The 141323-nt window shown below is 47.7% G+C and overlaps 4 protein-coding genes, 1 non-coding gene and 1 pseudogene across 15 annotated transcripts; 4 read left to right on the top strand and 2 right to left on the bottom strand.

Annotated features, from left to right (window-relative positions):
• Positions 1 to 16446: 16446 nt before the first annotated feature.
• Positions 16447 to 16573, top strand: LOC118996057 (small nucleolar RNA SNORA27). Its single transcript, XR_005068416.1, has one exon. It is a non-coding gene; the product is annotated as a small nucleolar RNA SNORA27 (small nucleolar RNA).
• Positions 16574 to 29395: 12822 nt separating this feature from the next.
• ZNF185 (zinc finger protein 185 with LIM domain) lies at positions 29396 to 83152 on the top strand. Of its 11 annotated transcripts, XM_037059246.1 has the most exons (24): positions 29397 to 29551; positions 31331 to 31504; positions 44332 to 44410; positions 44605 to 44728; positions 45130 to 45195; positions 47604 to 47645; positions 47750 to 47827; positions 48475 to 48564; positions 49480 to 49566; positions 50555 to 50638; positions 50950 to 50991; positions 52485 to 52568; positions 52995 to 53084; positions 57992 to 58078; positions 61313 to 61417; positions 62364 to 62462; positions 64748 to 64843; positions 65717 to 65806; positions 70790 to 70987; positions 74593 to 74673; positions 77000 to 77071; positions 78181 to 78283; positions 79796 to 79894; positions 80896 to 83152. In XM_037059246.1, the coding sequence occupies exons 3-23, from the start codon at positions 44377 to 44379 to the stop codon at positions 79892 to 79894; spliced, it is 1851 nt and encodes a 616-aa protein (XP_036915141.1). In that variant the 5' UTR covers positions 29397 to 29551; positions 31331 to 31504; positions 44332 to 44376; the 3' UTR covers positions 80896 to 83152. The 11 variants fall into 11 exon arrangements, with proteins under 11 accessions (XP_036915144.1, XP_036915142.1, XP_036915143.1 ...); XM_037059249.1 differs by lacking the exon at positions 31331 to 31504 and having other exon boundaries at positions 29396 to 29551; positions 47607 to 47645; positions 50953 to 50991; XM_037059247.1 differs by lacking the exon at positions 31331 to 31504 and having other exon boundaries at positions 29396 to 29551; positions 47607 to 47645.
• Positions 83153 to 92842: 9690 nt separating this feature from the next.
• On the top strand, positions 92843 to 94177 carry LOC118996023 (paraneoplastic antigen-like protein 5). Its single transcript, XM_037059232.1, has one exon. It carries the CDS (start codon positions 92843 to 92845, stop codon positions 94175 to 94177), a length of 1335 nt encoding a protein of 444 aa, XP_036915127.1.
• An 8156-nt stretch (positions 94178 to 102333) lies between these two features.
• Positions 102334 to 105471, bottom strand: PNMA6E (PNMA family member 6E). The gene is made up of 3 exons (XM_037059273.1): positions 105335 to 105471; positions 103801 to 104344; positions 102334 to 102984 (listed from the first exon to the last, which is right to left on the bottom strand). The coding sequence occupies exons 1-3, from the start codon at positions 105463 to 105465 to the stop codon at positions 102334 to 102336; spliced, it is 1326 nt and encodes a 441-aa protein (XP_036915168.1). The 5' UTR covers positions 105466 to 105471.
• Positions 105472 to 111869: 6398 nt separating this feature from the next.
• Positions 111870 to 113433, bottom strand: LOC118996046 (zinc transporter ZIP9-like; annotated as a pseudogene).
• An 8037-nt stretch (positions 113434 to 121470) lies between these two features.
• On the top strand, positions 121471 to 134690 carry ZFP92 (ZFP92 zinc finger protein). Its single transcript, XM_037059243.1, has 5 exons — positions 121471 to 121841; positions 127217 to 127267; positions 127496 to 127622; positions 128671 to 128775; positions 129098 to 134690. Exons 2-5 carry the CDS (start codon positions 127235 to 127237, stop codon positions 130399 to 130401), a joined length of 1569 nt encoding a protein of 522 aa, XP_036915138.1. The 5' UTR covers positions 121471 to 121841; positions 127217 to 127234; the 3' UTR covers positions 130402 to 134690.
• Positions 134691 to 141323: the final 6633 nt, after the last annotated feature.

The following is a 141323-nucleotide window of genomic DNA, read 5'->3' as shown; positions in this document are numbered from 1 at the left end:
ACCAGCTGGGGGAGCCCCAGAGAGAAGAAGCCAAGGGTACTTAGGCAGTTAGCAGAGCCAGGGATAGGCCAAGGACTCCTGATCCCCTAGGCCAGTGCACCTCACGTTACCCATTTGATTCAGGCAGTTTAATGCAGCAAAGGTGCTCATGTGGCGAGGAAGGGACATGGGCTCTGATCTGAGGCTGTCCAACATGAAAGGCTTAAAGAGTATAAATAAATAGGAATGCAGAAAGGGAAAAGAGGCATGTTGGGAGTCACTACAACCTTCCCTTACAATCACTGCCTAGTTATTGATCATGGAAGACTCCAATTGATGGTGGGCACAAATTAGAGCCTTCCTTTTGTCAGATCTGCCTCTCACCCACTGAACCCCTTTTGCTCCTTTGGTCTAGAGAACTTTCTAGAGTGGCCTGAGTAGGGAATAAAGGAAGAGAAAACACAAGTGAAGGCCTATCAGCCTTTGTCCTGTACTGTATCCTGTCTCCAAGCAACTCTTGTAAGATGCCTTTTCTATCAAGTTCTGGGAGACACATACACCCCTGGCTTTGTTCCCCAATGGGTAAGGGGGTGGACAGAGACCATCAATTCAGGAAATGTTAACTGAACACATGCTGAGTTCAAAAAGATGCAGAAGTGACCAAGATAGAGCCCTTACCCTCAGGCTCCCACAGAGAAAGCAGTAACTCAAGTTCCCCTTGCCTTAAGAGCAATATCTACAAGCTGAACTCAGTGTCAAATACTACTCACCCTCTACTTCAGTCAACAAAGTTTTACTGGCACTCAGCCACATCCATTCGTTTGTGTATTGTCTATGGTTGTACTCATGCTACAATGGCAGAATTGGTCAGTTATTGTGTGACCCACAATGCCTAAAATACTATCTTCCTCTTTACAAAGAAAGTTTCCCAACCTCTGCTTAAGAGGTGACTGATAGGCCAACAGGCAAATAAACAGATGCTCAACATCACTAGTCATTAGAGAAATGCAAATCAAAACTTCAGTGAGATACCATATCACACCCATTAGGATGCCTACTGACAAAAAATGAAACAACCGAACTGAAAAATAAAACAGGATGAGACCAATTTGGCCAGCCTGAGAAGAGGAGGAATGGCATTCTAGGTTTCAGGCTGAGGGAACCACCATGAACTATCACTAGAAATGCTAAGAGATGAAGTTGCAAGAAAAGCTAGGGAGGAGAGCATGAAGAATCAAAAGAGTGGTCAGCAGGGTCAGCCAGTGCAGAAAAGTTGAAGGCCAAGAGTAGATGCCATGAATAGGGAAGTGTCCCTAAGGTCCAACAGTCACAAATATGTTTGAGCACCTTCTGTGTAACTGACCTTGTGCTAAGGGCAGGGGATCCACAGTGAACAGTCTAGACAAGAGCCCTTGTGGAGCTCATGGTCCAGCAAGGGAAGGGGAGGTAGCCATTAATGGAAGAATCAGTTCATTACAACTGGGCTATGTGGTTACAGGGAGGCTGCAGCATGAGACAGTGAGTGCCATCCCAGTTGGTGGTACACTTGTTTTCAAGGAAGGTTTCCAGTAATAAAACTTATATTCTTTCTTCATCTTCCCCTCCAAATTTTTCTTTGATGGTGGCCTTCTCAAGGGCATTTTCTTAGGCTTTGTGGACCTCTCCAGCTCCCACTCCAGATGATGCTAGTCACACTGTAGACACTCCAGTTTCGTAAAATGGTTTTGGTAGGAGGAGATTAGAGAAAAGACCAAAGATGAATGCTGAGTGAGATGACAGGAGCAGTGTTAAGGGTAGGCTGGCAGATGGCTGGCTTTTGTTCAGCACCTCCTCAGTCAGCACATTCCCAAATATACAGATGGAGAGACACATGGAACAGCATTCTCTCCTTTGATCCTCACAAGTTTGTTCATTATGATCTCCACTTTGTACAGGGAAGCCCAAAGTCTGTAGAGGTAGGGCTTTCTCATGACATACAGCTGGTTGGAGCAGAGCTGGACTTCAACCCCAGGCTGGCAGCCCTGTGGCACAACATTATTTTCCGCAGTAGTTCACTCTCCCAGGATAATCCTGAGTGGCCTAAGCCCCTTTTTAATGTCTGCACTTGGTAGAAACACTGGATGTATGAGTTTCCTGTGGTGACTATAAAAATTACTACAAATTTAGGAGCTTAAAACAATGAAAATTTATTCTCTTACAGTTCTGGGGGTCAGAAGTCCAAAATCGGTTTCACTGAGATAAAGTCAAACTGTTAACAGGGCTGGTCGCTTCTGGAAACTCTGATGGGAAAACCTATTTTCTTGCCTTTTTCAGCTTCAAGTAGCTGCCTATGAGCTGTGACTTGTGGCCCCTTCCTCCATTTTCACAGTGCATCAGTCCAATCTCTGCTTTCATTGTCACATCTCCTTTTACTCAAGATGTGGACATCTCTGGGGGTCACTATACAATTTACCACAATGGCTAATGAGGTGCATGATAATGGACCCCTCTGGGCCAGTATTCAGCAGGGTGGGAGTGTCCTGGCAAAACCGGTGAAGCACAAAGTTCTATCTGAAACTGAGTAGAAGGCACTGAGGCAACTAGCTTAGGAGGTGGCCAAGTGAAGTCACATCTGAACAGGCTGATGCACCATAAGAGGGTGCTGAGCAAGATGCTGAGGCATGGAAAGAAAGTACTGGGGTCCAGGTATGAGGCAGACCTCTAGCTGAAAGCAGGACCAAACACGAGGTAAGTCCTAACAGGCTCCACAGTCATAAATCCAGGGTGTGGTAGCCCCTGCTGAGCTGGGTGGGGGAGGCAAGCCCTTGGGCACAGTGGCAAAGGGCTGCCAACCCAGTGCTCCATCCCACCCCTGACAGGTCAAATGCTTTGAGCAAACTGCTGCATCTCTGCAGCTGTCTGCCAAATACTATTCTAATCATTCTCTGAGCTAGTTTTACACCAACTGATGATTGCAAAACTTGTACAGAGGTCACTAATAGAATGGTGCTGGCTTAGAAGATACTGAGAAATGTGGGTAGGTCTTCAGGGTGGGTTCAGAAAGGCCCAAAAAGCCTGTGGGCCAGGTAAGGCAGTGTCTATCCCAACATTGTCTACAGGCCCAAGACAGGGGCTTGTGATCCTGGAAACGGGCCTTGGGTCCTGGTAGAGGAGACACTGGTATTTGGACATGCCTTTTTGTGTCTTGTTTGGGGCTGGAATTAGCATTTGGAAGAGTGAAGCTCAGAAGTTAAGTGAAGGCTGCCTAGCTAAGTCCATCTATTCATAGCCAACCAAAGGAACTCCCAATATGGGCCTAGGTGGAACCAAGACCAAGTCTGAAGAGACTGGGCTCTGCAAGAAAGGCAGGGTCAAGACCCAAGGTTCCAAGTCACTGCTGGCAGTTCAGCAGAGGGCACGTCAGGCCACTGCAGAACTAAGGGCTTCAAGGGTTTCCAAAGCCATCTCTGGCTCAGACCTCTCTGGTTACTGAGATGCTGCTTTCAGTGTGGAGGAACCAAGATAACCTTTGACATCTGTAGCCTCTCTGGACTGGGGACTCCATGGGCAGTCTGCTCAGGACCTTTAGAGGGACAACTATTACACTGGGAAGCCCATTGTTAATGGCAGCATATTGGAGGCTCTCCCTGGAATGCCTCCTATCCTCTGCCTGGCTGAGTCCCACAAGTCTCTACTTGACTGGCATCCAGGCCAGGTGAAGCCCCCATTGTACCCTCCCCCAGGCTCTCACCACACCTGCTCAGGGATTCCTCCACTGCTGACACTCTCCCAAGATTCCTGGCTCTTGTATCTGTCTCCCTCCAGATGGAGGAGTCCTCCAAAGCAGGGCCTGCTCACAACCTCCCTGTGACCCCTGCAGTGCCAGAATAGGCACTGGCACCTTGGAACCTACCTCTCCCTATTCAGCATGAGTGCTTCACAGAGTCAAGCTGAAGGGTATTAAAGGGAAGACAGAAGCTGCCGTGGGAGTTAACCAGAGGAGTCCTACACTATGATAAGCCACTAGTATGAAAACCTAGCAATGAGAAAACTGTAATGACCCAGGGCTGAAGGAATCCTCCAGGACCCAAGTTCATGGTCTGGGGGATAGTCAGGCTCCACCTATCAGCCTTCTGGAGCCAAACTTTGGCACCCTCTCAGCCTAACCTTCCTCCTCCAGTATTTGAACTGAATGAGGGTACTTAGGCCAGCCCACTCATAGTTCAGATAAGAGGGTCAATACTCAGGGAGGGCTGAGATTCATTCAAGCACAAAAGCCCAGCTTTTAGCCAAGATGGAGTCATAGGTAGATACACTTTGCCTCCTCACACAACCAACAACAAATTTAAAAACAAAAAAATAACCAGAACTGCCAGAAAATAAAACTGTGGAAGTCCAATAACCAAGGAGTTAAAGAAGAAACATTTATTCAAACCGGTAGGAGGGACAGAGATGAGCAGCTGGTGCAGAGAGGACTTGAGGCAAGGTGGCAGCTGGGGGACTGGGTGGTCCCACATTTGCATGCAGATAAACCAGGAGGAACAACTGGGGAGTGAGACAGGCCACGCAACCCAGGGTTCCAGTGTGGGGAAATAAAGCCTTAAAACCTCTAGCTGTAAAAATCTGTGGGGGTTGTGGTGGTGGTGGGAGAAACTTCCAGCCTCATAGGAGAGCATGTTGGACAGACCCACAGCATCCTAGAATATTCACAAACCCACCCAACTAGGAATTAGCACCACAAGGCCCCAATTTGCTTGTGGGAAGCAGGGAAAGTGACTGAAAGCCGGCAGAGAGGCAAACAAGAGGCATTTTTCCCTCTCAGACCCCTCCCCCACATACAACACCACAATGCAGTGATGTGCATTGCTTCACCCTGGCAAATACCTAAGACTCCACCCCTCACAATATAACAGGCACACCAAAACAAAGAAATATGGCCCAAATAAAAGAACAGATCAAAACTCCAGAAAAGGAACTAAGAGATGAGGAGATAGATAACCTATCAGATTCAGAATTCAAATAACTGGTAATCAGGATGCTTACGGAAAATTTGAGTATGGTCACAAAATAGAGGAAGAAGTACAAGCTATGCAAAATGTAATAAAGCAAAATATACAGGAACCCAACAGTGAAGGGAGGGGAGCCAGGACCCAAATCAACGATTTGGAGCAGAAGGAAGAAAGAAACATTCAACCAGAACAGAATGAAGAAATAAGAATTCAAAAAAAATGAAAGGCTTAGGAACCACCAGGATAACTTTAAGTGCTCCAGCATCTGAATCATAGGGGTGCCAGAAGGAGAAAAGGAAGAGCAAGAAATGGAAAACTTATTTGAAAAAATAATGGAGAACTTCCCCAGTCAGGCAAAGGAAAGACTTCCAGGAAGTCCAGAAAGCTCAGAGAGTCCCAATAAAGTTGTGCCCAAGGAAGCACACACCAAGGCACATCATAATTACATTATCCAAGATTAAAGATAAGGAGAGAATCTTAAAAGTCATGAAAGGCAAGGACCTACATCCAAGAGGACTCTATCCAGCAAAGCTCTCATTTAGAATGGAAAGGCAGATAAAGTGCTTTCCAGATAAGGTAAACTTAAAGGAGTTCATCATCACCAAACCCTTAGTATATGAAATGTTCAAGGGACTTATCTAAGAAAAAGAAGATGATAAAAAATATGAACAGTAAAATGACAACAAACTCACAACTCAACAACAAAAAACAAAAACAAAACATACTAAGAAAACAACTAGAAGAGGAACAGAATCACAGAAATGGAGATCACATGGAGGATTATCAGTGCGGAGGGAGAGGGTGGAGAGTGGGGGAAAAGGTACAGGGAATAAGCATAAATGGTAGGTACAAAATAGACAGGGAGAGCTTAAGAATGATATGGGAGAAGCCAAAGAACTTATATGTATGACCCACAGACATGAACTAAGGGGGAGGAAATGCTGGTGGGGGCATGCAGGGTGGCAAGGAATTAAGGGGAGAAAAACAGGACAATTGTAATAGCATAATCAATAAAATATACTTTAAAAATAACAAAGGCCCATTCGTGAAACAAGAACTATTACAATGACAATCCCTTTCTGGACTTTTCTGTCCAGTTTCTTCCAGAAGACTTTGGCCCTCTCAGTCACTTCCAGGTTCCTGTGCTGAGGAAAGGAGTGAGGGAGGGACACTGACAGGAATGAATTACTTGGCCACTGGAGACAAGATATGTACTGTTATGGGTTGGGTTGCATTGTTTCCCCCCAAAAGATTATATTAATGTCCTAACCTGCAGTACCTGTGAATGTAAGCCAATTTGGAAACGGGGTCTTCATAGATGTAATCAAGTTAAGATTAGGTAATTTAGGTGGGTCCTAATGCAATATGATGGTGCTGTTGTGAGAAGAGAAAACAGAGACACGGACACATGAGATAGCCATGTGGACTTGGAGGCACAGATTGGAGTGATGTGACCATGAGCCAAGGAATGCCTGTAGCCACCAGAATCTGGACGAGGTGGGAAGGATTCTCCCTTAGAGGCTTCTGAAGGAATGGCCCTGCTGACACCTTGATTTCAGACTTCTGGCCTCCAGAACTGGGAAATGTCTGTTGTTTTAATTCCCTCAGTGTATGGTGCTTTTTTTGTGGCCTCCCCAGGACACTCTGAGACATTTTCATGAGCGTCTCCTAGAAGGCTCACAGCAAGTCAGAGGCAGAGGCCTGACCATCTTCCCATTCCAATGTCAGTGCCCCTGTGTTGCCATTCCTGACCTGCTGCTTCCACCCAGTCATGAATAAAAAGAACTCCTCAGCTTCAAAGCACTTTGGACATACTAATTAACTCTTGGTTAATTGGATGAAATAACACGAAACTCTAGTGACATCATCTCAATTCTATGCCCAGATCTAGCCACAAGCTAAGTCTGGTAACTGCTGGGCTATGAGCCTCATCTTGTGGTAACATGTTGTGCCTCTCACAACTGTTCCATGGAACACTGGCCAGGAAGGACCTCTACCCCTCTCAGCTCCACTGGCTTCAGAATAGCCAACTTTAGGGGACTCCTAGCCAATCAAGCACACATGACCCAAACGGTTTCTGTGATTAAGCATGTGTGTCAGTGTGTATGTGCCACATACCTCTGCACTGTCCCACATCGCTGAAATGGTCTTACAGGCAGCTCTAAACAACAGCCTACAAAAACTAAGTTGTGCCTTCAAATGTTCCACACAATGACCTTCTGGGGCTCTATGACCCTCAGGGCCTATGCACCCCCTGTTTTGTAGAACCCAGAAGAAGAATTCATCTCCCCTTCATGTTTAGGACCCCAGGAGGTGAGCAGGACATGAAGTGGAAAAGTAGCTGCTTACAAGCCTGGAGGTAGGCCAAATCAGAGTGAGGAGAGTTTCAGACCGAGGCTTGTAGGTCATGGCAGGGAGGGGCAGGGCTGGGGCTGTCTTTACTGCACTAGGGTCCCCAGTAGATAGACAGTGCACAGGCTGTGGTGCATGGAGTCAGAGGACCGGGATTGCATGCAGTCCTGCCTTTGACTCTGCCATGGGTGAACCTGGATGACAGCAACAGCCCGGTCCCAGATCTCCCTGACTCCACTGAGGCTTCCCTTCATCCTTTATCCAACAGCTGGGGGCTCTGACCACCAGCCAGGTCTGCTTTTGCCCTCACCTGTGTGTTCCAGCAGGTGGACTGGAACACCATCAGTGGTGCAAAGGCCATCATTGTTCGATAACAAAGAAAGGAAGGCCATCCCTGATCAATTCTCTTCTAATCTGTCAGCTCATGAAAAACAAAACTCTGAATTTGGTGCTCTTGTGTTTGTTTAACTTTGTATTGAAGCAAAATAGACACTAAAAAGAATGTCCACATCATATATAAGTATGCACCTTGATGACAGCTCACAAAGAGAACATATCTGTGTAAAAGCACCCCAGAAGCCTTCTGGCCAGGTCCCCTCCTGGTCACTACCTTCCCAAAAGTAACCACTATCCTGATAGCTAGCAGTGGAGGTTAGGTTTGCTCATCTTCACGTTTTACATAAATGGAATCACACAGTATGTACTCTTACACATCTGGCTTCTCTCCATCAACATTGGCATTGAGGCCTCATTCAAAGTCTTGTAGTTGTAGTTCATTCTCCCTGCTATGGAGAGATTACAGTACATGGAGACACCACAACTTACTTGTTCTTTCTATTCTAACAGGCATTTGGGGCTCCTTTAAGCTATTATAAATAGTGCTGCTATGGCTATTTCTGTGTATGCTTTTGTTTAACATATACACACAATTGTCTTGAGTGTATACCTGTATGAGTTTGCTGGGACTGCCATGACAAACTACCAGAGTTTGGGTGGCTTATACAACAAAAATGTAGCACCTCCTAGTTCTAGAGCCTGGAAGTCCAAGATCAAGGTATTGGAAGGTTCAGTTTCTTCTGAGGCCTCTCTGCTTGCATTGTTGATAGTCATTTCCTCCCTGTGTTCTCATATCATCTTCCCTCGTAGTGTCTGTGTCCTGATCTCCTTATAAAAAACTATATTGAATCAGGGCCCACTCCTGTGATTCATGTCACCTTAATTAGCTCTATAAAGACCCTACCTCCAAATACAGTTACTTTCTGAGGTACAGGATGGCTGAATACTTCATTACATGAATTTCATAGGGTACATAATGCAACTCATAATAAAACATGAAAATATATTGCTAGGTGGCAAAACATGTATATTCCATTTTAATAGAGAAGGTCCAACTGTTTTCCAAAGTAGTTTTACTCTCCTTCCAGCAATGTATGAAGGGTCTAGTCACCTCTACATCCTTGCCAACAGTTGGTATTGTCTTTTTAATTTTAGATCTTATGATTTTAATTTTCATTTTCCTGAGAACTAATGAGACTGAGCACCTTTTCACATGCTGAACCATTTGGTTATGCTCTCTGGTAAAGTACCTGTTCAGATCTTTTACCCACTTTCCTATTGGGTTGTCTAGTGTCCATCTTTCTTGTTGATCTATGCAAGCTGTTCATTTCTTTCTTTGTTTGTTTGCTATGTTCTAGATGAGTGTTTTGTTGGAATTCTGTATTGTGAAGATTTCCTCCCACATTTGGGGTGGCCTCTCATCTTCTTTGCACTGTGTTTCAATTAATGCAGCTCTTTATTTTCATATAGTTCAATTTATCAATTTTTTATTTTATACTTAACAGTTTTTATGTCATGTTTGAGAAATTTTTCACTACTCCAAGTTTCCAAAGATAGCCTCCTATGTTTTTCTTTTCTTTTTGTTTTAATGGCAATGGTGTGTAATGGGTGCCTTGAACACCTCAAACCAATGGTAAGAACATGGGCTGTGGTGCCCTAGGATGTTCCATTCACCCAGGCTGGGTTACAAGGTAGCTCTAGGGAAGATGAGTATTGAAGGGTTTGTACGAGTTGTCTGTAGCTGTGAAAGGACATTGGCGACTATAAAGCTGGTTTTAGCAGGTGGACCTTCCTGAACTGTGATGCCACCTCTCTATAGGATCCCCTCCCCAAATTTACTTCTAGTTTCTACAAGAGGGGTTCAGTGGGACCACACACTCAAAGTAGCATGTATACACAGTGGCATGTGCATGTGACACTACAGGCACACCTGCACCAATAACTCACTGCCAGGCATCTGCTGAGCCAGGCCTGGGCTTGGCCTTGGTCCTGGCTCAGGGATGCAATACAGAGTGAGAAACAAGCCCTATTCTCACCACTATCTGTGATACAGTCACTTTCTTACTGTCTGCCCTGAACTGTGTGAAGTGGAGACTACTGGCTGCCCCCAGCCTCTGGGGACAGCTGGCCAGGGTGAGTTGAGTAAGAAACTCTGGAAAAACTGAAAAATTCAAGTGGGGCAGACATATAACTTACAGGACTAGAGCAGGACATAGCCATGATGCACCTGAGCAAGTACAAGCAAAGGTAGGTATGTAAGGTGACATAAAGTAACAGGAAGACACCTGTGGAAGGTGGTGATCTTTGATCTGAGACAGGAACAGGATTTAGATAAAGGAAGGGGTTTCCATGCCTGGGGATCAGAGTGACTTGGCTGGATGTGGGAGTACAGTCCCTATAGGGTCAGATCCTAAAGGCTTTGAACATCATTTAAGGATTTGCTTCTAGGTATAGGTAGGAGACGAAGAAGGGAAGTTGTGGGAATTGTCTTAACGTGACTGGTTGCCTATCACACACCTTGCCTTTGAGAAGTCTGGCAAGTTAAATTCTTGTTCCAGAGTCTGCTGGAAGCCCCTCCACTAGCTGAATGACCTTGGCAAGGCACCCTAACCACAGTTTCCTCAATCGTAGAGTGGGAGAGCTCTACCTGGTCCACGGGGTGGCTGAGACAAGCTGAGGACACCAGTGCACGCTGCACTGGGCTGGTGAAGGGCATGCCTGGCCTGTGTGGGCTGCATGTGCACGAGGCTTGGTGCCTGCACGGGGACTCAGTTGCCTCCAGCCTGTTGAGGACAGCGGTGCCCCATAGTTAGTGGTTGGACCTCAGAGAGATTGCCAGCAGTTTGGGTCTGACCCGTCAACATGTGTGAGTCCTGGTGCTAGTAGGCAGAGGGAAACACACTTCAGATCTGCCCAAGACCCTGGTGGAGGGCTTCCATGGTGCAATGTTGGGCAGTCCTCCCACTTTCCTGTATGTTTTTCTTCAAAAATGTTTGTTGTTTTACCTTTTACATTTAAATCTGTCTCTCCAGTCTGTCTGGAACTATTTTTTAAATATGATGTGATATGTAGTAGGGATCCACATACATTATTTTTCATATAGGTACCCAACTACATGATGCATCCTTGTACAGGTGTCATCTAGGTTATATTAACTTTGATTGCCCTAACTGATAGCCAGTTTCTTCCCTGTATAGTTATATCTTCCTCCTTACACAATTAATAAACAATCTTCAGGAGATAATTCAAAACCATGCAAATAATTTGTATAAAACTTGCCCCTCCCCTAGATTTAGTATCCATTGATGATTTTTGCAATGATTTCAAATTGATAAGAAAAGTGTTTTTAATGTCATATAACAGATATTTACTGCCCTGCACTGTGGTGCTAGCATTTCATTAGATTCTCAAATACTTGCTTGTTAAACCTTCTATTATAACAGTAAGAGAGCAGGTCTGAGCCTTAAAGCATTAATCAGGCAACAATATTTTAAACTGTTTGCCATATTATTTCCTCTTTATAGTAATGTTTTTATGGCTACATTCTATCTATGACAAATGATACTAATTCTTCATTTATAATAGTAACATCAAGCTTACTTTTTATGTAAAAGTATGTGAATTTTAAAGAGTCAATTTAAGTAACACATTGTATATGTGGTGCTTGGACATGAGGAAGAAATGGGGTAAATAGCATGCCAGTGACTAAAGAGCAGGAAATACTGACCTCCAACAACATGGTCTAGCTCTTTAGAGAGACATGTAATATCCTCCCCAGTTCAGCTCTCACCCACCTTCCTAAGCTCACCTGTGGCAGGTGCCTCCTAAACATCATTCCTTATCAGACACATACTATAAAAGAGCTACATTTGCAGTGTTCAAGAAAATGAGCGAAAAATTCAAAAATATTGACAGAGAACAGGACTTAAATCATGCAGAGGTGTCCAACCTTTTGGTGTCTCTGGGCCACTCTGGAAGAAGAAGAGTTGTCTTGGGCCGCACATTAAACACATTGCAACACATAATCACAAAAAAGCCTCATAATGTTTTAAAGAAATTTACAATTTTGTGTTGGGCTGAATTCACAGCCATCCTGAGCTACATGCAGCCCACAGGCCACAGTTTGGACACCCCTGTTAGAGGATACCCTCTGACAACAATGAAATTAAGCTACAAATTGACAGCAACAAGATAGCTGGAGAATCTTGGCGTGTTTGGAAATTAAGCAACATGCTTCCAAATAACTCTATGTCAAAAATGGTAATGGAGAGTAAAAAATATTTTGAATATTTTAGCCCTGGCTGGTGTAGCTCAGTGGATTGATCATGGGCCTGTGAACTAGAGGATCATGGTTCGATTCCCAGTCAGGGCACATGCTTGGGTTGCAGGCCAGTTCCTGGCAGGAGGTGCACAAGAGGCAACCATACATAGATATTTCTCTCCCTCTCTCCTTCCCTTCCCCTCTAAAGAAAGAAATAAACTCTTAAAAATATTTTGAGTATTTTAATAAGGAAAATACTACATATCAAAACTTGTAAGATACAGTCAAGATCATGCTTAGAGGGAAATTTTAGCCATAAATATGTGTGGTTGAAAAGGAGAAAAGGCTAAAATTAATGAGCTAAGTATATCCCTCTCAAGAACTTAGAAAAAAGGAGCAATAAACCCAAAGAAAGAAGGAAGGAAGGAAGGACACAAATTAACATAAAAGAGAAAATACAATAAATTTGTTGTTTGACAAGAGCACTTTAAAATTTCCCTGGCTGGTGTGGCTCAGTGGATTGAGAGCCAGGCTGCGCACCAAAGGGTCACTAGTTTGATTCCCAGTCAGGGCACATGCCTGGGTTGTGGGCCAGGTCCCCAGTGGGGGGCACGTGAAAGGCAACCACATATTGATGTTTCTCTCCCTTTCTTTCTCCTTCCCTTCCCCTCTCTCTAAAAATAAATAAATATAATCTTAAAAAAATAAATTACTTTTTAAAAGTAGTAAATAAAAAGTAAAAATTCAATCAGCAATTTAAAGTCCTCCCTACCACCTCATGATGGTCAATTTTATATGCCAACTTCACTAGGCTACAGTTACTCCATGAAATGCTCTTCTACATGTGGCAGTGAAGGTATTTTATAGATGGGGTTAAAGCACATAATAATTTGACTTTAAGGGAAATTATCCTGGATAATCTAGCTGGGCCTGATTCAGTTCATTGAAAGGACTCAACAGCATAACTAAGGCTTTCTTTATGAAGAAATTCTTCCTGTGGATAGCAGCTTCAGCTCCTGCCAGAGGGTTCCAGTCTGCCCTTTCTCACAGCCAATGCTATATATTTTGGGTTTCTGAGCCAGCCCCCACCATCATGTAATCCAGCTCCTGGCAATAAATCTCTTTATATATCTCCTACTGATACTGTTTCTCTGGTTGAACTCTGACTGATACTCTTCACCCCAAATAAAACTTGCAGGCTCAGATGATTTCAGAAGTGAATTCCAGCAACATTCAAGGAAAAGAGTCCAATCTTACAAAAAGAATGCTCTGTAGAGACTAGGAAAGTAAGGAAGGCCCCCTAATAGGAACAGAATGCAAAAGGAAAATGACAGACTAATCCCACTGATAAGCATAAATGCAAGAAGAAGCAAAACAAAAAACTCAACAAAATATTAGCCAAGTGACCATAAGCAAAAGATCTTATATCAGGATCGAGGGTATTGGTGCAGGGGTGCAATGGCAAACCCAGTCTCACAAGGCCAATGGTATTAATGTAAATGGTGAAATTCAGTTTGATAACAGCAGCACACCGACAGTCAAACTTCTAATGAGATGCATTTTAAATCAATGTGCACATCCTTCAGTTACCTTCCTATCCTAGGTGTCTTTGACACTTTCATGATATGGGCCCCAAGGGCTGAGAATCTAAGCTGAGGAAGATTTTTGGCCTCACAACTGTTTCAACTCCACCCCTGCATTTGTCCCCTGAAAATCCCCACCTCACTCAAGAGTCACAGTCCTCAATCTGCAGCAAACCTTACTTTCTGGGGACATTTGTTAAAGATGTGAATCATTGGACCTCATTGCTAAGCTGAGAATTAGGAGTTCTGCAGGAGGAGCCTGAGCAAGTGTATGTTTCAAAGGTTATCCCAGACCCTCCTACCTTCTAGGGCTTTGAGAGCCAAGTAGCTGTGTCCCCCAGGCACAAGTAAGTTATTCCTAAAAGGCTCTGGCTGCCTTGGATGGCTGTCCCAGCTCAGTCATTCCTTGACTGCATTGCCTTGGGCAACTGACCTCATGGCTCTGAGATTCAGTGTCATCATCTTAATCACTGTAGAATTCTGGCCTGTAGAGGATGAAAGGGTCACAGCTTTTATGCCTTCCAGGTAGGGCCCCAAATGTGTTGACCTCTGGGAAACAAGGGTGGATTTATTTGGGCAGTCTGTGCTCCAGTGGACCAGCTGTGCCTTGATCATTCCCAGAAGATGCAACACTTCTGCCAACAGGGCTCAGCAGGGTCTAAGCCACAATCTCCCCCTGCCCCCTCAACGAAAACACACAGCCATGGGGCATTTCCTGGAGGGTCTGTTGAGCTGTAGAGTTCACTGTCTTTGTAAGCAGTCAGATATTCAAGGTCAGGCTGACCAAATGCAAGTTGTCCCCTGACTTATTTAGAAATATGCTGATAAAAGCCAATCACCTATTTCTTTTTCAAATGTGGCATCCCACACAGATGGTTAAACTCTGGCATAAATGGCAGGTTGTATCAGTGTCTCTTATATTTAAAGCCTCTAGGATTCCAATAATTTAATTTTGACCAAAAGAAGAAAGTCTCCTTACAATGTTACAGAACAAAAAGGGGGCCAAGCACCCAGAGGATTTTCCTAAGATATTCACTAACTGAGTCACTTGGTATTGTGCCTGGCACATAGTAACCTGTCAATAAATATTAGCCTTACTATTAGTATGACTAGCATTGCTTTCACACATGCCCCTTGGTTCCTGATTCTGCATGTAAATGGCTAGTTGAGCGTGCTGAACCCAGTGAGGTAATAGACGAAGAAGTCAGGAGTCCACGTTCTGGAATAAGACAGCCAGGGTCAAATGTATCACTTGCTGGCAGTGTTATTGTGGGCTTCAGTCTTCTTATCTGTAAAATGGGAATCATCATAATATTTACCTTATAAGGCTGCTTTGAAGTCTGAATTGCCACCTTCTTTCTATGGATGGGTGAAATATTTTAACTCCTTCAAACTGAGGGAGGAAAGGGCTGGTGGGGGCATCTCTTGTTGAAGTTGGGAACAGAGGCCAGGGAAAAGGGAGATGAAAGTATAGCCCAGCCTACATCAAAGTGGCCACAAGATGAGCTAATAGAAGACAGAAAAATGTGACTCCATGTTTACTTAGCTTGATGTGGAGTCTTGACTTCATACAGAGGGGCCCCACCCATGCCATTTTCCTGACCTCTTCTCCTCCTTCCCAAGCTCCTGGAGCAGAAGGCCCCCTCTTTTACAGTTGGCTTATGGCATTTGAGATTCTTATCTCTATTTTAAAGCACATGCTGACCCTCTCCCCACCACCCCTACCCTTTTCCCTGGGGAAATATAATACATAAATAAAGACATTTGCCCTGGCTGGTGTGGCTCAGTGGATTGAGTGCTGGCCTGCAAACCAAAGGGTCACCGGTTCAATTCCCAGTCAGGGCACATGCCTGGGTTGCAGGCCAGGTCCCCAGTAGGGGGCATGTGGGAGGCAACCACACATTGATGATTCTCTCCCTCTCTTTCTCCCTCCCTTCCCCTCTCTAAAAATAAATAAATACAATCTTTTAAAAAAAGAAATAAAGGCATTTGTCTTGGGTTAAAAACTGTGAGCTGAACTTTTACATGCAAGGATAAGCTACAAAAAGCATTTATCTGATGGTGGGTTTTTTTACAGATTTTATTTATTTATTTATCTTTAGAGAGGAAGGAGAGAGGGAGAGAAACATCAATGTATGGTTGCCTTTTGTGTGTCCCCTGCTGGGAGTCGGCCTGCAGGGAACTGGCCTGCAACCCAGGTGTGTGCCCTGACTGGGAATCGAACTGTGATCCTCTGGTTTGCAGGCCTGTGCTCAGTCCACTGAGCTACATGATGGTGGTTTTTCAATGACAACAGATTCCCTCCTTCCTTCCCTCTCTTCTTCTCTCCTTCCTTTTTGCAGTCATTGACAGAGCAGTTCGTGTCCCCTGGGGCCACAGCCAGGGGCCAAGATCTGTAACTCGAAAAAGTGTTCAGCCACCCCAGGAAAACATGATTTGCATTCCACTTTCACCCCCTCCTTCCTTTAGACCTGAAACTCAAGGAAGAATGGAAATCCCCTCTAAATGGTTTAGTCTCTGCCATATCCAGGCTCCCCTCCAGTTTATTCTTTGCAGACTATCTCTTTCAATCTCCTCCCAATTTCCCTCTACCCTATCCCCACTGGCTCCCACCCCATCTCAGTGGCTCCCCCTCCCTCTGACACTAGTTCTTCCCTCAGGACTCAGTGACTTGTTAGGTCTCTTGGGCATTTTTGTCTCCCCCACTTAGGACCTGAGCCTGGCACAAGACATGCACCTGGGGCATGCATGTGAGCTACCTGAAGCCTGCCTCCAAGTGTCATTTCTCTGTCCTATATCACAAGAAGAGGGACAAGGTCTGGGGTTCAGGGTATATCCTCTGGGTGACTTCATACAATTTTATACAATTTGGATATTGGGATAATTTTGACTTTTAAAATGTAAATTTTAAAAGCACAGTTTAACCTGTTTTTAAAAAACAGCACATTCCCCCCCTTTCACTTTGCCAGTTGGGCTTATGTTTTTACTGGTGATTCAAGTGGAACAAAGAAAATATCCTTTTAAAACTCAAGCAAACTGAGTGTTTGCCTTATATTCTTATATATTGCCTTATATTGTCTTCAGGGAAAACAAACTGAAAAAAAAAGAAAACTCTGTATTTACTGGGCTTCTACTTGTGAATAAATACTATTTTCACACAAATGTTGTGTGAAAATAGGGACCAAATGCAGTAATCACACAAGGATAGCTAATGGCTGGCTCCCCTGCTATCCACGGTGTGATTAGTTGTGTGTGGGTGGGGGAGGGGTTGTACTGTGAAGTCCCACCACCAGGTTTCAGATTTATGTTTTGTGTAGCTTTTTTATTAAAGAGGAAGTATATATTTAAGAGATTGTCACCTCCAAGTTTCTCTTTGGAGAGGGACCCACTTGTCCATGGATACTGTCTTGGACTAGAATCCAGCAAGCAGTGTGAGCCCTGTGTGCCATTTGCTTGATGGACATGCTGGGCCACTGCAGAGTGGACAGTGATGCCGGGGGACACCCATTTGTTGCCCTCCGCTTTGAGTTACGAAACCTCGGCATTTGCAAAATGTCATCTCTGTTTTCCGTCTATACTGGAGATCATCCCATCCCATTGCTTCAGCATTTACTGAGTGCTTAGTACATGCCAGGACCCATGCCTGTTACAAAGAGGCAGGGCAGGAATGGGAGCTGGTTTCTGCATTCTAGAGGTCACAAGTTGTGAAGCAGACAGAGGAATACCACATGATGACCACATGATGTGCTCTGTGAAGGGAGCACATACGTCAACGTGGCAGTCACCAATACCTCAGAGGGACTACAGCGAAGAGAAAGCTCACCTTCAAGGAAAATAGCCTTCAAGAAAAGTACAACTGTAGACAGTTCCATGTGCATCCAGTCCCTGCTGTGTAGTCTCTATTTTAGATCAAATTAATTCTTTCTCAATTTGAGGTGACCCCAGATTCTGCTATACAAGTATATTGTAGATGAGTTCACATTCACCTCTACATTTCATCTCTACATTTTGCAGACATTTCTTCTTAGATCTGACCTTTACAGACTTCAACTGCTTTGTTAGAAACACAGGTTTATTATTGGAGTTTGCTGCCTCTGATAGTCAGTCCGCTCCTTGCCAGTGTTAGTGACTTCTTTCTGGACCCCTTGGGGGGCTGACTTCTCCTTCCAGCACATAACTTAGGAGAGCCCACAGCTGCAGGCTCTGTGGGGGTGACACATTACCCTTGGGCTCAAGGCAGCACCCAGAAGCAGAAAGAGCTCCCTTCTGGGCAGCCCAACTATTGGCCCTGGCTCTGCAGCTCCAAAGCTCCAAAGCTCCTCAGCCAGAGGTGGTCTGGCATGACTTGAGTGGGCTGCTTGTGAAGTCAGCAGGGGCCTCAGCACAGCTTGGTGGGTCGGGCTGGGCCAGCAGTGGTAGGGGCTGGCAGGGGTTGACAGGGTTGGGCGTTAAGAATAGCTCTTTTTTCTGTTTTGTTGTGTGTGTGTGTGTGTTTTATTATGAAAGTAATACTGTCATAAAAATTCAAAGAGTACAGAATGGAATAAAGAGAAAACTCCAAGTGCCTTCCCACTCAGCCCACACAAACTGACTGCCTAGCCTCAGCTGCTCAAATCAGTATCGTATAAAACCCTTCAGATACTTCCTAGCATATACAAACACAAATATAAGAATGTATTTTTTTGGAAAATCACTTTTTCACAAAAAGAGATACATACATTTAAAATATGAAACATTATAGAAAATATTAAAAACAGAAAGTAAAGGTAACCCAAACCCCGTCTGCCTGCCTCCAAGTGTTTCCCCCTCTTGTTTAACAATATATTACAGGCATTTTTAATGTTCATAACTAGAGACCTATAATCATCATCTTGATCAGCTGCGTATTACCCTGTTCTAAATTTTGAACATACCAATTGATAAAAACATAGACTGTTACCTGTTTTAATATAGAGAAATCATTGTAATGAGCATACCACTACTTATGTTTCTCACCCACCTGATGCTGTTGCCACCTAAACATAAATTCTAATAATACAACTCAAAACTGCAATGAGCTAACACTTTGCATCCACTACATTGGCAAGAGTAGCATATCTGACAACATCAAGTGTTGACAAGGATAAAGAGCACTAGGCATTCTAACACATTGCTGAAAGAAAAGAAAATGAATGTTCTGTTATCAGGTTTGAACATGCACATATCCTATAAGCTCATTTTTCTGCTCCTGGGTATCATCCACCCCTAGACCTATGGATTCCAAGAGTTATTTCCCCATAAGTGGCATCAGCATCAGCTGGGATCTTGTTAGAAATGCAAATGATTCCTAAAAAATTCTGAGCTCTGTGAGTGAGGTCCAGCAGTATAACCAGCCCTCCAGAGGATTCTGATGCCCACCAAAGTTGGAGAACAATTTGTCTAGAGAATTATTTGCCCAAGTGGCCAGGAGATGTGTATAAGAATGTTCAGAGCAGTGTTGTTAACAACAAAACAACCACAAATTCACCAAATAGTGGAGCTAGGGAGAAATGGGGAGATTTTTCTGGATCTATTGGAATGGTGGGGCTAGGTTTCCTGACAGTAGGATGTGAGGGGTGATAAAAAGTAGAGTCAGGGATCACACCAAGGTTTTTGGCCCAAGCACTTAGAAGGATATGTAGCTATCAAATTTGGTGGGGACAGCTACAGGAGGAATGGGTTTAGAAGGGATGATAAGGACTTTGGTTTGGGACACCTAGTATAATGTCTAGTAGGTATGTAAATATAGATACTGAATAAGCCTTGGGATATAGGAATTTGGAATTCAGAGGAAAGGCCTGAGTTGGAGATGTAATTTTGGAGTCACCAACCTTCAGATGGTATTTAAAGACATGAGATGTCTAGAAATCACCACAGAAACAAGTATCATGGCAAAGAGTTCCAAAGACTGAGTCCCAGGTCCCAGGTCCTAAGAGGTTGTATGAGGTAGAGACAATGAGAAGGGGCCAAAGGAGACTTAAAAGAAGCCAGTGAGGTAGATGGGAAAGCAGAAGAGTGAGGTGTCCTGGAAGCCAAGGGGAAAGTGTTTCCAGAAGTGTTTCTTATGTGAAATGCTGCTGACATGTCCTGAAAACTGATCATTGGATTTAACAACATGCAGGGCACTGGTGGCATTCGCAAGAGCCATTTCTGTGGAGTGCTGGAAGAGATAGAAAGAAAGAAGAGAAATCAGAGACAAGGAGTGTAGATAATTTTTTTCAGGATTGTTACGGGAAAGGGTAGAAGAGAAATAAATGGAGAGTAGCTGGAAGAGAAGAGGGGATCAAGAAAAAGCCTTTTTATGGTGAGAAGAATTATAGAAGGATCCAGCCAAGAGGAAATCCTTGATGACTCAAGGGAAAGGAAGAAATGTTAGCCGGATGTCCCTGAGTAGATGGCAAGAAATAGGATCAAGGGCACAAGCAAAGAATTTGACCTTTCATTCCAAGTCAGTACAGCTCATCTGGAGAACCAGAACTGAGGATGGAAGGCACAGATTATGGTGCTGGCTGGTGGTGGGTAGATGTTTATGTGCATTACATATGACATACTATACACATGTATCATTTATATATCAGATAATAAAATAATTTTAAGTGCCAGTATTGCTGAATCGAAAGAAGTCCTCATTGTTCATTTTGTTACTTATCTCCCCATCCCAGAAAGGTCAGCTCGCACCTCTATGGCTCCTGGAGCATGGGAGTAACCATTTTCCCACACCCCAGGTAACCCAGGTTTTTTTGCAAATACATTTTAATTGTTGCCTATCTGATGGAAGGGGTGGGAATAATTGCATTTCCTTCATATGTTAATGGACTTCAGCAAGTCTTCCTTTGTGAATTGTCTGTTCCCTTCCTTGCCCCCATTTTCCTATTGCTTGCTTTGATAAGAGCCCTTTTTTATTTTAGGAAGATTAAGCCTTTGGCTGTCATATGTGGTAAAGATAACTCTTCATTTGTCATTTGCCTAATAACAGTTATGGTGAGTTTTGCCATACAGAAGTTTTTAATTTCTCTGTCTTTTATGGTTTCTGGTTTTCATGACATACTTAGAAAGGCTGTCCCCACCCCAAGATTCCTTCTAGTACTTTTATGGTTTTATTTTTTACATTAAATTTCTGAGCCATCTGCAGTTTATTTCTGTGTGGAGTATGAGGTAGGAAATCCAATTCTTCCCCACAAGGCCAATCATTCCAACATCATTTATGAAATGGCATACTTTTAATCAACTGATTTGAAATGTTACCTTGATCATAAACTGCATTTGAAATTAACTTTTATTTCTTCCTTTATTCATTTTGCAAATATTCCTTGTATGTCCACTCAGGCACATACCAGGTACTTGGGTGAGTGGGCAAGCATGAGATGTGTTTCCTATATACAGGAGGAAGAGAGGCCAAAGTCAGGAAACAGTGACTGTATAGGGTTATGAGTGCGGGGGCAGAAGTGCACCCCAGGAAGGGACACTTAACTGGGTCTTAGTGGTTAGGGATTACTTTCTGCTACATGCATGAGTACAGTAGGAGTTAACCAATGCAAGAGAACCTCAGTCAAAAGTAAGATTTGGAGACAAAAAAACAAGGCTCATGTGGGAATCAGCAGAAACTCCAATGTGGTTTCAGTGTGTTGGGAGTATGGAGCTTGAGAGTTTGTAGAAGAGATGAGAGCTACAGCAGGCACCAGACCTGGACAGGAAGAGGGAAAGGGGAGTCTCAGATGGCACCCCAGTTTCCAGCTTGGACAGCTGGGTGAATGCAGTCGCCTTATTGCTCAGACAGAGAACACAAGGTGGGGGGCTACTCCAGCTGATTTGTAGAGAGTAGATGCAGTGGGCAAGAGTGGAAGCTGGGTATGAGAGAGGAGGTCCAAGAGGATACTGGATGGACTAGGATGGTGGTGAGAGTGGAAATAGGCAGGGTGTATTTTGGAGATAGAGCTGCAATCAGGACTTGCTCATAACTGGATGTGAAAGATGAGGGAAGGGGAGAAAATCAAATGAACAACCTAAGCCTTTGACCTGCATACCTGGGAGGTGCTACTGATGGAGATAAGGAAGACTTAGAAGAGAGAGGTTTGGAGGGTGTAGGGTAGGGAACAAGAGCTTTGCTTGAACATGTTTAGTTTGAGTTGACCCTTAGACATTGCAGGGGAGGAAAAAAGTTTCCTTGACCCTCATAGAATCTCTGGCTGAGTCTGAAAATTAGACTGACAAAGACAAATTAACAGGAGAAATGTGTATGATATATGCTACTTCGTGCACATTTAATGTAAATTTTTCATGACATGGAAACTTTCATAAGAAAATAAAGGCCATCCCCCCAAAATGATTAAACATGAGTGTTTTTATACCAGGTTTGAAGAAGAGTGTAAATTTGTGGAAAAATATAATAGGATAAAGAGTTTGAGCTGAGTGCAGCAAGCTGGGGGAACTTGGCAAGGCCTGTTTGTTCAGATCCTTTTGGGTTTCTCCCATTGCCTCTTGGAAATAAGGATGTCCCTTTCCTCTGGGTATAGGGAGGACACTTCTCACATGAGGATCTATGAACTGTTGGAGAAAATAGTGGGGTTGGGGGAAGGTCACAGAGACCTTCCTGCTTCTGCTATTTTCTCAAACCCCTTCATCTTAAAAAATATTCAATATGCCAAGGTGCCACTTTGGGGGGTAGCATGTCCTGACCCCATAAACATCTATAGTGATTTCATTCAGAATCTCTTCATGTAATAAGCTCTATTCTAAGTACTTTCTGCATGTTATCTCATGTAACCTCATGAGATAACATAACCTCATGTAATGACACCCCAGGAGGTAGATGCTGCTAGTCTCATCTCTACTTTACAGGTGAGAAATGAGAACCCAGAGAAGGGGAGTAAATTTCCCAAGGTCACACAATTATTAATTGGCACAGCCAGGATTTGCACCCAGGTAGCTCAATTCCAGAGTCTAAGTTGCTAATGTTCAATGTCTGCATAAGTGGAGTGTCAGGGAAGCCAAGAGAAGCATGCTTTTCCAGAATGGAGAAGTGACTGACCAACTGTGGTTAAGAGGGCAGAGATGTGAGCATTGGGTTTGGAAGCGTGGAGATCATTGGTAACTTTAACAAGAACAATTTTAAGAGAGTGTTAGGGTTGAAAAAAGGGAATGGGTTTATGAGGATAGGAGTAGAAGCAGTGAACTTAGATGACTCTTTTATGGAGTTTTGCTCAGTAGAGAAACAGGGTAATGAAGCACCAACTGGAGGTGGGAGTTGGGTTAAGTGAGATTCTTTTTTTTAATGTTGAAAGGAATGCTTTTAATGAAATGGACATTCTTTTTTTAAAAGATTTTATTTATTTATTTATCTCCAGAGGGGAAGGGAAGGAGAGAAGGAGAGAAATATCAATGTATGGTTGCCTCTCATGAGTCCCCTCCTGGGAACTGGCCTGCAACCCAAGCCTGTGCCCTGACTGTGAATCGAACCACGACCGTATGGTTCACAGGCCTGTGCTCAATCCACTGAGCTACACCAGCCAGGGCTGAAATGGACATTCTTATGATGCAGAAGAGAAAAGGATCATTATAAAGAGGCAAGTCCTTGTGAAGGTGAGAAGGGGTGAAATCCAGGAATTTACACTGGAACCATCCTGCATGGTTGTGTAACCTTTGTTAGCACCATCACTGCCTTGGAGCAGGCATGAAGAAAGCAGATGTTTAGATTTGTCCAGATTTGATGCTGTGTCAGGTGCAAGTGACCAAGGGACAGTAGAAAAAGGAGATCAGGATGCAGACAAGAGAGCTGTTGAAGTGATGGTCAATTGACTCAAGCTAGATAGGGAGGGAAGTGAAGAAAAGAAAGGGCTAATGGATGGGTGGAAAAGTAGAGGAGAGAGAGGGTAGGAGGTCGCCATGAGCTTGAAAGAGAGTTGTCACTACCTTTCATTGGGAAGTAGTTGAACAAGCCCACCAGAAAAAAGAAGAGGTAGAGATCAGAAAGTAGAAGGCCTGCAATAGACATTCCAGAAGTGATAACAGGGTACAGGCTGTACCTGTGGGAAGAGGTGGCTGCAGGGGAGTTTACAAGGACTTCAGACATGTCAAGGTCAAAGAACTGTGAGGCCTGAGGATTGGGATCAATAGGTCACAGGTATGGATGCTGAAGTCACACACTCATCACTCCACTTCATTGCTATCCTGCTCCATTTCCCCTACCCAGTCACTTTCTCACATCCAGTGAGATATGGATGTAAAGGAAGAATGAGCCAGGTGCAAAGATTGGCCTGAATGCTGGATATGTTAGCCAATTAGCATGAGCCTCAAAGGAGAAGTTTTCATCCAAAGGCAGACTGGTCTATCTGGGGTGAGGCTGCAGGGGTGCCTTGCTTAGTGGAGGGAGCCCAGCTTCAGTTAAGGGAGAAGTGAAGAGTTTCCCTGTAAGGAGAAGTGGAACAGCTGGAGTGCCTCTGTCTGCCAGAACTTTCTGTGATGATGAAAATGTTCTCTATCTGTGGTTATTGTGACTGAGACACTGAATTTTCAATTTTATTTAGTTGTAATTCATTTAAATGTAAATAGTCACATGTGACCAGTGGTGCCTGGAATGGCCAGTAGAGCTCTAGAGATATGTGTTGGTTAGGAAGCCGAAGATCTCAAGGTCACAACAGGGCAGGTCAGGGAGGAAGGGGAGGAGAGTGGGGCACAATGGCAGTGAGCCTAGAGCTACTTGGTCGAGTTCATAGCTCCCAAATACAGGTTACTAGGGCCAAGAGAAATGGACAGGGGCCAGGTGATGAGAGCCAGCCCTTTCCTCTATATTGAGATTTGAATTTCCACCAAGGGGGACTTTGGCCAGCAGGCCCTTTGTCCTGCACATATGGACAAGGATGCAACCCCTTAACTGTTTTCCCTTCTGGTCTTGCAGTCTGCTGTCTTTGAGGAGATCAAGGCAGTTAAGCACCCAGGGAGGGAGATTTCTAGAAAAGACTAATAGAAAATCATACATGCTGCAAGAGGTGAATCACAGTAACTTGGCTCTCCTGTGTGAAGGAGTTTTAGCTATCCACTGCATTTCCCATTCCCAAGTGGGCATTTCCCAAGTGCAAGGGCAATGCTTAACCATAAGGAACAAATCAGCAACTCTTGGAGTTGGACAGACCCTCAGGTTGCTGTGCCTTCACCTTTCCCAGCCAGCAGTTTTGTCAGGCCAGGCTTAGCAGGGCCTCTGAGTGGAAGCTGCCTTCCTCTGCAGATAGATCCAACTGTTCAGAAGTCCATTTTCCCATGCAGCCTTCATCCCCCTGCCAGGTCTCCCAACCCAGGGCCCCAGTCAAGTCTGGGGGCTTCATGCAGACCCCAATACTGATTCTGGGTTCCCATTTTTTATCAGGTAGTGGCTTTCGTACCTTTCTTATTCTGGGGTGGGGCTCACAATGCCCAGTGGGCATCAGTCCTACCAGAGGGTCCCAGAGCCCAGCCTGCTTCTGAGACAGCAGCAGAGCCTCTGGGTCCAGGGCTTCATCCCAGCTAAGGGACATGGCTCCCAGGAGGGCCAGCCAGCCTTGGATTGCCCGGGCTGCTGATTTAGTACACCCTCAGTATGGCCCCTTAGCGGGATTGGCTGAGCTCCGGGGATGAGGGGGCGATGGGCAGGAAGCCCACTGTCTCCTCCTCATTACTTCCCTTCCTCCTCATCCCAGGAGCCTCCAGGCCGGCTGTACTAAAACTCCGGAAAACCATGGCGGGGAGGTTTTCCAATTAGAACATTCTTTTTCCGATCTGTGGATGATTCTTAAAGCAGCAAAAAGCCATTCTTCAGGGCATGTGGGGATTATCTGCCAGCGGGGCCTTGGCTCAGCTTGTGCACTTGTCCTGCGGAGGTTTGGCCTGGGGCTGCTTCACAGCCAAAAACAAAAGGCATTCTGCATTCTGGGGCATCGGGTCACCCAGGCCAAGACTGGTGGTGGAGTGTTTCCTCAGCTTATTCAAAGTAATGGATTCAAAAGGCAGCAGGGAGTTCAGGCTGCAGGGGTGGGAGCTGTCCCAGTGGTCAAGAAGGCCTGCCTACATGACCTTTCTGCTCCTGATGGAGCCAGTGTGCACAGAGTATGAATTCTTCCCCTTAGAACTGAACTGGTCTGCCTTCCCCACCAGACTGGGTACTGCTCCAAGCCAAGACTGGGGGTGGCAGTGTGATGAGAGGAGTCCCAAAGGGGGCATTTGGTGCTGACAGTATGCAAGTGTGTGGACGTGGGGGCCAGCCCCTTAGCCAGAAGTGCAGGCTGAGGGTGGGGCAAGGGGGGTGTCTCACTCCATGTTCAGGTTCAGGTCCTTGTACAAGCCGTTGTGTGTACAGTCACACGTGGGGACCCTTGCACTCCTTGGAGCCAATAGAGTCACCCAGCAAGTGGAAACCAGTTGAAAAGCTTAGAAGGATGAGACAGCAGGGCGGGCCCTGGAAGGGAGGGAAGGAGGGGATTAGGGTGCAAATAGGAGCCCAGCCCTCCCCACACATGAACCTAAGTGCCCAGGCTGGGTGAGGCCTCCATTCAGTACACTGAAACACAGTTTTAGTCTCAGCTGTGCCTCAGATTAAAGCTTGTGGCCCAAGCTTGATGCCATCCCTCTCTGGACCTGTTTCCTAATTTGTACAATGGCAGAATTCAAGTCAATTGATTGTCTCCAGTTCCTTCTGGTGTGGGGACATTCTGGTGTGGGGTTGGCTTTGGAGCCTGACAACTTTCAGAGCCCCAACCATCACCCCCCTCTATAGCCTGGGAATGCTTCAGCTAGACTGGCATGCAAGTTTTGTTCCCAGCCCCGGAGATCAGAGGAGTCTCCCTGGAGCTTGCAAGCCCTGCTGGCGAGTTCTTTCCAAACAGCCACCTATCCCTGTATATATCTGCTTGCTTCAACCTGGCCTCCCAAAGAATCTGTCTCCACTGTCTGCTCATGAGCTATGGCCCCACTTGGCATAGGGGACCTCTCCACTCCTGCCTCTGCCTTCCAGACCTCTTGCCTAACCAGGCCGCCCAGCCTGGCTTCACCCTCAAGCCCACCCTACTTAGAGGCAGAATCTGTACCCTAAAAGCAGAGCCTTGCTGATGACCTGCTTGTCTGGGGAAGCTGCCTAAGCTGTGGGCTTCAGGAGGACTCTACTAGAGCCTGGCCAGCCTTGGAGCTGGAGATAATGGCCAAGGCACAAGAAGAGCTGAGAGTAGAGAGGGATGGAACCAAGCTCAGGCTAGTCAAAGGTAGAGCCCAGGCTGGGGGCAGCTACCAAACACCAGGGTCCTGGCCCTCAAGATCTAGGATGAGAGGAAGTTTATGAAGGAGTCAGTGTTGCAGCTGAGAGTGGGTAGCAGGTCATCACCAAGTGAACATCTTGTGCATGGGCCTGGTGGTATGAGAGAGAGAGCAGTGGGGGTGTCTGAGTCCAGGTACCTGAAGGCAAGGAGTCAAAGAGGAGGCTGATAAAGTTGGGAGGGGCCCTGAAGCCTGGATGAGGTGGCTGGGGGTAGCTCTGACAAGGGTGGGGGCATTCTTCTGGAGCAGTGAACAGGTGGGCAAGGCAGGGAAAAATAGGGTGGGGCAGTTGCTGTTCGAGTCAAACCTGTTTGCAAGCAAGATCAGCGCAGGGCCTGGCAGCCTGGCAGAGAAGGAGGAGTTGAGGAAAGCCTGGTCCCTTTGGCTGGTGCTGTTGTGGCAGATCTGGCCTAGACAGGGCTGAATCACCTGGGATGTGGGAAGAGCTCAAGACCCTGGAACAGTCCAGCTGATGGGACCCCCTGCTCACTGGCTGTTGATGGCTTTGGACACCACTCTTGCTTGTGCTCTCTAGCTGGCCCACCTAGACTTAGGGCTCTGGAGTGAGATTACTCCTTCCCAGTGGTGGCCTTGGGAGGGAAGGGCCACCTTGTTCCTCACTCCTACATCAAATCCATCACTGGTCCTCTATATTCTTGAAGGAGAAGGGGGCCCAGAGAGGAGATGTGACACACCATAGGCCCTACAGTAAGTATGTTTAGGGCCTAGGATGCCAAGCCAAAAACATCCCAGCCACCAGCAGTCCAATGTCAGGGGAGGGGCAGGAAAGATTTTGATGTTGGCCACCAGACTGGAAGCAGAAAAATGCTTATTAGCAAGAGACAGAGATGAACTAAAATGACTTTATGGACAATCCCCCCAGCTTTACCCCACGTACATATTCACACAGACACAGGGTCACTTTCTCCCTACCTGATAAAGCCCAGGAAGTGAAGGATGAGGACAGCTTCCAGAATCCGAATCACCCCGCAATCTTCTTCTGTGTATCCCCTTGGATACCCTGTGCTGGTCTCCATGCCCTAATAATGACTCAGACAGGGCCCTCCCATCCCAGCGCTCACCACCTGGAACAAGAAAAGATTGTGGCCACTGCGCTAGATCAATGTAATCAGAGCGAACTAGGGGAACACACAGAAGGAAGTGATTGACATAACTGAGTGGTCTGTGCAGTCAGGAAAGGATTTAGAGGTCACTTGAGGTAAGTTTTGTAGAGTGACTAAGAGTTCATTAGTCAGACAACAGGACAAAGGACATTTTAGGGAGTGTCAGTGCCAGTAGCAAATGACCCGAGGAGACAGGACTTCTGATGCATTCCAAAGGAAGAAGGAGGCAAGTGTGGCCAGAGTGTAGTCAATCAAGAGGAGAGTGGCTGGACCTGCAGAGAGCTGGGTGAAGCAGAATCCTTGGGCCCCTTAAAGAGTTTGGTTTTTATCCTGAGAGCGATGGAAAGTCAACGAAGAGCTGCAAGCAGGGAACAATGCGTAATGATTAAAGAGACTTCTGTGTGAAGACTACATTGCAAGGCAGGTGACATAAGTGGCAGGGAGACCAGCAAGGGTGGTAGGAGTGGAGAGAAATGGATGGGTTGGAGGACCATTTGGGACATAGACTTGGCCGGGCTGCATGAAGGAGAACCTACTGGTCCATCCTTTTGATTCTGCCATTCTGATAGGGCAACGCTTGACCAGCTCTGCTGTCTCTTAGACTGGCTTAACTATCCCTTGCCTTGCCTGGGAGGCTTCCCAGACCCACCACCCTGGACACATGCACAGGTAGGATTAGGGGCTTCTTTCGATGTTCTATCCATCCTAGCACTGAGTAAACCTGACCGAATGACACACGTGCTCAAAAACACGAAGGATGACACCGATCAAACTGCACTAGACCTTGGTGTTTGAATGTGTCTCCCTGCTCAGCCCGTGAGGTGGCCCTGCTTGCTGACAGGGTGCTCGCTGCTGCTATGCCTTGGGAACCTCGAATCCACCCAGGATGGCCTGCTAGGATGAGAACTTCCCCACTGTGGCCTCACTTTCTTCTTCCCAGCCTCTGGGACTTCCTGCATGATCTCAGCCGCCTGCAACCCTCCTCTGCCCCACTCCCCGCCCCTGTCTGGGATCTCCATCTGTAAAATGGATCTAGGAACAGTAGTTCTCGGCAGAATTAACCCGCAGCATCTGTAGAAGTCATTGGCCTTCCAGATTGCATCGGGCTCGGGCAGGGGCGCAACTAGGCAGCCCGGGCACTTCACGTGGCGGAGGCCTCCCAGCATGGGGCCGCGAGCCTAGAGGAATTTGCCTGGAAGTTTTCCCACCGAAGCAGAGCCTTCTGGAGCTCACTCCCGACTTGGTGCGGAGAGCCCGGACTTGATTTCTCCAGCAGCCCTGTAGGGCGGGGCCGGGAAGGGGCGGGTGGGCCAGGACACTGGCGGGGGAATGTGCGGAATGTGCCAGGCCCATCTACCTACCCCAGGAGAGGGCAGAGGAAGGGGGCTGGCCTAGGGGAGGGGCGAGGGGCGAGGCTCCGGGCGCCGGAGAAAACCTGTTTGTTCTCCCGCGGGCGGAGCCCAGTCCTCGCCTCCTCGCTGCCCTGCAAGTTCCCCGCCGCGCCCAGCAAGCACTCAGCGCCCAGCGCCCAGCGCCCCGCGCCCCGTGCCTGCCGCCCGGCCCGGCCTGGCGGAGAGAGCCGGAGCCCCGCCTCCACCCGACCCTCCGCTCGAGCGAGCGGTGCACCTGTGCCAGGTAGGGCTGTCGAGTCGCCCTCGGTGCGGCTGGCAGAGAGGCGGCAGGGAGCACCGGGCTCCTTGCGGAGTCCAGCGACAGGAACAACTCCAGGCCTCAGTTTCCCCATCCATAATCTTCACCTGCCCCAAGCATACCTTCTGGGCCTTTGCTGGGGAGATAGTGCACCTGGTTTACCTGTTTTTCATAGTGAGCAAGGAGACTGACTGACAGAGGCAAAGAAGACTGGCCTGGTTCCTCTGCCCTCGCTTTTTCTGTGAGAGGGTTTGATTGCTAGGAAATGGCCTGGGTCCGGGGTGCGCTGAGGGATTATTGCAGGCCTAAGAATTAGGGAATCTCAGATCAGCTAGTTCATCCTGTGTCTATTTTATAGATGAGAAAACTGAGACCCAGAGTAGGGGGCTCACAGGCTACTTGTGATGAGTATGTGCTGGGCACCAGGCAATCTCCTGGAGGGCCACAGGGAAGGTAGCTGCTCAGACAGAAGGCGCCGAATCAAGTGTCACTGGGTGTTATCGATGGGATCTGCAGCCAGCGGACTCTGTGGCTGGATTGTTTTGATGGGGGCAGGGGGAGCCAAGAGTCTGTCCTCTTTGGAAAGACAGAGTGATACCTTGCTTCAAAAAGAGACTGAAAGCTCAGCTCCTCCCTCTATCCATCCTTCTTGCTTCTTCCAAGCTGAGGTCATTTGGACAGCTCTGTCAGTCCAAGGAGGTAACTTGCCAGGTCACCTGCCACTCAGGGCTGCTGGGGTCTCAGATAAGGTCAGAGGTGGGTGTGCCTGGGTTTTGCAACGCCCAAAGTTCGTTAGGAATTGTGTTCTCACTCAGTCATTTGCACTTAGCCTTGGCATCATGGAAGGCTGTGCAGCTGCATCTCAGGCAACAATCTGTGAACCCTGAGAAAGAGCCCCTCATACCCAGCAGTGGTTGAGGCCTCTGATAGCCAGACCCAGTCTTGCCTTGGTTTCATGGCCCTTCAGACTTCTGATTTTGGTACCTGACTGGGGACAAGACACAGAGTCCCATGAGCTGATAGGCCTGGACAGTGGGGAGGGTGTCTGGGTTCCCACTCCCTCCTCACCAGCTCACATAAAGGTGTGGAGGAAATCTGGGGGGAGGGTGTGGCCCTACTTTCCCAGGGCCTCCACTGCCTCATTTGAAAAATCAGGGACAGCTCAGAGGCCCTGCTTGCCACTTAGAAGCAAGTGGCCAAGACAAAGATGCACACAGACCAAGGGCCAGCTTGCCGGCTGGCCTTGGTGCTTATGCTGTTTGCCTCATCACCTCTGGACCACCCCAGGATGGGCAAGGTGTCACCTGCCCTACCTCCTCCTTCCATCAATTTCCAGCCCCAGCCCTTGTGCCTTGCTGGCTTGGCTTTTAGAAGCCTTGATCTGGCTGGTGGCTCCATACTCAGCTCTAGAGAGGTGGTGGAAGACACCCAGCACAAGACCAGACACACAGCAGATGCTCCAGATTTGTTCATTTTAACCTTCTGGCCAGTCGCAAGTCAGCAACAGAGGTGGCCAATGACCACATTGTTGGCTGCGGCTCTGAGTGACATAAGCACAAGGGGCTGTGGGTGCCTGGAGCAAGGGAGCAGCTCTGGCTGCAGGAATCAGGGAAGACTTCCTAGAGGAGGAGGGCTTGGAAGTAGGAGGAGGAGCTCAGCGGCTACCAAGTCAAGGTCCTCGTATCCTTTGGGATGACTTGAGCCTGACCTTGCACCCAAAAGACTAAAACCAGTTCTTTATAAGCTCCTATAAGTTCCACCCAGAGCTGAGCAGTGGGAACCTGAAAAGAAATCATATGCAGACCTGCCTGGGGTGTGACAGTCTGGTTGGGGAGACAGAGACACCACTCAGTAAGGAGTTATCACCTACATTGAAACTATGTACCTCAGTTTCTTCTCAACTTGAGTCCAGACTCCAGACAGAGCCTCCCACCTGAGGTCAGTGACTCCAGGGGCAGCCGTCGCTTCACCTTGGCCTCCTTTAGCCTTTCCTGTACTTCTTGTGTTTCCGCCTAGTGTCCCTGTGGCTTCCTGAGATCTGGCAGGGCAGAGTCTCTGCATCTTCAGCAGTGGGCTGAGGACTTGACTACCCTAAGCATTGTCACCTGGTCCCTCAGGTGACAACTTTCCTCAGTCACATGCCAAGAAAAGTCCACTGGCTCAATGTATTCAGTAAGATGGAAGCCATCCTTTCTTCCTCACTCAGTTTTCATGGGTAGCTTATCTCTTTGGTCTGAATCTTGCTTCAAGCCATAGCCTATTGGGTGCCAGCTTATGTGTAATACCAGTTTGCCTTTTGCTTAGTGCCCCCACTGTCAGGCCGTCATGGCATGGGACAAGACCATGGCCCAGGAAGAGGAGAGCTGCATGCAGCCCACACAGTGTGCCTGGCCTTTGGGTTTTTATAGTTGGGATACACCAAGGACCCTGCATTCATTTCCACTGTGCCCACAGAGAGCTGGCTGGCTAATGTCAAGACAAGCACAGCACAACCAGGGGACCCATGCACTTGAGAGTGATGCTCAAGAGACGTTGGCATCATTGCTCCCAAGGGTCAGAGAGCTGGCAGAGGACTCATGAAGTGCAGTGGGAAAGGGAATGGTGGGACAGGGAGGCACATTTATGACCTAGGGGTGAGTATGGCTGGGAAATCAAGCTGAGTTCAAACCCCAGCACATCCACCATTTAGTTTTGTAAATCTGAGCACACCACACAGCCTTTGGAGACCTGAGTTTTGTTACCTGTACAGAAGAGAGGCTGAGGCCAGGAGCATGTGCTACACAGCAGCAAGCCACTAGTACCTGACACAGAGGTGGTCCTCTGTCAAGGATGTCGGTTGAGCCAGGACAGCAGTGTCTACCTCCAGAGAGGCCGTGATGGCCAGGGATGAGGTTGGGGCCAGGTTGGGAGGAATGTAGGCTCCCCACTTCAAGAAAAACAGTTGTTTAAAAATCACTGCCAGTCTGCTGATGATGCATATGGTGTCAAACTCACACTTAAATGATTTGCCACAGAAAACTTAATTATTTTGGTCATTTCTGGATGCCTATTAAAATCTGATTTGCTTTCTTTTAAAATTTTTACTGTTTTAAATTTTTAAATTTTTATTTTAGATTAATTTGAAAGTCACAGAACAGTTGTAAGAATGGTATAAAGCACTCCCTTGATGTCTTATCTGGGTTCCCCACTGCTAATGTTTCTGGTGGTTTTCTTCAGGAAAGGTAAAGTTGACATGGAAACACTTGTATGATAGTAACCTTCTGCTAGGGTCAAGAGGTGGACAGGACTCGTGTCAGTTCATTTTCCCAAAGGGAAACTGAAGCACAAAGAGGAACTCAATCAACACTCATTTGAGGATTAAGAATGGAAACACGTTATCATATCTCTCAGATATACATGTATGTATTTGGAGAGTGTTTTCTGATCCCTTGCCAGTGCTGGGCACTGGGCTACAGGGAAGACTAAGAACTGAGAAGAGCAGGGATGGGGAAGTGGGAGGAGCAGGCCTGGGTGGAGAAGGAACTGGAAGATGAAAGGAAAAGAAGCCCTGTGGGTGTCATTCTCAAACTCTAATGTGGGGAGGCAGGAATCTCAAGCTGAAGCGCACGTCCCAGAAGGACCCAAGGACCACCTTCAGAAACACTGTCTGTGCTCTTCCCATGGAGAGCGTGCTCACTTCCTATTTCAAGAGGGAGTGGAGAACTGGAGCTGCTGGTGGTAGACACTGAGGTGACTATGGAACTCTGTGTCCACAACCTGGGTCAGAGAGGAGACCTGGCCTCTGGGGCCAGTGGTGGACAGTCCTCACACTGCTGCTGGTGGTCGAAGGTGGTCCCTGGCCTTGGCCCCATCCGTGGGCATACCTCAGGCACTCGTCTAACCCCCTTGGTCTGGTACCTGTGACTGTTGGCTCAGAATGCCACTTTCTGATGACTAGGTCAGCTATGGAAACAGGCTCAAGGATTCTTCTAATCACAAGAATGAGTAACCCTGGTGAAAATACTCATATCAAGCAGTACCTGGTTTAGACTGAAAAAAAAAAAGAACATCTGAAAACCAAAAACTAGGACTTGCCTCACCACTTCTGTTCAGTGAGCTCCTATTCACTCTTTCATCTTTCAGGAGCATCCAAGCTCAGGGCACCACCACCTTGGGAAATTCAGTACTCTGGCAGTACCCTTGAAAGGCTTCTCTAAGCTGTCTGTCTGTCTGTCTGTCTGAGCAGCAACCAGCCCAGCATCAACTTTCCATAAATGTTTGTTGAATAATGAAAATGTGGTCTTGGACAGATGCTTCTCTTCCCTGGGTCTTCATATTCTTATCCAAAAAATGGGAACAATGATGAGAGGTAAGAGTGGAGCTCAGGGGACTCTGGGCCTAGCATGGACAGGAAGGTGAGAAAGGAGGGGACTGGGAGGGAAGGGAGTGGGAGAAAGCTGCCAGGAGTAGAAGGAGGCCTGCCCAAAGCCAGCTGTGGTGGGAGATGTGGGTGGGGAGAGGAGGCTGGGCACTACTTTTCCTCTAGAGCCTCACTTGAAATCATCTGTAACTAGGACAAAAGGAATTAGCTTTGGCCAATGGTAGTCAGGAGCAAACGTGGGGGACTTTCCTGTCACCGGGCCTGCTCTGGCAGAGGCTGAATGGGTCATAGTAGTGAAGATACAGGGATATACCTGGAGGGGGTAAGTTGGTTGGGGTAAGGGTGGGCTCCGTGATCCTTGAGTCCCTTTCAACCCCCTTGGCTGTCTGTGTGCAGATGGGAATAACATCTGTGTCCCACTAGGATGGGCTTAAAACTGCCTTGGTTCCCAGAATACAGAGACAACTGGGGTGTTGGGGGTAGGGGAACAGAGCCAGTCCAGGTACCTCAGGGCCCCATCTACTGGTATAGCAGGGGAGGTGGAGGCCATGGGAAGAATGAGAATAGCTCATGTAGGTGGCTTTGGCAAGGGATTCGTTTTGGAATGAGGGCTCCTGGATCCTGCTGGATCCAGCAATGTTAGCCCTGCCCAGCCCTGGGCTTCCACAGACACATCTCAGAGGGCTATGCCCAGAAGCCCTCACTGGCCTTTGAGGCCCTACCACCTCTGAAATGGTCCAGTCACCCCAAGCAGTCACTTGTATTTTGCCTGCTGAGAGCTAGAAAATGGGCACAGGAGAGCCGGGAGGAATTCCAGCCCCTCAAGAGTGACAGTGGCCAGGTGGCCATGGCTCCCTTTGCCCCGTCAAGGCTCAAGCTCCCCGCTGCCTTGGTAGGAAGCTAATCCACCTCAGACATCTGCCTTCTAGGGCCCCTCCAGCGCTGACGCCAAGAAGTCTAGATTCTGAGGTATTGGGGGTGGGATGGGGGGAGGTAGAATTCCAGACTTTCATGCAGAAGTCATTTACCTGTAAAGCACATTTACAAATAATCCCCCTATGTGTTTTTTTCCGTATTATATTTTTCCCTCTGCAACCCAAGTCTCCTCCAACTCTTTTTTCCATGTGGTGCACCTCCTTCCTGCTGCCCTGTTGGTTGGCCTCCAGGCAGGACCCCTGGGACTGGAGCATCGGGGCAGGTCAAGGTTCTCTGCTCAGCTGCTCACCCCGGCCCCTGGGAGCTGTGTGCTGAGCAACAGATTGCTGGGTCTTGGAGACCCAGCTGCTCAGTCATCTCTCCAGCAGGCTTCTGAAGGGCCCCTTCCACCAGACTGCTGCTGAGACTCTCTGGGTCCCAGGAACCCCTGAAACAACATCTGCAGCGTGCACAACACCACTCTTGGAGGAGAGCAACCTGCTGCTTGCTGACTGTCCTCTTGCCAGCTGCTGAAAGCAGGAATTGGGATGCCCTCATTCACAAGACTTTCATAAAATGGGACATTCGATCATTCCAACCCTGTTGGCCCAGAGAATCAGGTCAGCTGCCTGAGTGCTGGCTTAGGTCTGCCTGAGTCTAAACTGAAACAGTTTGCCAAGTGTGTGCCTTGAGAAAGGGCTGGATGAGGGCACCCAAGTAAGGGGTGGAGGTCACATTCCTTGATTTGTAGTATCCCCAGTCCTCTCACACTCCACACCATGTCCTTCCTTAGGCCTCAGAACCTTTGATCTTTGGATTCAGGCCTTTCTCAGCCTGATCTGTGGTGTGCATACTAGCTTATCCTTGCAATCCCTGCTGCAGCCTTCTTGGGGACCCCTGCCCCGCAGCCTGGGCTCTCCCTGTGATGCTGATCCTTTGATTTCCAAGGGATGTTCCAAAGGGAAAACAGGACAGGGGTGGAAGCTCCGAAAACAGCACCACATGTCAGCATCAGCCCCCCTGGTGATGAGCAGAGGGGCCGCACTGAAGCCCTCATCTTTCCCCCATGACCAGGTACAGGGGTCAAGGAGAACTTTGAGAAAAGGGCTTCATCTTCAGCCAGACAGGGTAAATGACATTTCCAGTGACTTGTTCTGACGGTATCAAGACTTGGACCTCTTGTCTAGTGCTCTTTCCTTTGCACCTGAGTTGGAAGAGACAGCATGGCTGTGCAGCTCTGTGGCCTTACTAAGTCCTCCACATCTCTGTTGGCACCAGTGTGCCCTTTTTATGCAATGACAGTTGATGGGCCCAGCTGGCTTGTCTCTGAGGCTTTCCAAACAAGCAGTTCTCACTGCTTTCTCAGCTTCTGTTACTGCTGCCCCCTTCATGGTTGGGGGCTGCCTGGCTGGCTGCAGAAGGAGACTTCATTAAGGAAGGGATAGTCTGAGAGAACACACCTGCTACCCCTGGGATGGTGGGAGGGGCTCTCCAGCAGGTGGGCTCTGACTACCTCAGTATCACCTTCCCTTGGTAACACAGACTACCCCAATCCTGGGACAGCTCATTTACATGAAAGAACTTGAGATGGACCCCTTGTGGGCATTTACACACTTTGAAGATAAAGGCTTTTGCTTGAAACATACCCAAAGAGGGCTTAGGTGTCTATTCTGGAAGGTGGCTCTAAGGCACAAGGAGTTTCATTTTTAGTCTTTTTCCCAATGCTGAGGACAGTGGGGGCTCTTGGTCCAGAGGGAACATTTCCAGTGAAAATGGGTAGGAGCCTCCCCCATGCCCAGAATCCCCCATCACCAGGGTAGGTCCCAGCAAGTGAGGTTGTCACACAGGTGAGAAGGAACATGGCCTCAAAGAGTGGCTCTGGCAGCCTAGAGCTTCAGGGTTGTAGAGACCATCTCAGGCTCTCACGGGAGGACAAGAAGGGGTAGGTATGATAGCTGGAGTCCCCCTTGCAGGCTTTGTTTTTCCATAATTTAGTCTTTGACACCCTCATCTAATAGTGGAGAACCAAGGCCCCATGGGACAAAGGAGTGTCCTTCCACCAAGCCACCTGTCTACTGACAGTGACCAGCTGAAGGATCAGAACTAGCTGGTGCACTCATCTTAGGAACAAGTTGCTGGGAGACAAGGGATTTTTCATCACCTTACTTCTCCCATCATGATCCAGATGGGAGCGCTTAGGTTTCTGCTGAAGTGATGATGCAGGAGGCCATAGCCTGGGGTTCTGCCTCTATTAGAACTCCCTGTCCCAGAGCCCTTTGAAAGTGCTCAGAGACAGAGGCTCACTAAAATGTGACCTGAGGTTGGCCTAACAACCAGCCCTTGCACTGGATAGCCCAAGGCATTGATGGCTTCATGCAAATATCACTTGCCATATCCATATGTGGTCACTGAGCTTGGCTGCATGGATTGTGCTCTGAGCTGTATATTCTTACCCCATCCCACTGCTTCCTCATGCTGATTCCACCCATACCCAAGGGTTCCACCCAAAGCTGAGCAGTGGGCTCTGGTTCCAAGAGACAGAATTGTGTCAATTCCTGGATCCCTATCAGTCAGAAATGGGGACCCTCAGGTGGCCAGTACACATGCAAAAATGTAGTCAAGTTTCCTCTCAGCCCCCTGGGTGCAGAATGTCACAACTCACCTCTGGGGAAGCCCTGCCCCTTGCTCATCTATCTGCCCAGAGTATGTGCACTCATGCTCACTCATAGTGGCCGGCACCCAGCACACACACATTCAGGCAAGCCCCAACACCCGTGCCCTCTGGCTGTGGCTCCTTTGTGTGCAACAATGTTCCATGCTCCTAGGAAGCAAGGCTAAAGGAGTTTTTGTTCCCTCCCAGTAGAGCTAGGGGGTCCCTGCCTGGCATACAATACTGCCCTATTCCTCTGACACTCAGGATGAGAGAAGGGCAGTAGCTGGGCCTACTGTCTCCTTTCACACAAACTCTTGCTACAAAGATCTAAGGCTTCTGGCCTGGGATCTGGTATGGCCCAACCTGCCTGTACTGGCAGGCCCAGCTGCCTTGCCCCTTCCCTGGTGTACATCTAGTTGTCTGGAAGAAGCCAACCCTTCCCAGCTGTTCAGGGGAAGCAAATAAAACATTTCAATCCTGGTGTGGGCTGGCATGAGGGCCCCAGGATGGGGTGTCAGAGGTCAGAGAGAGCCACCAGGTCAGTGGCCCTCCATGCCCACACCTATGCCCACCACTGCTTACAGTCTCTGTCCAAGGTGGGCTCTGCACCTCTACACACCTCTCCTCTACAAGGAGATCCCTTGTCTCCTGTGGATCCTTTTTCCTTCCAGGTTAGTGGGAAATGCAGACATTTTTAGTGTAGTGTGGCCAAGAATAGGACTGGGCTGGGTCCCTGAGGCAGGGGGCTATGGGATTTGAAGGCTTCTCTGAGAAATGCCTTCTAGACTGAAGCTCATAATCATTTGGCAAGGGCAAAGACACAGAAGCCTGCTTGAAAAAGGAGGTGTGCACAACTTTGAGAGTCAAGCAGGGTGACTATTCTAGAAAACTTTCTCCAAGTTAGTCTTTCAGAGCACGTTCTTGTGGGCTGCGGGGCACCCCCTCCTGCTGCTGCTTCTCTCTCCATCTTTGTCTCCTCACTCATCAGCCAAGCATTTGCGTCACTGTCTGCAACTCTCCCTTCTCCTACCTCCCCTTCCCCCACCCTCCCGCTAATCTGCCAGCATCAGCTGCTGCATCAACTCCAACTCACTGACGACACCAGGTTTGCTATGGCTCCTCGCTCTCTCTCATTGGTTCCTTGGTTCTGTCTGTCCAATCAAGGCCAGAGGCCCCTTTTCTGGGAGGTTGTTGGGCATTCTTGAGAGGGGGGAAGGTGCACTGGGAGCGTGCCTATTGGCATTCTGAGGCCATCTGCATCAGCAAGGACCTGTCTCCATCTCCCCCCTGCCTGCCCCAAGAGACATCTGCAGGCTAATGAGGCCAATGAAAGAGGGATAAAGAATAGGGTGAAGGGCCAGGAAAGTGGGCTGGGGGTACCCACCTGATGTCTGAGGCGGTCTGGCCTGCCCTGGGACAGGCTGGTGTAGTCTCAGTGTAAGGTCTTGTTCAGAGTTGGCACAGAAAAGGGTACTGCCTAGTGGGACTATATCTAGTGAGATTCCAAAAGTGTGTCATGAGGGATAGCTGGGGTGGAAGGTGGCAGATAAGCCACCCATTCCTTTGGTAGCCCAGGCCAGGCCCCTAAGCAGGGCAATATGGCAATTTCTAAGGAACCAGAAGACTTCTCCCTATCAAGGCAGAAACAGGGTGCACAGAGTGGCTGTCCTGACCAGAAATGTGCTCCCACAGGCCATTTGGGAGATGAGGACAGCCACCAGCATGAAGACATCCAAATTCTAGGAAGTGACACATGCTATGCCTTGAGGGCACGTTGCCAGGAGGAGAACTAGACAGCAGGTCCACAAGCTAGGTGTTTGACACCACTTTACAGATGAGAAAACCGAGGCTTAGCGAGTGGGACAGCATCACACCATCTGAGGCCACTTAGAGACAAGGATCACAGATGTCTTTGCTCTAGGTCAGGTGGCCCTTATGCATGGCAGCATTCTTGGGGCTAAGAGAAGTGTAAGACTGGAAGTTCAAAGCAGGCATGAGGTCTCGTGCTCTACTTTCAAAGGCAGCTGGGGATGTAACAATCCAGAGATCCAGTGTCCATCTCATTTTGCTTTCTCCCTTCTCTGTGGGGTGGGTGAGGAGATGCAGGGGCTCCAGTTAGAGCAGCTTATCTCTTCTGTGTCTTCCTGAACATGGTCAACATTTTGCATCTCAGGTGCAGAGGGGAAGGAAAGCCCACATGGGATGTGGGCTGTCCTCCTTGGAGAGAATTCTAGAGTCTGGTTCATGGAGTCAGTAGTGGCTGGACCAGGCTGAGTGGCCAGACAGACATTGTGTATATGGCTGGCCTGAGTCCAGTGCCCCCTCCTTCTAGCCAGTGCAAGGCAGTTGCTGAGGCCAAGTGTCAACTTTGTAGGAAGTGTACAGGGCCAGTGGGGGTGTGCCTGGGCCACCTGCACCCCAGCACTTTGCTCCAAGGAGCACTCCAAGCCATGGAGCATAGGGTCAGCAAGGCTACTGCTGTGACTACTACTGCTGTGCAATCTGTGACTGTGGCTCAGATTCTGGCCTCATCCTCCACCCTCTAGTAGTGTTGGAAATGTGGCCTGGGGCCAGCTGCCCAACCTCTCTGGGCTCCTTTGCTTATGGTGAAGCAGGAATGACAGTACACTTACTACCTGCTAGTTGCTGACCTGCTGCTGGGCTTGCCCATCCTGGTCCCTGGACTGGGCACCTACCTTGTTAGCATGCTCAAGACCCACATCTTGGAGCCCCATGGAAAGGTAGGGCCGAGGCCCCCATCTGGTACTCAGGTCTTCTTACACCTTCACTGCCAATGTCCAGGCTCAGAGTACTCCCTTCCCCAGTCTCCTTCTCCCTGGGAACAGTGCTAGATAGCCTGGGTGTGGGGCAGGGAGGGAGGTGAGGTGAAGAGGTTGGGCAGGGGAGAGGCCTAAGGATGGGGAGTTGTCTTCAGCACCTGCAAAGTGCATTCCTTCTGTCCTACTGTGCCCCTTGCCTTTGTGAGGGAAGCTAGCCTCCTGCTCCCTGGGGTGTTTCTGCATTGTGCTGCTGGGGCAGTTGCTGCTGTGATCTCCTGACAGATCAGGATGAGGTCAGATCCTAAACATACCACCTGCTTTCCCCCAACTCTGAACTTCTAAGCAAAGAGGATAGAGTCACCAGAAGTATTCTCTGCATGTGTGCCCGAGGCAAGGGTTGGCAAGGCACAGCCAGCTCCCAGAGTCCCAGGTGTCATCCCCCTGAGCCCTAGGATGTCCACTGGAGGCAGAGAATTCCTGGGACTGCTGCATATGTACATTCTGCTCACATGCCATCCTTTTAGCAGCTTTTGACACCCAGCCTTAGCTATCCAACCAGCCTCAAGTCCCATTTCATTTGCTTAAACCACTGTTTCTTTAGTATTTACATGTTCATGATAGAAAAATTGGAAATACAGCGGAGCAAAATATTTTGGTATATATCCTTTCAGGTATCTTTTTTTTCATGTGCATTTTTATGTAAATATAATGGCACCATCCTATACATCTCATTTTAAAAGCTGCCTTTCCATACACATGAAGGCTTGTTAAATATCATATATATCAGTGTCATTTGTAATGGCTGCATAGGATGTGCTTGAATGATGGATAATTATATGTTTAAACATGGCTGTTGGGAATTTTTAGGTTATTATCGTATTTTCATCATCACACTCAACATAGGCATGGTGCTGCTCTTGTATAATTGGTTCACTTATGCAAATTGTTTCCTTAGGAGATATGGCTGTGAGGAAAACTACTAAATCAACAGATTTTCCCTTTCTAAGGCTTTCAAAACATATGGTGATCTGTGCTCCAGAGATACTTCTATTAACCTGCCCACCAACAGTGAATGAGAGCTGCCCAGGAAATGCCCTTCTGAGTGGTCAGCCCCACCCCACCCCCCCATTCTCCAAGATTGCTCCTGTCTACAGTGAGGATTTTCCTGGCTGCCATTTAATTGGATGGACACTCTGCCTTGCTCTCTGAGGAGGGAGGGGATGGTGAGTCTGAGCAGAGACCTAGGTCCAAGAAAGGGTAGTGAGAAGCGTGGTAAGTCAAAACCATGGCCTCTGCCAGCCTCCAGGTCAGCGGCAGGGGTTGTCAGTGCAGGATGTGTGTGAGAGTTGAAGGGTGCTGGACTCTGTCCTCATTAAGGCTGGTGGAGCGGATAGGTCTTACTTACCTGGGAGGACTTGGGCCCACAGTACCATGGCACTAGGATCAGGGGAAAGGAGAGGCCTCTAGGAAGAAGGGCAGGCAGGACAAGTGGGATCTGAAGGGCCACCATCTAGAGATGCTGAGTCACATGGTCTCTTTGGAACAGTATCAACATTGGGGTGCAGGGTGGAGAGGAAAATGGCTGGATCAGGACACTAGACTGGAAAGTTTGCCCCCAGCCATAGACAGAGGAAAGCCCACAGAAGTTGAGAGAGAAGCCAGGCCAACTGAGATTAGAGGCCAATGAGCACCACTGAAAGGAAGCACAGATAAAGCCACATAGACTAGGGAGGAGGTCAGAAGTGACTATGGCCTGAATGAGGGTTGGAGTGGGGTGGAGTATGGGGAACAGAGGGGCTAGTGAAATGAAGGGAGAAGCCAGTTTTCCAGCAGAAACCTAAATTCAAATTTTATGTGTCCATCTGGCCGGCACTCATCACTTTAAAAGCCCCTTGGCCAAAAAGCTGCCTTCCTCTTCAATCCCGTGGAAAGGCTCTACTTTCTGACTTTTTCAGAGAGATTGTGCCATCAAAAAATGACATTCGACTTCTGAGATGAATCATTGGTTCTAGTCTTTGCCCAAGTTTTCTGACTGGGGTCTTAGCTGTAAAGACAAGGCCTGAGCAGCGTGGGCACCATCCCAGCTGTGCCCTCCCTGACTGTGGGCTTTTGTGCATGTCTCTGCCCTTTGGCCTGGGAGTCTCCAGTGGCCCCTGTGCCTCTGTCATTCTGTATGTGTATGAGTCCCTCCTGATTTTGGCAGTGGTTTATTTGGTTCTGATTAAGCAGAAAACTTCTAGGCAACGTGGCCAACAGGTTTGTCAAGATGAGACTGATGAGTTCCTGAAAGAATCTAAACACTGAGTAATATGAATCCCCGAGCTAAAGCCCAGAGGAGATGAGGTACTTATCTAAGGTCTCACAGTCAGACAGCAGCACCAGGACACCAAAGGGCCAAAATCTCAGGAGGTAATTCCGTCTGTGTGCCCCACCCAGTAGGGCCAGTTCATGGGTTACTGGGATGGGACAGTTGGGCCTTTGAGAATCACCTGTGAAATGTGTTCTTTGCAGTAGAACTCTGACATGGCCTCCTTGGTTCAGGGCTGGGCATGCAGGGTGCCCATTCACAATGATGAGGTGCTATTCCTGGCACACAGTGTGCTCAGGCCTCCTGGGCTGCTCATTTGGTGCAGTTTATGGCAATGCCATCTCTTGCTGACATGGCAAATTTGGTTCACTATTGGCCCCCTGCCCTACCCAGCCTATTTCAGTGTGCCCCTGACCTCCACAGAAACATATGCAGGCCTTGCCAGATGGTGGCAGGGCCCGGCTGCTCAGTCCTGGCCCTGGAGGGTCCCAGAGGGTGGCAGATCCCTGAAAGCAAGGCTGCTCTGCCTCGGGATTGTGATGACAGAGCCGGGCCCCTGCATCTCATTGTGCCCACTTGCCTGAGCTTCCAACTCTTCTCTTGAGGCCCAAGAGACTGGCTGTGGCAGTTCAGGGTTGTGACTAGACACATGACGTGGGCTTTCCATGTCCCTGCAGCACCTGCCTGGTCCCATCCTGGAGATTGGCTTCATTACCCCAGGCCCTCCTGAGGCAAATAGGTTTCATGGTGCTGGTGCTGTGAAGGTCTCAGAGGCAACCACAGCCTACTTCCCACTGGCCACAGGAAGATAACATGTGGCTGAAGGGCAAAGTGAAGGCAAGGAGGGAGAGCAGGCCTAGAAGATAGAGATAGAGAGGAAGAGAAAGCAGAGCATAGGACATACCTGGCTCCCAGGCATAACAGCAAACCCTTACCAGATCACCATCCTTGACTGGTCCCTAAGGGTCACTAGGAGTTGGCAGTGGGACCCCAGGCTTTCCTCACTGGAGATGGAGCCAAATTCTGAACCACACAGGACTGCCTATCCCCAGGCCATTCCTGTACTGATTGAGGACTACCTACAGTCTCCTCTTCTAGAGAGAACAGGTTGAGAGTTACTGCTCCTATTCAACTGTCTTGCAATCTTTCCTGTGCCACGTGGTGCCAGGCATTTATGTCTGGCAAGACACCGATCCCCATTCTGTCCCCAGAGCAGTCATGAAGGGTAGACTTTTTAAATCCTCATTTTACAGAGAAGAACACTGAGGCAACCCTTCAAGGTTAGCTGACCAGCCAAGGTCTGTCAGGCAACTACTAAGTACTGAGAGATACAGTCCAACTTGAAAATGACTGTTGCCCCCAGCCCCAGCCCTTCCTTCTGTCCCTCCTTATGAGTGCACTAGTGCTGGGCCCCAGGGAGCTGCTGTCTGTGTGACACTGTGAAGGTTCCCTCTGTTCCACTCTCCTTGACGGGGTGTGGGTTCTGGCCATCAGAGCTCTCTAGGAGGGCTTGTGGTATTCCCTCATCAGCCATGTCTGAAAAAGAGCCTATGGCAACCTATGCCTTGTTTCCCAGGTAAGTGACCTTGAGCAGACATGCGGGTTTGCCACCTAGTGGTGACAGATCCAGTAAGTGCTCACTGTCTGGCCTCTATCTGCCACCCAGGACTTCACCAGCTCTTGCCTCCCAATGCCCAAAGGACATTATAAATGCATGAAGTGACAGCCATATGCTTGCCTTTGGCCCAGGAGCCCTGTTGAATCAACTGAGAAGTGATTTGCAGAGCAGGCACCATGAGCATCTCAGCTCTTGGAAGCAGCACCAAAGGTGAGGTCCAGGCTCCCTCTTGTCCCAGTCCCGGGCTCTGTATGTAGCTGCCTCTTTCCAGGCTGGCCCTGCCAGGACCCTGAGTGCTGCCTGGGCAGCAGAGTGAGAGAGGCATATTGGGAGGGCTGGAAAGGAAACCCAGGGTCCTGGGACTGGATTCCCCATCTGAAGCTGTGTGGCCTTGCCCCTGCCAGGGAAGCCTCTCACAGCAGGTGAAGAGGAGCGCAGTAATGTACTCAAGCAGATGAAGGTGCGAACCACTCTGAAGGGCGACAAGAGCTGGATCACCAAGCAGGATGAATCAGAGGGCCACACCCTGTAAGTCCAGGAGGCTGGGAGGGCCAGCAACAACAGGGTGGGGTGCGGTTGTGATCCATGAGTCTCATCCACACCTGGAGATGCTGAGGGGCTTCCACTATTCAGAGCTCAGCCAGGCAATGTGGCCACTGGCCAGCTGGGGAAGTTGGAGCAGGGAAAAGCAATCCAGCTGAAGGCTTAAGCAAAGTCACAGCGTAGGAAAGCCCTGGATACCATGGTGCACGTGGGGAAGTGCCTGTGGAATATGGAAACAATCATGGGAGAAGGTAAGATGGGAATGGTGGGCCAAGTTCCTGGGTGCATGTACTGCACCTTTCTCAGCTGCCTCTAGGATGGCGATCACAAGGGGGCTGATGGGAAGAGGCCTGGGGACCACTATTTTAGGACACCTCTTTCTCCAGAGAGCTGCCCTCTGGTCGGAATCGTGCCACATCCTTTTCATCAGCTGGAGAAGTGCCGAAGCCCAGGTAAGAGTTGGTACCCAGATGGCTGGTACCTTGGGGACAGGGATGGAGCCCAAGCTGAGAAGGGGCATCAGGGTCTGGAGCAAGTCATATCAAATCCACAAGACAGATAGGCTTTTCTGCTCTGCTCCCTCTTGGGAAAGGGAAAGCAGAAGTCACTAAGTTCATTTTCTTGGCTTTCTGTGTGGCCTTTGGGACAACTGCTTCCTCCCATCCTGGGCCTCTGTGGTTCCACCTGTCAACTGTGATCAAAATTATCATTAAGAATCCCCTTTGGGGAGTAAGACAATTTCTGTGAGGTGCTTTGAGAGTCACACATGACTCCCTCTATAGGTAGCCCTGATTACTGAGTATACCTGGTAATTTAATTGGCATTCCAGGGCAGACACATGTTTGCGACAACTATCTCCCAAATTTAGGGTGATCTATTTTGCCAGCTGGCCAAGGGAATAGTCCTCTCTCTGTTTCAAGGGCTTTTGCAAAGAGGTGTTCAGGGAAACTCTGAAGCATGGGAACATCCTCCAAGATCTACAGGAACTGCTCCTGAGACATAAGAGGATGGGGGGCTCAAAAATTCAGGCTTAACCCTTGTTCTACAAAGCTGGCATTTGGCAGAGTGACATTGCCACAGCCTTTCTCAGGTGGCAGTAGACAGTGCCAGTGGCTGGAAGGGAGTGGTCCAAATTCACTACAAGCCCTAGAAGCTGCCTTTGGTAACTGTGGCCTTGCCCACCATTCCTCAATGACTTAGTGCCTGCTACCTACCAGGTCCTGTATTGAGCACAGAGGAGACAGCCTGCTCCTCAGAGAACAGACATCCTAGCAGAAACCATGGGTACAACCTAAGTAGAGAGATGAATGTACAAAAGAGAATTGCAATTAGTAAGGTTGGCAAGGACCTGAGGACAGTTCAAAGATAGTTTACTCATAGGGTGGGTGAGCTTGTTTCCTTGGCGGTGCAGTTCTCACCCTGGGATTTGGTTTGTGGGTACATTTGGAAAGCACATCCTGTGACTCAGGGCCCAGAGTATGGTTACCCGAAAGTCTACATAAACTGCAGCTCTTATTCTTTCTCACAAGGGTCCAGGGCCAACCAGGGGCCATGGCCTAACCTCCCCAGCACACTGGTACTTCAGCCAGAAGTGCTCATTGTGCCATCCTGGCCACTGTGGCTCAGTTTTTTAGAGTGGCAACCAAAAGATTGCCAGTTCCATTTCTGGTCAGAGCATGTATCTAGATGGAGAATTTGGTTCCCAGTCAGGGTGCATAGGGGAGACTACCAATAGATGTTTCTCTCCCTTCCTTTCTCTCTAAAAGCAATGAAAAAATGTCCCCAGTAAGGATTTAAAGATGCCCATTGTGGCTACAAGGGGTGCAAGTGACCTTTCTTGATCCTACCCCAAGTGTTTCTGGAACTTGGTCACCTCCAGGAGGCTGTCCCCAGTTAAGTACAGTGTCTGTCAAGATGGAGGACACTGGGACTCTGTGTTGCCCTTCCTGCCTGCCTACATGAGGTCCCCTTAGACCCACCCTGGAGCTCCAGCCCCAGGCTTCTCTGTTCCTGGACAGAGTCCTTATCTGCTATAGCTTAACCCCGGCTGTTCACACTGTCAGCCCCTGGCTCCCACTTCCATCCCACCTCCAACTCCTTGCTTCCTTGGTTGCTCTCGAGCAGGAAGGGCCCAGCACATGGAGCCTAATGCTTTCCAGTCACTGACTAAGCCCTGGCCATGCTCTCAGATCCCAAAATTCCATAAAGACTTGTGGTGTGAGTGTCCCAGTGACTGGAGGAGGGGAAGCCTAAGAGGAGGCAGAGAGGAGGGTCAGCTGGCTTTGGCTGGCTCCTCCCTGGGCTCTGCTCCTTAGGCCTTCATGAACCTTCCTGGAAAATGCTGGGGGTGTGGATGGGGAATAGGTCAGGAGCAGTGGCTTCACCAGTTCCTCAGCCCCAGGTCTCTGACCATGGAGCCTGAGCTGGGTCAGCTTTGAAAGCAGAAGGTGGCTGAGCTGTCAAAATCCTAGAAGAGCTCTTGCTCAGGATAGAGCTGGCACCTAGCAAGCCAGGGAGAAGCCAGAATTTGGAGGGGATGCCTCTGTAGCACATGCCTAGCTAGAGACCATGCTTTCCTAGGCACCTGCTGTGAGTCAGGGCCATGCTGGGCTGGGCCCTGAACAATTGGCCACAGGCACTTTTTCTGGAGAATGTGAGAGGGACAGGAAGATCAGAGTAGAACCAGGCTAGGAGCACAGGTTGGTTGGCTATCGTGGGAAGCTCCCAGTCAGTCCTGCTCCTTTTGTTCTGACTGCACTGGGACACCCACCAGCCAAGCCACTTTGCTGTCATTGGGGACAGGAGAATGTCGGGCCCTCTAGCAAGGCTTCAACTCACTTCATGCCTTCTTCTTCCTCAGCAGGCCTACAAGCACAAGGGCTTCCACTGGCTATATCATCCGGTAGGTGATGGCAGGACCCTGCCTGCCTCCCAGCACCCGCCAGCACCTCTCCCTGGCTTCTCCCTAGAAGCTTAATGGGCTACTTCTTCTGGACTCTCTTTTAGGGGAGTGTTCACCAAGCCTGTAGACAGCTCGTCCCAGCCCCAGAAGCACTTTCCTAAGGCCAATGGAGCTCCAAAAAGGTGTGTCCACGGGGCTCTTGCCAGATAGCCAGCCAATGGGGAGTTGTGAAGGCCTGGGCCAGGATCATGGTAGAGAGTACTCTGCCTGTCACTGAGGGGGTGGTGGGTGGCAGCTTTGTTCTTCTTTAGGGTAGGAACCTGGAGAGCAACATGGGGGCAACCAGAGGAGATGGGTTGGGGCAGGAGGCAGCTGCACCACAGGTACTGGAAGCCCTCAGGTGGGTGCATGGCCCAATTTGGGCCCTATGGCCTCTTGGAGTGCCTGGGATACTACTGGTGACCTTGCCCTTGAGTCAGTCCTGACTTGTAGGAAACTTTGACTTGCTGATTGACTGAAATGTGTTGTGTGCTTTAAGCCACTCTCCTGGCAGGCTCAGGTGGGATATTGTCAAAGCACCTTGTTGTCAGGCTGAATTCAGACTCCATCAGAAAGGTAGTGTCAAGGGGGCTGGGTCTGCCCTTGGCAGGAGGGCCAGCCTGCTCAGGGTGCTGCAGATGTTCTGGGTATCTGGCAGGGCTGAGAGCAGAGAAGAAAGGCCACCAGCATTCTCTTATCTACCTACCATTTGCCTTCTGGGTTGTGTGAGCAAATCTGGAGGCAAAAGGGGGCCTGAGGGTAGACAAAGGAAAACTCCTTGCCTCTCTAGCACTGCCAGTGTGGTGAGAGCAGCTCCCGCTGGGCCTCTCCGCCCCTCCTCCTCTGGCTACAGGATGACCACTGAGGACTACAAGAAGCTGTGAGTATGCCATTGCAGACCCAGCTCAGTTCCTTATTGCAAGAGATGAACCCTAACACTGGCCCTCTGAGGGCAGCAGGCTGCTTGCCTCCAAGCACAGTTCAGGAGTGCTAGTCCTATTGGTCAGACATCCCTGCAAGTTCATGTGGTGACCTGGAACCCACCATAGGGTGACAAGCCCCAGAAAGTTGGAGGTCTGTGCACAATGCACTTCAGATCTAAAGCAAAGCAGGATCCATAGGAAGTTTGTAGAAGAGGCTGGTGGGTCTAGGGAAAGAGTCGTGGGTCTTGGCCCTGGAGCTTCTTCTGGCTGACTTTTTCCTGAACATGCCTCTGTACCCCTCTGGACTGGGCTTCAGCATGGGCTGGGCCAGGCCAGGCTAGTGCCTGATGATCCTAAGCATTCTGCTGGCCATGACAATCTACTAGTTATGGGCATTTTGTGCCCAAATCTGAGCTGCTTCTTGGATATAAATTTTTGAAGTTCCCTCTGGAGTTCACCTCATAGCCCATGTCAAAGGTTCCTTCCTATGTGCCAAGGGAGGAGAGCTTTGGACAGAGTTGTAGGTTGTTCCTAGGGGCCCCATGTCTTCATATTGTTTGTTCTTTGTCACTATCATCCAGTGACATGGAGTGGCCAGGGTGTCTTTCTGGAGAAGGAGTAAGGCTTGAACTGAGTATTAGAGGACAGTTAGGGTTGGACCAGGGGAGAGGAGAGGGCTGGCTCTCAAGGAGGAAGAAGTGGCATGAGCAAAAGCCCAGAGGCAGTGTCGTTAACATATGTTGGTATTGTTGGAAGTCAGGAAGCCAAGCTGCCTGGAATAGCAGCCTATGAGAGAGAGCAGGGGTAGAAGTTGGGGGAGGGGGAGCCATAATTGCCAACATCCTCAACCTCTCCCACTCTGCATCCCTCAGGGCACCTTACAACATAAGGCGCAGCTCAGCATCAGGGGCTGCTGAAGAGGAGGATGTGCCCTTCTCTTCTGATGAGCAGAAACGGAGGTAACAGTACCCACCAGGCATCCCATGGGCAGGGCTAGGGCCCAGGTCTGCACAGACTGGTAAAATAGGAATTGTGCCAGTTGGGGTGATGACGTACACAACATTTAGGATATCGTTGCTGACCCGTGGGCTAGAGGAATGGCTGCTAGCAACAAGTGTCATATCTTGACTCCCAAAACCACCCACATAGCTGGACCAGCTCAGGGGACGCTTTTATGAACATTCTACGAAGCAGAACCTATGTAACAAGGGTCAAAGGAAAGCCTCTGTGGACAGAGGGTGGGAAGGGTTGTCCTTTAGGACTTTATATCAGGTTGTTAAAAAGAGTCCTGAGCAAATTGGACCAAAATAGGTAGTACAGGGTCCCCTCACAAGAGCCCTCTGTGTGTGTGCTGTGTGTGCACAGTCAGGGGTGGGGCTGCATGTCTAGGAAACAGGGCCAGGTCCAGAGGTTTCAATGTCCCTCACCCCAAACTGAGGCTGGTTGCTTGGGAAGCAGCTAGAACCTAAGGAAATAGAGCTTCCCAGGCTCAGCCTGCCACCACCCCCAATCCCAATGTCTGCTGGCCCTTCTGTAGCTCAGGAAATAGAGCTAGGCCCCCCTGCTGAGGGCCTAGCAGCTGGGCAATCCTGAGGACAGAGTCCACAATGGCAGGGGTCCCCAAGCCTGGAAGGCCACTTGGCATTGACTGCCCACTCTGCCACCAGCTAAATGCCTGATATTGGGCAAGGCACTACAACTACCCATACTTCAGTTTTCTCATCTGTGGGTGACACTAGCACCTGCCTCCCTAGGGTATAAGGAATGAGCCAACATGAATTGGCAGTATACATTGCTCAGTAAACAAGGGCTGCCCTTCCCTTGGCCTCTACTTTCCTTTGAATGGTCCTCAGAGCAGAGGCAAAGCTAGCTTTGCCCCCTTGCATTGCTGTGGTGGCCCAAGGCATCCTGAGGACCTATCTATCAGATGTCCCCTTGCCACCACAGGTCAGAAGCTGCCAGCAGTGTGGTAAGGAAGACAGCTGCCCGAGAGCGCTCCTATGTCCTATCAGCGGCCAAGAAGAGCACCAGGTAAGTTGCACAGCAAGAGAAACAACTTAGCCACCAGCTGGCTCCTTACCTAGAACACTTCCTGTCCCTTCAGGGCTCCAGTATTCCTGTGCCTGGTGAAGGGGGTGGTGAGTGGGCCCTCTTAGCTGGACCTTCTATGATTCTCAGATGCACTTTCTGGAAAACTGAGGGGTCTGGTGGCTGCCATTAGGACAGGTAAGGTGCTAGGAATGGGAGAGAGACCCAGGACCCCCTGAGACAGAGTGGTCATGATGTCAACTGTCTACTGCATAGATTATACCCAACACATTGCCTTTCTACCTCCTTTCCAGTAGCCCTGCCCAGGAGATGCAGGCCCCATTTATTGCAAAGAGGTAAGTATCAGCAAGTGAAGCCTTAGAAGCCTGCTGCTGGCCATGGAGAAGGCTTCCTTTTGGCAATGGTGTAGTGTGGGCACTGAGGAGAGGGTCGTGGGATGGGGTGGGGCCACCATCCCTGGTCAGGGGTACTTGTAAGGGGCTGGTAGCTTCTGTCTGGAGGCTGGGTGAGCACCAAGGTGGCTATGGTGGTACATATGGCCCCAACTTCCAGTTCTATGTAGGCAGGAGCCTGGCTGAGAGAACACAGCTTGTGATTGGACACTTCCATTTGCCAGTAGCTAACAGGGCTGGGCCCCTGACCAAAGATAGAGCCATAGTATTTCCAAGGGCCTCTGGGGTTTTGAAATATAAGTAGTTATGGGGGTACATAGGAGTTGTTCCCTTGCCCTCCTTCCCATCCTTCCAAGAATAGGCTAAACAATGTCTTCACAGGAGCGATTACTTGGATGAGGTCCAGAGGTTTGTCATTGGGATCCACTGCCTGGTTGTACAGGCCTTTCAAAGTGACCATGACATTGGAGATGGGCCCTAAAGGGTGAAGAGGGTTCAACAGGGAGTCATCAGGACATCAGGACACTCCAGTTGCATGAGGGAGGGGTGTCACCACTAGGTGAAAAGAACTTCTTCTAAGAGAGGATATTTAGGGAAAACCAGTAGGAAACTTCTGGAAAGTTGAATTTTAGGGATATTCCATTGATTAAATAGGTAAGACCTTCATAATGAGCGGAGGACTAAAAAACAAGGAAAACCTAGTGTGCAAGTGTTCCAAGTGGAGAGTCCCACTGGTATAATGGCCCAGAGGTGCAAACAGCTTGCTATACTGGAATACCAGAAAGGCTGATTGGAATACACCCAGCAGAGGGTAGTGGCAACATGAAGGAAGTGACAGGAAGTGGTTTACTCTTGGTGACTGTATCAGGTTCCTAGGGCTGCTGTATCAAAGTACCACAAACTGTGTGGCATAAACACCAGAAATGTACTGTCTCCCAATTCTGGAGGCTGGAAGTTCAAGATCAAGGTGCTGGCAGGTTTGATTCCTTCTGGAGGCTCTGAGAGAGAGACTGTCCCATGCCTTTTTTCTACCTTCTTGTGGCCACAGGCAACACTTAGGTATCCTTTGCTTGTAGGTGCATCATTCCAGTCTCTGCCTGCATCTACACATGGCTTTTGTGTGTCTGTGTGCAAATGTCCCTCTTTAATAAGGACACAAGTCATTGAATGAGGGCCCACCTTAATCCATTATGGACTCATCTCAACCTGATTACATCTGAAAAAACCCTATTTCCAATAAGGTCACATTCACAGGTTACAAGCAGACATGCATTTTGGGGGGGCACTATTCAACACAGTATGCTGTCCTTATCCCAAAGGAGAGTTGCTGTGTCCCTAGCCTGGGCCACCTTGTGGCTATAGAGTCCACTGAAAGAATGCATGCCCTTCAAGGGAAGCTGAGAATGTGGCTCAACTGTTTCTCTTCTTGCCCAAAGGGTGGATGTAGTGGATGAGGATGGGCCTTCTGAGAAGAGTCAGGACACACCTGCTCTGGCAAGATCTCCTCCCGGCTCCAGCAGGTAATTAATCACTCATTTCTGTGTGGGGGTGGTGACTACCAGGCCAGCCTGCCACTTAGTCACTGTAGAATCTCTGCCAGGTTACCTCTTTGAAGAGCCTCAGAGTCAGTGTCCCTATGTGCCCAGTGACAGGATGAGGCACAAAAATCAATGAGGGCCTATCTGGCTGGATGTCCTAGGGCTGAAAGGAGCAAAACAGCATGGCCTCCAAGAAGAGAGCACTGAACTTTGGTTTGGTTAGTGGTTAACTGTGTCACAGGGTTGCAGCGGGTCCACTGCCAGGGCATCAGCCCTGCCATTCTCAGATTTGTTCATGGCTCTCCTAAAAGTTGGCTAAGTTCGATTTGCCAACCCTGTCTTCCCACAACTGCTGGGGAAGAGGGCTCCACAGTCCCCAGCACTGCTCACAGATGCCTTTTTTGTCAGTTCGGATGGAGGCCAAGGAAAAGTGTCTCATCCAATTTGGATTGAACGAATGCCGAGTCTGCCAAGCCCTGCTGGGAGCCTGGAGCCCAGGTGTGTGCTGTGAGCTGGTCAGATGGGAGGGTCTGGCAGTGGGGTGACAAGGCGTCAGTGATCTCCCTCCAGTCAGGGTCCTGATTTGCTCTGATTTATGAATTGGAGTGTCCAAGCAGATAATGGTGCTCTCTTGTCTGCAGATGAGGAGCAATCGATACCTCCTTGTATTTTGTGATGAATCCTGCTAAGTCCTGTTGAGAGCACTAGCACCCTGTTGTCACTGCTGTTTAAAGCACCTGCCTGAATTGGAAGCTTTGCCCAAATCCAGGTGTGCTAAAAGCTGTGCTTCCGTGGTACCTTTGGAATACCCTGAGGCCAGATAGGCAGAGCACCTGTCCTTACAGGTCACCTTTGGAGACTCCAGGAACTGTTCTAGCTCTCATAATGACACTCCAAGCCCACTCCCCTCCCCAGCTCAAGCCCTGCAACCATTTGTGTGCACCCACGGTCTTCAGGGTCACCTCCTCTGTGCCAGGAGAAAGGTGGACCACCTGCCACAGTACTAGTGGTGGAGAGCCAGGCTGCAGACCTCTGCCTAGAGGGAGCAGCAGGACTGCTGAGCTGGGGCTGGGAGGGGGCAATAGGGGTCCCTCTGCTGGAAAGCCCCTCCTCTTCACTCAGTCCCTCTTTTGACCCTCCATGTTTGTCTGAACTTTTGTTTGTAAAGATTTTGAACAAGTGGAACTATTTGAGAACTCTTCACAAAGTAGCACTGATGAGATTTGGTGATTGATAGCATATGGGGGCTGTCTTAGTTCGCTAGAGCTGCTGCATCAAAGGCCCACAGACTGGGTGAATCAAACAACTGAAATGTATTGTCTCCCATTTCTGGAGGCTGGATGTCTCAGATAAAACTTGCTTGTAAAGCACAAGAAACAGAACTAGACTCAGATTATGGAGCATTCCAGAAACCAGAGGTATCTCACAATGAGGGAACCTCCTTCCAGAAGGATGGCCGGTAAGGCAGGCGTGATACTTCTCAGACTGTTTCTTCTCTCAGATTTTGCAATCATGAAATGTCTAGAACTCACTGGATAGCTTCCAGGTGACCTGCTGGCTAGTCCTGAGCACTCACCCTCTCTGACTGAACCAGATCAGGCCTTGCACTGGGCCAGGCAGCCATCATCAGTCCTCCACGCTCAGCTCCTGTCTGGCTGGCTATCTGAGAATTCTAGGACTGGCTATGCCCTTAAAGAATCCCAGCCCCCCGGGGAGCAGTGACTCATCCAAACCCTGGGTCTCATAGCATCTCAGAAGAAGCTGCTTTATGACAGAGTGGAACAGAAGAATATCACAGCCTGGGCCTCTGGCATGGCCCTGCTGAGGCTGCCCCCAGCACAAGTGTGCCCCCTGCACCAGTCTGCCCATGTTCTGAGCCCCTTGGCTCAAGTCTGAAGGTCAGCTCCTCATCTTATGCAGCAGGACAACCAGGAGGAGTGCCCCTGTCTTAGGTGCCAAACCCTTTATGGACTTCATGGAGGGCTGAAAGTTTGGGATAGGAATTGTCACACAAGGACATGCGCAGGCTCTGTCCTCAGGGCGCTCTCCAGCTATCTCTTTCCTTCCACTGGAATTCCAGTTTCGCTCTAGATTGCAGACCTGCCTGGGCATCCCAAGGCCCCTCAACTCCAGTGTCCACATGCACTCTACTTGTGTCCACCATCACCCTCCACACACTGCTCACATGTTAGAAGGGGCCCTCCCTCCACAGGCCTGGTTTCTTGGGTTAATCTAGGTTTTCTTCTCTTGCTTTCAGATAACTCCTGCCCACCTTTTAAACTGAATTCATTAGGACACCCTCTCCCAGAGAGACACACCTCCATGAGGGCCCCCTGGTCTGGCTGCCGCCCAATCACAGCACTGATCCAGCTTCCTTGGCATTCTGCCTCACTGAACTAGGGCAGGGCTTGAAGTCTACGCCCCAGCATGCTGCTTGGTAGAATAGCTAGGAAGCAGTGAGTAAGTGCACAGATTCCAGCATTCCAGCAAAAGGCAAAATCCCGACATTGCTCCTTACTGATTGTGTGACCTCGAGAAAGTCCCTTTAAGGCTCTGTGCCTCAGTTTCTTTATGTGTAAAATAAGGAGCAGTGATAACTACTGTCTGAGGCTGTCCCAAATATTAGATAGGATAATGCCTATGAAGTCCTTTGTGTAGTGCCTGGGTGCTTGTATTGTCAAGTGGTCCCCACTAGAGGCTTGCTAATTTGCCGGGCTCTTCAAATGACGAAAGGTGCCAATATCGCCACCTGCTGGCCTCTGAGGAAAATACAGCTGTGGGCTCTGGAGAAGGAGGTACAGGCATCTCCCGCTTTTTGAAAGTTATCCATTTCCTCCGTCGCCTTTGAAAGGATCAGAGAGACCTACATTAGTACCTGTTTTCACTAACCAAAAGAAATCCGAAGAGGATTTTTGCTTTTATTTAAAAAGGCAAAAAGCAAAAATAGCGTTCACCTCATTGCTTCTTCCCTTTATGCCATTTCAGTTTATGAAAATTTTCATAGGAATGTTCTTCTCCCTGGTAGCTGACGAAACCTGTACTCCCTCCTCCCTCCCCTGCCTCTCTCCCTCTTTTAGCTGGATGAATTGCAAACTCTTTGGCACAGGCCACTGTCAGTCATGTTCCCATGGGCAGCTGGGGCTGCACTGGATGAGTGTTCCTGGTTTTTAGCAGCTTGTAGCCGAGCTGAGAACTTCAGATTGGACTAGAGCCATCTACATTTGAGGGTCTGGGAAGGGGGTGGGGCTTTTGGAGGGTTTCAGGAAGGAGAGGCTGAAAAGCTCTTGTATGAACTTACTGGGGCTGCCATGACAAGGTGTCAGACACTGAGTGGATTGAACAAGAGAGATTTATCTTCACAGTTCTGGAAGCCAGAAGTCCTAATTCAAGGTGTGGGCAGGCCTGTATGCTCTCTCTGAAGGTTCTGAGGGAGTGTTTTTCTAAAATTTTCTCTTGACTTCTGCTATTGTTGGCAATCCTTGGTACTTCCTAGCATGCAGATGCATCACTCCAGTCTCTGCCTCTGCCTTCATGTGGCTGTCTTTCCTCTGTGTTCTTGTATTTAAATGCCTCCTTTTTATGAGGACACCAGTTATATTGGGTTAGGGCCCACCATGCTCCAACATGACCTTTTCTTAACTAGTTACATCTGAAGTGACCCTATTTCTAAATTAGGTCACATTCACAGATACCAAGGGTTAGAACATCAGCATGTCTTTTGGGAGTGACACAATGCAACTCATAACAGTCCCTCTGGAAGAGCTCCTGTTTGTTCTGGGTCTTTTAGAAGCAATTGCTCAGGGGGGTGACGAAGGAGAAGGAAGGTGTTGAGGGAGAGAGGGCCAGCTTGGGCAGGCTGAGGCAACACTTTGTTGCTATTTCCTCTCTGACATAACAAGAAACATTAGTGAGAAAGTTTGTTTGTTTGTTTATTTGTTTTACTTGCCTATGACATCCCCAACTGGAGTGTGTTGCTGCTCTCTGGCACCACCTGCTTTAGATGGGGCAAAGTAGGGCCAGCAGCCAGGGGCTGTGTGCTATCATCATTGTCATGGGAAGAGATGGGTGGAAATCAGAGCTGCCTTTGTGGACTGGGCCCTCTCCTGGCTTTCACATGGGGAGAAGTCTTGTCCCTGGCAGCTCTGCTGTTTCATTCTGGTCATCCCTAATGTCCCCAGGAGGGACAGTAATTAGCAACCCACTGAACTGGCTCTCCATGGGCTCCCAGTCTAGGTTGGAGTCAAGCACTAGTGTCAACACCCAGGCTCACCCACCGCCTTGCCTTCACCTTGACTCCTCCGATGCCTCTTCCTCCTAGGAACCCTGGAATGGCCTTTCTAAAATGCCAGTCTGATCATATAAAGCCCCTCAGCCCCCAATTTAAGCTCATCCAGTGGCTTTCCTTTGCTACGCCATGTCTGGTTTTGGCATTAAGATACTTGCCAGCCTCCACCTCCTCCTTCCCCATCTCTCTCCAGCCGCATTCGGGGCTTCACCAAGGCAGGACTGAAGCTCACCTCATTTGTACCACAGTGCCCAGCCCAGTGCCCAGGGGCAACCAAAGGAAGGAGTGATTGGCAGTAATGTAACCTTGACTGGGTCTTAAAGCATGGCTTAGCCTTACTCTGTGGACCTGGAGAGGTGTGCTTTGGCATGAAGGGTACCCCCATCAAATCCAGGAAGCTCTAGGTTCTCTCCATCCATGGCCATCACCATGGCCCAAGTCTGCTGGGTGTCAGGCTCTACAGTGGGTCCAAAAACCTTATCAGACTTGAAGGGACGTGACCATCACCTGCCGACCAGACTCTGACCACCAGAACCCTCAAAAGGGCCCGCTGAGCACTGAGAATGTCTGATCTTCTGTGGGCTCACAGGGCCTGGTCACTTCTCTTCATCCATCAGTCTCTGCTACCCCTCTCTCTCTGACTCTCTCTTAAAATTTGGTTTGTAGGTTTCCTAGGCATCTTATTTATCATCAGCCTGCATTAGCCAATGAACTCAGAATTCCTACTGGCCTCACAAATAGCCACTTCGGACACTCCAGTAGGGCCATAAGCAGGGTTCATAGCAGCAGCTACAAACAGGATGTTGGGGCTGGGTGCTTTCATTTTCATCAAGAGGTCCCTTGTCTGTGCCTGAACAGGGTTGGGACTGAGGGTAGGAGACTGGTGAAAGGGTCCTTCACTCCCCTTCCTCTGGGGCCTGGAAGTCAGTGGTCCAAGCTCTGCTGCAGCACTGAGAAGGCTGGAGGTGAAAGAGGAGACAAGAGGGGAAAAAAGACAATGGGTCTGGGTGTACCACTGCACTAGCTAGGGGGTTCCTAAGTGAGTATGCCCTTCGATGCCCAGAACAGATGGGTGGACTATTCTTAGCAGCAACTCTCTGGCTCTTTCCTTTGGCTACAGTGCAAGAGGTGAGGAGATTGTCCACCTGCAGATCACGACACCTGGGGCAGGACTCCACCTGATGGCCCCAGACCTGGAAGGAATGAGGTACCAAGGCCCTGCTGCTGTCTGGGCTCCTTCCACACCATTCTAGAGATGGGATAAGCAGACAAATGATGCGGACTGGGGTCTGATTGGTGGGAAGCATGGTTAACCTAGGCTCTGTGCCCATATCTTGTTCTTTCACTCCACAAGTATTGCAGAGCAAGCACTTGTGGAAGGCCAGGATCTACTCTGGGGACCCAGCAGAGATCCGGTAGACCCCTTGGCCAGAGCTTCTGACTGTCTGCCTGGTGGGGGAGGCAGATGTAGACATGAACCAGCTGTGAGGATTCAACCCTGCTGAGCCCTGAGCACAGGACTAGCCAACTGTGCTGGGTGGGGTCACGGGGTCTATGAAGCCCCGTGACTTCACTGGAGCAGTTGCCTTGCCTGTGTGAGGAGAGCTACTGGGAATGGGATGGAGTCACTTGGTCACCCTTGAGAGCTCATGATGCCACCATGACCAGTGCTGGGGAGAGTGAGGGTTGGGGTGGGGTGTACAATCAGCAGGGAGCATGACAGGCCCAGCCCCTGTCCCAGGGGAGTATGCATATGGCTAGGTAACAGGCAGGCAGAATTCGGGGGATTAGGGGCTGAGCAAGAGGAGATCTGAGCAGGGAGAGGCCACTTCTCTCTGGAGGGGAAGGCCAAGGGAGGGATGCCTCCCTGCTTCTCTGTAGCACACTCTCTCCTGCCCATTTGGCTATTTACCCAAATAGCCTTTACTGAGCCCCTGCAGAACATCTGACCCTGAGACTAGGAGCTCGGAGGCAGCCAGACTGGGACTCTCTCTTATGAAGCCTAGGGTCTGTAGAGAAAAGCCAGAATGTATGCCCAAGATAATTTCGGGCATATGCCCGAGACACTGGGAGCTCAGAGCAGGGGCCTGTCACCAGCATGGGGATGAGGGTGGGTAGGGAAGGCTCCTGGGAGGAAGTGACATCCAAGATGAGTCCTCATGGATCTCTATGTCCCGTTACTCTCCTCCTTGGCTCCTCCCTCTCTACAGCCCTGCCCCAGTTAGGCACTGACTCGTCTCCATTCTATTTTAGAGATATTTCTGTCCCTACTGCCCTCTCTGGGTCCAGGCCTCAACAATTATTCACCCCAGTGTCTGTAATCATCTTTTAGGGCCTTATCTCCAGACTCTCCTCCACATCTTTACCTGAGTAACATTTCTAAAAGGCAGAAATAGTCATGCCAGCCCACTGAGGAAAAACCCTACAATGGAGCTCCCTGTTTAGGTTCTGTAGCCTGAATTTGATACCACACCTGGCCCTTCCCCTCACCCTATTCCCTGGCTCCCCTCATATACCCTCGCTCCCTGGGCCCTCCACTCCGCTCTTCCAGGCCTCCATGTGTCCCCCAGCACTATTCCTCTGTCCAGGCTGTAGGCTCTGTCTGGGATGCCTTTTCCTCTCTGCAATTTTAGGTCTCATCACAGATGTCTCCCTCCTGGGGCACCTCTCTCGCTACATTTCTTTCTAAGGTAGCACCTGTGAGGTGCTTCCCCCATTGAGCTCTCACAGTGCTGCGTTCATACCTCAACCAGAGAATCTTCTACTCAGTTGTCCTCCCATGGATCAGCTTCCTCCAATACTCATGAGTGCTTGGAGGACAGAGACTTCATTCCCTTTAGACCCTAGCACAGGGTGTGGCCCAGAACAGGAGTGCAGGAGTGTTTGCTACTGGAATGATTGAGAATCATCTAGTGTGACAATGTCTTTTTAATAAGGCAACATTGGAAGCTACGTCATTGGTTTTTCCAAGGTGATCAGTCTCTGAGAAATTGGCAAAGTGACCCCCATAAATGCAGGAGGAAGCCAGGCTGCCTCTGAAGAAGCCATAAGGCTCTGACACTTGGTCTGGGAGTGTCCAAGCTACAACAACCTATTGAGAGCTCCTGGAGCACCCTTCTCCCATTTTCCAGCAGGAGAATCAAGTTAGAAAGAAGGAAAGCTAGAACTCTCCACACCCTGTGCTGTCCCAAATAGGTGCAGTCACTGTGTCCATTTTATAGGTGAGGAAACAGACCCTGAAGAGACATTCTGCCAAGAGCAGGCATATCCAAGACTCCCACCCAGACTGCCTAGCTTCCACCTTGCACTTTTTGCTTCATAACTCATTACAGTAGTGGGAACCAAGGGAAGGAGTGATACAAATACTTAATATTGTTTGCATGAATATATGGTGAGACTATTTGTAGGCATCCAAATGCGTATTACTAGGAGGAATTTGAGGATTTGTGACTGAGGTGTGGGAGAGAGGTCAGGGCTCAGGATATTTCCATGTTACATACAGACAGATGAGAGCTGAAATAATGGGGCTTAATGTTGTTGTTTACATGGGGTATAATGTCGAGGTAATCAAGGAGATAGGGGCCACAGTATGGAGAAGGCAGCTGCCTGGTCATCCTCCCTGAGGGCAGCTGGGGGCAGTAGTCAGGTCTAGCCAGGTTTAGCATTAGCTGCCAAAACGTATATCTAGGAGACAGTGGGAGTATGGGTCAGGAACATGAGGAGAAGTGGGAACAAGAGAGGGGGCCTGTTGATGCCATGGGAACAGAGGAGGTGGCCAAGGTGACAAAGCATGCAGATGGAGATGAACACTAGGAACATCAAAGTTTAAGGGGCCGAAGAGAAAAAGGCAAAGGAAACTGGGAAGGTGTGGCAAAGAAGGCAGAGTGTGATCTCACAGAGCTATGATGGATGGGGTGGGGGAGAGAAGGTGGTAGTGTTCCATTGGGTCAGTAGTCCTGAATGGCAATAATAATAGAAGCCTCTCTGTTCTGTTTGACACCATGAAGCTCCCTGATAACCTAAGAATAGAAAGAGGTTGAATTAGGAGTTCAGGATCAGTCTTACACCACAGAAGATTATAGTTCAGAACTCTGAAGTCAGATTGCCTGAGTTCAATTCCTGGCTCTTCCCCTTTGTTATCTGTGGAATTTGGGATTAGTCGCTTGGACTCTCTATGCCTCATTTTGCTCATCTGGAAAGTAGACATGGATAATAACTGTGCCCCTGTCTTTGGGTTGATGTGAAGAGTTAATATATGCAGAGCCATGGTCTGGTCCTCAATCAACAGTAGTTATTAGTAATGAAATTTGAGAATTGGTCAATCCTGAAATATGAGATTTTAAGCTCCATGGAGACAGCTGACATTTGGGGATGAGGTAACTGCCTCCACCTGAGTGTGGGTGGCTGCTGGTTTGTTAACTTATGTTTCTTTCCTCTGTAGATCTCCCCCAGATTCCAAAGACAAGGAAACCCTCAGCCCCAGAGAGCCTAAGAGAGACTTGGCTGGTGAGGAGGCCTTTAAGGGCCCCAGTCCAGATTCTGAAAGGTAACTGGTGGGATCCAGTGGAGATACATAGAGCCCATGTGGCACCCAGTCCAAGGTCTATGGATGGAACTGGAATCAGGACTGTTCTACTCACTGTGTTTTCAGTGAATATCTGTTGGAAGAATGAATGAAGGAATACATGAGGTCTGGAGAGGAGGCAGTCTCCTGCCAAGGTCCCTCAGGGAACCAGTTGCAGAGGAAGATAAAACTCAGGGCCAGGGCAAGCAAAACTGCCAAGCTATCAGTATGGGAAAGTCTGTGACCAAAAGATGCATGGGCCCCAGCAGAGCATCTGTCTAATGGGGACTTCCAGGATGACCTGTGGACAAAGGGAGACATGGGGGGGGTATGGATGGGAGGTAGAGGCATGGTGAGAAATGATGAGTCCAGAGTGGGTAGTTGTGCCCAGCCATCCTACAACCACCCCACTGACCAGAGGAGCCTGAGTATGGTGATCAGTGGCTGGAAATTGGGCCAGTAGTGGCCCAACTTCCTCAGTTGGAAGCTGGTAGCCAGTAGTGGATAAGTGCCCACCATCTTCTAGTATGGATCCCCACACTCTAGCTAGGACACATCCATGGGAATGAGGGAAGGGGGACCCAGGATGGGTGGGGGAGACTTGTCTCTGCCCTAGGATCAATGGTTTAATTATTAGTGGCCCTAAATGTCTGTTCCATGTTGTGTTGGCCATTGCCCCAGCGTTGTGCTACCCTCCTCCTGGGTTGCCACCTTACTCTGTTTCTTGACTCCACTCCTGCTCCCAGCCCAAAAGGTTTGGAAGAAAATTAGAAATACTTGCTGATATTATCTCAGTTACAGTTGGAGCAGTGCAGGGTGACAACCCAGGGTCCAGGTTTCTGGTCCTTGAGACCCACTCTCAGGACATGTGAGTAGGACTAAATCAAAACTCAATCAGAATTGGCACATGCCTCTCTTTCCACAACAGGTCACATACACAATCAAGGGATGGCATTGTGGGATCCAGAGCCACGGGCTGCCTACCTGAAGGCCTGGCTGGAACAGACATCAGCTCTGGGAGAGGAGGGTGAGCTGCCCAGAGAAAGCCGGTGACCTCAAGTTGTTGATTCTCTCGTGTCTCTGGTGAAAGGCCAGGGTCAAGCAGTTCAAACTGCTTGGGCTGCTGGGGGCAAAGCACTGGCCATTTCCATACTCCATCTCCCATCTCCAGCTCTTCAACACCCACCACATCCTTTGTGCCTAGGATTACCACTTCTGGGAATTACCTATACTTGAATCTTACTCCTCCTCCTCCCCTCTGCCACTGGCTCTCAAGCTCCTTCAGAGTAGACAAAAGGGCCCACTTGCAGCTGGAAGGCCAGCCCCTGCCTGGGCAGGCACTTAGTAGATAGAATGAGTGAAGGGACAAACTAACAAATGAATGACCAAATGATGGATGAATTGGTGCCTTCTTGCTTCTTCGCTGAGCTCTGAGAACAAGCTAGAAGCTGCTTTCTCCCTTCCCTTCCAAAAGCCCCAAAGCCTTCTTTTCCCACCTCACCCTCCTCTCTGGCCAGCACTGCACTGAGCTTTCATGAGAGGAAAAGCAGTGGGCCCAGTAAGACAAGCTAGAAGACAAGCTGGGCTCTAAGTTCTTGAACCTGAGTGGAGGGGCCACTTTCTCGGTGATTTGGGAAGTAACAAGGTCCCATATGTCCCCAAGTGATTCCAAACCAAACGTGAGTCATCCTGGTGACAAAGGTTAGGTATGTAGATGTTGGCACAGATTGTTCAGCTTCGAGCTGTGCTAGAACACTTATGGTTCAGAACACATGGCCAGAGAAGAATGGCAAACCCAGTGCTTGCAGAGAGCCTGACTTCACACTGCCTACCAGCACCCCGTCCTAAGGCAGTCAGGCCATGGAGGGCATCCTGAGGAGGAGCCCCTGCCAACTGCTTTCCTCACCAGCCCTCCCAGCTGGTCCTGCTTCCCTGAGCCCACTGAGGCACCCTTGCCCTCACTAACTTGATTACTTTGCAACTGATGTTTGGACCCAGAATCCAGACTTCTAAATTCAGAAGCCCTAACCAACATGGGAAGGGGACAGCAGGCCCCAGCCTCTGACTACTGTGCCTCATCAGGAAGCAGGAAAGGTCACTGGACCAGGGCCTCAGTTCTTTGAGCTGTCACTTATGGAGAGGATTGTGTGAGAGCCAACACCTGCAGCCTGCATCACTGCGTGCTGGCCAGCAAGTTGTGCAGATTGACTCAATTGGCTGATGGCTGTCATGGAGGACCTCTGGTCCAATGTCATGGGGTCTGGTTCTTCACTGCTTCATTTTTTAATATTCATCCAGGTCATCCTTCCTGTTTACATACCCTCACAAAATGAAGCTTTTGCTTATTGCTTTCAGTTTCTTTAAAATGAAGCCAAACCTCAAATTAACTTGCAAAATAAGCTGAAGCATCTTCTAGATTTCTATTATTTTTTAACCCAATCTTTTATGTTTTCTTACCTACACTGATTTTAACAATGATTTTTAAGAAATTTGCCTTTACTGTCTTTCCAAAGAAAAGGTTGTTTCTCGTGGAAGAAACAACCACCATCTTTTCCATTAATTTTCATGAGTTTACTTAATAAATTTAATGATTATGGTTACAAGTACAATTGGCATGAATAGGTTTAGGAACAAACACCAGAAATTCTTAGTGAGTGTTCTATATAAATGAAGGGTGAAGGCTTGCGGCTTGCATTGCATAGGTGATAAGATCCTGTGAGCTGTGACTGCTTGGTGTTCTGTGAGGGTCAGTCTGACTGAGAGGTGGAGAATGTGGCCTGGCCCTGGGAAGGCCAGGTAACAGAGCACCTACCCAGTCTGTATCAACTTTATGGGCACAGATGGACTGTAAATGGTCACGGGCTCAATATTAATAACAGGAACCCTTAAGCACATGATAGGGCCCAGGCATTATTCTAAGTACTTGGCATCTATTAACTCATTAACTCTTCTCAGAACAATTATGAGGCAGACACAATGATCATCCCCATTTCACTGAATATAAAATTGAGGCCCAAAGAACTCAGGTGATGTGTTCAAGGTCACATGAGGTCACAAGGTCAGGTGATGTGAGGTAGCAAAGCTATGATTTGAATCCAGGCAATGTGCCTCCAGGGAAAATGGACTTTGCCAGTAGGCAACACTGCCCTGGTGTCAGGTGGCTGTGAATTATTAGTATTGTGCCCTGAAAATCCATTTGAGCAGCTCCTTAGTTCCCATTATCTATCAAGATCAGAAGCTACCCTCTCAGGAAGGAGCAGACATACAGACACAAAGTCCTGAACCCAGACTGAGCTTGGCCTCCTTCCACAGGGTGTGCTCAGCTGTTGGATTCACCCCTCTCCTGGATGATGAGGATGTGTTTGGTGCCAACTCTCATCCTCGTAAATCTGGATCAGCAGTCACCAGGTAAGGGTGGGGCAACTATCTGGTGATCATTCCCATTAACAGATACAGCCTTCAGGGTTCAGTCTCAGCTCCAGTGCCCCAGAATACACCTCACACTTCTCAGGTCCATGCCACCTTCCTATCAGGTGATCACACAGGAAAGAGAAGGTTGGGAGGGTCCCTGACCTGCAGCTCAACACATGCGAGGGGCAGTAGGGGAGGGAGAATAAATGATAAGTCAGGGAATCCAGACAGCCCAGCACCTACCCACAGGGACCCAAGTTGATGTGGCAGAAGGGGCACATCAGGAGGCAGAAGCTGAGAAGACACCCTGCTAGTAGGTCTCAGTCCTGTGGGGACTGCAACCTGGCCCAGCAAGCAGGAGCCAGGGAAAGGAATCCCAGGGAGCACATGGAAGCAGTTGGGGAAGGCACCTGGCTCCAGGGGCACAAAGGTATGATGGGAAGAAGTTGTGCATTCCCAGGCTGCAGGCTTCTGCTTTATTTCATCTATGAATCCACCAGTGAGAGTGGCCATTTTGCTGTGGGTGTGTAGAGCATTTAGTAAGGGATGATCTTTCTGGACTCCCAAAAGGTGTTGGTAAGACAAAGACACTGAAATCTAAAATCAGGAGACTTCTCTCCAGCACCCTCACGCTGGTCAAGTAATACTTTGTCTTGAACTCAGATGCTGAGACCACAGCCAGGGCTCACAAGATTTTATCACCCACAGTACCATCTGTGCCACACTAATGGCAAAGCTGAGAGGTCAGCATTTACTGAGAGAGATATAGGTGCCCCTTCATGTGAGAAGGCAGCTGGGAGGGGGAATGCCTGGGCCCCCCAGTCTTCTTTGATCTGAGGCCTCAGTGGTTATGTGTGCTTCCTCCCTCAGCTGTGTTGCCACTTTGGCCTCTGCCGTACCAGCTGACATGAAGAGCGACAGCCTAGCAGACCTGGAGAACATGGAAGCAAACTTGAAGGGGTAAGACATCAGCCAGCAGTACTGAGCTTCTGTGGTGGAGAGAGGTAGCTCAGGTTTACATTAGCCTTTGGCTGGAAAGGTGAGGCCAGCAAGGCCTATGAGCCAGCCCAAGGCACAAGGCAAGGACCAGAGCCCCAGTTGAAACCCTGTAGTGTCTGCCTCTGGGTCCTTGGAGCCTTCCAATACATTGTGTTGCCTTTAGCCAGGAAGTTCTCCACAGTCAGGAAGTCACCCAGTCTTTCAGTCAGCAACCACTCAGACAGCAACTGCTCTGTGCTGGAGGCTGAAGCACACAGACAAATCAGACATGGCTGATGGGAAGCAAAGCCTGGCCCAGAGAGGAACAACGTATTATGCTGGAGCATGGGAAGGGAGGCAGGCATAGTGGCTTCATGGAGAAGGATTTTGAAGTGAATCTTGAAAGGTGAATAGGAGAACTCTAAGCAAAGGGAACAGTATATACAAAGGACTCCAATAAACCTGGTGCTCTCTGGTCACTCTATGTAGCTGAGTGTGACTGGCACGAGGGTCCTTGTGGGGGAATGATGGAACAGGAAGTTTGTTAAAGATCACAACAGTTACTGAGTTTGGGGGTACATGCTCCGTGCACAGCCCCCTGTTCACAATGTCTCATACAGTCCTCCCCACAATCCTGCAAGATTTGCACCTAATTAGAATGAAGAACAAAGACTTGGAACTCAGATCTCCATGCTTCCTGGGAAGAACAGTGCTCTGAAGGAAATAGGCAGAGTGCTGAGAAAGAGCAATGGCAGTGAGGGGGCCTACTGCTTAGATGGGTAGAGATAGGGAGGTGGCTTGAACCTCCTCTGATGAGAAGGAACTAACTCTAGGAAGAGTAAGCAGAAAAGAGCTGCATACAAGGAACTGAAAACCTAAAATCCCTGCAATGGAAACCTGTTCAGCATGTTCTAAAGCACAGTGGATGGAGCCTTGCCAGTGAGGGGAACCATAAATGGAGCAAAGCCTTGGTAAGCCATGAAAGGGAGGTTAAATCTTATTTCACATTTAAGCCAAAGAGAAACATGGTGTAATTTAGATGTTTAAAAGGTGAGTGCATTTTTGCATTTTCACACCACATTGCAGTTACTTCTTTATATGTGACCAGGCTGGAAACTACATTTTCCTCTGATGGCTAAAACTTTGCAAAATCCATACAAACTTTGTTGAACAGTGTTTTACAACTCTAGCTGCACCTGGGAATCACTCAGGAAGTGTTTTTAAACATTTTTTTAAAAAGCTTCCGGAGCTCTATGCAGAGATTAGATTTAATTATTCTGGGGTGGGGCTCCACCACCAATGTCTTTATTTTTTCTTTTTAAAAAATATTTATTTATTTATTTTTCAGAGGGAGAAAGAGGGAGAGAAGCATGAATGGGTAGTTGCCTCTCATGTGCCCCCTACTGGGGACCTGGCCAACAACCCAGGCATGTGCCCAAACTGGAAATCAAACTACCCACCCTTTGGTTTGCAGGCAAGTGCTCAATCCACTGAGCACACCAGCCAGGGCCATCAATGTATTTTTACAAGCTCCCAGTTTATTCTCATGTCCAGTCTAGGTTAAGAACTATTGTTGTAGGGTAGTGGTTCTGAACCTCCCCACCCTCTAGGGGTCACTTAGCAATGTCTGGAGACATTACTGATTCTCACAGCTGGAAGGAAGGTGCTACTGAAAAATAGTAGGTGGAAACCTGGGGTGCTGCCCAAAGTCCTACAATGCACAGGGTAACCCCACCACAGAGTTATCCAGTACAAAATGTCAACACAAACGAAGTTGACAAACCCTGTTCTAGAGCTTTCACGATCTTAATGTAAAGCCAGGAGATTCTGGACTGGGAAGAAAAAAGGGTGAACACAAACACAAGCTGTGAATCTTCCCGGGGTTTGGGCAGCGAGAGAAGATGCGCGCACGCGCACATTTGCATCAGTGGGGACTAAGACCCCTTATGCGCTTGCGTGTGTGTGCCTTGCGCCCGGCCTGGGGGCCCGCGCCCAGCCTGCATGCGCGCGTCTGCGCACTAGCTTTGAAACCTTTCTGCGAGAGCCTGTGCGTGCGCGGTTTCAGCGCGTGCGTGCATGCGCCTGCGCACCAGCATGAAACCTTTCTGCGTGCGCCTGTGCGTGCGTGGCTTACGCTCAAGTGGGCGTGCGCCTCCGTACCAGCATGAAACGTTTTGCGTGCGCCTCTGCGTGGAGTGCGCACGCCTGCGCACAAGCATGAAACCGTTCTGCATGCGCTCGTGAGTGCATGCCTTGATCTTGCGCATGCGTGCGCCTGCGTCCGGAGAGTGGGCTTGCTCCCAGTGCGCGTGCGCCTACTCAAGCCACCATTTCCCTGCAGCCGCAAATTCTGGTCGCAGTGTCTGTTGGGAAATGTGACCATCCACAAAGTGAAATGGCTGCCCACCCACAAAACGGATTCCTCGCGCTTCTCTTGTGGCTGTGCCCGCGTTGGCCGACAGATGGAGCGCGAGGATCACAGATGGGTCGGGCCGCCTTAGACTCCAGCTGCCCTTCCCCCGTTGGCCTGGTGAACGTAGTGTTCCACTGTCCTTGGAGTTGAAGACCCTTCTACCACCGTAGTCCATGCGGAGGTGGGAGAGAAGAAGGGAGGTGAATACCTGCAAGCAGCCAAAAGGGGATCCTGTACCCCGATCCTGTTTGGCAGGGTGCCCTGGAGTCAGTCGTCCCTGGACCCTGGTCTTCAGAGCTGTCTGGGGGCAGGGGCTTACGTAGGGAGGGCAGCTGCAGGGCGGACCTACCTTCTCTGGGTGCTGGGACTCCGTGGGAAGGGGCTTAGTTTCCAAGAATTGGGTGAGGAAGGGTGATGGGGGTGGGCGGAGAGATCCTGTAGGATGGTGGAATTGTCTTAAATTTGAGAAATTCTACCCTTTCTAATTTGGTTTTGCTTCAGCACATTTACAGAAAGAGCTGACATGGTACAGTGATTAAGAGCCTGGACTCCAGTGCTTAATTTTAAATCTAAGCTCTGTGACTTGTCCTGTGGCCTTGGGTATCTTATTAACTCTGTGCTTCAATTTCCTCACCTTTAAAATAGACATAATAATAGTTCCTGTCAGACAGGGTTGCTGATAGAGTTAATGGATTTGTATGTGTAAAGCATTTCCTGGCACAAAGTTTGCAAAAACTTAGAGAATTTTAAGCAGCCCAAGAGGAATATCTCCTCCCAAAATAATTATTCAAGGACACTCGGAAAGCTGGCCTCTACTCCCCTTTACCAGCTTTATTGGCCTGATTTCACTTAATAAGATATGGAGTAGCTCATATTATTTCCACAAAACTTGTATTATTAGGCTTTACATCTAACACATAAGCTGTTTTCCTCTTTGTTTTTAAACTTGAAGCAAATTTATTCACTGTGGACAGCTACTGTCAACTAGTAGAGGAGTCTGTTGGAAGTGGTACAAGAGTGGAAGGTGATGTTCTTTTCCATGCAGTGACTGTGATTGTGTTGAGAATTGGTGGTAGCTGTATTGGGCTACTAGATAACTGATCTAGTTAAAGCTAGAAGTATTCCCTTGCCTAACTTCCAGATAATTTATTATGGGCCTGGAAGACCTCCAGGCTGTGGCATTGCTCAGCAAGACTTCCTGTGACATTTTAGTAAGATTTCCTTTTTATACATCAGGTGGATTACACCTCCTACAATTGTAGGTGGAGAGTGAAGGACCATTATTCATACTTATCCCTGTGTTGCAGCAGACCCCCCCAAATTGCTCTTTTGAAGACAATTTTGGCTTTATTCACAAATTTGATGAGGACAACCTCTGTTACCATAGTTCTATAGAGGACATGGGATACAACAGGACTCTTAAATCCATGGTAAAGCTACCTCAGGGTTCCCAGTCAGCAGACAAACTCTTTAGGCCTTCCAGCTTTGTCTTTGTATGTCATAGGCAGAGCTGAAGATGGTATGTCAGGGTATCCTGCTGCTAAAGGACTGGCATTATCTAAGGAGAGCATTTTTGGTGTCTGGCTGGGCTGCAGCAGACTGTCAGTAAAAGCAGCGCACCAAGGCACAGTACCCACTTGCCTGCAGGTCTGCCAGGTATATCTGGAAATGGTATTTGGCTTCTCCTTGCTGAGGTATTTTGATTCCCTCCACCTGAGACTGAAGAGTCACATTGCTTTCAAGGCATACTGTCCAAAAATGGGCAATATGATAATTGCTTTCCTCTTATTCCTGCTTGAAGGCAGGGAGTCTTCCTACTATGGAATTAACTTTCATAAATAGAGTCTCAGGGCTGGATGTAGATGGTGGTGCGGTCTTCTTGTCCCTGGGTAACCCCACCATCAATTGAAGGCAGGCTGTTGATTGTGGGAGGTTTGAGTTCAGGATGAGCCAGAGTCAAGGTGATGGTGAACTCGGTTTTTATTTTATGAAATGCTGGGCTTATGTTCTCAATAGCCTGACTTAGTCTTTGCCTGTGGCCTAGTGGGCATATGACATTTTTAGTGTCTGAAGTTACCAGGTAGCAGCACCATCACATAGGATAGAGGGTTTGGAGGAGGGACCAGCAGAGAGAGCAAAGCCCTTGGGAGCTACTTAGGAAGGGGATGGTGTTGGGAGGGGTGTATAGATGTTGATATGAAATGAGGCCAGGGGAGAGGGAAGACTTCCCAAAGACCTTGATGCCTGGGATAGTCAGGAAGCCACTCCCTCCCTGCTGAATTCATGGGGTGGCAAAGCCTAAAAGACTTTGGCTTCACCTACCTACCACATCTGGGGATGGTCTTTGTCGGTGGGAAGGGAGTAGTAATACTGGGATCCTCCTGAGGAAGAAATAGACTGCTTCCTGATATGGGGGACATTTTGCGTTCCTTTCTGCCCCACCATCCAGGAGAGGAGCTGCCATGCCCATGGGTGGTGCAATCAGCTTGCAGTGTGTGGGCAGGCACCGGTCCCACAATACTTGCTCCATAAGGATGCTCATTTTTCCTCAGCCCCTTGGCTGGTTTTGAAGAGAAGACTGTGGCCAGCAAGCTGGGAGAGAACTGGCAAGAGAAGGCTGGAGCCCTGCGAGATGGCCAGGAAGACCCAGCTGCATTTTCCCAGAAGTCTGAAGACCCCAGCACTGCAGAGGGGAAGGGCAGCCCCAGAAAACCCCAGCAGCTCATGGACGTGGAGAGCCAGACCAACAGGTAAGAGTTCTCTGTGCTACACTGTGCTGGGCTCCTGCTCCTACAGGCAGGGTTTTGTCATGGTTCGCAGCCCAGAACAAACCCTGACACACTGAGCATTCCATTTACCTTCTGCAGGTGTGAGTGGTTAGGAGCCAGTGGGAAGTTGACTAGCAATGAGCATCCGAGAGATAGGTATACATGGACTTCAGTTTTGAACCTCAGCATCAAATCTGTTAGACCAGGTCTGGCACAGAGAACCATGTTGTCTGGCAGCCATCTGGACCATGAATACCAGAGCCATCTGGCTCTGGAGAGGGATGTGGGGTGCCTTTGCCATTCATGGAGATGGGATATCTCTGAGAAATGTGTGCTCTGGTATATATGGGACTCCCTGCCAAAGATAAAGGAAGTTCAGTGAAGTCTTTTACTGCTCCCACCACCAGTTTGGCCTTGCATGGCAGCATTTAGGTGCTCCCGTTGCTGTCCAGAGATCCCTTCCCAATGTGGCCATGAATTTGGGAATAGCTTCATGTGAGCCAGTTGTAGGCAGTGGCCATAAACTTATTGAACAAGATGGCCAGGGCCCTGCCCACCTGCCCTCAAGGGGCACACAGCCTACCCATGAATAAATGTGATAACAAAAACACCATAGTGATACCTGTTAGCACTTACCAAGTGCTGAGAATGTGCAGGCATCATTCTCGTCCTTTATGCACACTCAGTTCTCATACCAGCCTTATGGGAAGGTACTGTTATCTGTTCTGCAGATCAGAAACTAAGGCAGAGGGAGGTTAAATTGCTTGCAAATATCCATCCAACCAGGCAGGAGCCTAACAGGGATTAGAACCCAGGCAGTCAGAGCCCAGAGCCTGTACTGCTAATCATTGTGCTATATCTGCTGCCTTTCTATTTGTGGTAAGCCCAGAAGAGAAAGAAACTAAGTGCTCTGATGGAGAGAGGCCAGGGTGTAGGGGCTGTTGTAGCTAGGATGGTCTGCAAAAACTTTATCTGCTGAAAAAAGGACAGTTCAGTTGAGACCTAAGCCACAAGGAAGAGCCAGCCTGGCAAAGAACCTGGGAAAACAAAACATGGGTAGAGGAAACAGCATGTACAGAGGTCATAATGAGAGAGGGAGCATATAACAAGGGACTAAAAAGAGGTCACTGTGGTTGGAGGTCAGGAAGTGAACTGAGGAAGGGATAGGAGATCAGGTGGGTGAGGCCAGGGCTGTACCTTGCAGGCTAGGGGGAGAAGAGGCTACAGGAGGGAGGTGGAGGTTTTCAGTCATTGGAGGTTTCCCATTGCTCGTATTGCAGTCCTGGAGGGATCCCCATGGTATTATGTTTTACCTCAGCTCTGCTATCTACCTGACTGTTGTACTGGGTGCGGATCAGAGGGTGCCAGACACTTTGATCCCCACTCTTAAACTAGTTGAGGTCTTGGGCACTGGATTCTCAGGCAAAGGAATGATACCCCAGAGCCTGCTCAAGGTGGAGGCAGACCACATCCAGAGCATGATCTGAGCAGTAGCATGTTGGAGAGAAACTAAAATCAGCCCAGGGAAGTGTGCACCTGGCTGATAAAGTTGGCCTGAGGCTCCTGGATAGTGGGCAGATATGACATGGATGGCAAAAATGAGACAGGGGTGACAGGAGTGGCAGTGGTGATACCAAGCAGGTTGCCCTGAATTGCAATGGGCAGCTGCAGCAGCTTTTGCATGGGACTGGTAACCTGGGAGCAGGCAAAGTGAAAGTAAGGGCCTGGCCAGAGAAAGACCTTGTGAGCTGGCTAGGTCAGATTCCAGGGCAAGGGCTATATACATTGTAGTCAAAGACGGAGATTCATAAAAGCATTATATCTGTCAGTTTTTTGCCTCTGCTCTTAGGTGATGCATTCCAGAATGAACTGCATCCAAGTCTCTTCCTTTGTGATGCTTAAATTCATTTGTCCCTCTCTCCCTCAGCCTTGTATTCTTCAAAGAGTTCACTAAAAGGTTGGAGGAGGGAAAGCTGATCCTAGGAAGGGGCTGTCCCATCCACTGAGGGTTTAAGCTGGGCTATGTCTGTCAAGTCCCTAGTAGCCCCATGGATGTGCTCTGAGCAAGTAAGTCACAGGCTGAGGTTCTTGGCTCCAATGGGAAGTTCTAGTCTTGGAAGATTGGGATCTTGCCAATGACCCACAGGGTGACCTGGCTCATGTAGCCTGGGTTTTCTCATCTGTAAAGTGGGTGGAACCACATATTCACCTCAGGAGTCTTGAACAGCAAAAGTTCAATGATATGCAAGGGCTATTTCAAAAACATTGGCATTTTTAGAAAAACTCTTTGAAGGGCAGTCTAAAGATTAGGATTCAAAAGCCCTGTTTGACCCTGTTTGGTGTCAGCTTTCTCTATGGGTACACTCACCCCTTCCTCTACTTCTTTCATGCTGAGAAACTCTTCAAGCTGTATGGTCACTGTTACAATCACTACTGCCACTGAGCAGTCTCACATTTACATCTCAGCCTCCCCAAGTGAATTGGATCCTAGCTCAACCAGGTAAGAAGGAACAACCTAGGACATGTTCTCTGGGCTGTTTCCTCCCTAGAGCTAAAAGGACTAGGCCTCTGTCCCATGTCACTTTCCTGACATTAACTTTAGTGCCTTCCTCAATTCCCAGCAGCCCATTGTTTAAGGGGCCATATAGCGCAGCCTGAGTTCCTATCCCAGTAAGCTGACGGGATACTTCCTAGGGCTCTGCCATTCATAGGATGTAGGTAATAACTCCTAGGGAACATTCTTGAAAAGGCCCAAAAAACCCCTCTGAGGCTCAGGCATATGTCTGTCTCCCTCTTGTTACCCACTGTAAGGAAAGTCACATATCCACTCCCTCACCTGCATTCCTGGCCTCACCTACTATTTTAGAGTGTAGGGAGAACCATTATGGGGAAGCTGAGTGAGATTTGTGTGGGGGGAGGATCAGAGGTGCCTTTGCTGACATCGGGTGCAGAAATGGGTAAATTTGGGAATGTGGACAGCTGAGCATGAGGCATTCCTTGGTTCCAATGTCGCCAGGGGCCTGGCCGGATGAGGTACCTTCTGAGCTTATGGACCTCCATGAATGACAAGGGAGAGGTTAGATTGCTGATGGAGATTGACACAGAATGGAGAGGACCAGCAGTGTAGATTGGAGAGCTGGAGGCTCTCCTGGTCCTGGAAGAAGAGGAACAAAATGCCAGTCAGAGAAGAGGGGTGGAAAGTCCACTGTACTGAAGTCGGTGGGCTGGAGCAGCCTCTGGTTGTGTTGATATCTGTGTAAAGGAGAACACATCACCACTTGCTACAGGGACCTTCTTTTAGGTAGGGCTCTCACCTCCACACACAGCAAGCTGAACCCATGGGCTCTGATTTCAGCTTGAATTCCCAGTGGGCTCAGCAGTCCAGCAGATTGCCTTTGCTGCTGTCCTTGCCTGGCAGCAGCTGGAGCACACCAGCACCTCTGCCCCCAGGCCTTCCCATTAGCTCCTTTGCTTCCATCAAACCAGCTAGGGGATCCTCCCAGTACTGAACCCCTCCTTTGGGACAGGCCCAGTCCCTTGGAATCTTTCAGTCTACTTCTTTCTGTTTTGCTGTGCTCAATCTACAGCAAAGGGATTCTCTTCATGAAGGAGTACATGAATGCCAGTGAGGTATCTTCCAGGAAGCTGGTGTCTTCACGCTACAGCAGGTAAGAGCAAGTCCCTGAATAGTTCATGTTGTGACCTTCTCCTGCAGGGCACTGTGTTGTCCTTACTGCTGTATCCCCAGTACCTCATCCAGGACTTGGCCTAGAGTAGTTTCTGTGTAATCATTTATTGAATGGATGAATAATGTAACTGCCTATAGACATGATTTATGCATTTCCAGCTGTTCTGCCTATCTCGGTGTGTTTGTGTTCCCCCTGTATCATTAAGTCATGCTACACCTGGCTGACAGTGCCATCCCTTTCTGCCTGCCTTTGTTTCTCGGTAGACTAGCTTTAAAAAAATACTGAGAGCACAACTACTTACAGAAGTGATGGGACCCTTAGAGACCATATAGTTAATTTAATCTTGTTCCAGAACATGAGACTCCTCTCTTCAGTTCCCATACCCTTTCTAGCATGTCAAGTTGCCTCATTTGAACACACATTTGACTTCAGATCCTGATATATGCATAGCTTTTCATTCATCATGTGCTCATTTGCTTGCTTCCTGAAGCCACATGGAAGGCCCCATCAATTAAAAACAATCCACACATCCCTGGCCAGTATGGGTCATTTGGTTGGAGTATCATTCCATAAACCAAAGACCCATGAATTACATTCCAGGTCAGGGCACATGTCTGGATTTCGGGTTCAGTCCCAGTAGAGCATGTGTGAGAGGCAACTGATCAATGTTTCTCTCCCCCCCTCTCCCTCCATCCTTTCCCCTACCTCTAAAATCAATAGGCATATCCTTGGTGATGATTAAAAAATGCCTACACTGAGACAGCATCCCCCTGGGAATGTTTTTTAGGAGACACCATCTTACTGCTAAGGTGAAGATTTTAGTAACAGAGAGAAGCATCTGGTCTTATTTCAGGATTGGTCCTCTGGGGATTCTGAACAAGTTTTCACTGTTGCTCTGAAATGATGATCATGAAGTTGGGGGTCATGTTCAAGCCCCACCTTGCCCCCATTGGCTGGATTATTTTGGACAAGATAATTAACTTTTCTGAGACTCAGTTTCTTCATCTGTAACTCCTTAGGATGGTTTTTCCTCACCAACTTTTTTTAGTTATACTTTGCATATCATAAAGTTCACTTTAAAAGGGTACAGTCCAGTAGTTTTTAGTACATTCACAATGTCGTGCCACCATTACCACTATCCACTTCCCCATAAACATTTTCATCACCACTTAGGAAACCCTGTATCCATTAGCAGCTCTCTACACCACCAGCCTCAGCCCCTGGTCTATTTTCTGTCACTATAGCTTTGTTCAGAGAGGTTCTGAGGTTATAAATAATGTATGAAAAATCTCCAGCACCCCAGGGGAGCTGCCCTAGCCATCTAGCATTTGCCTGTATGAGTGTCACTTGACTGAACTTTGTCCATCTTCCAGTTTTTCTTCTCCCAGTCTCACTACTGTTGAATTTATTTCTTATACTCTGACAAGTAAGTCTAGTTTAAAATTGAATTTAACGTTAATTGAAAATGTTACATCTTGTGCCAAACCAATATACTTTCTTTATTGGATAGTGAGAATTATGTAGTCCAGTGTGTTTTCCCCTTTTCCCTGAAGAGGCTCAGAGGTAAACTTAATGTTCAGAAGAAATCAGAGCCTGGGCTGAAACTCTAGCTCACACCTTCCTTTGGGTGTGACCACGGGCAGGTTGCTTAACCTCTCAGTCAGTTTTCCTGGCTACCTCAGGGGAGTCACCATATGTTTCCCATAAGAATGGCAGCTTCACTAAAGTATACCACAGGGGCTTGTACTTAATCGCCTTTCTCTGGCAATAGTTTAATTTTTTTAACCATTACTTTTTATTATAAAAAGTCATATTGTTGACAAATGATGAAAAAGAAAAACCTGTCACTCCTATTCCCACCCTGTAATGTAGGCACAGGTATTACGCTAGAATGTTTTCTTTCCACCATTTCTAGTATCTAATTTCTGCTGTGAATGGCTCCTGGTGATTGACACATTATAGTGCAGAAACATAAGTGGGGAGAAAAAGCCCCATTCTTTTATCACTGGGCAGTGAAATGGGGGGTCCTCATGGTATACACACCCTCAAAAATCTTAGCCATGGTTCACCATGGCAGATCCTCTTTGACCCCCACGCAAGGGCTCTTCTCCAAGAGAATTGTGTATCCTTGGCACCAAGTTTAAAACTTCTGCTACCACTTAGCATAACAGACAATGGCTGGCCATGCAGAGTCATGCCTCAGTTTGTGTCCACAGTGTTAATGAGAAAAGCATCCTCACTTGACTGTGGTAGTGACCTGGCTCTCATTTTCTGCCCTCCTCTTTCACCATCACACTCTCTGCAGCATCAGCAGCAGCGAGGACTCCTTCAACATGGAGAAGAAATCCCCATATGCTGGAACACCATACTATGAGAGGTAAGTCTTCTATCTTACCAGGGAGGTTGCAGGTCTACAGAGGAGAAACAGCTGAGGGAGATTGCCACGTTGTCCATTTGTTTTTGTCTACTGTTTTGCTGCTTCTGATCCAGTTTCAGATATGTCACACCACTGTGTGTCCCTTATAGGGATATTACACTTGTGTCAACTAAAGTCTTTGAACCTAGTTAAGAGCAGAGTGAACACAAAGGGCCACTGAGAAAGGGGATGGTGGTATCTGAAAGCCTAAGGGGCTCATATCAGCAGGAGAGGCCCTTGGGATTAGAACCTATTTGATCACTTTATAAACTTACAAATATGACTGGAAAAAATACTACACAAGAGAGTGGTGGGTGGGAAATGAAGAAAAGTGGGTTACCATCATGGAGAAGTTAGAAAAGAGCCAGAGGGAACTATTCATTTGCAATGAATGAAGGTGAGGAAAGTGCCTTACTCCACAGTTTCAAAATCTGTCACTACATGACATCAGTTCACAGGATAGTCTTAATGATAAAGAATTCCTGTTTTTCAATTCTTGGAATAAGGGAGCAAGGAATCTAAGACATGCAGTTCACTCAGGTTATAGTGAAGGAGACAGTTCTAGGAGAATAAATAATGTGTCTCAGGTGTCTGAGTTACACAGTGAATATCACAGGAGTCCAAAAGTGTGTGGGCCAAGAGGCAGGGCTCAGTGGCCCCAGGCATGAACAGAAGTGCCAGCAAGACAGGTGGCAAGGTAGGACATACAAGGACATGTCTCCTGTAGGGGAAGACATGGGTCTTCCTGTTCTAGAGGGGAGTAGATATGCTAGCCTGAGGGCAGAGACAGGCAAGCTACCTGGAATAAGAATCTCATCAGGGCATCTACACATATGATAGCGAGTAAGGTAAAGATACATGACCACTTTCGGGAAATAATGTGAGGGTCTACAGAGGCCCAATCTGGCCAAGGACAATGTGCCTAATTGCACACCACAGAAAAAGATGGCAGGCTAGGAATACTGGCAACAAACCTGGGCCTAGCTATGTGGAACTAGTGGGTCTGATTAGATAACATCAGTAGTCTGCATGCCAGCCTGACCACCAGGTTCTTGTTTTTCATCACACAGAACAACTGGAGGGATCTGTACTTACTGCAACAGAGAGATTCTAGACTGTCCGAAGATTACCCTCGAACATCTTGGCATCTGCTGCCATGACTATTGCTTTAAGGTAAGAAAGAAGGGCGGTGCTGTTGAGAGCATTGTTTAGAGTTAGGGAGTCCTGTGGGTTCAGAGACTGTGGAGAAGGCTTGAACTCAGTATGAATGAGCTCCATTTGACAGGCTTTGCAAAACTGGGAGTTGAATGAGCTTCCAAATCAAAGGAGGTGAATGAGTGGCAGGGACAGGAGCCTGATTAGAATGGACTAATAGGAGAACAGGATATATAGACGTGGAGAAAGTAAGTCTGAAAGACTGTCTTGTTTGGTTGGCTTTTTAGGGGAGCAGGGCAAGCAGACAGCAGAAGTAGCGCTGATGGAGGGCTTTGTGAGGGAGATGGGTCTGGAGTCTGACCTGAAGGGGCACACAGGTGTTTTCCAGGTGGCTGAACATGAACAAAGGCAGCTGCCTCCTCACCCGTGGCACAGAAGGAATAGGAGTAGGAAAGCAGGTCCACAGGTGGGGGACGAGATATAGAGGAGACATGGAGGGGCAGGGATCTTAAACTTGCCTGCTTGGAGCCCAGGAAATTGGAGTTGTGACAAAACAGTGAGGCCTGATATTCTTGTAAGATTCTTGGAAGGCAGGCTGGCTGCCTGAGAGCCGCCCTATAGACCATGAACACAGATGTAGAAAGTGAGTTGTTTTTCTAGGATTCCAGAGCTGCTTGGAACCAAGGGTTGCAATCCTGGTCCTGACATCAGAGCCAACACTCTGCTTCCTCCCGAGAAAGGTCACCCCACTGCTCAAGCTCATTTGGATAAATTAGTCTGACAATATCCATAATTGTAATTTTTTCTTAAAACTTTATTAGGTTGATATAACATTTTAAACATAACAGCTGGTGTTGTCAAATTATGAAAAAAGAGAGGACACCCATGGCCACAGCATCATAACAGCTCTTCAGGGCCCCTGTTCTCCACAGTGTGAAGCACATCGCAAGCCAAAAGTATTGATTTTTTTCTGTGTTCCTAGAAATACCACCTAAATGATCAGTGCCATCACTTGGCAAAATTGAGGTTCCAGTCCTGGCCCACAGTAGCTAAAATGACGGAAGCGTAATACAGTGAGTCCTCACTTAACGTCATTGATAGGTTCTGTGACTTTAAGCATACAACGTTTATGCTGAAACCAGTTTTAATGTGTAACAAAACCAATTGTACCACTGACTAATTGATATAAACAAGTTAAGTTTCTCTGGCATCTCATCAATGTTATAACAACGTGATTCAAGGAGCTGTTTAGTGGATTCAGGGCTCAAACCCAGGCCCAATTCTGCAACCTACACTTCTAACCACTGTGTGATCATCCTGCCTGCTAGTTTTTGTGGGGTCTGGTTTTGTTGTTTCATTTCCAGTTTGGGTTTTGTATCTGTTTTCTGCCATTTTTAAATTGTCTACTTCAAAGTCCAGGGTGTGCCTCCTGCTCAGTGTCTGCCTGCCTCAGTCAGGTGCTCCCTCCCTGTTGCACTTTTTTACTGTGCCTCACTTGTGTACTGACCTGTAACTTGTTTTCTATTACAGTGTGGGATTTGCAGTAAGCCAATGGGTGAGCTCCTGGATCAGATCTTCATTCACAGTGACACCATCCACTGTGGGAAATGCTATGAGAAGCTCTTCTAGGTGGGTGCTGTCACTCCAGAGGCCAAGCAGCCAAGATTATTAGAGGAAAGAAATGTGCCCTGGTCTCCCTCTGAGTCTCAACCTAGGACACTGATATCTCTCTTAGCTTTTATTATGTTCAGGGGCCCTGAGTCCTCTGTTCCTATGTCCTATGATACTTTGAAGTCTTAGGTGGAAAGACACTCCTTGGGAACACTTCCAATTTGCAGAGGTTGTAGCCTCTTCCTCTCAAGAAGTGCCTTCCCTGCACCACCTCAGTTGAGCCCTCTAGCTGCCCTGGGAGGCCATCCAGGCCTGTGTTGTTACCGTTGCTGGGGGACAAGGAAGTAAAGACCTAGAAAGAAAAAGGGCCTGGAGAAACACCTAGCTAGTGGATGGCAGAATCAGGACCTCAACCCTGGACCTCAGATTCAGCTTGAGGGCCCTTTGCTACAGGCCCTTAGGCCACCTTTTCCATTGCTTGTATAGCAAAAGATAAGAACCGGACAGCCAAGGTGTTCAGTTAAATAAGATACAGCTGCAGAGGGGGTGGGCAGCAGCAGCTAAAGGCCAGGGTAAGCAGGCATGTGTGGGAGAGGATGGTGCCATTCTGGGGCTGGCCCAACCAGAAAGGGCTGCTTGGGCAGCCTCTGAGCCACATGGTCAATACTACCTGCAGGCAAGTCTGTATGCTAAAAGCCAGCAGAATTGACCCCACCGATTGAGCTGCATAAGACCCAGCACCCATAGGGCACTGCCTTTTCAGATCCTGGCAACCCCTCCTCTTTAGCACCTCCTCAGCTGGAAGTGCAGAGCAGAATATCTCCTTTGAAAGCAATGGAAACGGGTGGCAACCAAGTGTTCCATCAGCAACAAGCCTGTTTTACCTTCTCTCCAGAAGGCATGTTGACCTGCACTGTTAATTCTGATGCCTGGTGCAGTCACCCACTCCAGGAGCCTCTGACTGGTGGTTGGATTGGATGTGTATTTCTAATCTCATGGCCACTTCTATTTTCTTTTAGGCTGTCCAGGCTAAGAAGAAGCTGAAGACTTCTGCACAAGTCTAGCCATCCCCAGTTATCCCAAGTTGCTGGCTGCTCTTCCCTTATCACTTGGTTTCTTCATCCTTTGCCCTTCTCAAGTTGAACTTGCTTACATCCAGTGGCATATGCTAATGATGCTATGATAATTACTTGTGTGTGTAGCTTTTTATAGCTCAGAAAATGCTTCACATCCATGATCTCATTTCAAGATCGAGCAAAGAAGATTGAACAAGAATTCCATCTTTGCTTCCTTAAGGCATGTTGGCTGCCTGATGAGTTTAGGTGGCCTGGTATAATAGGCATAGGCAGGGGCATTGGGCTCAGTGTGTACTGACTTGGGACAGAGAGCAAATCACATTTTGATTTGCAAGTCTGAGTGCACCTTTGGTACTTTAGAATACAAGGGGACCCCTGAAGCTTCTGAGGGACCAGGTTGAAGACCGTTGACGATCCCTGATGGGTAAATTGCAGACATTGAATGCTAGGGATTGACATAGGCCAATGTTTAGCTTCTCTATTTGCCATATACGTATTTTAAATTTTCCATATACTTTGAAAGGTAGGTAGTTGCTTTTGATTGAATTATATAGCAGATTTTAATTATCTCCTCTACACCCACCTTTAACTATACAGCAGAGGTTATCTTTCCTGCAGGCATGTGGGCATGTATCCGAAAGTGTACACAATTTGTTTTAAATTGTATGGGATGTGATTGTTAGGAGGCTACTGACCAAAGGAACATCTGTGTCTGAATCTTGATAGCTGATTAATACCTTTGCTCTCAATTCCCAATCCATAAGCTTTACACAGAAATCTTCTAAAGTAGATTATAGAGTGTATACGCTCCAGCAGGATTAAGCAGGAAGGAAAGCAGTTAATGTTTCTTGAAGCCTTATGACATGCCACACATTGTCACAAAGTGATGGTGTTAATGCCCATTCTAATTCTTTGTGGAGGGTAGTCTTGTCCCCAGTTTACCTATGAGGATATTGAGGCTTGGAGAGGTGGTCATTGTATTATGCAGAACCATTGCTGTCTCTCTCCAATAATACTAACCATGACAACAAGCACTGACTTGGTGCTGGGTATGTGCCAAGCACTGTGCAGAAGTTACCTAATCTTACCAGGTAACACAGTTTCCCCTGACAAACTCTAACACCATGGGGAAGGTGTGAAATCACGCTCCTCCTTTGGGTATCCTGGGTCACCCCATGAAGTACCACAAGGGCCAAACTGTCCCCCTTCCCTCTCCTCCTTTTTAAAAATAGTTTTGAACTGAAATGCTCTTAGATGGGAAGAAATACGACTCAGAGACCTTCCCAAAGAGGAGTTTGTCACCCCAGGGAAAGTTTCAGTGGGGCAGCTGATCTGAACACAGGGCCTTCAGTGACCTTCTATTGTCCAGTCAAGACTCTGTCCCTAGCTAGCTAGTAGAAACCTATTGGCTGGTTGGACAGCTGCAGGCCCGTCCATATAGTCAGTGATGCTCTGCTCAGGTTCAATTGTGCTCCTCTGCCTTTGGGACCAGCAACACTGTGTAAGCTCCTCAAGAGGAAGAACAATCTGAGAGTATTTCTAATTAAAAATGAGGGCCTATTCTCTTTATTAGAAAATGTTTCTCCATCTCTCAAGTTTCTGAGCCCTGTGCACCCTGACTGGTGGACTTGTTCTTCCCTCCAAATGATCAGAGTGGAACATTCCATTTATTTGCATAGATGGACATCAGATTTGCTCTGGAGAAAACAAGTGGTACAGTTATCAACATTAATATAAGCTAGTCTTTCAAAAGTCTAGCCTGTAGCATGAGACTTTGCACATGGTAGGCACTGACACATAGATGCTGAGTGAATGAGTGAAAGGAAGGTAAGGTCACTCCTTGGGGTGGGATGTTCCATCCCTGAGTCTTGGTACAGGGTCAGCTGATAGAGTGTAGAGTGCAGGATAAAGAGGTCCAAGATAGTCTGGCTTCCCTACCTTCAAGGTACACTCTGCCATTTAAGGGAGTTTTAGAACCAACATGCAAGAGATTGACAGAAACCTTGCAAAATCAATATTTATTTCAATCAAAAGTAACCTTTTCAATCTAAAAAGGCAGGAATTCTGCAGAGTCAAGGAAGAGGGGTGGTTGCTTTACACTTTTGCTTCTTTTTAATCGCCTAATGTTTTTAATCATACTTGCTTAACCTGTATCAATGCACACAATTGTAATAAATGTTAAGATACTACATTGTCAATATTAAGGTTTCCTTTTTTAAGTGTAATAATTTGGTGTATTTGGTTGTGTGATTTCTCCTATTACCTGAAGCCATTCTCTCTACAAAAGCTACTTTAAAGTGAAAATAATTTAAAAAGCATGAAATTTAAAGAGAAAAAATAGCAAGATCTAGTAACTATTCATGCGCAAAAGAAAGACTTCTAAACTTGTCAGATCATAATGAAAAATGTTTTATTGTTTTGGGTTCACCCTGCCCTTCATTACCATTGCAGACAAATGGCCTTCTACTCCTTCCTGCACACTTGCAGTGACCAGGAGCACAGTCCCTTATAAGCCCATTCTGTCTGTGAACAGGCCCGACTTTAGAAAATACAGTCTTCAATGAAGTTCTGTTTCCCTTTATCACCCACTAGTAATCTATAATCTCTCTCATGTTCCAACCCCTAAAATACAAGAAGGTGCTTATTAGGTTCTCTCTTTGTGAACTCATCTCCCGATTAAACACCCCTGGTCTCATCCATCAACTCTTCTTTGACAGTAATTCTGAATATGCATCTTCAAACACCCTCCTCAGATGTGCCTTCCCACAGACATCTGAACTTATTCCTCCAGATGTGTAGCAATGGGCAAGACAGTTTCATTTTTTTTCATTTAGGCCAGTGCCCCAGGCTGTTAGACTCCTGTTGAATCACTGTTCTGCCTATCAAGTGATCCATGCTTGTGAGTTTTATATCTGAAAATACAATTTGCCTACCATCCAGTTGAGGGACAAAGGAAAGGATGATCAAAAAATCCGTCCAAAGATAAGAAGACAAGACAGAGAATTCCCTCCACTACAGAGCAGAGGGACCCAGTGCTCAATAGCTACTAAACTAGTGTCCCTGTAGCTACTTTCTCACCCCAGCCACAGCCACCATCTGGGCTACATGAGCACAAATGGGAAAGGGTGAAGAGGTTTTCTTACTTCAAAAGATAAGGACTACAGCTACAGATCCTAACCAGGTATTTCCAGGACTTGTTGGTGACAGTATGCCTCCCTAAAAACCTAAAACCTAAAAAAAAAAAAATAGGGTAGTATTAGTTACTACCTAATACCCTATTGTCAGGTCATATTTCATTCTATGATAATCTTTCTCAAATTGACATTCCAGTCAGAGCCTTGGTTTTATAACCAATGTTTCAAATTACATCCTGTTAAGAAGGAGGGCAGGTTCTTATCGAATCTAGGCAAGTAATTGTATCACCATGAAAATAAAAATGCTTGAAAAGAAATGACAAATTCTGAAGGGATTGGGCAGTGAGAAAAAGATGTGTTTAATTTCTGTTATAAAAGTATAGTTTACTAAATCGTTACAATATATGGATAGCTTATAAGAAAAGAGATAGGAGTCCCTTATATCCAGAAAATACAGCATTAAACATCAGTAACATTCCAAACAAAACCCATAATCATCCTTCATGAGTTCATTTAGCCCTATGTAATTAATTCTCAATTCTGCTCAGTCTTGGGTTAGCAGTCTCATGAATCAATCAATTTCTTCACTAGAGTTCTGGAAATTCTGATTCAGTCCAGGGGTAGGATCTCAAAGCTATTTAACCAATGTCATCAGAAACTTGTGCCCTCAGAGTACCTGTCATAGTCCTTCACATGGGGGTGTGAGACAGGCCCTTTTTCTTGAAGAAGGAGCATTTTAGCCTGTAGCTGATTACAAGTGATTTCAGGGAAGCCTCAGTGTAAAATAAAAACTGTCTGTGCATGACAAAAGACTTACAAAAGTCATGCCTTGACATAGAAATTTGGCTGTTTCTTTGGCATAAAACATTTTTTAAAATAACTGAAATTATGACTGATAATGCTATACTCTTGTTTAATGTCAGGCAAAGCAGAACCAGGACATATTGTAGACAGCAAAGGCATTGAAAAATCTCTAGGAATGAAACTTCATACAGTTCCTGAAATATTTATATTGCTAACATTTTGTCCACACAAATTTAACCTAGGGAAGGTTAGGCATCTCTTCTGATTGACTAAGCCTCCCAACTCGATATATCAAATAAACCTAATTATTTCTCCCACCTCTGTCTTTACAAGATCCTTTGTTGTTTTCCAAGGTCCCTCAAAGAAGATTCAGATCAAGATTATATTTGAGTTTAGGAAATCAAAATATCAAAGTTGTCAGGAGGTTTGAATTCTTGCTTAAATAAGATCATGTGTTAATGAGACACACTACATGGCTTTCTATTTAAAGTGACAAAATATTTTAAAAGTAAATATAAAAAGTAATATAATGGTAAAGAATCTTAGTTCTTTCCAAAGTGAGAAGGCTTGGCTCTCAAGTAACTAAGGACATGAAAAAGTCAACATAAAGCAAAGGAAATTATTCTAAGAAGTTGAACCTCTGCTTTCTACGTGGATTACTTTAAAAGCAAAAGAAACCTTTTTACAACCTCCTATGAAGAGCAGACCAGTGACCTAAGAAAAAAATGCATTTTAACAGATAAAATCTAATTCTACTTTTGCATCAGTGTACTATTTGATATTACAACTCATTTTTAAATATCTCACAAATAAACCCATTGACCTTTAGCCAGCTCTGAACACAAGAAATAAAATTTCTATTCTGCGAAGCTTCTACAACTTTCCATACTGATTCAGGTTTTGTACTTTTACTGTAAAAAATGCATAAACCTGTAGAGATTTTTTAATAAGAGTTTATTTGAGCTAAACTGACCACATATGTCTTGAAGCAAGATCTAAAATGCTCCCGAGAATAACAAACAGTTTTGAAGCTTCTTTTATGCATTTGAAATTAAGGTGGAAATACAGGAAGATTACTTGAGTGTAAGGGAAAAAGCAAGGCCAGGATTGAAACACAGGAGAGTTAGCAAGATTATGTGCTTTCTTAAGCATGGTTATGCCTTCAAAGGGCATTACTCCTGTCATCTCAAAGGTGTTAACCTAGATGCACAAAAACAATGAACAGAATTTGCTTAAAAAGTTACAGGGCATGACTACCCACCATGACCTGCACAATTAGGAATTTAGGATCAGATCATCCAGTGAGGTTACTTTCCACCGAACTTTTTTTCATTCACACTCCTACACTTTAATTTTTGTCATTCTGGAACAACCATTTTACTTTTGGACAAGATACTACTCTTTTTCCTTAACAAAAACACATTCTCATATCTTATATACTTAATTTAGTATAAGTGTAAGGTTGTAAGTTACCAAAAGATCTTGAAAACTTTAGAGCTGACATACTACATATAAATCACAATTATTGTTGAAATGAAGTTTTTTCAGAATAAGTTCACTTAAAAATATCACGTATATGCATACATACAAAGGAATAGATAGATAGATAAATAATAAATCCTACGAGGTGTGATGTACAGCATGATGGCTGTAGTTAACAACACTGTACTGCATAAAATTTCTCACCACAAGAACGAAAATTGTAACTATAGGTAGTGATGGTTATTAACTATAAGCTTACTGTGGTGATCATTTTTCAATATATACAAATACGGATTCATCATGTTGTACACCTGAAACTAATATAATGTTATATATTTTCAGGAACACTTCTTAACCTTCACTGTTTTCCAGAATCACAGGGCCAGAACAGCTCTTTCCATGACATTGCCGTCTGAGATACCTTATAATACCTGTAATACCATGTGGTGGTTTCACAGAGCCACAATGACCTTGTGTTCTGAGACCACTCAAGTAAAATATTCCACCTAGGGTCTTCAACTCTCTGACAGCACCAAGTAACTGCCTGTTCTTGGAGTGGGAAGTAGATTGACTTAACAGACTCTTAAAACTGTGTTCTTACTAAGTGAGGCCTATTGAGGTCTGTGCTCCCCATCTCAGACATAACAAACATCTGCAGTTAAAGAGAAATAAGGTGATGCCTGCAAATATCTTGCTCAGTAACATTTCATTTAAAACTTTGTTCAATTTTATATTTTTTGATCCTTTCACCTTTTTTACCCAGGCCCCCAACCCCACCCCCCAATCTGGGAACCATCAGTTTGTTCTCTGTATCTGAATGTTTTTGTTTTGTTTGTACACTTATTTTGTTCTTTAGAGTCCACATGTATGTGAAATTATACTCATCTTTATTGTCTGTATTTGAAAGGGCATTTGTCTTACCCTTTATGACATATTTCAATTAGCATAATATCCTCTGGGTACAAATTGGTAGTTACAAAATAGTCCCAGGGATGTAAAGCACAGCATAGGGAATATAGCCGATTATATTTTAATAACCATGTATGGTGCCAGATAGTTACTAGACTTATTGGGGGATCATTTTGTAAATAGTAGTTCTGTACACATGAAACTAATAAATTAATATAATACCTAATGTCAAGCATAATTGAAAAATTAAAACTAAAAAATAACATTTTGTTTTAAATATTTTTATTAAAACATTGTTAAAAAGCCTGTTCTTTTGTATCCCCAGTAAAGCAATATAAATCTGTTCTGTCACCAAAGGCACACAGTTTCTGGTCCTGAAAAGTAATTGCAGGCTTCAGAGCCTTGGTACTCAAAGCCTAATCAGAGATCTGCAGCATTGGACTCACCCAGCTTGCCAGAAACAGCAGCCTTTTAGTTTGATCCCTTCCTCCTGACTAGGACTTGCATTTTTATCAAGATCTGCTGGAAATTTGTGCACACTTTCCATTGTGATACCTGTGCCCCAGTCGCGCCCATTTCTGAGCACAGGACAGTGTGTTTGGGTCCTGCGGGGCCCAGGGCAAACACTCCAGTCTCCCATCAGTGGAAGAAACCTCCTTCCGCGAAGAGCAGGAAGCAGTTTAGATGTTAGGTGGGTAATATTTGCTCCTGAAATCAATAGAATAATGGGAGAATGGAACTTGATAGTTTTCTGTCTCTTAGTGAACTCTTAAAATTTTCATGCCCTTGTAAAATACAGGGAGCAGCTGTACTTTTGCCATGCTCCCCTAGAACACAGTCTAAGAAAAAATAAACAGGGAACAGGACTTTTCCTTAGAAAGCACTCTCTGGGGCTTTACTTTTGCACTCGGCCCTGTGTTGACTTCTTGTAATATTCAAATAGGAGGAGTCAATGGAGATTGTAATATCTCGGCTCTCTTCCAATGGGAAAGAGTGCAACAAGCGCCGTAAATGGCTCTTAGGCCTTGCGTGCCCCCCATGTGTCTGCTGGTTAGCTTGTTGCTAAACCGAGACTGAATGTACGCTGCCCCCAGCTTGATTTGAATAGTCTGTCCACCCACACACATCAGGGGCGCGGCAAAGAGACCGCCTTCCCAGAGGGGAAGTAGGTGCATACTGCAAGGGCGCAGTCGCCAGGGGGCCGTGTGCACCCAATAACGTTTTCCCGCCAACAACTCCCTACCCAGTCTGCACTTCGGCTGCAGCGGCAGCAGATGTGTGGTGGCTGCCATACTCGAGCGCTCTGGCCTGTGCGGATCTCCAGCAGGTATGAAGTAGAGCCCTGGGCACAGAGAGCAACCCAAACCTCAGAAATTTTCTCCCCCACCCCCTAGTGGCCTTTGCCATGTTCCTTGGCATCTCAGTGGCCAGTGGACCCCTAGAAACCTGTATAGTTTCTCCTGAAGTGGGATACCACTAAATTGAGCCAGGCACCCCACTGGCTCCCTGCCATTTCCACACACAATGACCAGTTTAAGTACTGCAGAGGAATCTAGTCCACACCTAACCCTGCCCAGAACCCTTAGGGAAAATGGCTTTGGCCCTCCTCTGCTAACCTCCACTGACCAGAATAGGGGGTGTTTGAGGTAGGGAGTGTGTAAGGGGTGTGAGTCCTAGGGTGGGGGGCCCAGCGTAATGGCAATGGGAGGCTGGTGGGGTAGGAGTTGGGCTTAGGTGGGGGCAGGGTTTGGTAGGGATGGAACATAAGTGGTGGAGTTAGGACTTGGGTGGGGGCAGGGATTGAACTTCTTTGGGGGTGGAGCTTGGCGTTGGGTTTGTGCTTGTGCTTGCGTGGGGTGGGGTTTGGTGGGGGCAAGGCTTGGGAAGGGGTGAGACTTTGTGGGGGCAGAGTTTGGGAGGGGTAGAATGTATCGGGTGATTCTTCAGGGGGGCGGGGCTAGAGCTTCTGTGGGGCTAGAGCTTGGTGTCAGAGCGCAGGCTTGGTGGGGGCGGGGCTTGGTGCTTGGGCCTTGGGTTAGATGCTGCGCTTCAGTGGGGGGCGTCATGGCAGTGGGTGGATATGAGGGCAAGGGTAGGAGTGTGGAATTGGGTGTATGGTAATAATCTTAAAGTAGGATTCCTTCTGCTGTAGCAATACAACTTGGAGCAGTCTTTTGTATCCCGGCGCCGGGGTACTTAATGCACAGCTCCGCAGATTCAGAATTGGTACAGCCGGAGCAGAAGCACGTGGGTCAGAATCCTAGTAAAATACCTCTGCATTTTATGGAAACAGGTCCAGTGGAGCGGTACCACCTACCCTGGGGCCAGGAACTGCGCAATTGTGGACAGAGCTAGAGAGCTGACTCTTGAGTACTGGTGAAATCGCCGCATCTGCACCGCCAGAGGGCACTACTCAACTTGGTGAGCAGCCATGAGGTGGGCCTATGTTGGGAGGAGCCTCTGTAAACCCTGTCAAAGGGCAGGAGAGGGATGGGCTGCCTGTCGAGGTGTACAGGCTGCAGGGCAGGATAACAATTAGAGGGAGAGTTGTCTGTCCCCTGCAGTGTGGCACTGGTGACTTTTTCCAGTTCCCTTTCTGTTCTTGATTCCAGCTCCTACACAGTTTGAAATCATAAGCTCTTGATTTTTTAAAATATATTTTATTGATTATGCTATTACAGCTGTCTCATTTTTAATCCCCTTTGCCCCTTTGACCTTGCACCCCTCCCAGCATTCCCCCCACCTTAGTTCATGTCCATGGGTTGTACATATAAGTTCTTTGTCCTTTCCATTTTCTGTATTATTCTTAAGCTCCCCCTGTCTATTTTGTACCTACCATTTATGCTTCTTATTCCCTATACCTTTTCCCTCATTCTCCTCCCTCCCCCTCCCCACTGATAACCTTACATGTGATCTCCATTTCTGTGATTCTGTTCCTGTTCTAGTTGTTTGCTTAGGTTTCTTGGGGGGGGGGGGGGTTAGGTTCATTTGTTGATAGTTGTGAGACTGTTGTCATCTTACTGTTCATAGTTTTGATCTTCTATTTCATAGATGACTCCCTTTAACATTTCATATAATAAGGAATTAGTGATGATATACTCCTTTAACTTGACCTTATCTGGGAAGCACTTTATCTGCCCTCCCAGTGTAAATAACGGCTTTGCTGGATAGAGTAATCTTGGATGTAGGTCCTTGCCTTTAATAACTTGGAATACTTCTCTCCAGCCCCTTCTTGCCTGCAAGGTTTCTTTTGAGAAATCAGCTGACAGTCTGATGGGAACTCCTTTGTAGGTAACTGTCTCCTTTCCTCTTGATGTTTTTAAGATTCTCTCCTTATCTTTAATCTTGAGTAATGTAATTATGATGTGTCTTGGTGTGCTCCTCCTTAGGTTCAACGTTTTTTTTTTAGATTTTATTTATTTATCTTTAGAGGGGAAGGGAAGGAGAGGAGAGAAATATCAATGTATGGTTGCCTCTCGTGAGTCCCCTGCTGGGAACTGGCCTGCAACCCAGGCATGTGCCCTGACTGGGAATCAAACCATGATTGTGTGGTTCATAGGCCTGTGCTCAATCCACTGAGCTACACCAGCCAAGGCAACTTCTTTAGGACTGCCTGAGCTTCCTAGACTTGTATGTCTAGTTCCTTCACCAGATTGGGGGAGTTCCCCTCCATTTCTTTTTCAAATAAGTTTTTAATTTCTTGCTATTCTTCTTCTCCTTCTGGTACCACTAAGATTCAGATGTTGGAACATTTAAAGTTGTCCCAGAGGTCCCTAAGCCTCTCCTAATTTTTTGAATTGTTTCTTCATTCTGTTCCAAATTATTGATTTGAGTCCCGGTTTCCTTCCCTTCACTGTTGGTTCCCTGTATATTTTTCTTTATTTCACTTTGTGTAGCCTTCATGTCTTCATTTATATTGTGGCCATCCTCAGTCATTTCTGTGAGCATCCTGATTACCAGTGTTTTGAACTCTGCATCTGAAAGGTTGGCTATCTCCTCGCTGCTTAGTTACTTTTTTTTGGGGGGGGGGTTGAGTTTTTATCTGTCCTTTCATTTGGGCTGTCTTTCTTTGTCTTGGTGCACCTGTTACATTGTAAGGGGTGGAATGTTAGGAATTCACCAGGGCTGGGAAACCCACTTAACTATACTGTAGCACTGTATGTGAGGGAGGGGTCAGAGAGGGAACAATGGTCCTTGCTCGACTCTTACCCCTCTTACAAGCACTTCCTCCACTATCCACAGTTGAATTGTGCCCTTTTGGGTTCTTCCCTGGTGCTGATTCCCAGGTGTGTGAGCTTATGTATGTTCTAGGACCCCATGGGTTTCTCCAATGGACTCTCATGTGAGACTGGCAGTTTCTCCCACTGCTGCAACCCCCACAGGTTTTTACAGCCAGAGGTTTTGAGGCTTTCTTTTCCCACACTGGAACCCTGGGTTGCATGGTCTGTCTCCCTAGTTGTTCCTCCCAGTTTACCCGCATGCAAATGTGGGACCTCCCAGTCTGCCAGCTGCCACATTGCTGTGCATCCTGTCTGCCCCACTGCCCATCTCCACCCCTCCTACCAATCTAGATGATTGTTTCTTCTTTAATTCCTTGGTTGTCAGACTTCCATACAGTTTGATTTTCTGTCAGTTCTGGTTGTTCTTTGTTTTTAAATTGGTTGTTATTTTTGTTTTGGTTGTGCGAGGAAGCAAAGCATATCTATCTACACTTCCATTTTAGCCGGAAGCTCAAGTTCTTGATTTTTGAACACTCAGTCCTTGCTGTCCAGCTCTCATCTCACATCCTCCAACCCCTTTGTTGCTATGACACTTCATTGGTTGGAAGCCAATGACATTACCTGTTGCTCTTGGGGGTCTTAACCTTACCACATCTGTGATAGAAACCCATAGTCCCTGCTGTTTTTGGTATTCATGACAACACTGCAACTCTCCACACCCACCAGTTTAATTGCATTGTGCAAAACTCCAGCCATCTTTCTCATCCATCAGTCATTTTCTGAGAAACAGGGGAACTCTGTGTTGCCCTTCCCCTACCTTTGCCCTGGCAAAGAGGGTACAGATGCCCTGGGCCTGCATAGCCTTGTGCAGGGGACTAGCTTATGCTCCTGGTCTCTACTACTTGGGGGGCTTTTTCAGTGCTCCCAGGCATCAGGCTCTGCTTCCTGATGCTGACCTTTTCACCACAGGCATCAGAAGCACATGCAGCAGAGTCCTCCGACTTTGAGGAGAAACCCACGGCAGGAGGAGGTCAGCAGGGAAGGGATGAGTAGGGGGAGTTTGACCTGGGGAGACTTTTCTACATTCTACACTCTACCAAATGATTAGGGGAGCCCTGGGAGGCAAGAACTGAATCCCCATGAGTGGGGGTGGGGTAGGGGGGCACTTAGTGAGGGTGGGCAATTATGATGCTTTCACCCCTTTTGTATTACAGGCGGTGGAAACCTGGGACTCTTCTGCCTTTGTACTTGGCATTGGCTCAGAATTGACTGAGTCTTGGTCAAACTCTGTGAGCAAATTACTACACTTAGTATTAGATCAGTCCATAGAAAGTAGGAGCAATGGCTGTGACACTGTTAGAGGATTGGTGCAAGGGGATGGACCTGGACCCCAGGAAGGCCCTGCTGATTGTGGGAATCCCTGTGGAGTGTACTGAGGATGAAATTAAAGATACTGTGAGGGCAGGCTTACAGCCCTTTTACCCATACAGGGTGCTTGGCATAATGTTCAGACGGGAAGACAATGCTAAGGCAGTCTTCATTGAATTGGGTGACACCATCAATTATGCTACAGTACCCAGTCAGATACCAGGAAAGGGAGGTTCCTGGGAAGTGGTGGTAAAACCCCGTAACCCAGATGAGGAATTCATCAATAGATTGAGCTACTTCCTGAAGGCTGAGGGCCGGAGGATGGTAGATGTGGCCAAAGCCCTGGGGTATAGCCCTCCCATGGAGACCAAGGAGCCACAGAATATTTCCCCAGTTGAACTAATAGCTTTGCAGCCTCTGAAAGAAAACATGTGGTACCGAAAACTCAAAATGTTTTCAGGAACTGCCTTCCCAAGCCCAGGTGAAGAGCACTTTGAAGTCTGGTTGGAGCATGTCACTGAGACGATGCAAATGTGGCAAGTGTCTGAAGTGGAGAAGAGGAGGCGTTTGCTGGAGAGCCTATGCGGCCCAGCCCTGTCCATCATGCGGGTGCTCCAGGTCAACAATGACTCTATGACTGTGGAGCAATGCCTAGATGCCCTGAAGCAGATCTTTGGGAATAAAGAGGACTATAGAACCTCACAGTTTAAGTTCCTCCAGACCTGTCAGGAGATTGGAGAGAAAATCTCTATGTTTTTGGTGCGGTTAGAGCCCCTACTGCAGAAAGCCGTGCAGCACAGTCCTTTGTCAGTGCGAAGTGCAGATATGATTCGCCTGAAACATGTTCTAGCTCGGGCCAATGTGACCAGCAGCCTCCGGGGCAAGCTCGAGCTCCTGGATCGGCGAGGGTGTCCTCCCACTTTTCTGGAGTTAATGAAGCTCATTCGAGATGAAGAGGAGTGGGAAACCAGCATGGCAGTGACAAAGCAGATGCAAAGGCCTGTACGAAGGGGCCAAAAGGTCTCCAGCAGACAGGTATTAGAAGAAACCAGTGATCCTATCACACCTCAGGTCATTGCACAGGCAGAGGCATTTTGTGAAAGCAGCACTCAGACCACTCAGAAAGGAATTGCCTCGTCACTAAAGCGCAAACAACTATCCTGCGACTCTGATGTCGAGGAAGGTCTCAACCACGCCACATGCCCAAAGGTTGAAAACATAACACCACCAAAGCAGAGCCCTCAGCTTGAAGCAGAAGAGTCGGAAAACGAGGCAGGGGCTGGGGCCATGAGCCATCCCAAGCCCTAGGAAGCATAGGCTCAAAAGATCTAGGCACCCTTTCTCCTAACAGGCATCAGAAAGATTTTAACAAGGGGAAGGGACAGTCAAAAGAAATAAAGGACTTGAGTGAGGCAGAGGGGCAGGGCAGTGAGGCCCAGGCCAGGCCCCCTCATCCTCCACCAACTGAAGAAGACTGCACCCATGAAGTCAGATTCACCTCAGGGAGAGCCAAGTACAGGGGCCTGAAGAGGTACCAGCAACACAAGCAGGGGGCCGCCACACCCAGCACATGGGGTGCTCCAGCCATGAGCAGAGACTCTGCGATTGCAGAGGCTGAAGGAGTTGCAGCTGGGGCCTCTGGCATCGGCCCCATTATCTTGCCACCCCCAAACACCCATCCTGTGGACTCAGAGCCAAGAATGCCAACAAGCCCCCAGGCTACACCGTGCCCAGAGGAGCCTTCCCCAGGGCCACCCCCGCTGAAAGAAGTCAGCACCAGTGAGGAAGAGCTGTGTGGCAGAGAGGCGGTGCGCCCTTTGAAGAGAGGCCGCAGGGTCCAGCCCGTCTTCAGAATTATCTACACTGCTCTGGGGGAACCCCAGGAAGGCAGCACCCTTGAGCCCCTGCGCAAGTGAGGCCAGGAGAGCTTAGTGCCAGCCTGCAGGCACTTTCCTCTGCAGCCTGGAAGGTGCTGTGGAGCAGGAGAGCAAAGAATGAGTGGAGAAGAGCCCCGGGTGAGAGCTTAGGCTCAGACTGTGTGTGGGGTTGCTGGGTACTTGGGTTAGGACCCAACGGCTGGTTTTTGTGGGAGTGGGTGCAGGGACAATTGTTCTAAAGCAGGAGGAGGAGGGGAAGAGCAGGAGGAGAGAAGGAGGAGGACAATAACTAGGAGCAGTAGGAAGAGGAGAAAAAGAGGAGGAGGATAACAAGGAGAAGGTGAGCAGGGGAGAAGGGGGCAGTTATTAGGGGGCAGTGTTTTGTTCTGTGTGTTTGTGTAGGGCCACTGGAGATCGCAGGAGAGCAGACGGGAGAACTGGCACTGGCCTGGAAAACCACCAGTCACTAACAGCCAGTGCCAACCAAGTCCAGACCCAGCCTAAACCCTGCCAATTCTGGCAGCCAGCCTGGGAGCATCCCTGAGCAGCCTTCCCTGGCCTAGATGAGGGGTACCTGAAGGCAACTGCCACCTGCACAGAACTAGGAAATGTTAGGGGCCACCTCTGGGGTGCCAGTTGTGGGGAACCCTGTTCTCCATGCCCTGGGGCAGGCTGCTCCCTGAACTGGGCAATCCCTACCACTTCACTGTAGGCTCTGTAGTGACCCATGTGCCAAGTACTTAGCTCCTTTCCTACCACACACAAGACATGGTTCCTGTGCAGAGCCCTCAGGTGTGGATGAGCTTGGGTGGGTGGGTGTCCTGGCCTACCTACTGGGGCAGCCGTCTCTCAGTCCTGGCACATGCTGTGAGCTCCACTGTTGGCCATGGCTCTGTTCTCTCTCGTCCAATGTCGTGAGCTCAACCTCTGCTTTCTCAGTGTAGATCTTGGTCAAGCACTGCTTGTTCTTGTGGGGATGGGTGTGTGCTTCTCTGAGCAGTTCCTGTACCTCCGCTCCCACCCCAGCAACCCTGTGCCCAGCCCCAAGAGATGGATGGAAGGACCAATGAAGGCAAGACTGGTCCCTACCCAGTGACCTCAGAAGGAAGAACGGGACCAGGGACGAAAGGGGCTGCCCGAGGCTCCACGGGGACTGTGTTCTGATGTGCCACCCTGTTGTTCCTTGTGACTCGGTTTCCTCAGCTTGGTGGAGTGTCCCCTGCTGTGTTGTCCAGCATCCTGTGACTGTCCTGTGGAGGCCACGGGGGAGGGCCAGGCCCTAGCATGTTGGCGAGAGGAGGAGGGGAGTCGGGCAGTGAGTGGACATCGCCAGCATCCACAGCCCTGCAAAGGCCCATTGTGGGGCCCTCAGGAAGGGGGACTATGGCGGGAGGGCTGTGGTGTGGGGGGCAGCTGAGGCACCTTGTCAGGGACTTCTAGGAGGAGTGGCAGTTCCAGACCTATGGGCTTTACTGGCCATTAGAAGTTGTTTTCTGTTGCCGTTTTCTTTCTTCAGTGGATTCAGTAAGTGTTTCTCTGCAATAAATTTTGTTGAATGTTTCAGCTGAGTGTCACCTCTACTGTGGGCAATTGAAGGAATGGTTCGCTGGGGGCGTGGTGGGGGGGGGCAACAGTAGCCTGGGACTCCAAGTCAAAATTGAAGGTGTTTTGATCTTTAATTGAAAGATGTGGTCACCAGCCAAGGAGCAATGTCTGAACCCAAGTTAAGAAACTGAGCTGAGTAGCTGGATGGTGCCAGTCAATAGGGCTCTTGTGAGTGGTGTCAGTGGCTAGTTAGATCTCTAGGGTATACACCAAAACTTGTAAAAGTCAGTAGTAGGTCAGACATTGAATTGAAGGAAGGTGACAGTAGGCAGAAGGGGGTCCTGGGTTCATGAAAAGCATGGGTATCTTTTTAATAGCAGAAAGAACTCAGGTGTCTGGGCATCGAGGAGAGAAGAGGTGTGCCTTCCAGCGTTTGTACTTAGTCATGTGAGTCTCTCTTGTGCGCCTGCGCATGCGTGTTCTGGAGTTGCGTACTCTTACACTAGGCTTTTGTGCGTCTGCGCAAGCCGCCATTTCTTGCATCCCCAAGCTCTAGTCTCCGTGCCTATAGGGAAATGTGGCCATCCACAAAGCGAAATGGCTGCTAGGGTCGAGGGAGGCTTTGGCGGCTCTTCTCTTGCTGCAGTGCCCCCGGTGGTCACCAGATGGCGTGAAAGGACCACGGATGGGTCAGGCGGCACCTCTGGAGCTGCCCTGGGTTCCTGTTGCTCTTTCTGAAATGGCCAGATGGGCTGAGATGTCCCAGTGTAATGGGACTGGAAGCCCCTTCTACCGCGGCAGTCCATGCAGAGGCAGGAGAGAGGGAGGGAGTTGAGTACCCACAAGCAGCCAAAAGGGAATCCTGTACCCCAATCCTGTTTGGCAGGGTGCCCTAGAGTCAGTCGTCCCTGGACCCTGGTCTTCAGAGCTGTCTGGGGGCATGCCACACGTAGGGAGGGCAGCTGGACCATCCACTCACAAGGGACCCCAGGGCGGACCTACCTTCTCTGGGTGCTGGGACTCCGTGGGGAAGGGCTTAGTTCCCAAGAGTTGGGTGAGGAAGGGTGATGGGGGTGGGCGAAGAGATCCAGGAGGGCACTGAAGGCTTACTTTTCCTAGCTCCAGAGATCATAGAGCCTTTCCTTGTTCAATGGTAGAAAATGAGAGGATTGCCCTAGTCACACAGTTGCAAAGCTAAGCTTTTTAAGTTCAGGATCTCTGCTGCTTTCATTACACTATACTGTTTCTAGTGTGTGCGTAGCTCCTGCCACCAATCTCTTGGTAAGCCTGGTGCACCGGTTGCTCTTACAGTCTATCCAAATGCAAGGGAGGTGTGTGCTGAGGCCGGATGATTCACGACATGTCTCCTAAACTGTCCTATTTGTTATCTTTCTTCTTGCCTCCCACTTATGATGGTGTTCCAACACTTCTATTCTATTTAGAAATCTAACATTACTGCTCAGCCAGACTCTATCATTTAACTAAAGCTCAACTGTTACACTTGGGAGGACATCATAGTTGTAACTCTCCTATTTTCTCCATCTCTGCTGTATCTTGCTGATCTGTTGACACTACCAAGCAGCTGGGCTTTATAGCCTTAACCAAGTTGATACACAAAATTAACCACCATATTCATTCCCACCTTTGTCCCTTTCCCTCCATAGAGGTGAATACTGTCAGCCTCTCAGCAAACATCCTTCCAGAAGATTTCATATTCCTTTAACATTCATTTGTATAAACATACACATATATAATTTGGCTTTATTTTATTTCACTGAGATCATTATATTCCTTTAACATTCATTTATATAAACATACACATATACAATTTGGTTTTATTTTATTTCACTGAGATCATTATGTAAGTATTGTTTGTTGTCTTGTTTTCCCTCTTGAATGGTAAACTATATATATTTAATTTATTGATTTGAGAAACATGATTTGTTGTTCCACTTATTTATACATTCATTGGTTGATTCTTGTATGGACCCTGACCAGGCAACAGTGTGGTGATTGGCAGAGGGGGAGGGGATAAGGGGACTAAATGGTAATGGGAAATACAATAAAAAATAAAAACAAAACTCATGCAGAACCAAATGTAACTCAGTAAATGTCAGCCACAACTTCTGCACATGCCTAGTATGCCAAAGCTAAAGATCAGATGGTCACAGAAGAGTTAGGAGCCTTGGTACCAGTCAAGAGCACTCTTGTGAGTGGTGTCCGTGACTAGTTGGGTCTCTAGGGTATACATTAAAACTTGTAAAAGTTTCGCCAACAAAAAGTTGGCAAAAAAGTTTCGCCAAGCAACTGCCAACATGCTCGCCTCCAGAGGCTGCAAGGGGAAGGGCCTGGGGAACTAACATAAAGATTTGGACTTTGGGGGTCTCCCTGTAACTGCCAAGTGGAAAGAGAAATTAAAGGGGAAGCTAAGGGCTTAGATTAATGTTCACTCCCCCATGAGTGGTTTGTAAGCTAGGCAAAGGTGGGAAACAGCGAACAGAGTTACAGGCCCTCAGCTTTTTAAGGAGCACTCTAGGGGAAAGGCTTGGTCACAGGCCATGGATTTTACGGACCATGTTAATGAACTCTTAGTTAATGACCCTCTAACTAAATTTTGGCACTGGAATACATCTGTCATCTCACTGGTACACAAGAAATCCAGGGGAGATGGGATGACTGTGTATGGCAGGATATTGGATAAATGAAAACAGAGGTTGGTTGCAGGTCAAGGTGTCCTTAGCCACCTTGTAGGCCACTCATGGCTATGTGCAAGGCTCAGAAGGTGGTGGGAAAGGCATAGAGAAAAATATTGACTTATGTGTCTCCTTTGTTTACTGCCTTATCAGTCTTATGTAGTTAAAAGCAACCAATTAATACTTTTTTAAAGGTAAATGGCCAAACTTCTTCTGAATGATAATTCCCTTTCTATTTATGGATTTACAAACTAACTTTTCACAAACTTTTAAATACTGTTTACAAAACTAATCAAACATATGTAACCATTTCATGAAAATTACCTGCCTAGTATATCACAATCTTTAATGTTTCAAACACCTTTAAAAACAAGTGGGAGCAGGGGCAGCATTTTACCTCCTAGGCCCCCTGTGACCCCGGCTAGACCCCAGGGCTGTGCCATCACTGGGACCTCCCACTAGCAGGGTTGGTGGACCATAAAGAGCAGCCTCTGCACTCAGGAAGGGATGAGGGCTCTGAGAGATGTTGGAGATGTTGCCATGAGTTTTGCAACCCTTCACATGCCTGGACGGCTGAAATGTGCTCTCCCTATAGGATGCTGGGCAACAAAGGGGGCTTCTTCCCAATTCATGCAAGGAGTATGTGCACAGTACATACTGTCCAAACGCTGGTGGATCACAACCCATCCGAATGTGCCCAATCAGAGTTAAAGTTGACTTGCTCAGGCAGCTCTGGGCAATTGCTCTGGGAGACTATGATTCAGCCAGGTTAGAATCCTCTGGAACAACCTTTTCCCACTGAAGAACACACAGGGAGGGAGACAAGATCCCATAGAGCTGTGTGGCTGGGGAGATGTATGGGAAGGACAGAGATCCACAAGACAGGGACATCTCCACATCCAAAGGTAAGAAGTTCTTTTTCTTTCTTTCACTTTTGGGAAGTCTTGTTAATCCTCTTTCTTTCATGCTTTCTACTTTTATGTCTTCCTGGGAGAGTTAAACAACATTAACTTTCTTTTTTTTTTGAAAACTTTTATTTATGTATCTTTAGAGGGGAAGGAGAGAGGGAGAGAAACATCAATGTATGGTTGCCTTTTGTGCATCCCCTGCTGGGAGTTGGCCTGCAGGGAACCAGCCTGCAACCCAGGCATGTGCCCTGACTGGGAATCGAACCGCGATCCTCTGGTTCGCAAGCCTGTGCTCAATCCACTGAGCTACACCAGCCAGGGCTTAAACAACATTAACTTTCAGTTCTCTAATTTAGTCTTCAACAGTTTCATCAGCCCTTCTATTAGATTTTTCCTATTTTGTGTATCACAATTTAAATTTTTCAAGAATTTCCATTGCTTACTTTTCAAATTAGCCTCCAGTATTCTCCAGGTTGACGAGATATGTCCCTAGTAAGTTCTTAGTGGTAACAAAGACACTGCTATCAAAAAGTTTGTGATGTGAACACTGGTCTTGCTGCCAACTTTAGAGAGATTCCCTGATTCAGCATTGGGTTCCATTCAGGGATAGGCCATTGAAACTGCCACTGCAGAGGATTGGTAGCTAATGGTGCCGGTGCATTTAACATTTCATCTCTTTAACTAGTCTTTCCAGGATATATAAGCTGTCTTTGTTGGCTCTGTATTACCTTCAGGGGCCCAAGTACATATGACCATGGAAGCTCAATGTTTAATTTGCAAAATTAACAAACACATACCAAAAACAAAGGCCAACTAGATCTAGTATTTACAGACCTAGGTCAGGAAATACTGTTTCTGGCAGAAGCAACCACACCCCGGAGAATCCCTGAACCACCATTCGGTCATCCAGAAAACATATTCCCTATGCTTCCAATCTTCTCCTCCTCATGTCCTTGGGGCTGAGGTTTTATATGTAATTGGTGTATGTTCCTAATTTATTAGGGGGAAGAACGCTTAAAACTGCCTTAGTGGAATGGTGGTTACAAAAACTATTCTCATTTTCTTTAAGACATATTAAGCTTAAGCTAACACTGAAGTATGCAGTTCACGTTTTATGACTCTTTTGCTTATAGGAACAAGAAGTACTGTTTGTATATTGAAAATTGTGTTCTGGCAATCAAGAGTATGTAGGCATGCTGGGATGATGAAACTTACTTGGGTGTGTATCCACATCCATCACCCTTGGTTCCTAGGAACTACTGATGATATTAGAAGTGAAAGACTGTAACGTTTATAAGGTAAGTGGTAAGCTCCTGAATGGACCATTGGGACACACGACTATCCTGGTCTATGCATTTAGCAAGCTTTGAGACCTGATACCCCACCAATGAGAACTGAAGGCCTTCCCTAAGGTCCAACGAGAAACCTGGCATTTCTGGAATTTCTAGGGTTATGAGACCAAAGAACTAGAAATGTGAAGCCTGGCACTAGCTACTGACATGTCACCACTCACACATAGATAAGATAACTGTACCAGGCCACTGTTGCCTCTCTAGCCCCACACCCAGCACACCTTTCCTTCAATTGCCCACAGTAGAGGTGACACTCAGCTGAAACATGTGATGAATTTTTTTGCAGAGAAACACTTACTGAATCCACTGAAGAAAGAAAACGGCAACAGAAAACAACTTCTAATGGCCAGTAAAGCCCATAGGTCTGGAACTGCCACTCCTCCTAGAAGTCCCTGACAAGGTGCCTCAGCTGCCCCCCACACCACAGCCCTCCCGCCATAGTCCCCCTTCCTGAGGGCCCCACAATGGGCCTTTGCAGGGCTGTGGATGCTGGCGATGTCCACTCACTGCCCGACTCCCCTCCTCCTCTCGCCAACATGCTAGGGCCTGGCCCTCCCCCGTGGCCTGCACAGGACAGTCACAGGATGCTGGACAACACAGCAGGGAACACTCCACCAAGCTGAGGAAACCGAGTCACAAGGAACAACAGGGTGGCACATCAGAGCAGTCCCCGTGGAGCCTCGGGCAGCCCCTTTGGTCCCTGGTCCCGTTCTTCCTTCTGAGGTCACTGGGTAAGGGCTGGTCTCACCTTCGTTGGTCCTTCCATCCATCTCCTGGGACTGAGCACAGGGTCTCCAGGGTGGGAGTGGAGGTATGGGAACTGCTCAGAGAAGCACACACACATCCCCACAAGAACAAGCAGTGCTTGACCAAAATCTACACTGAGAAAACAGAGGTTGAGCTCACAACACTGGACGAGAGCGGGCAGAGCCAAGGCCAACAGCGGAGCTCATAGCATATGCCAGGACTGAGAGGCCACTGCCCCAGTAGGTAGGCCAGGACACCCACCCAGGCTGCCCTGGCCTGACCTCCTCTTGCCTCCAGGCCTGTGCTGCCTGAGAGGACAGGAGGCCACTGGGCCTTCTAAGCCTATTTGCCTGAGGAGGGCTCAGGGGAACTCATCTCCCCTGCCCCGGCCTCACTTCCTGACTCCTCTGGGATGGGCTGGAGTCCCTCCTCATGGGGCTCCTCGGCCTCCTGGTCTGCCTGGGCCTGGCCCTCTGGACCACTGCCAGGACTGCCCAAGCCCACCCCAGAAGCACTGCTCACATGGGCAGGGGAGGGTCCTGCCTGACCTAGGCCTGCTAGAGCAAGAGCATTTTCATCTTGCTGAGTGGCAGGGGAGGTCTCCTCAGGGGCAGCTCTGGCCCTGGTGGTATCACTGGTTTCAGGAGCAGCCTCATCAGGACTGGCAATGCCAGGACCTGCCTCACTGGCCACTGCATTGGTCAGAGCAGCCTCAGCACCACCTTCTTTGCAAAGGGCACCCTGAGCAGCTCCTTCATGGGTTGGGGCAGCCTCACCATCATCTTCATGGGCTGGGGCAGCCTCGCCATGATCTTCATGGGCTGGGGCAGCATGGGCAGCTCCTTCATGGGCTGGGGCGGCCTGGGCAGCATCTCCATGGACTAGGGCAGCATGGGCAGCTCCTTCATAGGCTGGGGCGGCCTGGGCAGCATCTTCATGGGCTGGGGCAGCCTGGGCAGCATCCTCATGGACTAGAGCAGCGTAGGCAGCTCCCTCATGGGCTGGGGTGGCCTGGGCAGCTCCTTCATGGGCTGGGGCAGCCTGGGCAGCACCCTCATGGACTAGAGCAGCGTGGGCAGCTCCTTCATAGGCTGGGGTGGCCTGGGCAGCACCTTCATGGGCTGGGGCGGCCTGGGCAGCACCCTCATGGACTAGAGCAGCGTAGGCAGCTCCCTCATGGGCTGGGGCGGCCTGGGCAGCACCTTCATGGGCTGGGGCAGCCTGGGCAGCACCCTCATGGACTAGAGCAGCGTGGGCAGCTCCTTCATAGGCTGGGGCGGCCTGGGCAGCGTCTTCATGAACTAGGGCAGCGTGGGCAGCTCCTTCATAAGCTGGGGCGGCCTGGGCAGCATCTTCATGGACTAGGGCAGCATGGGCAGCTCCTTCATGGGCTGGGGCAGCCTGGGCAGCATCTTCATGGATGTGGGCAGCTCCCTCATGGGCTGGGGCGCCCTGGGCAGCATCTCCATGGACTAGGGCAGCATGGGCAGCTCCCTCATGGGCTGGGGCGGCCTGGGCAGCACCTTCATGGGCTGAGGCAGCCTGGGCAGCATCCTCATGGACTAGAGCAGCGTGGGCAGCTCCTTCATGGGCTAGGGCGGCCTGGCCAGCATCTTCATGGATGTGGGCAGCTCCTACATGGGCTGGGGCAACCTGGGCAGCATCTTCATGGACCAGGGCAGGATGGGCAGCTCCTTCATAAGCCAGGGCAGCCTCACCATCATCTTCATGGATTGGGATGGCCTGGAGAGCAGCCAGGTCAGCAACCAGATCTCCAACATCCACACAGGCCCCTTCTTGCATTTGGGCCTGCTGGCTCGTAGTTGGAGTGGCCTCCCATGCCTCTGACTCCCGAATGAGCTGAAGCATCCCCAGGAAACCAGGTGATCTCCTCTCCAGCCGCAATCTCCTCAGCATGTTCCAGAGCATCTCATTGGGACGGGCTCGCATCAGCACCTGCCGGGCACGCATCTGGTCTGCCATATGGGGTTGGATGGCCCCCTTCTCTATGGCTGCCTGCAGCAGGCCTTCCAGGCGCATGATGTAGGCAAAGAGAGTCTCCTGGGGCCGTTGGGTACAAGTCATGAATTTCAGACGCAAAGTCATAGGATTGTCCTTGTTCCCAAACAACTGAATCAGTGCAGCCAGGCAGTCCTGCGCAGTGATGTTGGGATTTTCACGTAAGAGGTCACTCACAAGATCCAGCGCAGGGCCACCCAAGCTTTCCACCAGCCTTCTCCTCCTTTCCCTTTCTGATATGTGGCGCCACAGGTATAGCATGTCATTGGCATGGTCCAGCCAGCTCTCAAAGGATTCACCCCCGTGGCTTGGCTCTTCCATCCCAGAAAAGGTTCTCAGTTCCTGGTAGGCCATATTTTCCAGCATAGGCTGCAAGGCCTGCCTCCATTGCTGGTCCCAAGCTCCTGCCTGTCCTGGGGCACCTGCCACACCCACAACTTCCTCACCTGGAGCTCCTGCCTCACCTGAGGCTCCTGCCATACTCACAGATGCAGCCATACCTGCAATTCCTGTGTCACCTGCAGCTCCCTCCTCATCTGATAGTCCTGCTTCATCTTCAGCTCCATCCTCACCTTCAGCTCCATCCTCACCTTCAGCTCCATCCTCACCTTCAGCTCCATCCTCACCTGCAGCTCCTTCCTCGCCTGCAGCTCCATCCTCACCTGCAGCTCCATCCTCACCTGCAGCTCCTCCCTCACCTGCAGCTCCATCCTCACCTGCAGCTCCTCCATCCTCACCTGCAGCTCCTCCATCCTCACCTGCAGCTCCTCCATCCTCACCTGCAGCTCCATCCTCACCTGCAGCTCCATCCTCACCTGCAGCTCCTCCCTCACCTGCAGTTCCATCCTCACCTGCAGTTCCATCCTCACCTGCAGCTCCATCCTCACCTGCAGCTACTCCCTCACCTGCAGCTACTCCCTCACCTGCAGCTTCTCCCTCACCTGAAGCTCCTCCCTCACCTGCAGCTCCATCCTCACCTGCAGCTCCATCCTCACCTGCAGCTCCTCCCTCACCTGCAGCTCCTCCCTCACCTGCAGCAACATCCTCACCGCCAGCTCCTTCTTCACCTGCAGCTTCTTCCTCCCCTACACCTCTTGCCTCACCAGCTCTGCCAGCCCCTGCTTCCCTCTGGAGTGGTTCAGGGAAATCAGGTCTATCTTGTGACTCAGAATCAGAGGCCTCAGGCAGAAACACCACAGTCCAGGGTCCCTCCCTGCCTGGTATTTGTTGGGGGATTGAATTTCGGTTTAAATATTCAGCAAACTCAATCAAGGCAACGGTAGACTGGAGCTCCCTTCTGAAGACCCTGCCCAGCACTTGGTACCTGCCCAGGTGCCCCAGGGCAGCCTGTATGGACTCCTGGAATTCCTGTTCCTCGCAATCATCTGGGATGCCCAGGATGAGCAAGGAGCGGTGGGTGTTCACACCCATCAGGCTGCACCAGTCCTGTAGCATCACCAGTTCCAGTGCCATCGCCATCACCTGAGAACCTGAGGGGTGGGGAGAAATGATTGAATTTGTGTGCAGGCTGTTGTAGTGTGGCCTTTGTCCTAAGGGTGCAAAGGGGAGAGAGTCAGGTATGTACCACACAGCCCAATGCCCCTCCCAGTAGAGGCCTGGAGCACCTCCCCTCCATGGTTACATTTTGTTGTTGTTGTTTAATTTTAGGAAACTTTTTTACTAATCATAATTTCCATTTTTTACTGGCATCAGTGTTAGGAAGTCACCCTTTTTTCCAAGGAATTTGTCAAGTTTTCAAATTTTTGGCACAAATTTTTGGCAAAAATTTTTCCGTAATATTCCCTCTTTCTCTTTTTTTAATTGTTGTTCAAGTACAGTTGTCTCCATTTTCCCCATGCCACCTCATTCTCTTTTTAATGTCTGTTTGATTTGTAGTGGTAACCCTCTTTCATACCTGATTAGTGATTAGTGGTCCTTCTCCTTTTCTGTGATTAGTCTTGCTAGGGCTTTATCAGTTTCATTACTCTTTAAAAAGAACCAAGAGATGGCTTAGTTAATTGTCTCCACAATTCACTTTCTGTCACTGATTTCCTTTCTCAGCCCTATTATTTTTTCAGTCAATTCACTTTACATTTACTTTGCTTTCCCTTCTCTAGCTTCTTTAAATAGGCTACTGGGCCACAGAGTGCATGCCCTTCTTTTTTCCTAACATAAGCATTTAGAGCAATACATTTTCCTCTGATTGTTTCGTTAGTTGCTTCCCACTAATTTTGGTAAGTTGTAGTTTTTCTTATTAAAATACTTGGCAAGCCCTGGCTGGTGTAGCTCAGTGGATTGAGTGCGGGCCGGCGAACCAGACGATCACGGTTCACTTCCCAGTCAGGGCACATGCCTAGGTTGCAGGCCAGTTCCTGGCAGGGGCCAGTTCCCAGCAGGGGATGCACAAGAAGCAACCATACATTGATGTTTCTCTTCCTCTCTCCTTCCCTTCCCCTCTAAAGATAAATAAATAAATATTTTAAAAAATAAAAATAAAATAAAATACTTGGCAAATATTTTCTAAGTACCTTTGTAATTTTCTTTGCTCCATGGGTTTCCAAATATTTAGAAATGTTATCACTGTTAATTTCAAATAAAATTCTCTTATGATTAAAGAATTTATTAAGTAAAAGCAATCATTTTAAATTTATGGAGCCTTTTTATGCCCAGATACATGTTGTATCTGCTGAATGTATAAAGCACCCTCATAAAGAATCTACATTTTCAGAACTTCCAGCCAAGATGGGAGGCATAGGAAGATAGGCTTTGCTTCTTCGCACAACCAAAACAACAACAACCATTTTAAAAACAAAAAAAACAAAACTGCCAGAAAACTGAACTGTATGGAAGCCAGACAACCAAGGGATTAAAGAAGAAACATTCATCCAGACTTGTAGGAGAGGCAGTGACAGGTATCCAGGGTAAAGTAAAGGACTCCTGGCAAGGTAGCAGCTGCCTGACCAACTGAAGCAGTGGCTGGTGGAGTGGGTGGTCCCACATTCAAATGCAGATAAGCCAGGAGGAACAATCAGGGAGCGAGACAGACTACACAACCCAGGAATCCAGCACAGGAAACTAAAGCCACAAAACCTCTGACTGAAAAAACCTGTGTGTGGGGGGGGGGTGGAGGCAAGAGAAACTCCCAGCCTCACAGGAGAGTCCACTGGAGACACCCATGGGGTCCTAGAATATACACAACACAAGCCCACCCACCTGGGATCTCAGCACCAGAAGGGCCCAATTTGCTTTTGGGCAGTGACTGAACATAGGGCAAGAGCAAGCAAGTGGCATTGTTCCCTCTCTGACCCCTCCCCCACATACAGTGCCACAATGCAGCAAAGTGGGTTGCCCCACCATGACAAATACCTAAGGCTCCCCCCTTTACAATATAACTAGTGTGCTGAGACAAAGAAATATGGCCCAAATGAAAGAACAGATCAGAAGTCCAGAGGAAGAGCTACGTGATGAGGACAGAGCCAACCTATCAGATGCAGAGTTCAAAACACAGTAATCAGGATGCTCACAGAAATTATTGAATACAGACACAAAATAGAGGAAGAAGTGAAGGCTATGCAAAGTGAAATAAAGAAAAATATACAGGGAACCAACAGAGAAGGGAAGGAAACTGGAACTCAAATCAACAGTTTGGAGCAGAAGGAAGAAACAAACATTCAACCAGGGCAGAATGAAGAAAAAAGAATTCAGGGAAAAAAAAATGAGGAGAGGCTGAGAAAGTTCCGGGACAACCTGAAACATTCCAATATCCGAATCATAGGGGTGCCAGAAGGAGAAGAGGAGGAGCAAGAGATTGAAAACTTATTTGAACAAATCATGGAGGAAAACTTCCCCAATCTGGCAAGGGGGAAATAGACTTCCAGGAAGCTCAGAGAGTCCCAGAGAAGTTGAACCCAAGGAGGAACCTACCAAGGCATATCACCATTAAGTTACCTAAGATTAAAGACAAGGAGAGGATCTTAAAAGCAGCAAGAAAAAAGGAGACAGTTACCTGCAAAGGAGTTCCCATCAGACTGTCAGCGGATTTCTCAAAAGAGCCCTTACAGACCAGAAGGGGCTGGAAAGAAGTATTCTAAGTCATGAAAGGCAAGGACCTACCTCCAAGATGACTCTATCCAGCAAAGCTCTCATCTAGAATGGAGGGCAGATAAAGTAAAGGAGTTCATCATCACCAAGCCCTTACTGTAAAAAGTGTTAAAGGGAATTATCTAGGAAAAAGAAGAAGATCAAAAATATTAACAGTAAAATGACAACAAACCCACAACTATCAACAACCAAACCTAAAAAAAAAAGAGAGAGAGAGAGAACTAAGCAAACAACTAGAACAGGAGCACAATCACAGAAACGGAGATCACATGAAGGGCTTTCAGTGGGAAGGGAGAGGAGGAATTATGGAGGAAAAGGTACAGGGAATAAGAAGAATAAATGGTAGGTACAAAATAGACAGGAGTAGGTTAAGCATAGTATGGGAAATGGAGAAGCCAAAGAACTTATATTTACGACCTGTGGACATGAACTAAAATGGGGGAATGATGGTGGGAGGGAGTTGCAGGGTGGAGGCGCATAAAAGGGAGAAAAAATGGGGGAACTGTAATAGCATAATCAATAAAAAATACTTTTAAAAAAGAATCTATGTTTCCTGTGGAGGCCAAGGCTTTGCCCCTCCCCACACTGAAATCCCTATGCCATCCCCCCCACACACACAGAGGTGATGGGTGACCTTTCAGATTACAATTGCAGTGCCCCATCCCCAACCCCTACCCTCTATTTGCAGTATCCAACAGCCTCCAACAAGTCACAGCACCCCCAGCGTGCCCCCTCTTACCATCACCTGCTCCCCATGTGCCAGGCGGCTCCTCTACCCCCCACCCCCACCTCAGCCAGTAGCTCTACCTTCCAGCCCATCCCCTCCCTGGACACAGGGCTCCACCCTCTCATGCCGTGCAGAACACCCTCCCATGCTGTGTCCGGCACTCAGCCAGCGGTACTTGCCTCCACCAGGGTGCCCCCATATGTTTAGATGGTTATCCTCCTCCTCTAGCCTCCTCACACCAGATAGCCCCTCCTCTTGGGACCCTCCCCCTCCTATGCTCTCCACCCTGCAGCCAGTCCTTCTCCTCTACGGCGTTCGCCCTCCCCCCTTCTCCCTACACACACAGTGGAAGTTCCCCACATGTGGGGACCCTCCCGATAGTCCCCACCTTGGCCAGTAGCACTCCCTTTACCCCCACAGTAGGCGTTAGTTCTCCTCTCACTTCAGGGCACCAGGAGCCTGCCTGCCCCACACCCACCCACCCACTGCCAGCAGCCTTTTCTTCTACGGAGCCCCCAAAGCTGGCGCCCGCCGCTTTGCAGGTGACCCTGCCCCCAGTCCTCCTGGAGGAACAGTCACTGCCCTCCCCCCCCCAGCAGCCCGGAGCCTTCCCTTCCCACGGCCCCCCAACCGCTTAGCCACTAACTCCATCCACCACCTCCCTACACCACAGCACCCCCACCTGCCCCCTCCGGCCAGCAGTACCACCCTGTGGACCCCCAACTGAGAATCCTGCCCTCAGCACCCCCTCAGTCAGCAGCCCTCCCTTAGGCTGACTACCTGAGTCCCGCCCCTGCACCACCACACACTAGCCCTCCTCTCTAACCCCCCCCACCCAGGAGCCCTACTCCAGCTCAAGTCCCCACCAAACCTCTGCCTTGGGCCTCACTTTCTCGGCCTCTTTGGACAACTCCGGAGTCCCACTCAGAAGGGACTCAAGACCTCCCCTCTGCTGCGCAGCCAAGATCCGAATGGCGGCGTATTCCAAGCACTCTGCGTTAAGGCCACGAGGGCTTCCCAGAAGCCCCTCGGAGAAGAGGTGGAAAGTTCTGGGTGCGGCTGGCTGGAGGGCAAATGATTGGACCAGAAAAGCACGTGAGGAGGCAATGTGTTACAGTAGCAACAGGCTACAAGCGGTAAGGGCGTGGTGTCTCCCCCGTCTTGAAGCTTGTAGAAACAAGAAGCACACCCATTGGCCCTCCAGCAACAAGATGGCTTACGAAGACGGAAGCAGGTAGTTGGTGGAGTAAACTTGCAGATGGAGAGCCTATGGTGGCAAATCGAGCACATTTTCTTCCTTCCTTCCTTCCTTCCTTCCTTCCTTCCTTCCTTCCCTCCTTCCTTCCCTTTCCTTTCCTTTCTTTCCTTTCTTTCCCTCCCTCCCTCCCTCCTTCCTTCCTTTTCTTCCTTCATTCCTTTCTTTTCCTTCTTTTCTTTCCCCTTCCTCCCTTCCTTCCTTCTTTCTCTCTTTCAATAACTTTAAATGAACAAGCAAATACTTCCCATGTATCATACATGTTGACTTTTTTCATTGCTACAGGTGCCTAGGTGACACTGACCTAGCACCACCCAAGAGACACCAAGTATTTTGCCAGAAGGACTGCTGGTCTGATAAAATTAATATTTAAAAAAGAAAAAAGGGAAAGCATAGGTTTTGGTTAATCTTACTTTTATTTTTTTTATATTTTATTTATTTGCTTTTAGAGAGAGGGGAAGGGAAGGAGAAAGAGGGAGAGAAACATCAATGTGTGGCCGCCTCCCATGTGTCCCCCACTGGGGACCTGGCCTGCAACCCAGGCATGTGCCCTGACTGCGAATCGAACTGGCAACCCTTTGCTTCACAGGCTCGCGCTCAATCCACTGAGCTACACCAACCAGGGCAAGTTAATCTTACTTTTAAAGAGGGTATTACAAAGATGTCAGTAACTATCAAAATTCACTCAAAATTTAATACCACTTAATTTCTAAAGATACTTTGGCATCTGACTGTTCTTGAAGGAAAGTCTAGGCCTAAACCTACTAGAACTTGGCTCCTTATAAGAATGTGTTGGAGGCAGGGTTCTACAAAGGAGAACTTGAAAAAAATGCTACTAAATATTAGTCACCTCTTTAGAAGCTAGTCCATCTCTGTTGCTCTGTTTGGTGGAATGGCAGGTTGTCTACAAAGAGGCACGTGCAGAAGGAGGTGTAAACTCATTTTTTTAAATTTAATTTTTCAAGTACAGTTTTCTATTACTCCCATTTTTTTAAAGATTTTATTTATTTATTTATCTTTAGAGGGGAAGGAGAGGGAGAGAAACATCAATGTATGGTTGCCTTTCGTGCATTCCCTGCTGGGAGTTGGCCTGCAGGGAACCGGCCTGCAACCCAGGCATGTGCCCCGACTGGGAATTGAACCGAGATCCTCTGGATCGCAGGCCCATGCTCAATCCACTGAGCTACACCAGCCAGGACTCTATTACTCCCATTTTTACCGGGGACCACATTAGCCTCACAGTTGCCTTCAAAGGGTCAACTATAATTTCAACTCCTTAACAGTTAGGAAGTAGTTACTCTTATACAGTCCTAAAATTATATTCAGCCCTTTGAAGGCAACTGCAAGGATGATGTGACCCCTGGTGAAAATGAGTTTGATATCCCTGCTCTAAACTAAGAGATTTAGTTTAATTATAGAACACTGTATTCTCATAATTACTATTTCATTGTGAGTATGAAGTTCTCCACTTTTCCTTAAAAGTTAAAACTAAATTCCATCTTCCCTGAAAATGGGGTTTAGAGAAACATCAAAACTCAAAATGCCTAGGGCCCTTTAAAAGACAATACAATGAAATGTGTATATCCAATCACAACATGTTGTTTCTACTCTAAAAGCTTTCTGTTACTCCAGGTTTTAATATCACCTCTCTATGGACTCTAGGAATACAGGTAGAAATGGGCAAGGTGAGACAAGAGACTAAGAAAGTGAGCAGCTATCATGTGCTGGCTGTTCTAGATGGCAAATGGCTATGGATTGAGGCTAGAACCTGAACATTTAATGCTGGTGTCCTATTGAGAGGATGAGTGGGATGAGGCAACACAGAATCAGGGCTGCCACCTCCAGTGGGTTAAGATTGGTGGCTGTGCCACATTCTATCCACGTCAGGGAGGACATGTACTATGGCAACATAAAGAAATGTCCTGGCAGCCCTGGCTGGTGTGGCTCAGTGGATTAAGTGCCGTCCTGTGAACCAAAGTGTCACCAGTTCAATTCCTAGTCAGGGTACATGCCTGGGTTGCAGGCCAGGTCCCCAGCAGGGAGTGGTATGCAAAAGGCAACCACACATTGATGTTTCTCTCCCCCTCGATGTTTCTCTCCCCCTCTTTCTCCCTCCCTTCCCCTTCTCTCTAAAAATAAATAAAATCTTTAAAAGAAAAAGAAATAAATGCCCTGGCAGACAAAAGTGTGGCCACTCCAGTGGCACTGACCTCTTAAAAGGCTTCTTTACTGCCCTTATTTAGTCCTAAGAATGTCACCATGGACATAACTGGTGCTGCCTGTGCAAAGACCAGTAAGTGCTTTCTGATTTGATTACACTCTAGGCCACCATTCATGAAGAATGGGACCAGCCCAAAAGCAGCTGGTGACTTACACAGCACTATAGCCACAAACACAATTAACTGGACACTAGTCTGTGAAGTAGAAGCTGCTGCTCCCAATGCAACACCATCACCTGCAGCATGGACAGCCAGACCCAGTGTAGTGGTGATTTTGGAATTGCTAGGCCTTGCAGTTTCTGCATCATCTGTATAATGCACATAGGAGTTGCCAATCTCATCTACCAGCAACATGAAAACAAAGCCCAATACAAGGGGAACACCAATGTAGGCATGCAGCTGTATCTAGTCATGGTTGTGCTCATGTCCATGGGCAACTGTTATTTCTGCAGCTTTGACTGATGCAATCACATTAGGTGTTTCACTCCCTTGGTGGTGTTTTCCCTCAAGAATAAATGCATAAAGTGTGTGTGCTCCTTTAGGCACAATGACTGACAGTGCAGTTCCACAGAGAAGGCTGAAATCCAAAACAGTCAACAGCTTTAGTTGCTCCTAGAACAGCCCCTTTTTGCTGATGTCAGCACCAGAGAGAACTTTCAGCAAACTTAGGTCCCCAGCCCCTAGGTTTTCAGGTGCCAGTCACTGGATTCCCATGGGTTAACAGAAATGGGGAAAGTCAATGGGGAAAATATGTGAATGAGTGATTTCTTCAATGGTTGGAATGAGTGTGGCACAACAGGCCCACTCCTTCTATAGACAGTGTTGCAGGTGCTAGCAGGAAAAGGAGGAAGACCCAATCCTGGTTGTTCTCTAGGCAACCCTAGCTCTTTGGGGCACCCTGCTGGTGATCCACTCCCCCCCCGACTCTAGGACCAGCCCACCAGCCCCAGGAAACTCTCCTCTGAGTCTAGAATGAGGAAAGAAGTCCTATAAGTCTCTAATGTTGGGTCTTAGGGGTTCAGCAGCAAATCCAGTACAAAGTTGTCTGTGCCCTGTATCCGGTGTGGTCCATATTACCCCACTCCACTGGCTTTGGGAGCCACGGATACTGCAGCAGCCATGGCCACCAATTGGCGCCACTTCATTACCTGTTTTCTGTTGTGGTAGAAAAAGTCATAAAGATATTCTCTATTTTTACTGACTTCTTGTCAACTTGTATCAATTGCTGAGGCAGGAATGTTAAAAATTGCCCACTATAATTGTGGACATGTCTGTTTCTCCCTTTATTCTGTCAACTTTTTTAAATTACATTTTATTGATTATGCTATTACAGGTGTCCCAATTTTTCCCCTTTACACACCTCCACCCAGCACCCCCACACTTTTAGGCAATCCCCACACCATTGTTCATGTCCATGGGTCATGCATGTAAGTTCTTTGGCTACTCCATTTTCTATACTGTACTTTACATTCCCATGGCTGTTCTGTAACTACCTATTTGTACTTCTTAATCCCCTCACCTCACCTATTCCCCCACAACCCCCTCTCATCTGGCAAACATCAAAACAATCTCCGTATCCATGATTCTGTCTCTATTCTCGTTTGCTTAGTTTGTTTTTTTAGATTCAATTGTTGATAGGTATGTTGTGGGTTTTGGGGTTTTTTTGCCATTTTATTGTTCCTAATTTGGACCTTCTTTTTCTTAAAGAAGCACCTTTAACATTTCATATAATAATGGTTTGGTGATGATGAACTTCTTTTGTTTTTTGTTTTTGTTTTTTTTTTTGTCTGGGAAACTCTTTATCTGCCCTTCCATTCTAAATGAGAGCTTTGCTGGGTAGAGCAATCTTGGCTATAGGTCCCTGCTTTTCATGACTCTGAATATTTCTTGCCAATCTCTTCTAGCCTGCAAAGTTTCTTTTGAGAAATCAGCTGACAGTCTTATAAGAACCTCTTTGTAGGTAATCATCTACTTTTCTCTTGCTGTTTTTAAGATTCTCTCTTTATCTTTAACCTTTGACATTTTAATTATGATATGTCTAGGAGTGGGCCTCTTTGCATCCATCTTATTTGGGGTTCTGTGCTCCTTGGATTTGCATGTCTATTTACTTAGGGACATTTTTCTCTTTTTTAAAGATTTTATTTATTTATTATTAGACAGAGGGGAAGGGAGGGAGAAAGGGAGAGAAACATCAATGTGTGGTTGCCTCTCACACACCCCTCACTGGGGCCCTGGCCTGCAACCCAGGCTTGTGGCCCTGACTGGGAATCAAACCAGCAACCTTTTGGTTTGCAGGCCACTGCTCAATCCACTGAGCCACACCAGTCAGGGCAGAGAGGCTCTCCTTCATTATTTTTTCAAATAGCTTTCCAATTTCTTGCTGTTTCTCTTCTCCTTCTGGTACCCCTATGATACAAATGTTGGAATGTTTGAAGTTGTCCCATAAACTGCTTATACTATCCTCATTTTTTAAAATTATTTTTTCTTTTTGTTGTTCTGATTGGTTACTTTTTGCTCCTTATGTTCCAAATAATTGGTTTGACTCTTGGCTTCACCCACTGTACTATTCTTTCTCTGTAAATTGTTTTTTATTTTAATTAGTGAATCCTTTGTTTCTGATGGGATCTTTTTTATGCTGTTGAGGTGCTCACTAAATAAATTCCTTGAGCATCCTGATAACCAGTGTTTTGAACTCTGTACCTGATAGATTGCTTAATCTCACTTTTGTTTAGTTATTTTTCTGGAGTTTTTATCTCTTCTTTGATTTGGACCATGTTTCTTTGTCTTCTCATTTTGGAAGCCTTCCTGTGTTTCTTACTATGTACTAGGTATAGCTGCCATGACTCCCGGTCTTGGTAGCATGGCCTAATGTAATAGGTGTTCTGTAGAATCCAGTGGCACAGCCTCCCCTGTTATCCAAGCTGGGTACTCCTGGTGTGCCCCTTGTGTTGGGCTGACTACACCCTCCTCTTATAGTAGAGCCTTGGTTGCTGTCGGAAGATCAATCGGAGGGACTTACCCAGGGCAGTCAGCTGCAAGGACTGGCTGTGACCACTGACCACCAACCTCAGCCTTCCATGGAGGATCAGCTGTACAGGGGCGGGGTGGTGGTGCTCCAACGTGGTCTGTAGCTGTCCACTGGGTGTGTAGTCCCTGGGGTTTCCCAGGTAGTGCAGGCCAAGGTCAGCCCCCACCTGTGTTTTGCCTGGGGCTGCACTGCCTGAGCCTTAAAGCAATCTGAGATGGCCGCTACTTGTGCTGGGCTTGGAGATTCCCAGGTGAAGCCAAGCTGTGGATCTAGGCTGGCTGCTGTTAGTGCCAGGCCTGGGGCTACTTAGCAAGAAGTACAAAGGCTGGGGGCTCACTGATGCCAGCTTTTGCTTATTTGAAAGGATTTAGAAAGTTGTGAAGCATGAGCCAAGACCAGCCATTCATATAGAAAAGTCGTGGTTGACAGCTAGTGTGGGCCCGTAAGTTGGATGGGGTGGGGCAAAAACAGTGTTAACCAGGTTAATGGAGTCTCAGATATAGCATCCACTTGCCAGCTATGTGGCTCTGTGGGAAGGGGGTTTAGAAAAGAAGAAATGGCTCTAGCTGGTGTAGCTCAGTGGACTGAGAATGGGCTGCAAACCAAATGGTTGCCAGTTTGATTCCCAGTCAGGGCACATGCCTAGGTTTCGGGCCAGTTCCCCAGTGAGGGCCATGTGAGAGGCAACCATACTTGGTGTTTCTCTCCCTCTCTTTCTCCCTCCCTTCCCCTCTCTCTAAAATTAAATAAAATAAAACCTTTTTAAAAAATAAAAGAAAAGGGGGAAAGACCTCTGCCTACCTTTCTCTCTGGGAGAAAGCTATCCCCCGGCTCCCACCTTGATACCAGACACTTCAGTTTCTCCCTGTGTGCCACTGGTGCCTTTCAAGCTGCTATCCCAGTGCTGGAGCTCAGAGGGAGTCAATCTCAGTAAGTCCATGTGTGGGGGTTGTTTAAGAAGAACTGTTTGGGACTCCAGAAGTTTCTTTCCCTGACTCAGTCCCTGCTGGTTTTTGCAGCCAGACGTTATGGGGACTTACCTTCCTGGCACTGGAACCCTGGGCTGGGGGGCCTGGTGTGGGGCTGGGCCTCCTCACTCCAAAGATATCCCTCCCAATATTTTATCCATTTCACGTGGACGTGGGAACAGCCTGTTCCACATCTCCGCCCCTCCTACCAGTCTGGATGGATGCGATTTCTTTAATTCCATAGTTGTCTGACTTCCATTCATCTCGATTTCTGACGGCTCTGAGTGATGGTTGTTCTACATTTCAGTTGTGAATTTGTTGTGGTTGTGTGAAAAGGTGAGCCATTGTTACCTATGCCGCCATCTTAAGTAGAAGAAGCAGGGGAGGGAGGTAGGGATGGCTGGGGTTAGGGGAGAGTGATGGGGGTAAATGCAGACAACTGTACTTGAACAATAATAAAATAATTTTTTAAAAAGAAGTATCAGCTTTTGTTTTATATATTTTAAGCTTACAACATACAAATACTTTTATGAACTCTGTGTATTCCTGATTAATTAACACATATAATTCATTATTACCTTTTATCTCAGGTAATAGTGTTTGTCTTTAAATACGTTTTGTCTGGTATTAATGTAGCCATTCCTACTTTCTTATGCTTAGCCTGTGCATGGTATATCATTTTGGATTCTCTTATTGTCCACTCATCTGAGTCTTTATTTTTAAATTGCATCTCTTGTAGACAGCAAAGTCATTGCTCTTTTTCTTCATGCTGTCAGTATCTACATTTTCACTGAAATATGTAACCCATCATAACATAGAGTATAATTTTTGTATGGTTAAATTTAGGTCTATCCTTTTACTGTCTGTCTTAGTCCATACGGGTGGCTATAACAAAATATCATAGATGGGGTGGCTTATAAATAACAAACATTTATTTCTCACAGTTTTGGAGGCTGGATAATTCATGACCAAGAACCAGCAGATTCTGTGTCTGATAAGAGCCCGCTTCCTAGTTCATAGTCTTCTACCTTCTCACTCTGTCCTCACATGGCAGAAAGGGGAGAGAGAACGCTCTGGAGTCTCCCTCATAAGGGCACGAATCCCATTCATGGGGACCTCTGACCTGATCGGGCCTCTCTCTGACCTAGTCACCTGCTAAGGGCTCCAACTCCAAATACCATCATATCGGGGGTTAGAATTTAACATGTGAATCTTCAGGAGGACACAAACATCCTGTCTATAGCACTGTCTGTCCCATCTGTAGCAGTTTTTTTTCCTATGTTCCCCTTTTCCTGCCTGAGATAATCGATTTTTAAAAATTCTATTTTAACTTATGTACTGCCTTTTTAGGAAGTGATGACTTTGCATTGTTTTTTAGTGGTTGCTCTAGGGGTTATAATATATATCCTTAACTTTTCAGTGTCTGTTTGTGGTTAATACTATAAGAACCTTCATTCCCTCTCTAATCTGTCCTTTATGCTGTAGTTACCATATGCATTACCTCTACATCTATTATATATATTACAACACACTATTTTGCAATATACATGTATTACAACACACTATTATAATTTTTATTTTAAGTAGTCATGTGTATTATAAAGAAATTAAGCCCTGGCTGGTGTACCTCGGTGGATTGTGCGTGGGCCTGCAAACCAGAGGATCACAGTTCGATTCCCAGTCAGGGCACATGCCTGGGTTGCAGGCCAGTTCCCAGCAGGGGATGCACGAGAGGCAACCATACATTGATATTTCTCTCCCTCTTTCCTTCCCTTCCCCTCTACAGATAAATAATAATAATAATAATAATAATAATAATAATAAACTTTTAGAAAAGAAATTAAGAAAAATATTTTTAATATTTACCCACATATTTGCTATTTCTGGTGTTCTCCATCTCTGCCCAAAGATCAAGGTCCCTCCACTATCATGTTTTTTAGATGGAGAGATTTCCTATACCATTTTTTTCAGTGCAGATCTATTGATGAATTCTCTTAGCTTTCCTCGACCTCAAAAGGTCCTTATTTCATCTTCATTCTTGAAGGGTCTTTCCTTGGGCATAGATAGAGAGAGCAGGTTGAACGTTTATTGTTGTTGTTCAGCACTTTAAAATGTTGTTTCATCGTATCCTGGTTTCAGTGGTTTTCAGTAAGAATTCAGTGGATTGTCTTGTTAATATTCTCCTATATGGAGGGTGCTTTGTCTGACTACTTTCAAGATTTTTTCTTTCTCTTATCTTTAGTAGTTTGACTACAATGAGCCTAAATGTGGTTTTTCTTTGAATTTATCCTCCTTTGTGTTCACAGAACTTCTTGAATCTGTAAAATATGTCTATCTCCAAATTTTGAAAACATCAGCCATTATTTCTTCAAGTAGTTTTCTTCCCTACTCACTCTCTCTTCTCTCCCGGGTTCCCAAATACACATGTTAGACCTTTTGATATTGTCCCACAACTCACTGAGGTGCTGTTCTGAAGGGTTTTTTTTAATCTTTTTTTCCTCTCAGAATCGATCATTTCTATTGATCTATCTTCCCAAAAGTAGTATGAAATCTCTAAACGCTCATAACTATTAACAAACACCAACATTAACAGAAGGATGGAACCTGGCTGGTGTAGCTCAGTGGATTGAGCGCGGGCCTGCGAACCAGAGGATCGCGGTTCGATTCCCAGTCAAGGCACATGCCTGGGTTGCAGGCCGGTTCCTTGCAGGCCAACTACCAGCAGGGGACGCATGAAAGGCAACCATACATTGATGTTTCTCTCCCTCTCTCCTTCCCCTCTAAAGATAAATAAATAAATAAAAATTTAAAAAAAAAAACAGAAGGATGGAGTAAGAGGAGCTAATAAAGGACCTGGTTCACTCCTGAGTGAAAGCCTTGCTCACTTCCCACTACAACTTGGCTTCACCCTGGACCCTTCTTCCAGACCCCTTTTCCTGTGGGGGTCCCGGTGCATGCTGCAGAGGGGGTCTGGGCTTGCTGCCCTCAGGGTGCTGTCCCTGCCTGCTGTGGTGAGGCCACTTCCCTCAGAGAAAGTCTCAAGCCTCCTGCCACAATAAAGGGGGGTGGACAGATGGATGGGATGGCCCTGTGCAGATAGTAGCTGATGGGTGCATCTACAGACTTTTGTTATATTACTCTGCCTAGGTTGGCTGGGCATGTGTTTGAAATTTTTTCTAATAAAATATTGAAAAAATCTACAAGGCAAATGTCTCTCCCAATACAATTGTGGGTTTATCAGGTTTTTTTCCCCATAGGTCCACCACTTTTGCTGTAAACATTCTGATGCTCTCCAGACTAACTGTAGTAATGCTACCACCAGCCATATGGTAACTCCAAAACACTTTAAGACAATTATGCATTGTCTTCCCATCTCTATTTTTATAGCCCTATTACAACTGCATGTTCACTGCACACAGTCATTCCACACTGAAGTAGGTGTGGGGTGCAGTCTCAGAGCCCCCCTCCAGGCCTGAGGCTCTCATCCCCCTCCTTTCTGTGAAGGTTGAATGCCAGTGCTCTCTAGGAATTGCCCAAAGCCAAAGGAGTTGCCTTACTCAGGGTCACCCCCAGTACACATCCAATTACTACTAGCTGATGTCCGGTGCAGAGGCCCAGCCCCCTTCAGGAACTGGCTTGGGAGGGATCTGAGCTCAGCCCATTCCCTCTTGTATGAGTTTTCTGGGGCTGCTGCAATAAATTACCAAAAACCAAATAGATTAAAACAACAGGAATTTATTCTCTCATGGCTCTGGAAGTCAGAAACCCAAAATCAAGGTGTCAGTAGGGCTATGCTACCTCCAAAAGGTAGCATAGTCTCTAGAGGAGTCTAGAGACTCCTCTCTAGAGGAGGCTTGTGGCTGCATCACTCTCATCTCTGCCTCCACCTTCACATGGCTTTCTCCCTTGTGTCTATGTCTCTCTTCTGTCTCTTTTAAAGACACTTACTGTATTTAGGACCCACTTGGGTAATCCCAGCATGACCTCATCTCAAGACTCTTAACTTCATCACATCTGCAAAGACCCTTTTTCCCAAAAAAAGGTCTCATTTACAGGTCTTAGAGTTAGGGTGAGCACCTATCTTTTTGAGGGGCCACCATTCCACGCACTTCACCTCAACAGCCCAGGCTCAGGCCTGCCTAGCCAGACCCCAAGTGAGAGAACGACACTGAGGAGCAGGGCCCACAGCTAAGAAGAGCCAAGCAGGAAATCTCCCTGCCTCTGCTCAGTGAAAAACCCCTGTGAGCCCTGCTCCCCACAGCTAGAAGCACCCTAAGTGGGTATCTCAGCTGTCCCTCTAAGCCAGGGAAGGCATATTGAGGGCTTCTCCCTAAGGCCTACGTTCCCCTGGTTCTGTAAGGAAAGGTAGAACTCAGAGGCAGAGAGGTGCCTAGCTCCTGCTCAATTCCCAGTGGCCTGGGGCTGGGGGAGGGGTGGGACATGCAGGGTGCCTGGTTTTCCTTGTTGCTCTTCTTTGACAGGCTTGTTAATATCCCAACTTTTTTAGGAGCTCATCATTGTCAACAGAGCACGTGTCCCAAATCCACCCTGCGTTTCAATCAATCCTGTTTCTGCCACATAGATGTTGACCTGTGGGAAAATACAGACCCCAATGCTTACCCTGCAGACAGGCTTGCTGAATACATGGGAGGACCTGAGGGAAAAACAAATGCATCCAGCAGCTCTTCACTTCCGACTCTTACCCTCTTTCCCTTCCACCTATCTGCACACTGCCCTACCCCCAACACCCCTCACTGTCCCCCAGTTTCTCATCTCTGCCCCCCTGGCTCAAGTGGTGTGGTTCCTTACTGGGTGGCCATGGCCATTTGCTGCTAGCTGCCCCGCAAATGTTCCATGGATCCCAGATGGAAGGACTGATAATTGGATGGACGTAAAGCCTAATGTCGCCACTCACTGTCCCCTTGGGGGGCTGCAGGGGACTGACTACTGAGACCAGAGCCGTAGAAGCATCCGGACCCAGAACAGAAGTGCTACAGGGTGCATGAGGAGCCAAGACAGAACCCCAGGGGGGCGCGCTGGGGCGGGCGCGGGCGGGCCGCCCTCCTGCCGCGCTGCGCATGCTCCGTGCCCCCCTTCCCACGCTGCCACCACCCGCGCCCAGCCCTCTCCCTGCCTGAACGTTGGTGCTTGACGGACGGACACTGACGGACCGGACTGCGGTGCAGAACGCAGCTCCCGAACGGTGACAGGGGAGGAGGCTGAAACCCTTCCGGAGCCCCACCGCCTCCTGGGGGTGGCCCCGGAGGGCTTCTAGGAGGCGGCGGCCTTGGCCTCAGGCCTGCTGGGGGCTGAGGGGTGGGGCACCGTCTCCGCAGGTGGCGAGGGGGCACAGGAGCTGCTGTGACCGTCGGAACGCCCTGGGAGGCAGGGAGCTCGGAGAAGCTGGCAGCCAGCCCTTGGGGCTGTTCCTTTCTTGGGCGCCCGGGAAAGGCAGGCCAGGTTTTCCAGTCTTTCTACTGACTGCAGTTTGCCACTGGGCCAGCAAGAGCGCATCCCATCGCCCAGTCGCCTGGTAAGTTTGGACTGTACACCTCTTCATATGAGAGCGCCAGGGAGGCTGGCACAGTGACCATGGTTGCAGCATTCCTGCCCAGGGCGCCCAGCAAACCCTAGGCAGGCACAGGGTTTGCGGGGGTGGGGGTTGTGCCCTTTGGTGATGGTGTACTGACAGCGAGGAGCAACGCATGGGAAGGCTTAAGAAGACGAAGCTGAGGGCAGGATGGAAGGCCCACAAGGGCAAGAGAGGGGCTGCACTGAGCTTGTACGGAGACTGTGCGGGAATTGTGTGGGGCTGCCCTGCAGGGCCAGTTCTCACAAATGTACGCTGAGCTCCCACTGCAGGGCCAGGCTGCTGCAGACATTCAGGATATATCAGGAAGCGAATCTGCTGAACTCCCTGCTTGGTAAGTCCAGTTCTAGTGACAGGGCACAGACAATAAATAGTAAACATTTTTAAAGAATTATAAAGTATGTTAAACAGTGGAAAGTGTCACTGGAAAAATAGAGCAGGGGAAGGGAGGTGGGGTGTGGAATTGCTAGGTTAAGTAGTGTGGTTAGAAAGCGACATTTCTGAAAAACTTGAAGGAGGTGAGAGAGCCTAGTAGGCCGAAGGAACAGAGAGTTCAAAGGCCCTGAGGTGGGAATGGCCTGGTGTGCAGAGTAGAGTTCAGAGACCAGTGTGGCTGGAGCAGAGAGAGCAAGGGTGTTGGAGGAGGGGCAGGAGAGGTGAGAAAGGACCATATGAGTTTACTCTGAGTGAGATACGCACTTCAGGGAGGGCTCTAAGCAGGGAAGGACAGAACTCCACTAGGAGGTGGCTCTCTTTATTTCCAGGTCAGCCTCTATCCCCTCAGGACAGGGCCTAGAGACACCAGTTGCAGGATTGCTCCTCAGAGGGCTTTCCTCTGCCAGGCCACATGGAGAGGACCCTGGGCTGACCTGTGGCAGTGCTCAGGCCAGACTTCGGCTCTGGGCTGAGGCTGGCCTCCCCAGGCCCCAGGTCCTCCAGGCTTTCTACCAGGTGGGTGGCAGGTGATATGCACTTCAGGGAAGGCTCCTGGCACTGATAGAAGGCAGCTGGGGTTTTGAATCACTAGACTCCAGAGGAAGTTACACCCGAAAGAAAGAAGACCAGGCACGGTGTTCATGGGTGTCCTTCCTTGTGGATGAAAAACCCCCAGTTCCTGATCCAGCTTGAGTGGGACTACTGACTGCTTTTCCGGTTGTTTGTTTGTTTTCTGTTTTCTTTTTCTGGGGAAATAGCCCCATCTCGTGGTCTTTGGGAGGCATCAGCCCCCCTCGCCCCCTCTCCTGCCTTAGGACGACTTCAGTTGACAGCATTGGTGTACCCCCCTCCTTTCCTCTCCTCTCCTCCCCCAGGGTGCTGGCAAGTGGCTCCTCATTCTCAGCTTTCCCTCCACCAGGTTCGATGAAGGGGTGGGAGTCTGTCTCCTTCCGGAGAGCAAACCAGTTCAGGAGGAGGCTGGCAGGGCCTTACCAGCTTCTGGCCTGGGGCGCTGTTGTCTGATGGACCCTCACCTGCATGCCCAGTACCTGGTTTCAGAGAAAATGAGCTTAGGGGCCTAGGATTATCCTTCAGTTTCTCCTCTACTCTAGGGCACAAGGTCACAGTCTCAGGAGAAGCTACCTCCGGCTCCACAGGCTCTTTCTAGATTGTTCTTAAATATGCGCTAGGGAGTGTCGCCCCATTCCCACCTGGGGGTTACTTGCAGTTTATAGTCTGGAAGGACAGGGCTTATCATGTCTTTCTTTCTGGGATTTGAAAGTATGCCGACTTTGGGGGACTAGGTCTCAAGCATAGACACTGTTGTGGTGAGCACGCATCATGGCTGGCACCTGCAATGCGCCTTGTGGTGTTGAACTTAAGTGTTGGTCTCCATCTACAGGTGAGCCTGCCCATGCTGCTTCTCTTATGTAGCCACAGCTCAGCAGCTGCTTCTCTACTCGGGGCTTGGACCCTAGTATATCTTGGAGTTTGCCTCTTCATTTAGACTTTTCTGTTTTCCAAGATGGATTGTGACCTGGCAGTACAGCTGTGGAAGGGAGAAAAGAAGCTTGTGCTGTTTTTCAAAACAATGTGATGCTATTCTGAACACCCTGGGTAATATCATTGGTCTCTGCCCTGCCCCTTTAGCTTGGCAGGTCCCCCAGTGACTGACAGTGTGTCAGAATGAAGCATGTGATATGTGGACATCAGAATGATTACTTGACAATGACACGTCTCGCCACCCCCCTTTTTTGTTGAGATGAGATTAACATAAAATAAAATTTACCATTTTAAAATGAACAAGTCAGTAACGTTAAGTACATTCGCAATATTGTGCAACCATCACCACTATCTAATTCCAGAACATTCTCATCATCCGTGGAGGAAGCCTGATACCCATGAAGCAGTCACACATGCACTGCGTACCTCATTGCCCCCGGCACCCACTGATCTGCTTTCTGACTCTCTGGATTTTCCTATTCTGGACATGTCATATGTTTTATGAAATAGAATTTTTTAAGAGAGAGGAGAAGGGAGGGAGAAGGAGAGGGAGAGAGATGTCCATGTGAGACACAAACATCAATCGGTTGCCTCTCGTACACATCCTGACCATGGACCAAACCTGAAACCCAGGCATGTGCCCTGACCAGGAATTGAACCAGCAACCTTTCGCTTTGCAGGATGATGCCCAACCAACTGAATCACACTGGTCAGGGTGAGATAAGATTTTTTTGATGGCATGTCACAGGATACTGATACTCAAATGAAAGGAAGAATTCTTTCTTTCTTACATTTCCAAAGGACAAGAGTCTGCCACAGGACAGGGGTGCACCTGAGATACTATACTGCTTTTCATGAGGTCCCTCTGGGCATAGGGGCTGTCCCTAGTTGTCTGGCACTGCCCCGGCCCCTAAGTGTGGGACCCCAGTAAGGGGACTGGGGGCATGTTTAGTGGTCCCAAAGAGAAGACCCCTGATAAGGGAGGTAGTTGGGGCGGGAGTTTAGCAAACTGCCCAAGAAGGGCAGAGAAAAGGTTTTTAGTCACGACTCCCAAACTAGGTCAAGACAGCTCTTGTGAAATATTATATTACATCATATAAATGGAATCATACCATCTGTGTGGCCTTTTGTGTGTGGAGGGTGGGTTTCACAGAACATAATGTCTCCAAGGTTCATCCACATTGTTGCATATATTGATATTTCATTCTTCTTTATGGCCAAATAATATTTCATCGTGTGTATGGACCACATTTTGTTAATCCATTCATCAGTCAATGGATATTGGGTTGTTTCCACCTGTTCGCTCTGGTGAATCATGCTACTAGGAACATTCACATACAAGTTTTTATTTGAACACCTATTTTCAGGGTTGGTTTTTTTTTTTTTTTGAGCATATATCCAGGAGTGGAATTCCTGGGCCATATGATAACTATGTTTACTTGTTGAGGAACCATCAAGTTATTTTCCCCTTTAATGTTGAACCCCATCCAGCAAACAGACAAGTAGAGAGACTAGTCTAATGAAGCTCAAGTACCCACCTCTCAGGTTTGGCAGCAGTCTCTAGCTCACTTTATTTGCTCGTTTGCCTCTCTGTCTCTCTGTCTCTCCCCTTTGTTTTTGCCAAATATTTTAAAGTAAGTCTTCAGGCCATTTTTCCCTCCAAATGTTTCAATGTGCATATCTTGACAAGGACATTTTCTTCCATGGCTCAGTGCCATTACTGATCCAACACACAAGCAGCAGTGGTCCCCACCGTCCTCTGACAGTTGCTCCACAATGGACTCTCCATACCCCCCAATGCCTTCCACTCCTCTTTTGTTCATGCCAGCATCTCATCAAGGACTCTGCTGCACTTGTCTGTAGAATGGTCTTCCTCTCTAGCCTCCTCTTTCTCCCATGAAACTAATTTGCAAAGGAGACCAAGGAACAACTCATCTGGGCTGGGCTGATTGCTTCCTTGTGATGTCTTTATCTGTCCCAGAGATCTCCTGTAAACTGCAAGTTAGGTCCCAAGGCTGCATTAGAATCAGGTCAGACTTTGGCAAGAGCCCTCCTGGGCCACCTGAGCACTCACCAAAGGTATGTCCCACCTCTGTGCCACCACTGTTAGTTTAGCTTTCTCTCCTATGACCAGTAGTAGCCCAGGAAGACATTTTGACATCCAATGGATGTCGGTCTTCCTCATTCTTTCCTCTAATGATTTTAGCATCCATTCAACCTTCAGGGATTCTTTCTCTCTGATTAATATAAACTTCTTCATCAAACACATGAATTTATTTATTCTGGGCCAGTGTTGACTGACACTCATCACAGAGAATAAGGAAATCTGGGGCAATTTAAATGCTTTGGGGACTCTGTCCCATCACCCTCTCTCCTGTTGTACAAACAAGCTGTGCTTACCCAGAGGAGCATAAGAAATCGTCTGGGCCCATGTGCCCACCATCCACAGCCTTGTTCCTCTGCTTCTTTGCCTAGGACTTCCACCTTTTGGTCTCCAGTTGGGTGAAAATAACATGCTCAGAGCAAACTTTCTTCTTTCCCACTGTCTTCTGGCATTAAGAACTGATATGGAGATATCTGATAATGTCCACTTTGTCAGCGATACACTCTTCCTGCTCTTAGTGTGAGCCCTGGCTCCTTCTTGTTCCCAAAGGGCCACATGGTCTCACCTTCTTCAACAGACAAGTAGAGAGACTAGTTGCAACCTTCTGCAACACCCACCCACACCGCCCCCCCTCAGTTTTCAACACCTCACACTATAGGGTATCTGCACTCAGACTATCTAAGTGCTGGATATGGGCTGTGCCCTTGGCCTGAAACTCTCCTTACTCACCCCACCTTCAGCTCTTAGCCTGAATGTTGCCTCTTCAGAGAGCACCCCTCCACCAGCTATTGTGGGTCCCTTCATTGTGCAGCTGAATGGGATCTTTCAGCTGCGCAATGAAGCCTGATCTTTCTCTTTCCCTTGAAAGAAAGTCTATTTGCATGTAGAGGTGGTATGTTTGGAGTTTTTCTGTAAGAAACCTGACCTGAAAGGAAAAGAGGTTGGCAGTGGAGATTCCAGGGATGACTGAAATGTTGGGGTCAGGGATACTGCTCACGTGAGAAGAGGGCCAAGAAAAGAAGGAAATGAGAAAAAGAAAGGAAAGAAGAAACACACTCCCTTGAAAGCTTGGTTAGCTGAGCCTAGCATGAGGAGGGATTAAATCTGTGCTTGGTGGTCCACTACATAAGTGAGGAGAGAGGATACAAGCTCAGTTTGGGAAAGTGTCGTATGTTGAATTGTGCCTCCAGTGGCTGTGAATAGGACCTGATTTGGCTGAGGCTGTACTGGAGTGTGTGGGCCTCATCTCACACCTGGCTCTTTCCACTTCCCTTAGCTTCTTGGTGCTCCTGCCATGGCAGCCATTCTTCTGACAACAAGACCCAAGGTGAGTGGGGTTCCCCAACTGTTGCAGTCCCTTACCTCAGCATGTCCCCTTTACACTCTTTATCTGCCACCTCCTCATGTCCCAGCCTCACAACTCTTGAAACTCTGAGCCTGCCCCCAGCTGCTAAATTCTTCAGTAGCCCCCTTGCCCCATATTCAGTTGCTGCCACCTCATTCTGGGACCCATGAGGGAGAATTTCCCTGCAGCCTCATGAATGGCTCATTTTAGGTGCCAGTGTCTTTTGAGGATGTGTCCGTGTACTTCACCAAGACAGAATGGAAGCTTCTGGATATCAAACAAAGGATCCTGTACAAGCGAGTAATGCTGGAGAACTACCGCCATTTGGTGTCACTGGGTAAGGACCCCACATACACCCAGTGCCGCCTACTCTGTCTCTGAACTCAGTTTATTTCTGAGTTTCTTTGCTTGTTGTTACTGTGAGGCCAAGAATAAGTATATTTCCCCACTGGATCTATAATCCTTTGCAGCTCAGCCTTTGTCTCAATGAGGCAGTTTTTATTCAATAGTTTGGACCTGTAAATGTTTTAGGTAAATATGTACCCCCCCATCAAACTTATTTTGCATATAAATTCATAGGTTAACTAAACCTCTTCTACCCAAGAGATAGGTGCAAACTACCCTATGCACTATTTGAGACTTATTCATTTTTACCAAGTTGCATTCCACATTTGTTTCACGTTAGAGAGTTTAGCAGCTTTGAGCCACAGAGGGCCTAGGACAAGGCATGCAGAAGCCGGGGTAGGAGCCAGGGTAGGCTCCCCTGCTATACCCCACTGCCTTTGGGGTTAAAGTATATCCTCTTGCTCCAGTTTTTTTTTAGACTCAACAAATTTCACCTCTGTGATTTACCCCCACAGAGGGAAACTGTCTTCTTCAGTGGGTTCTTTCTGACCCTCACCAAGAAGGTCTGGGGTTTTCAGGAAAGTTCAAGGATCCTCACCTGAGTTTGGCATAAGGAACTGAGACATCCGCTCTGTCTGGTGGTGACCCTTAGGGGCTTTAGCTTTTGGGGTGCAGGCAGCCCCTCTACTCATTTGCTTCCTGATACTTCCTGGGGTCTGTGAATCCCTGCTCTAGCCCTTCATCTGTGCTTCAGGGTGTACACACACACAGAGCCCACTACAATCCTGCTACCCCTTCTGCAGGCCAAATAATACAATAACATCTTTATCCTCTTGGCCCAAATCACCAATTAGTTAAGATCCCCTGTGCCTGCCTGGCTTCCATATACTTCAGAGCCCTTTGCTTCCTTAGAGGGACCCTGCCCTTTCTCTGGACCCACCCAGTGGCACTTTGGGGAGAGTTCTATGTTCTCTGTTCCTGAAAATACTGAGGCTGGGCTGAGTTCAGGAGTGACTGATCCACTTTGTTTCCATGGACAGGACTTTCATCCTCCAAGCCTCACCTGGTCTCCCTGTTGGAACGAGGGGAAGGGCCCTGGGCAGCTGACATCAATAGGACAAGGGCTGCCACAGGGATAAAGGCAGGTGAGTATAAGATGCTTAGCATTTGCAAAGGCAGCAGCCAATAGAGGGAGGTACAGCCCCTTTGGGTGGAAAATTCTCTTTTGTGGCTGATTTAAATGACCCAGTGAGTTCTCCCCATGGAGGCACCAGATGAAGGGAGCACCTCCTGCTGTCTCAGATCACTTCTTCCCTTCTTGCTCTCCTGTCTGCCTGCCCACAATCATCTCCTGGTTCATCTGTTCTCAGCCTTGGCGTCCTCACATCAAGGCTGAGGATGGAGAACAAACCCTAAATAGAGGTCCAAGGAGGAAGCAACACTGGTTGGTGTTCTCTGTTTTTACAGGTGAAAGGATCAAGAGCCAAATATTACGTTCCAAGGAGAAATGTTGTCCAAAGGAATCTGCAGGAGCCAATCTTCAGGGTAGCAGTAAGAGCCAGGTATCCAGGCTGCCAGAGGAAACACTTGAGCGGAGACAAAAACATGCTCATTCTCCAGAGACAGGTTCCAGCAAGGGTAACCATCACAGGGAGAAAGACCAGGGCAGCTCCTTGAGTGAGGAAAGAGAAAGGGTGCAAAGAAGTAACCACAGCATTAGGCAGAATTTGGTCTCAAGGCAACAGTGTTCCAAAGGTGCAGAGAAGCGGTACCTGTGTCAGCAGTGTGGGAAATCTTTCAGCCGGAGTTCCAACCTCATCAAGCACCGCATAATCCACAGTGCTGAGAAGCCCTATGAGTGCTCTGAGTGTGGGAAACTCTTCCGGCGGAGCTTCGCCCTCCTGGAGCACCAGCGTATCCACAGTGGCGAGAAGCCCTATGTGTGTGATGAGTGCGGGAAGACCTTCACACGCAGCTCCAACCTCATCAAGCACCAAATTATCCATAGTGGTGAGAAGCCCTACAAGTGCCCAGAGTGTGGGAAACTCTTCCGGCGCAGCTTTGCCCTGCTGGAACACCAGCGCATCCACAGTGGTGAACGGCCTTATGAGTGCAATGAGTGCGGGAAGGCCTTCAGCAGGAGTTCCAACCTCATTGAGCACCAGCGTACCCACAGTGGTGAGAAGCCCTACACATGCAGCCAGTGTCCAAAAGCCTTCAAGGGTGTCTCTCAACTCATTCACCACCAGCGCATCCACAGCAGGGAGAAGCCATTTGAGTGCAAGGAGTGCGGGAAGACCTTCCGGGGGCGCTCAGGCCTCAGTCAGCACCGCCGGGTACACAGTGGTGAGAAGCCCTATGAGTGCAGTGAGTGTGGGAAGACGTTCAGCAGAAGATCCAACCTCTTCAAGCACCAGGCAGTTCACAGTGATGAGAGGCCTTACGAGTGTCAAGACTGTGGGAAGGTATTCCGGAGCAGCTCACTCCTCCTGGAGCACCGGCGGGTGCATGAGTGTGGGAAGGCTTGTAGCAAGAGTGATGAGAGGCCCTGCACATGTGGCAAATGTGGCAAGTGTGGCAAGGCCCTTAAGACAAAATTTCAGCTCCGTCAGTATCAGAAAATTCGCCATGAAAGGAAGGATTTGGAGGAGAGTGACTGTGAAAAAGTACCAGCCTCTTTGGCCCTCAAGAGTCCCATTGAAGAGCCCCACCCTGCAGATGAGAAGCAGGGAATAGATTCTGAATGCACAGCTTCCCACAGTGCCATCTGATAAGGTTGTCCATGGGAGGTCTGGGTGCGTTGCTCTCCTCCATTCTGTCATTGATGATGCAGTTGAGGTAGGGACTTCACTGTAGCCTCTGCCCTGAGCTAATTATAGGCTGCCATGTATGTGCACAGGTATGCATACATGTGGAGCCAATGTGTGAGCTGCTGCAAGAGCTCTTGAAAACCCATCAGGACTTTGTGCTGTGAGCAGGAGGAAATCTGTGACTAAGGCTACCCCAAGGGCATAAGTACCTTGAGTTATGGAGAAATGGTTTATTTTCTCTCATGGGGTCATTTGCTTCATCCAAAAACTCATCAGCATTTCCAGGTTGAAGATACTGAAAGCACTTTAATCCTTTAAAAGATTATAAGTGGAAGGGACTTGAGGAAATTCAAAATTCTGAGCTCTACAAATAGGCTGTGGCTTGACTGTGACATTCCCAAATTCATCAAGAAATGGTCTGAAAATTGACTTGGGCAAATGCTCTTGTGGACTGCTCGTGCCTGCATTGTCAACCTCTGCTCTTTGAGAAGGCACAGGACACCCTGCTGTCGTGTTGAGCAGTGACCCGTTCTTTTTCCTGGCCATTTGTCTTTGTGCCTGAAAACTACAGCCTTCTAATGTGTGTCCCCAGTTGCTGCTTCTCAGAGGAGCAGCACCCAAGGCCCCATCTTCTCAGAGCTCAGAGCTTGGGAGGGGGTGTCTGGGGGATGGTTGGCCAGGGGCCTGCATAGAGGATGAGGCCCAGGGCCTCAGCATCTCCTCCCTGGAAAGGAGCCCTTTTGCCTCCAGTCCCTTGAAGCAGCAGGCTCCAGGCAAGACATTGCAGCATGGCAACATTTGCCCCCAGCTGCCCTGCTCCTTTGGTCTCCTCCCTGCCCACCAGACCCTCAGACTTGCCTACTGTCCTGCTACCTTCTGTACCTCCCACCCCACCAGCAAAGGCCACCCTGGCTTCTCTGTCCTTCCTCCCCACCCTCAGTGCCTAAAGCTTTAAACATAGCTGCTCCCCGCCCTAACCCCAGCAGCCACCCTTTATGGCTTGTGCCCGTCAGGAAGAAAGCAAGATGGGTTAGGAATTTGCACAGAGGGTACCCAATTGTGGTTCTCTCATTGGATCTGTCTTCACATGACATTTCTTAAAATATTGGAGGTTCAGTTGCTTTGAATGTTACTGCGTTTGGGATAATGTAAGTTGAAGATTGAGATTTTTGCCATATGAGAGTGTCAGGGAATTGCTCTTGAAATAAGATCCCACCCCCACCCCCTGCCAACCCCTTGAGAAGTACTCAGACAGCAGAAAAGGACCTCACCTCCTGAGGCCTAACACAATGGATGTGGTGGCAAGCCTAGTTATTGTTTTCACTCCTCCCCCTTAGCCCTGTAGAGACAGAACAGACCCTTCAAATGGCACTTTACTACAGGCTAAGGGAGGTTCTCAAGGAGAAAGCTCACACCAGCCAAGAGGCAGCTGCTAGCAGGCTCTGTCCTGTTCTACCTGTGCTGTCTGCAGAGCTGGGCTCAGGAGTTATGCCTCTTGGTACTCTCAACCTAGCAGGCTGGTTGGCTTGCCACCTCCTTCAAGCCCTCTTCACTCCCAGGGGCTCTGGTCTGCCATAAAGAGCACCTGAGGACAGACAGACAGTAGATGTTCTGCAGGCCACCCACCGGGCCTCCAAGGAGCAAGCTTACCTTCTCCGCAAGAAGGGGGAAGGTCAAAGACCCATCAGAAGAAGGTGGGAAGACCTGAAAGTACAGGATTCCTTCTGAACATGCTGCCTGGAGCTCCAATTGCTAGGACAACTCCAGAAGTGAGAAATATAAGTGTAAGTGTAAATATAGGTGTTTTATATAGATATATTGAAAGGATTTTCCATACCTCTGACTTATGGGAAGTTCTTGTAATTTGCTATCTCACAGCCTACTTCACTAGGCCCACACCACCTCATTCTTTGATTGCCTTCTGCTCTGTGTCACATTCATCTTTGTGCCCTAGTTGCCAAGCCCAGTGCTTGGTAGTTAAGTAAATGCTTGTGAAATAAATATTGCCCCCTTAGCACATTGAACTCAGGTTTTAGACTGTAGTCAGCTCCAGCCTTACCTTGAGGCAGTCAAAAGTCTCTGCAACTTTGGGTTTTCTAGTAGAAAAAGAAGTATTGGAAACAGTGTCTGAGGTCCATGGAGAGGTCATTGGGAAATGTATGTTTTCCAAAGCACAGACAATCTTTGCTGCATGTGGCATGAATTCAGGAAACCAGTCCCCATGCAGGGTAGGGCACAGTGGTAGGAGGCCCTGTGCTTAGGCTCCAGTCTTGTTCAACCATTCCCTGACCAGGATTGGGGCAGCAGCTGCCACATGATGGGAATTGGGAAGAGTGAACAATTTTGCTCTTACAGGCCAGTCAGTTACCAGCTTTAATAAAGAAGGCTCGGATTTCCCCATTGGTTTTACTGGATGAGCTAACTTGATATGTTTTTAGATTTTAGAAACTTTTATTTATTTTTAAGATAACTTAATTATTAGTGTGAACTCTTTTTTTTTCATGTTGGAACCCACAGGCAAAGATGACTAGGTCGGGGGAGAGGGTAATGTATAGGTGTTTTAAGAAAAAAGTGGATTTTCCTGAAGAGACACTATGCACTTTCACTCTGGTTTTAGAGTGCCCTGATGCTTACCCAGATAAGTGACATTTACAATAACAAGACATCAGGTCAACTTATGACACATGACACATCTGAGTCTGTGGGCCATTTGACCTTTGAAACTTCGGGCACTTTTCAAGAGCTCTTTAAATGCTATGGCAGTATCTCCATGTACCGGTAACTGGTAGCCATCATATGGTTTAAAGTAACCAGATACCAGCTGGGTTAAAGGTGTCAGGAAAGACAATAAGCATGGAATTATGGGGGAAAGCTAAAGCTGCTGTGTTTAGACATCTCTCAGCCCCCTGCATAAATAAAGCAGAAACCCTTGAGAACCAGCTGTGCAGGGATCAGGTGCAGCCACCTGAAGCTGGTCAGACACCATGACTCTGAGACTGGGAAGGGTTGAGCACCACTTCAGTCCCCTGAGAAACACAATTCTGTTGCCATTCTTCAGGCAACATGGCAGCATCCACACTCATCACTGGGTACGCTGTCTGGCCTTATGTGGCCCTGTAGAGAGGGCAGCTCCGTCTTCAACTTCCCATTGTGTGCTTCTTGACGTCTGTGGAGGGACTCTAGCATGGACACTCTTCTGTCCTGTAGGCCCAGAAGCCCCTTCCCCTGGCCTTGCCTATTGGTGGTGCCTCAGTCTCTTTCTACCTTCCTGTTCCCCCAGCGGCTGCAGGAACAGGAAGGTAGAAAAAATATCACAGAAGTATTGGGCTCCTTGGCCCTTCCCTCTGCCCTTTATGTCCAATGGTCATTGAGCTACCAGATACTGTCCAATGGCAATTATGGTTGGCCCAGCCCTGTCTGCCCTCATGTGGCCCCCCATGTGGCCTTGTGCTGGGCTAATGGCAACATCCATGTCTGGGGCTCTAAGTAGGCCTGGGTGCTTAGCTCTTTCCAATCATGGCTGGTATACTAGGACCTTAGAGTGCCTGTAAGAGTTTCTCTGCTTGGCAAAGCTGCCAGGTACCTTCAACAAAGAAATAAGCAAAGGCCATGTTCCCTGAGAGCAAGTGGCTGGAATCCCAGATTTGTTTCCAAGGGAGGAGAAACCAGGCCTGAGAAAGGGGCCCTTGAAGGTTTCATTCCTATTGCCACTCAGCATCTTTAGGTCCCAAATGTTTACTGAATGGTTTACTCTCACTCCTGACTTTGTTCTCACTGGTGTTACAGCAGCATGGGTACAGCAGGATGCTGGTTTCAGAGCCGACTTCCATGAAGCATCTAGGACAAGCCAGGACCCCAAATGTTTACTTCTTTACTCAGTCAAGGATACACAGCACTTTCAGCTGGGGGGGTGCTAAGTGTACACCTTGTTAGGTATTAAAGCATGACAAGATGTGTCTAGAGGCTAGAGTAGGAATAAGTACCAGGTGAGCTCTCAAGACAGGAAGTAGAGGTCCAGGAACTTCCAGCAGTGGGGTGGAGGGAAGAAGGGACTGCATATGGTGTGTTAGGGAACCCTACAAAGGCAGAGAACCTGCTGTAGGACAGTTGGAGGTGAAAGGTCATTAGAACCAGAGTGCAGAGAGCCTGGGATGCCAGAAGAAGAATTTTGGACTCTAGCTAGTTCCTGATGAGAAGCAATTTTTACTTTTTATTGTTTTTATTTTTTAAAGATTTTATTTATTTTTAGACGAAGGGAAAAGGTGGGAGAAAAAGAGGGAGAAACATCAATGTGCGGTTGCCTCTCGAGTGCCCCCCGCTGGGGAGATTGCTGATTCTTAATTTTTCTTTTCTTTTTCCTGACTGGGAATTGAACCAGTGGCCCTTTGGTTTGCAGGCTGGCATTCAATCCACTGAGCCACACCAGCCAGGGCAGTAGGCAATTTTTAAAAATATCACAGAAGTATTCTAAGATCGAGGCAGGGAAGTTAATATAAAAAAACATAGTTGCTAGAGTGTGTAAATTGTCACATTGACAACCACCTAGTATACACACTGTATATCTGGATGGTTTAGATGCCTATTTGGTGTCAATACATGCATATGGATGGCAGCAGTCCACTACCAATGATGCTTTGACACAAGCAGCCTCAACTGACATTCTTGGGAATCCCCACTTGCTATAGTATTTATAACTGGTTTCCTGTTATGCTAACACTAATGTGTCTATGACCTCAAAACATAGCAGCCCTCCAGGGTTTGGAGATTGCTGATTCTTAATTTTTCTTTGACAGCTTTATAGAGGTATAATTAGCATACAAGGAACTGCACATCTTTAAAATGTACACTTGGCCCTGGCTAGTGTAGCTCAGTGGACTGAGCGAGGGCCTATGAACCAAAGGATCGCGGTTCAATTCCCAGTGAGGGCATATGCCTGGGTTGCAGGCCAGTTCCCAGCCAGGGTCACACGAGAGGCAATCATACGTTGATATTTCTCTCCCTCTCTTCTTCCCTTCCCCTCTAAAGATAAATAAATAAAATCTTTTTAAAAAGAACTTAAAAAAAAAACGAACACTTGGAAGGCTTTTGATGTGGAGACTCATGAAAACATCACCACAATGAAAACAGTGAACATATACATCGGTTACCCCCAAAAGTTACTTGGTCTCCCCAGTGCTCCCTCCATTTTGTTCCTCCCTGCCTTCCACCCTGCTGCTCTGCTTTCTGTCACTGGTCATTAGTTTGCATTTTCTACAGTTCAATGTAAATGGAATTCTGCTGTATGCACTCTTTCTTGTCTGGCCTCTTTCACTCAGTGTGATGGTTTTGAAGTTCATCCAGGTTGTTGTATGTTGTGTGTTGTTTATCAATACTAAAATTTTACTGCTGACTATTAGCCCATTGTATGCATGGACCACAGTGTTTGGGTTGTTTCCAGTTTTGGACCATGGCTAATAAAGTTGCTATAAACAATTGTATACCAGTGTCTGTGTGGTCATATGTTTTCTATTCTCTTGGGTATACATACGCCTGGGAATGGAATTGTTGAGTCATATGGTAATCCTGTTTAACTTTTTGAGGAACTGCAAAACTGTATTCCAAAGTACTTGCACCATTTTACATTCCCACCAGCAGTGTATGAGGACTGGAACTTCTCCACGTCCTCTCCTCCATTTGTTATTGTCCATCTGTTTGATTCTAGCCATCCTAGAGGCTGTGAAGTGTGATCTCATTGTGGTTTTGGTTTGCATTTCCCTAATGATGAGTGATGTTGAGCACCTTTTTTAAAAATTTTATTTAATTATTTTTCAAGTACAGTTTTCTATTACTCCCATCCCATCCCACCCCCCAGTGCCCCCCCTCCCTCCCATTTCCACTCTTCTTAGTTGTTGTCCATGTATCCTTTATACTTGTTCCTGTAAACCCTTCCCCTTTCACCCTGAAATTGCCTCCCCTCTCCCCTCTGGTCACTGTCAACCTGTTCTCTATTTCAGTGTCTTTGGTTATATTTTGCTTGCTTGTTTGTTTTGTTGTTTAGCTTCCTGTTAAAGGAGAGATCATATGGTATTTGTCCTTCAACACCTGGCCTATTTCACTCAGCATAATGCTTTCCAGTTCTATCCACACTGTTGCAAAAGGTAGGAGCTCCTTCTTTCTTTCTGCTCCATAGAATTCCATTGTGTATATGTACCATAGTTTTTGGATCCATTCATTTACTATTGGCACCTAGGTTGCTTCCAACTCTTGGCTATTGTAAATTGTGCTGCTATGAACATTGGGGTGCATGTTCATTGGGATTGGTGTTTTAGGGTTCTTAGAATACAATCCCAGCAGTGGAATTGCTGGGTCAAAAGGCAGGTCCAATTTTAGTTTTCTGAGAAAATTCCATACGGTTTTCCATAATAGTTGTACCAGTCTGCAATCCCACTAACAGTGGACTAGAGTCCCCTTTTCCCCACACCCTCTCCAACATTTGTTGTTTATTGCTTTGTTCATGATAGCCATTCTGACTGGTGTAAAGTGGTATCTCATTGTGGTTCTAATTTGCATCTCTCTGATAGCAAGCAATATTGAGCATCTTTTCATGTGTCTCTGGATCCTCTGTATGTCCTCCTTGGAGAAGTGTCTGTTCAAGTCCTTTCCCCATTTTTTAAATTTAATTCTTGTTCAAGTACAGTTTTCTGTCTTATATTCCCAGCCCTGCTCCCCAGTGCTCCCCCACCTCCCTCCCATTTCTACCCCCCACCTTAGTTATTGTCCATGTGTCCTTTATACTTGTTCATGTGAGTCCTTCCCCTTTTCCTCTGTGATTCTTTCCCCCCTCCCCTCTGGTCCCTGTCAGCCTGTTCCATATTTGAGTGTCTTTGGTCATATTTTGCTTGCTTGTTTGTTTTGTTGTTTAGATTCCTGTTAACGGTGATATCATATGGTATTTGTCTTTCACCACCTGGCTTATTTCACTCAGCATAATGCTTTCCAGTTCCATCCATGATGTTGCAAAGGGTAGGAGCTCCTTCTTCCTTTCTGCAGCATAGAATTCCATTGTGTAAATGTACTATAGTTTTTGGATCCAGTCATTTACCGATGGGCATCTAGGTTGCTTCCAACTCTCGGCTATCGTGAATTGTGCTGCTATGAACAACAGGGTGCATAGGTTCTTTTGGATTGGTGCTTCAGGGTTCTTAGGATATACTCCTAACAGTGGAATTGCTGGGTCAAAAGGCACGTCCATTTTTAGTTTTCTTAGAAAACTCCATACCGTTTTCCATAGTGGATGTACCAGTCTGCAATCCCACCAATAGTGAACTAGGGTCCCCTTTTCCCCACAACCTCTCCAGCACTTGTTGTTTGTTTCTTTGTTTATGATAGCCATTCTGACTGGTGTAAAGTGGTATCTCATTGTGGTTTTAATTTGCATCTCTCTGATAGCTAGCGATACTGAGCATCTTTTCATGTGTCTGTGGATGCTCTGTATGTCCTCCTTGGAGAAGTATCTGTTCAAGTCCTTAGCCCATTTTTTAATTGGGTTGCTCATCTTCTTTGAGTGGAGTCATGTGAGTTCTTTGTATATTTTGGAGATTAAACCTTTGTCTGAGGTATCATTGGCAAATATGTTTTCCCATACAGTTGGTTGTCTTTTTGTTTTATTTAAGATTTTTTATTTATTTATCTTTAGAGGGGAAGGGAAGGAGAGAAGGAGAGAAGGAGAGCAATATCAATGTATGGTTGCTTCTCATGAGTCCTCTGCTGGGAGCTGGCCTGCAACCCAGGCATGTGCCCTGACTGGGAATCGAACCCCGATCGTGTGGTTCACAGGTCTGCGCTCAATCCACTGAGCTACACCAGCCAGGCTGTCTTTTCATTTTAATACTGTTTTCTTTAGCCACACAGAAGCTTTTAATTTTGATGAGATCCCATTTGTGTATTCTTTCCTTTATATTCCTTGCTCTAGGGGACATATCAGTAAAAATATTGCTGCATGAAATATCTGAGATTTTCCTGCCAATGTTCTCCTCTAGGACTTTAATGGTGTCACAGCTTATATTTAAGTCTTTTACCCACCTTGAATTTATTTTGGTGTGTGGTGTAAGTCAGTGTTCAAGTTTCATTTTTTTTGCACATAGCTGCCCAGTTCTCCCAACATCATTTGTTGAAGAGGCTATCTTTACCCCATTTTATGTTACTGCCCCCTTTGTCAAATATTAATTGACTGTAGAGAGTTGGGTTTATTTCTGGGCTCTCTGTTCTGTTCCATTGGTCTATGTGCCTGTTTTTATGCCAGTACCAGGCTGTTTTGATTACAGTGGCCTTGTAATACAATTTGATATCAGGTATTGTGATCCCTCCTACTTTGTTCTTGTTTCTCAACATTGCAGCTGCTATTCGGGGTCATTTATGGTTCCATATAAATTTTTGAAGTGTTTGTTCTNAAGGTCTCTTTTGAGAAATCCGCTGACAGTCTGATGGGTACTCCTTTGTAGGTGACTGTCCCCTTATCCCTTGCTGCTTCTAGGATTCTCTCCTTCATTTTAGTCTTGGCTAATGTAATTATGATGTGCCTTGGTGTGTTCCTTCTTGGGTCCAACTTCTTTGGGACTCTCTGAGCTTCCTGGATTTCCTGGAAGTCTATTTCCTTTGCCAGACTAGGGAAGTTCTCCTCTATTGTTTGTTCAAATAAGTTTTTCACTCGTGGCTGTTTCTTTTCCCCTTCTGGTACCCCTATAATTCGGATGTTGGAATGTTTAAAGATGTCCTGGAGGTTCCTAAGCCTCTCCTCATTTTTTTGAATTCTTGTTACTTCACATTTTTCTGTTTGGTCATTTCTTCCTTCCTTCTGGTCCACTCCCTTGATTTTTGAGTCCCAGTTTCCTTTCCATCACTATTGGTTTCCTGTGCATTTCCCTTCATTTCAATTAGTTTAGCCTTCATATGTTCCTCTAATTTGTGACTAAAATCAACCAGTTCTGTGAGCATCCTGATCACCAGTATTTTGAACTGTGCATCTGGAAGGTTGGCTATTTCTTGGTCACTTAGAATTATAGGCTCTGGAGCTTTGAGCTGTTCTTGAGTCATAATGTTTGGTCTGTTCGCACCTGTTATGTATGAGGGGCAGAGTTAGGTGTTTACCATGGTGGGGCGACCCAGGTGCTGGGTTGTGACGCTATATGTGGGGGCAGGGTCAGAGAGGGAAAAAAATGGCGCTTTGCTCCGCTCTGCTTTCTCTCAGATTTCTGTCCCCTCTGTGGTTTCCCACAAGCAAATTGGGCCCCTCTGGTGCTGGTTCCCGGGTGTGTGGGCCCGTGTACTCTCCGGGACTGTGTGAGTCTCTCCAACAAACTCTCTGTGAGCCTCAGAGCCTCTCTCGGCCCCTCGACTCCGAGAAAGTCTTTCTAGTTGGTGCTTTCAGGCTCTAATTCCCATCACTGGGGCCCTAGCCTGAGCGGTCTGTCTCACTGTTCTCTCCTTCGCTTGATTCATCTGCGCTCGAATGTGTGACCACAGTCAACCAGCCGCCCTGTGCCCTCGCTGGGTCTGCCAGTCACCACTCCACGCTTGGGATCCACCAACTGCCTCTGTTTCTGCTCCTGGGTCCACCGGAACAAACGGTTTTTCCAGCTCAACCCGCTCCACCGCTGACTCCGCCCCTCTTACCGGTCTGGCTGAGTGGTTCGTTGTTGGACTTCCGTACAGTTCAATTTTCGCTGTTTTGGCTGCGTTTTTGTTTCTAAAACTCGCTGTCTTTAAATTTAGTTGTGGGAGGGGGCACAGTGTTTCCACCTATGCTTCCATCTTGGCTGGAAGTACTGATAAATTGGGATATTTTTTCTTGAATTCTGCTTCTGCTGATTTATTGTTAGTATACAAAAATGCCTTTGATTTCTGGATATTGATTTTGTATCCTGCTGTTTTGCCAAATTCATTTATTAGTTCAAGCAGTTTTTTGGTAGAGGCTATAGGATTTTCCATGTACACTATCATGTCATCTGCAAACAATGACAGTTTTGTTTCCTCCTTTCCGATTTGAATGCCTTTTATTTCCTTTTCTTGCCTGATTGCTGAGGCTAAAACTTCCAATACTATATTGAATAGAAGTGGTGAAAGTGACAACCTTGTCTTGTTCCTGATCTTAGTGGAAAAGATTTTAGTTTTTGCCCATTGAGTATGATGTTGGCTGTAGGTCTTTCATATATGACCTTTATTATGTTGAGAAATACTCCCTCTATTCCCACTTTGCTGAGTGCCTTTATCATAAATCGGCGTTGTACCTTATCAAAAGCTTTTTCCACATCTATTGATATATGATCATGTGGTTTTTGTCTTTGCTTTTGTGTATGTGATGTATTACATTTACTGATTTGCGAATATTGAGCCATCCCTGCATCCCTGGGATGAATCCCACTTGGTCATGGTGTATGATCTTTTTGATGTATTATTGGATGCGATTTGCCAATATTTTGTTGAGGATTTTAGGGCCTATGTTCATCAGCGATATTGGCCTGAAGTTTTCTTTCTTTGTTGTGTCTCTATCTGGTTTTGGAATTAGGATGATGCTGGCTTCATAAATGTTGAGCACCTTTTTATGTCCTTGTTGCCATTCATATATTTTCTTTGGTGAAGTGTATGTTCAAATCTTTTGCCCATTTTTCATTTGGGTTGTTTGTCTTATTGTTAATTTGTGAGAGTTCTAGATACAAGACTTTGTCAAATATGTGTTCTGCAAAGATTTTTCTTCAGACTATGGCTTGCCTTTCTACTTTCATAACAATGTTTTTTGAAGGTAAGAAGTTGTTTTACCTTGATGAAGTCCAATTTATGAGTTTTAGATTTTATAGTTTATGCTTCTTGCTTATAGAAGTTGTATAGTTTTAGTACTTACATTTAAG

The sequence above is a fragment of the Sturnira hondurensis genome, unplaced genomic scaffold (assembly GCF_014824575.4).
Source record: "Sturnira hondurensis isolate 20B ecotype Veracruz unplaced genomic scaffold, ASM1482457v3 Scaffold0010600, whole genome shotgun sequence".
In the NCBI taxonomy this organism is placed as follows: Eukaryota; Metazoa; Chordata; class Mammalia; order Chiroptera; family Phyllostomidae; genus Sturnira; species Sturnira hondurensis.
Note: the sequence above shows the minus strand (reverse complement) of the source record. Positions and strands in the feature narration are given on the sequence as shown.

What these genes read in the sequence shown, in the direction of transcription:
- ZFP92 (XM_037059243.1), top strand. Translation starts at nt 127,235, where the DNA reads ATGGCAGCCATTCTTCTGACAACAAGACCCAAG. An exon ending in TTCTGACAACAAGACCCAAG is followed by an intron (nt 127,268 to 127,495) that starts GTGAGTGGGGTT and finishes GGCTCATTTTAG; the next exon opens with GTGCCAGTGTCTTTTGAGGA. An exon ending in CCGCCATTTGGTGTCACTGG is followed by an intron (nt 127,623 to 128,670) that starts GTAAGGACCCCA and finishes TTCCATGGACAG; the next exon opens with GACTTTCATCCTCCAAGCCT.
- LOC118996023 (XM_037059232.1), top strand. Translation starts at nt 92,843, where the DNA reads ATGGCTGTGACACTGTTAGAGGATTGGTGCAAGGGGATGGACCTGGAC.
- ZNF185 (XM_037059244.1), top strand. Translation starts at nt 44,377, where the DNA reads ATGAGCATCTCAGCTCTTGGAAGCAGCACCAAAG. An exon ending in CCCAGTCCAGATTCTGAAAG is followed by an intron (nt 61,418 to 62,363) that starts GTAACTGGTGGG and finishes TTTCCACAACAG; the next exon opens with GTCACATACACAATCAAGGG. An exon ending in GCCATGACTATTGCTTTAAG is followed by an intron (nt 78,284 to 79,795) that starts GTAAGAAAGAAG and finishes TTTCTATTACAG; the next exon opens with TGTGGGATTTGCAGTAAGCC.
- PNMA6E (XM_037059273.1), bottom strand. Translation starts at nt 105,465, where the DNA reads ATGCTACAGGACTGGTGCAGCCTGATGGGTGTGAACACCCACCGCTCC. An exon ending in GCCCTGGGGCACCTGGGCAG is followed by an intron (nt 104,345 to 105,334) that starts GTACCAAGTGCT and finishes CCAGGAACTGAG; the next exon opens with AACCTTTTCTGGGATGGAAG. An exon ending in CTCCAACTACGAGCCAGCAG is followed by an intron (nt 102,985 to 103,800) that starts GCCCAAATGCAA and finishes CCAGCCCATGAG; the next exon opens with GGAGCTGCCTACGCTGCTCT.